This window comes from Hyla sarda, unplaced genomic scaffold (assembly GCF_029499605.1).
Source record: "Hyla sarda isolate aHylSar1 unplaced genomic scaffold, aHylSar1.hap1 scaffold_1161, whole genome shotgun sequence".
In the NCBI taxonomy this organism is placed as follows: domain Eukaryota; kingdom Metazoa; phylum Chordata; class Amphibia; order Anura; family Hylidae; genus Hyla; species Hyla sarda.
Window position 1 is genome coordinate 1 of NW_026607783.1, and position 116,247 is coordinate 116,247.

At 46.1% G+C, this 116,247-nt stretch overlaps 44 non-coding genes and 3 pseudogenes across 44 annotated transcripts; all 47 read left to right on the forward strand.

Moving 5' to 3' along the window:
- The first annotated feature begins 41 nt into the window (after positions 1–41).
- On the forward strand, positions 42–232 carry LOC130302348 (U2 spliceosomal RNA). The gene has a single exon (XR_008852627.1). It is a non-coding gene; the product is annotated as a U2 spliceosomal RNA (small nuclear RNA).
- A 2,086-nt stretch (positions 233–2,318) lies between these two features.
- Positions 2,319–2,509, forward strand: LOC130302310 (U2 spliceosomal RNA). Its single transcript, XR_008852591.1, has one exon. It is a non-coding gene; the product is annotated as a U2 spliceosomal RNA (small nuclear RNA).
- Positions 2,510–4,597: 2,088 nt separating this feature from the next.
- On the forward strand, positions 4,598–4,788 carry LOC130302321 (U2 spliceosomal RNA). Its single transcript, XR_008852602.1, has one exon. It is a non-coding gene; the product is annotated as a U2 spliceosomal RNA (small nuclear RNA).
- Positions 4,789–6,878: 2,090 nt separating this feature from the next.
- LOC130302333 (U2 spliceosomal RNA) lies at positions 6,879–7,069 on the forward strand. Its single transcript, XR_008852613.1, has one exon. It is a non-coding gene; the product is annotated as a U2 spliceosomal RNA (small nuclear RNA).
- Positions 7,070–9,160: 2,091 nt separating this feature from the next.
- On the forward strand, positions 9,161–9,351 carry LOC130302345 (U2 spliceosomal RNA). The gene has a single exon (XR_008852624.1). It is a non-coding gene; the product is annotated as a U2 spliceosomal RNA (small nuclear RNA).
- A 2,086-nt stretch (positions 9,352–11,437) lies between these two features.
- LOC130302357 (U2 spliceosomal RNA) lies at positions 11,438–11,628 on the forward strand. The gene has a single exon (XR_008852634.1). It is a non-coding gene; the product is annotated as a U2 spliceosomal RNA (small nuclear RNA).
- Positions 11,629–13,718: 2,090 nt separating this feature from the next.
- LOC130302311 (U2 spliceosomal RNA) lies at positions 13,719–13,909 on the forward strand. Its single transcript, XR_008852592.1, has one exon. It is a non-coding gene; the product is annotated as a U2 spliceosomal RNA (small nuclear RNA).
- Positions 13,910–16,004: 2,095 nt separating this feature from the next.
- On the forward strand, positions 16,005–16,195 carry LOC130302312 (U2 spliceosomal RNA). Its single transcript, XR_008852593.1, has one exon. It is a non-coding gene; the product is annotated as a U2 spliceosomal RNA (small nuclear RNA).
- A 2,092-nt stretch (positions 16,196–18,287) lies between these two features.
- Positions 18,288–18,478, forward strand: LOC130302313 (U2 spliceosomal RNA). Its single transcript, XR_008852594.1, has one exon. It is a non-coding gene; the product is annotated as a U2 spliceosomal RNA (small nuclear RNA).
- Positions 18,479–20,573: 2,095 nt separating this feature from the next.
- LOC130302314 (U2 spliceosomal RNA) lies at positions 20,574–20,764 on the forward strand. The gene has a single exon (XR_008852595.1). It is a non-coding gene; the product is annotated as a U2 spliceosomal RNA (small nuclear RNA).
- Positions 20,765–27,631: 6,867 nt separating this feature from the next.
- On the forward strand, positions 27,632–27,818 carry LOC130302354 (U2 spliceosomal RNA). Its single transcript, XR_008852633.1, has one exon. It is a non-coding gene; the product is annotated as a U2 spliceosomal RNA (small nuclear RNA).
- Positions 27,819–29,902: 2,084 nt separating this feature from the next.
- On the forward strand, positions 29,903–30,062 carry LOC130302358 (U2 spliceosomal RNA; annotated as a pseudogene).
- A 686-nt stretch (positions 30,063–30,748) lies between these two features.
- On the forward strand, positions 30,749–30,933 carry LOC130302353 (U2 spliceosomal RNA). Its single transcript, XR_008852632.1, has one exon. It is a non-coding gene; the product is annotated as a U2 spliceosomal RNA (small nuclear RNA).
- A 2,082-nt stretch (positions 30,934–33,015) lies between these two features.
- On the forward strand, positions 33,016–33,206 carry LOC130302315 (U2 spliceosomal RNA). The gene has a single exon (XR_008852596.1). It is a non-coding gene; the product is annotated as a U2 spliceosomal RNA (small nuclear RNA).
- Positions 33,207–35,269: 2,063 nt separating this feature from the next.
- LOC130302350 (U2 spliceosomal RNA) lies at positions 35,270–35,460 on the forward strand. The gene has a single exon (XR_008852629.1). It is a non-coding gene; the product is annotated as a U2 spliceosomal RNA (small nuclear RNA).
- A 2,066-nt stretch (positions 35,461–37,526) lies between these two features.
- LOC130302316 (U2 spliceosomal RNA) lies at positions 37,527–37,717 on the forward strand. The gene has a single exon (XR_008852597.1). It is a non-coding gene; the product is annotated as a U2 spliceosomal RNA (small nuclear RNA).
- Positions 37,718–39,799: 2,082 nt separating this feature from the next.
- On the forward strand, positions 39,800–39,990 carry LOC130302317 (U2 spliceosomal RNA). The gene has a single exon (XR_008852598.1). It is a non-coding gene; the product is annotated as a U2 spliceosomal RNA (small nuclear RNA).
- Positions 39,991–42,092: 2,102 nt separating this feature from the next.
- LOC130302318 (U2 spliceosomal RNA) lies at positions 42,093–42,283 on the forward strand. Its single transcript, XR_008852599.1, has one exon. It is a non-coding gene; the product is annotated as a U2 spliceosomal RNA (small nuclear RNA).
- Positions 42,284–44,377: 2,094 nt separating this feature from the next.
- Positions 44,378–44,568, forward strand: LOC130302319 (U2 spliceosomal RNA). The gene has a single exon (XR_008852600.1). It is a non-coding gene; the product is annotated as a U2 spliceosomal RNA (small nuclear RNA).
- Positions 44,569–46,660: 2,092 nt separating this feature from the next.
- Positions 46,661–46,851, forward strand: LOC130302320 (U2 spliceosomal RNA). Its single transcript, XR_008852601.1, has one exon. It is a non-coding gene; the product is annotated as a U2 spliceosomal RNA (small nuclear RNA).
- Positions 46,852–48,944: 2,093 nt separating this feature from the next.
- On the forward strand, positions 48,945–49,135 carry LOC130302322 (U2 spliceosomal RNA). Its single transcript, XR_008852603.1, has one exon. It is a non-coding gene; the product is annotated as a U2 spliceosomal RNA (small nuclear RNA).
- Positions 49,136–51,224: 2,089 nt separating this feature from the next.
- On the forward strand, positions 51,225–51,415 carry LOC130302349 (U2 spliceosomal RNA). Its single transcript, XR_008852628.1, has one exon. It is a non-coding gene; the product is annotated as a U2 spliceosomal RNA (small nuclear RNA).
- A 2,086-nt stretch (positions 51,416–53,501) lies between these two features.
- Positions 53,502–53,692, forward strand: LOC130302324 (U2 spliceosomal RNA). The gene has a single exon (XR_008852604.1). It is a non-coding gene; the product is annotated as a U2 spliceosomal RNA (small nuclear RNA).
- A 2,084-nt stretch (positions 53,693–55,776) lies between these two features.
- Positions 55,777–55,967, forward strand: LOC130302325 (U2 spliceosomal RNA). Its single transcript, XR_008852605.1, has one exon. It is a non-coding gene; the product is annotated as a U2 spliceosomal RNA (small nuclear RNA).
- Positions 55,968–58,057: 2,090 nt separating this feature from the next.
- On the forward strand, positions 58,058–58,248 carry LOC130302326 (U2 spliceosomal RNA). The gene has a single exon (XR_008852606.1). It is a non-coding gene; the product is annotated as a U2 spliceosomal RNA (small nuclear RNA).
- Positions 58,249–60,336: 2,088 nt separating this feature from the next.
- Positions 60,337–60,527, forward strand: LOC130302327 (U2 spliceosomal RNA). The gene has a single exon (XR_008852607.1). It is a non-coding gene; the product is annotated as a U2 spliceosomal RNA (small nuclear RNA).
- Positions 60,528–62,606: 2,079 nt separating this feature from the next.
- LOC130302328 (U2 spliceosomal RNA) lies at positions 62,607–62,797 on the forward strand. Its single transcript, XR_008852608.1, has one exon. It is a non-coding gene; the product is annotated as a U2 spliceosomal RNA (small nuclear RNA).
- A 2,089-nt stretch (positions 62,798–64,886) lies between these two features.
- On the forward strand, positions 64,887–65,077 carry LOC130302329 (U2 spliceosomal RNA). The gene has a single exon (XR_008852609.1). It is a non-coding gene; the product is annotated as a U2 spliceosomal RNA (small nuclear RNA).
- A 2,088-nt stretch (positions 65,078–67,165) lies between these two features.
- LOC130302330 (U2 spliceosomal RNA) lies at positions 67,166–67,356 on the forward strand. Its single transcript, XR_008852610.1, has one exon. It is a non-coding gene; the product is annotated as a U2 spliceosomal RNA (small nuclear RNA).
- Positions 67,357–69,436: 2,080 nt separating this feature from the next.
- LOC130302331 (U2 spliceosomal RNA) lies at positions 69,437–69,627 on the forward strand. The gene has a single exon (XR_008852611.1). It is a non-coding gene; the product is annotated as a U2 spliceosomal RNA (small nuclear RNA).
- A 2,107-nt stretch (positions 69,628–71,734) lies between these two features.
- On the forward strand, positions 71,735–71,925 carry LOC130302332 (U2 spliceosomal RNA). The gene has a single exon (XR_008852612.1). It is a non-coding gene; the product is annotated as a U2 spliceosomal RNA (small nuclear RNA).
- A 2,087-nt stretch (positions 71,926–74,012) lies between these two features.
- LOC130302334 (U2 spliceosomal RNA) lies at positions 74,013–74,203 on the forward strand. The gene has a single exon (XR_008852614.1). It is a non-coding gene; the product is annotated as a U2 spliceosomal RNA (small nuclear RNA).
- Positions 74,204–76,293: 2,090 nt separating this feature from the next.
- LOC130302335 (U2 spliceosomal RNA) lies at positions 76,294–76,484 on the forward strand. Its single transcript, XR_008852615.1, has one exon. It is a non-coding gene; the product is annotated as a U2 spliceosomal RNA (small nuclear RNA).
- Positions 76,485–78,577: 2,093 nt separating this feature from the next.
- Positions 78,578–78,768, forward strand: LOC130302336 (U2 spliceosomal RNA). The gene has a single exon (XR_008852616.1). It is a non-coding gene; the product is annotated as a U2 spliceosomal RNA (small nuclear RNA).
- A 2,078-nt stretch (positions 78,769–80,846) lies between these two features.
- Positions 80,847–81,037, forward strand: LOC130302337 (U2 spliceosomal RNA). The gene has a single exon (XR_008852617.1). It is a non-coding gene; the product is annotated as a U2 spliceosomal RNA (small nuclear RNA).
- Positions 81,038–83,127: 2,090 nt separating this feature from the next.
- On the forward strand, positions 83,128–83,318 carry LOC130302338 (U2 spliceosomal RNA). Its single transcript, XR_008852618.1, has one exon. It is a non-coding gene; the product is annotated as a U2 spliceosomal RNA (small nuclear RNA).
- A 2,086-nt stretch (positions 83,319–85,404) lies between these two features.
- LOC130302340 (U2 spliceosomal RNA) lies at positions 85,405–85,595 on the forward strand. The gene has a single exon (XR_008852619.1). It is a non-coding gene; the product is annotated as a U2 spliceosomal RNA (small nuclear RNA).
- A 2,091-nt stretch (positions 85,596–87,686) lies between these two features.
- On the forward strand, positions 87,687–87,877 carry LOC130302341 (U2 spliceosomal RNA). The gene has a single exon (XR_008852620.1). It is a non-coding gene; the product is annotated as a U2 spliceosomal RNA (small nuclear RNA).
- A 2,086-nt stretch (positions 87,878–89,963) lies between these two features.
- On the forward strand, positions 89,964–90,154 carry LOC130302342 (U2 spliceosomal RNA). The gene has a single exon (XR_008852621.1). It is a non-coding gene; the product is annotated as a U2 spliceosomal RNA (small nuclear RNA).
- Positions 90,155–92,236: 2,082 nt separating this feature from the next.
- On the forward strand, positions 92,237–92,427 carry LOC130302351 (U2 spliceosomal RNA). The gene has a single exon (XR_008852630.1). It is a non-coding gene; the product is annotated as a U2 spliceosomal RNA (small nuclear RNA).
- Positions 92,428–94,513: 2,086 nt separating this feature from the next.
- LOC130302352 (U2 spliceosomal RNA) lies at positions 94,514–94,704 on the forward strand. The gene has a single exon (XR_008852631.1). It is a non-coding gene; the product is annotated as a U2 spliceosomal RNA (small nuclear RNA).
- Positions 94,705–96,801: 2,097 nt separating this feature from the next.
- On the forward strand, positions 96,802–96,992 carry LOC130302343 (U2 spliceosomal RNA). Its single transcript, XR_008852622.1, has one exon. It is a non-coding gene; the product is annotated as a U2 spliceosomal RNA (small nuclear RNA).
- Positions 96,993–101,831: 4,839 nt separating this feature from the next.
- LOC130302344 (U2 spliceosomal RNA) lies at positions 101,832–102,022 on the forward strand. The gene has a single exon (XR_008852623.1). It is a non-coding gene; the product is annotated as a U2 spliceosomal RNA (small nuclear RNA).
- Positions 102,023–104,110: 2,088 nt separating this feature from the next.
- Positions 104,111–104,301, forward strand: LOC130302346 (U2 spliceosomal RNA). Its single transcript, XR_008852625.1, has one exon. It is a non-coding gene; the product is annotated as a U2 spliceosomal RNA (small nuclear RNA).
- Positions 104,302–112,021: 7,720 nt separating this feature from the next.
- On the forward strand, positions 112,022–112,212 carry LOC130302347 (U2 spliceosomal RNA). Its single transcript, XR_008852626.1, has one exon. It is a non-coding gene; the product is annotated as a U2 spliceosomal RNA (small nuclear RNA).
- Positions 112,213–114,298: 2,086 nt separating this feature from the next.
- On the forward strand, positions 114,299–114,435 carry LOC130302359 (U2 spliceosomal RNA; annotated as a pseudogene).
- A 1,454-nt stretch (positions 114,436–115,889) lies between these two features.
- On the forward strand, positions 115,890–116,070 carry LOC130302356 (U2 spliceosomal RNA; annotated as a pseudogene).
- The last annotated feature ends 177 nt before the right edge of the window (positions 116,071–116,247 follow it).

The window sequence follows — 116,247 nt, forward strand, 5'->3', positions numbered from 1 at the left end:
CCCATGAAGGGGACCTTGTTGGGCCCGCCCCTTTCACGGTTATCGCTTCTCGGCCTTTTGGCTAAGATCAAGTGTAGTATCTGTTCTTATCAGTTTAATATCTGATACGTCCCCTATCTGGGGACCATATATTAAATGGATTTTTGAGAACGGGGGCCGATTTCAAAGCTTGCTTCCGTCGCCCTATGCATTGACCCGATATGGCAGTATCTTCGGGTACAGTGCACCACCCCCTTACAGGGTTAAAAAGAAAGATTCCTACTTTCATTGCTACCTGCTTGCTGGCTAGCCAGCTAGCCAGCCCTGTGGGCCTTGCTGCTGCTGCTGCAGCCAAAAAACAAAAGGTGGTGCTGCTGCTGCTTCTGCTGCTTCTGCTTCTGCTTGTGTCTGGCCGCTGTTGGAGCGTCCAGGCACAGGACTTCTGCTGCTGCTGACTAAATGGCCTCCTTAATTGGATCATTTGAGTAGCCAGCACACCTGTGCAGGTAGGGCATGACATGATAGGCAGCTGCCTTGATAGCGGGTGGGTGCTGAATGTTCCTAATTGACAAAATAAGATTAATGCTTATGAAGAAATATAAAATCTCATCCCTTCCCCAATATCGCGCCACACCCCTACCCCTTAATTCCCTGGTTGAACTTGATGGACATATGTCTTTTTTCGACCGTACTAACTATGTAACTATGTAACATAACATGGGGGGGGTCTCCTGGCTGTTCACACAGGTGTGTCATTGCTGTACATTGACCATGCATTGCTTCTGTGGTATTGCAAAGGCAAAGACAAATGCTTCCAGCCATCCATTGCACTAATGGATTGGTCATCAGCTGGCTGTCTATGTCCCGCATCAATATAGACCAAAGTACAGAGGGTTAGGCTATGCTATTGTGCACCTACCTGATGCATCAGAAGGTGCGAGGCCCTTGCTAAATTCTGTGCACAGACTTTGAGATCTATACTTTAGACTGTATCTAAACCTGCTCCAACATGGACTGACATTCTGGCCTACTTTCAGCCGATGCGACTTGTCTGTCGCTGAACAGTCGCTTTTTATGTATTCAGCACCTATGTATAATGTTGTAAAAATGCTCTAGAAGCTAAAGTCGCAGAAATGTCACACATATTTGGCCTGCAACTTTCTGTGCGACAAATTCAGACAGGAAAAATCAGTATAAATCCTTAGAAAATTATCCCCCAGTGTCTCCATCTGCTGGCGGTATTGAATAAGCATTGCTGCACTGATGGGGTATGCATTAGACGAAAAAAAAGAAGAAAAAGAAGAATAATACGCCCAGAAAAGAGGCGAAAAGGAGAAAAACGTAAAAAAACGTGAAAAAAAAGTAAGAGGAAGAGAAGGGAAAAAAAGGTGGAAATGGGTTTAAAAGTGATTTCGGCGGAGAAATATATATATATATATATATATATATATATATATATATATATACGCGCACACACACACATATATATAAACGTATTCTCCGTTGAGATATTGCAGCCGCTGCTGTGTCCAGGCCCAGGAGCCTTAGCACTGTGCTGTGATGTCACTCAATACCACTGACATCACTAGGTGTAAACAACATCTCTCCTTTGCTGTGTATGTGACTATGGAGCTGTTTGGTGATGTCGTCTATTATGGCCTTCATAGAAGCAACAGGAGATTGTTGCATCCATCTAGAACCCTCAGAACTACAGTGCTATGATGTCACTCACTTCCACAGGCCTTGCAGAGTGTAAACAACAACAACCCAGCTTTGTTGTGTATGTAACCATAGGGATTTGTGATGTCACCTAGAACCTTCACAGCAGCGACAGCTTTATGAGGAGCATCAGCACTGCTCTGCCTGAGCAGAACCATCACCGCCATAGGTTGTCAAATAACCCGGATTTAACCCACACAGGTAAGTCCAATGGGGTGCAGGCATGTCCTCTATGCTTACAGCTTCCCGTGGGTGTTGGTTTGATACCGTTTGGGGACAGCCAAGGAGGCATCTGCAGGCAACAAAGGTAGGTGTGTGCTTGTGTGTGTGTTTCCTATGCAGATCCTAAGCCCAGTGTCACATGCAAGTAGGAGGAGTAAGAAGGGTTCCTGGCAAATCCGGGTTATGGATTGCATTTAAAAAGGCCCCGTGGGAGTGCAATGGGCCCCTGTCTTGCTGCTTAGCAATAATGGTATGGGTTTAGGTTCTGCTGTGTGTACTGGTGGTTGACTGCCCCCCAGCCCAGAGTGTGCATGGAAAATTGTCTGGCAGCCTCCCTGACAGCAAGCAGTGATAGTGCCCATGAAGGGGACCTTGTTGGGCCCGCCCCTTTCACGGTTATCGCTTCTCGGCCTTTTGGCTAAGATCAAGTGTAGTATCTGTTCTTATCAGTTTAATATCTGATACGTCCCCTATCTGGGGACCATATATTAAATGGATTTTTGAGAACGGGGGCCGATTTCGAAGCTTGCTTCCGTCGCCCTATGCATTGACCCGATATGGCAGTATCTTCGGGTACAGTGCACCACCCCCTTACAGGGTTAAAAAGAAAGATTCCTACTTTCATTGCTACCTGCTTGCTGGCTAGCCAGCTAGCCAGCCCTGTGGGCCTTGCTGCTGCTGCTGCAGCCAAAAAACAAAAGGTGGTGCTGCTGCTGCTTCTGCTGCTTCTGCTTCTGCTTGTGTCTGGCCGCTGTTGGAGCATCCAGGCACAGGACTTCTGCTGCTGCTGACTAAATGGCCTCCTTAATTGGATCATTTGAGTAGCCAGCACACCTGTGCAGGTAGGGCATGACATGATAGGCAGCTGCCTTGATAGCGGGTGGGTGCTGAATGTTCCTAATTGACAAAATAAGATTAATGCTTATGAAGAAATATAAAATCTCATCCCTTCCCCAATATCGCGCCACACCCCTACCCCTTAATTCCCTGGTTGAACTTGATGGACATATGTCTTTTTTCGACCGTACTAACTATGTAACTATGTAACATAACATGGGGGGGGTCTCCTGGCTGTTCACACAGGTGTGTCATTGCTGTACATTGACCATGCATTGCTTCTGTGGTATTGCAAAGGCAAAGACAAATGCTTCCAGCCATCCATTGCACTAATGGATTGGTCATCAGCTGGCTGTCTATGTCCCGCATCAATATAGACCAAAGTACAGAGGGTTAGGCTATGCTATTGTGCACCTACCTGATGCATCAGAAGGTGCGAGGCCCTTGCTAAATTCTGTGCACAGACTTTGAGATCTATACTTTAGACTGTATCTAAACCTGCTCCAACATGGACTGACATTCTGGCCTACTTTCAGCCGATGCGACTTGTCTGTCGCTGAACAGTCGCTTTTTATGTATTCAGCACCTATGTATAATGTTGTAAAAATGCTCTAGAAGCTAAAGTCGCAGAAATGTCACACATATTTGGCCTGCAACTTTCTGTGCGACAAATTCAGACAGGAAAAATCAGTATAAATCCTTAGAAAATTATCCCCCAGTGTCTCCATCTGCTGGCGGTATTGAATAAGCATTGCTGCACTGATGGGGTATGCATTAGACGAAAAAAAAGAAGAAAAAGAAGAATAATACGCCCAGAAAAGAGGCGAAAAGGAGAAAAACGTAAAAAAACGTGAAAAAAAAGTAAGAGGAAGAGAAGGGAAAAAAAGGTGGAAATGGGTTTAAAAGTGATTTCGGCGGAGAAATATATATATATATATATATATATATATATATATATATATATATACGCGCACACACACACATATATATAAACGTATTCTCCGTTGAGATATTGCAGCCGCTGCTGTGTCCAGGCCCAGGAGCCTTAGCACTGTGCTGTGATGTCACTCAATACCACTGACATCACTAGGTGTAAACAACATCTCTCCTTTGCTGTGTATGTGACTATGGAGCTGTTTGGTGATGTCGTCTATTATGGCCTTCATAGAAGCAACAGGAGATTGTTGCATCCATCTAGAACCCTCAGAACTACAGTGCTATGATGTCACTCACTTCCACAGGCCTTGCAGAGTGTAAACAACAACAACCCAGCTTTGTTGTGTATGTAACCATAGGGATTTGTGATGTCACCTAGAACCTTCACAGCAGCGACAGCTTTATGAGGAGCATCAGCACTGCTCTGCCTGAGCAGAACCATCACCGCCATAGGTTGTCAAATAACCCGGATTTAACCCACACAGGTAAGTCCAATGGGGTGCAGGCATGTCCTCTATGCTTACAGCTTCCCGTGGGTGTTGGTTTGATACCGTTTGGGGACAGCCAAGGAGGCATCTGCAGGCAACAAAGGTAGGTGTGTGCTTGTGTGTGTGTTTCCTATGCAGATCCTAAGCCCAGTGTCACATGCAAGTAGGAGGAGTAAGAAGGGTTCCTGGCAAATCCGGGTTATGGATTGCATTTAAAAAGGCCCCGTGGGAGTGCAATGGGCCCCTGTCTTGCTGCTTAGCAATAATGGTATGGGTTTAGGTTCTGCTGTGTGTACTGGTGGTTGACTGCCCCCCAGCCCAGAGTGTGCATGGAAAATTGTCTGGCAGCCTCCCTGACAGCAAGCAGTGATAGTGCCCATGAAGGGGACCTTGTTGGGCCCGCCCCTTTCACGGTTATCGCTTCTCGGCCTTTTGGCTAAGATCAAGTGTAGTATCTGTTCTTATCAGTTTAATATCTGATACGTCCCCTATCTGGGGACCATATATTAAATGGATTTTTGAGAACGGGGGCCGATTTCGAAGCTTGCTTCCGTCGCCCTATGCATTGACCCGATATGGCAGTATCTTCGGGTACAGTGCACCACCCCCTTACAGGGTTAAAAAGAAAGATTCCTACTTTCATTGCTACCTGCTTGCTGGCTAGCCAGCTAGCCAGCCCTGTGGGCCTTGCTGCTGCTGCTGCAGCCAAAAAACAAAAGGTGGTGCTGCTGCTGCTTCTGCTGCTTCTGCTTCTGCTTGTGTCTGGCCGCTGTTGGAGCGTCCAGGCACAGGACTTCTGCTGCTGCTGACTAAATGGCCTCCTTAATTGGATCATTTGAGTAGCCAGCACACCTGTGCAGGTAGGGCATGACATGATAGGCAGCTGCCTTGATAGCGGGTGGGTGCTGAATGTTCCTAATTGACAAAATAAGATTAATGCTTATGAAGAAATATAAAATCTCATCCCTTCCCCAATATCGCGCCACACCCCTACCCCTTAATTCCCTGGTTGAACTTGATGGACATATGTCTTTTTTCGACCGTACTAACTATGTAACTATGTAACATAACATGGGGGGGGTCTCCTGGCTGTTCACACAGGTGTGTCATTGCTGTACATTGACCATGCATTGCTTCTGTGGTATTGCAAAGGCAAAGACAAATGCTTCCAGCCATCCATTGCACTAATGGATTGGTCATCAGCTGGCTGTCTATGTCCCGCATCAATATAGACCAAAGTACAGAGGGTTAGGCTATGCTATTGTGCACCTACCTGATGCATCAGAAGGTGCGAGGCCCTTGCTAAATTCTGTGCACAGACTTTGAGATCTATACTTTAGACTGTATCTAAACCTGCTCCAACATGGACTGACATTCTGGCCTACTTTCAGCCGATGCGACTTGTCTGTCGCTGAACAGTCGCTTTTTATGTATTCAGCACCTATGTATAATGTTGTAAAAATGCTCTAGAAGCTAAAGTCGCAGAAATGTCACACATATTTGGCCTGCAACTTTCTGTGCGACAAATTCAGACAGGAAAAATCAGTATAAATCCTTAGAAAATTATCCCCCAGTGTCTCCATCTGCTGGCGGTATTGAATAAGCATTGCTGCACTGATGGGGTATGCATTAGACGAAAAAAAAGAAGAAAAAGAAGAATAATACGCCCAGAAAAGAGGCGAAAAGGAGAAAAACGTAAAAAAACGTGAAAAAAAAGTAAGAGGAAGAGAAGGGAAAAAAAGGTGGAAATGGGTTTAAAAGTGATTTCGGCGGAGAAATATATATATATATATATATATATATATATATATATATATATATATACGCGCACACACACACATATATATAAACGTATTCTCCGTTGAGATATTGCAGCCGCTGCTGTGTCCAGGCCCAGGAGCCTTAGCACTGTGCTGTGATGTCACTCAATACCACTGACATCACTAGGTGTAAACAACATCTCTCCTTTGCTGTGTATGTGACTATGGAGCTGTTTGGTGATGTCGTCTATTATGGCCTTCATAGAAGCAACAGGAGATTGTTGCATCCATCTAGAACCCTCAGAACTACAGTGCTATGATGTCACTCACTTCCACAGGCCTTGCAGAGTGTAAACAACAACAACCCAGCTTTGTTGTGTATGTAACCATAGGGATTTGTGATGTCACCTAGAACCTTCACAGCAGCGACAGCTTTATGAGGAGCATCAGCACTGCTCTGCCTGAGCAGAACCATCACCGCCATAGGTTGTCAAATAACCCGGATTTAACCCACACAGGTAAGTCCAATGGGGTGCAGGCATGTCCTCTATGCTTACAGCTTCCCGTGGGTGTTGGTTTGATACCGTTTGGGGACAGCCAAGGAGGCATCTGCAGGCAACAAAGGTAGGTGTGTGCTTGTGTGTGTGTTTCCTATGCAGATCCTAAGCCCAGTGTCACATGCAAGTAGGAGGAGTAAGAAGGGTTCCTGGCAAATCCGGGTTATGGATTGCATTTAAAAAGGCCCCGTGGGAGTGCAATGGGCCCCTGTCTTGCTGCTTAGCAATAATGGTATGGGTTTAGGTTCTGCTGTGTGTACTGGTGGTTGACTGCCCCCCAGCCCAGAGTGTGCATGGAAAATTGTCTGGCAGCCTCCCTGACAGCAAGCAGTGATAGTGCCCATGAAGGGGACCTTGTTGGGCCCGCCCCTTTCACGGTTATCGCTTCTCGGCCTTTTGGCTAAGATCAAGTGTAGTATCTGTTCTTATCAGTTTAATATCTGATACGTCCCCTATCTGGGGACCATATATTAAATGGATTTTTGAGAACGGGGGCCGATTTCGAAGCTTGCTTCCGTCGCCCTATGCATTGACCCGATATGGCAGTATCTTCGGGTACAGTGCACCACCCCCTTACAGGGTTAAAAAGAAAGATTCCTACTTTCATTGCTACCTGCTTGCTGGCTAGCCAGCTAGCCAGCCCTGTGGGCCTTGCTGCTGCTGCTGCAGCCAAAAAACAAAAGGTGGTGCTGCTGCTGCTTCTGCTGCTTCTGCTTCTGCTTGTGTCTGGCCGCTGTTGGAGCGTCCAGGCACAGGACTTCTGCTGCTGCTGACTAAATGGCCTCCTTAATTGGATCATTTGAGTAGCCAGCACACCTGTGCAGGTAGGGCATGACATGATAGGCAGCTGCCTTGATAGCGGGTGGGTGCTGAATGTTCCTAATTGACAAAATAAGATTAATGCTTATGAAGAAATATAAAATCTCATCCCTTCCCCAATATCGCGCCACACCCCTACCCCTTAATTCCCTGGTTGAACTTGATGGACATATGTCTTTTTTCGACCGTACTAACTATGTAACTATGTAACATAACATGGGGGGGGGTCTCCTGGCTGTTCACACAGGTGTGTCATTGCTGTACATTGACCATGCATTGCTTCTGTGGTATTGCAAAGGCAAAGACAAATGCTTCCAGCCATCCATTGCACTAATGGATTGGTCATCAGCTGGCTGTCTATGTCCCGCATCAATATAGACCAAAGTACAGAGGGTTAGGCTATGCTATTGTGCACCTACCTGATGCATCAGAAGGTGCGAGGCCCTTGCTAAATTCTGTGCACAGACTTTGAGATCTATACTTTAGACTGTATCTAAACCTGCTCCAACATGGACTGACATTCTGGCCTACTTTCAGCCGATGCGACTTGTCTGTCGCTGAACAGTCGCTTTTTATGTATTCAGCACCTATGTATAATGTTGTAAAAATGCTCTAGAAGCTAAAGTCGCAGAAATGTCACACATATTTGGCCTGCAACTTTCTGTGCGACAAATTCAGACAGGAAAAATCAGTATAAATCCTTAGAAAATTATCCCCCAGTGTCTCCATCTGCTGGCGGTATTGAATAAGCATTGCTGCACTGATGGGGTATGCATTAGACGAAAAAAAAGAAGAAAAAGAAGAATAATACGCCCAGAAAAGAGGCGAAAAGGAGAAAAACGTAAAAAAACGTGAAAAAAAAGTAAGAGGAAGAGAAGGGAAAAAAAGGTGGAAATGGGTTTAAAAGTGATTTCGGCGGAGAAATATATATATATATATATATATATATATATATATATATATATATATACGCGCACACACACACATATATATAAACGTATTCTCCGTTGAGATATTGCAGCCGCTGCTGTGTCCAGGCCCAGGAGCCTTAGCACTGTGCTGTGATGTCACTCAATACCACTGACATCACTAGGTGTAAACAACATCTCTCCTTTGCTGTGTATGTGACTATGGAGCTGTTTGGTGATGTCGTCTATTATGGCCTTCATAGAAGCAACAGGAGATTGTTGCATCCATCTAGAACCCTCAGAACTACAGTGCTATGATGTCACTCACTTCCACAGGCCTTGCAGAGTGTAAACAACAACAACCCAGCTTTGTTGTGTATGTAACCATAGGGATTTGTGATGTCACCTAGAACCTTCACAGCAGCGACAGCTTTATGAGGAGCATCAGCACTGCTCTGCCTGAGCAGAACCATCACCGCCATAGGTTGTCAAATAACCCGGATTTAACCCACACAGGTAAGTCCAATGGGGTGCAGGCATGTCCTCTATGCTTACAGCTTCCCGTGGGTGTTGGTTTGATACCGTTTGGGGACAGCCAAGGAGGCATCTGCAGGCAACAAAGGTAGGTGTGTGCTTGTGTGTGTGTTTCCTATGCAGATCCTAAGCCCAGTGTCACATGCAAGTAGGAGGAGTAAGAAGGGTTCCTGGCAAATCCGGGTTATGGATTGCATTTAAAAAGGCCCCGTGGGAGTGCAATGGGCCCCTGTCTTGCTGCTTAGCAATAATGGTATGGGTTTAGGTTCTGCTGTGTGTACTGGTGGTTGACTGCCCCCCAGCCCAGAGTGTGCATGGAAAATTGTCTGGCAGCCTCCCTGACAGCAAGCAGTGATAGTGCCCATGAAGGGGACCTTGTTGGGCCCGCCCCTTTCACGGTTATCGCTTCTCGGCCTTTTGGCTAAGATCAAGTGTAGTATCTGTTCTTATCAGTTTAATATCTGATACGTCCCCTATCTGGGGACCATATATTAAATGGATTTTTGAGAACGGGGGCCGATTTCGAAGCTTGCTTCCGTCGCCCTATGCATTGACCCGATATGGCAGTATCTTCGGGTACAGTGCACCACCCCCTTACAGGGTTAAAAAGAAAGATTCCTACTTTCATTGCTACCTGCTTGCTGGCTAGCCAGCTAGCCAGCCCTGTGGGCCTTGCTGCTGCTGCTGCAGCAGCCAAAAAACAAAAGGTGGTGCTGCTGCTGCTTCTGCTGCTTCTGCTTCTGCTTGTGTCTGGCCGCTGTTGGAGCGTCCAGGCACAGGACTTCTGCTGCTGCTGACTAAATGGCCTCCTTAATTGGATCATTTGAGTAGCCAGCACACCTGTGCAGGTAGGGCATGACATGATAGGCAGCTGCCTTGATAGCGGGTGGGTGCTGAATGTTCCTAATTGACAAAATAAGATTAATGCTTATGAAGAAATATAAAATCTCATCCCTTCCCCAATATCGCGCCACACCCCTACCCCTTAATTCCCTGGTTGAACTTGATGGACATATGTCTTTTTTCGACCGTACTAACTATGTAACTATGTAACATAACATGGGGGGGGGGGGGTCTCCTGGCTGTTCACACAGGTGTGTCATTGCTGTACATTGACCATGCATTGCTTCTGTGGTATTGCAAAGGCAAAGACAAATGCTTCCAGCCATCCATTGCACTAATGGATTGGTCATCAGCTGGCTGTCTATGTCCCGCATCAATATAGACCAAAGTACAGAGGGTTAGGCTATGCTATTGTGCACCTACCTGATGCATCAGAAGGTGCGAGGCCCTTGCTAAATTCTGTGCACAGACTTTGAGATCTATACTTTAGACTGTATCTAAACCTGCTCCAACATGGACTGACATTCTGGCCTACTTTCAGCCGATGCGACTTGTCTGTCGCTGAACAGTCGCTTTTTATGTATTCAGCACCTATGTATAATGTTGTAAAAATGCTCTAGAAGCTAAAGTCGCAGAAATGTCACACATATTTGGCCTGCAACTTTCTGTGCGACAAATTCAGACAGGAAAAATCAGTATAAATCCTTAGAAAATTATCCCCCAGTGTCTCCATCTGCTGGCGGTATTGAATAAGCATTGCTGCACTGATGGGGTATGCATTAGACGAAAAAAAAGAAGAAAAAGAAGAATAATACGCCCAGAAAAGAGGCGAAAAGGAGAAAAACGTAAAAAAACGTGAAAAAAAAGTAAGAGGAAGAGAAGGGAAAAAAAGGTGGAAATGGGTTTAAAAGTGATTTCGGCGGAGAAATATATATATATATATATATATATATATATATATACGCGCACACACACACATATATATAAACGTATTCTCCGTTGAGATATTGCAGCCGCTGCTGTGTCCAGGCCCAGGAGCCTTAGCACTGTGCTGTGATGTCACTCAATACCACTGACATCACTAGGTGTAAACAACATCTCTCCTTTGCTGTGTATGTGACTATGGAGCTGTTTGGTGATGTCGTCTATTATGGCCTTCATAGAAGCAACAGGAGATTGTTGCATCCATCTAGAACCCTCAGAACTACAGTGCTATGATGTCACTCACTTCCACAGGCCTTGCAGAGTGTAAACAACAACAACCCAGCTTTGTTGTGTATGTAACCATAGGGATTTGTGATGTCACCTAGAACCTTCACAGCAGCGACAGCTTTATGAGGAGCATCAGCACTGCTCTGCCTGAGCAGAACCATCACCGCCATAGGTTGTCAAATAACCCGGATTTAACCCACACAGGTAAGTCCAATGGGGTGCAGGCATGTCCTCTATGCTTACAGCTTCCCGTGGGTGTTGGTTTGATACCGTTTGGGGACAGCCAAGGAGGCATCTGCAGGCAACAAAGGTAGGTGTGTGCTTGTGTGTGTGTTTCCTATGCAGATCCTAAGCCCAGTGTCACATGCAAGTAGGAGGAGTAAGAAGGGTTCCTGGCAAATCCGGGTTATGGATTGCATTTAAAAAGGCCCCGTGGGAGTGCAATGGGCCCCTGTCTTGCTGCTTAGCAATAATGGTATGGGTTTAGGTTCTGCTGTGTGTACTGGTGGTTGACTGCCCCCCAGCCCAGAGTGTGCATGGAAAATTGTCTGGCAGCCTCCCTGACAGCAAGCAGTGATAGTGCCCATGAAGGGGACCTTGTTGGGCCCGCCCCTTTCACGGTTATCGCTTCTCGGCCTTTTGGCTAAGATCAAGTGTAGTATCTGTTCTTATCAGTTTAATATCTGATACGTCCCCTATCTGGGGACCATATATTAAATGGATTTTTGAGAACGGGGGCCGATTTCGAAGCTTGCTTCCGTCGCCCTATGCATTGACCCGATATGGCAGTATCTTCGGGTACAGTGCACCACCCCCTTACAGGGTTAAAAAGAAAGATTCCTACTTTCATTGCTACCTGCTTGCTGGCTAGCCAGCTAGCCAGCCCTGTGGGCCTTGCTGCTGCTGCTGCAGCCAAAAAACAAAAGGTGGTGCTGCTGCTGCTTCTGCTGCTTCTGCTTCTGCTTGTGTCTGGCCGCTGTTGGAGCGTCCAGGCACAGGACTTCTGCTGCTGCTGACTAAATGGCCTCCTTAATTGGATCATTTGAGTAGCCAGCACACCTGTGCAGGTAGGGCATGACATGATAGGCAGCTGCCTTGATAGCGGGTGGGTGCTGAATGTTCCTAATTGACAAAATAAGATTAATGCTTATGAAGAAATATAAAATCTCATCCCTTCCCCAATATCGCGCCACACCCCTACCCCTTAATTCCCTGGTTGAACTTGATGGACATATGTCTTTTTTCGACCGTACTAACTATGTAACTATGTAACATAACATGGGGGGGGTCTCCTGGCTGTTCACACAGGTGTGTCATTGCTGTACATTGACCATGCATTGCTTCTGTGGTATTGCAAAGGCAAAGACAAATGCTTCCAGCCATCCATTGCACTAATGGATTGGTCATCAGCTGGCTGTCTATGTCCCGCATCAATATAGACCAAAGTACAGAGGGTTAGGCTATGCTATTGTGCACCTACCTGATGCATCAGAAGGTGCGAGGCCCTTGCTAAATTCTGTGCACAGACTTTGAGATCTATACTTTAGACTGTATCTAAACCTGCTCCAACATGGACTGACATTCTGGCCTACTCTCAGCCGATGCGACTTGTCTGTCGCTGAACAGTCGCTTTTTATGTATTCAGCACCTATGTATAATGTTGTAAAAATGCTCTAGAAGCTAAAGTCGCAGAAATGTCACACATATTTGGCCTGCAACTTTCTGTGCGACAAATTCAGACAGGAAAAATCAGTATAAATCCTTAGAAAATTATCCCCCAGTGTCTCCATCTGCTGGCGGTATTGAATAAGCATTGCTGCACTGATGGGGTATGCATTAGACGAAAAAAAAGAAGAAAAAGAAGAATAATACGCCCAGAAAAGAGGCGAAAAGGAGAAAAACGTAAAAAAACGTGAAAAAAAAGTAAGAGGAAGAGAAGGGAAAAAAAGGTGGAAATGGGTTTAAAAGTGATTTCGGCGGAGAAATATATATATATATATATATATATATATATATATATATATATATATACGCGCACACACACACATATATATAAACGTATTCTCCGTTGAGATATTGCAGCCGCTGCTGTGTCCAGGCCCAGGAGCCTTAGCACTGTGCTGTGATGTCACTCAATACCACTGACATCACTAGGTGTAAACAACATCTCTCCTTTGCTGTGTATGTGACTATGGAGCTGTTTGGTGATGTCGTCTATTATGGCCTTCATAGAAGCAACAGGAGATTGTTGCATCCATCTAGAACCCTCAGAACTACAGTGCTATGATGTCACTCACTTCCACAGGCCTTGCAGAGTGTAAACAACAACAACCCAGCTTTGTTGTGTATGTAACCATAGGGATTTGTGATGTCACCTAGAACCTTCACAGCAGCGACAGCTTTATGAGGAGCATCAGCACTGCTCTGCCTGAGCAGAACCATCACCGCCATAGGTTGTCAAATAACCCGGATTTAACCCACACAGGTAAGTCCAATGGGGTGCAGGCATGTCCTCTATGCTTACAGCTTCCCGTGGGTGTTGGTTTGATACCGTTTGGGGACAGCCAAGGAGGCATCTGCAGGCAACAAAGGTAGGTGTGTGCTTGTGTGTGTGTTTCCTATGCAGATCCTAAGCCCAGTGTCACATGCAAGTAGGAGGAGTAAGAAGGGTTCCTGGCAAATCCGGGTTATGGATTGCATTTAAAAAGGCCCCGTGGGAGTGCAATGGGCCCCTGTCTTGCTGCTTAGCAATAATGGTATGGGTTTAGGTTCTGCTGTGTGTACTGGTGGTTGACTGCCCCCCAGCCCAGAGTGTGCATGGAAAATTGTCTGGCAGCCTCCCTGACAGCAAGCAGTGATAGTGCCCATGAAGGGGACCTTGTTGGGCCCGCCCCTTTCACGGTTATCGCTTCTCGGCCTTTTGGCTAAGATCAAGTGTAGTATCTGTTCTTATCAGTTTAATATCTGATACGTCCCCTATCTGGGGACCATATATTAAATGGATTTTTGAGAACGGGGGCCGATTTCGAAGCTTGCTTCCGTCGCCCTATGCATTGACCCGATATGGCAGTATCTTCGGGTACAGTGCACCACCCCCTTACAGGGTTAAAAAGAAAGATTCCTACTTTCATTGCTACCTGCTTGCTGGCTAGCCAGCTAGCCAGCCCTGTGGGCCTTGCTGCTGCTGCTGCAGCCAAAAAACAAAAGGTGGTGCTGCTGCTGCTTCTGCTGCTTCTGCTTCTGCTTGTGTCTGGCCGCTGTTGGAGCGTCCAGGCACAGGACTTCTGCTGCTGCTGACTAAATGGCCTCCTTAATTGGATCATTTGAGTAGCCAGCACACCTGTGCAGGTAGGGCATGACATGATAGGCAGCTGCCTTGATAGCGGGTGGGTGCTGAATGTTCCTAATTGACAAAATAAGATTAATGCTTATGAAGAAATATAAAATCTCATCCCTTCCCCAATATCGCGCCACACCCCTACCCCTTAATTCCCTGGTTGAACTTGATGGACATATGTCTTTTTTCGACCGTACTAACTATGTAACTATGTAACATAACATGGGGGGGGGGGGGTCTCCTGGCTGTTCACACAGGTGTGTCATTGCTGTACATTGACCATGCATTGCTTCTGTGGTATTGCAAAGGCAAAGACAAATGCTTCCAGCCATCCATTGCACTAATGGATTGGTCATCAGCTGGCTGTCTATGTCCCGCATCAATATAGACCAAAGTACAGAGGGTTAGGCTATGCTATTGTGCACCTACCTGATGCATCAGAAGGTGCGAGGCCCTTGCTAAATTCTGTGCACAGACTTTGAGATCTATACTTTAGACTGTATCTAAACCTGCTCCAACATGGACTGACATTCTGGCCTACTTTCAGCCGATGCGACTTGTCTGTCGCTGAACAGTCGCTTTTTATGTATTCAGCACCTATGTATAATGTTGTAAAAATGCTCTAGAAGCTAAAGTCGCAGAAATGTCACACATATTTGGCCTGCAACTTTCTGTGCGACAAATTCAGACAGGAAAAATCAGTATAAATCCTTAGAAAATTATCCCCCAGTGTCTCCATCTGCTGGCGGTATTGAATAAGCATTGCTGCACTGATGGGGTATGCATTAGACGAAAAAAAAGAAGAAAAAGAAGAATAATACGCCCAGAAAAGAGGCGAAAAGGAGAAAAACGTAAAAAAACGTGAAAAAAAAGTAAGAGGAAGAGAAGGGAAAAAAAGGTGGAAATGGGTTTAAAAGTGATTTCGGCGGCGAAATATATATATATATATATATATATATATATATATATATATATATATACGCGCACACACACACATATATATAAACGTATTCTCCGTTGAGATATTGCAGCCGCTGCTGTGTCCAGGCCCAGGAGCCTTAGCACTGTGCTGTGATGTCACTCAATACCACTGACATCACTAGGTGTAAACAACATCTCTCCTTTGCTGTGTATGTGACTATGGAGCTGTTTGGTGATGTCGTCTATTATGGCCTTCATAGAAGCAACAGGAGATTGTTGCATCCATCTAGAACCCTCAGAACTACAGTGCTATGATGTCACTCACTTCCACAGGCCTTGCAGAGTGTAAACAACAACAACCCAGCTTTGTTGTGTATGTAACCATAGGGATTTGTGATGTCACCTAGAACCTTCACAGCAGCGACAGCTTTATGAGGAGCATCAGCACTGCTCTGCCTGAGCAGAACCATCACCGCCATAGGTTGTCAAATAACCCGGATTTAACCCACACAGGTAAGTCCTCCTCTATGCTTACAGCTTCCCGTGGGTGTTGGTTTGATACCGTTTGGGGACAGCCAAGGAGGCATCTGCAGGCAACAAAGGTAGGTGTGTGCTTGTGTGTGTGTTTCTATGCAGATCCTAAGCCCAGTGTCACATGCAAGTAGGAGGAGTAAGAAGGGTTCCTGGCAAATCCGGGTTATGGATTGCATTTAAAAAGGCCCCGTGGGAGTGCAATGGGCCCCTGTCTTGCTGCTTAGCAATAATGGTATGGGTTTAGGTTCTGCTGTGTGTACTGGTGGTTGACTGCCCCCCAGCCCAGAGTGTGCATGGAAAATTGTCTGGCAGCCTCAAATTGTCTGGCAGCCTCCCTGACAGCAAGCAGTGATAGTGCCCATGAAGGGGACCTTGTTGGGCCCGCCCCTTTCACGGTTATCGCTTCTCGGCCTTTTGGCTAAGATCAAGTGTAGTATCTGTTCTTATCAGTTTAATATCTGATACGTCCCCTATCTGGGGACCATATATTAAATGGATTTTTGAGAACGGGGGCCGATTTCGAAGCTTGCTTCCGTCGCCCTATGCATTGACCCGATATGGCAGTATCTTCGGGTACAGTGCACCACCCCCTTACAGGGTTAAAAAGAAAGATTCCTACTTTCATTGCTACCTGCTTGCTGGCTAGCCAGCTAGCCAGCCCTGTGGGCCTTGCTGCTGCTGCTGCAGCAGCCAAAAAACAAAAGGTGGTGCTGCTGCTGCTTCTGCTGCTTCTGCTTCTGCTTGTGTCTGGCCGCTGTTGGAGCGTCCAGGCACAGGACTTCTGCTGCTGCTGACTAAATGGCCTCCTTAATTGGATCATTTGAGTAGCCAGCACACCTGTGCAGGTAGGGCATGACATGATAGGCAGCTGCCTTGATAGCGGGTGGGTGCTGAATGTTCCTAATTGACAAAATAAGATTAATGCTTATGAAGAAATATAAAATCTCATCCCTTCCCCAATATCGCGCCACACCCCTACCCCTTAATTCCCTGGTTGAACTTGATGGACATATGTCTTTTTTCGACCGTACTAACTATGTAACTATGTAACATAACATGGGGGGGGGTCTCCTGGCTGTTCACACAGGTGTGTCATTGCTGTACATTGACCATGCATTGCTTCTGTGGTATTGCAAAGGCAAAGACAAATGCTTCCAGCCATCCATTGCACTAATGGATTGGTCATCAGCTGGCTGTCTATGTCCCGCATCAATATAGACCAAAGTACAGAGGGTTAGGCTATGCTATTGTGCACCTACCTGATGCATCAGAAGGTGCGAGGCCCTTGCTAAATTCTGTGCACAGACTTTGAGATCTATACTTTAGACTGTATCTAAACCTGCTCCAACATGGACTGACATTCTGGCCTACTTTCAGCCGATGCGACTTGTCTGTCGCTGAACAGTCGCTTTTTATGTATTCAGCACCTATGTATAATGTTGTAAAAATGCTCTAGAAGCTAAAGTCGCAGAAATGTCACACATATTTGGCCTGCAACTTTCTGTGCGACAAATTCAGACAGGAAAAATCAGTATAAATCCTTAGAAAATTATCCCCCAGTGTCTCCATCTGCTGGCGGTATTGAATAAGCATTGCTGCACTGATGGGGTATGCATTAGACGAAAAAAAAGAAGAAAAAGAAGAATAATACGCCCAGAAAAGAGGCGAAAAGGAGAAAAACGTAAAAAAACGTGAAAAAAAAGTAAGAGGAAGAGAAGGGAAAAAAAGGTGGAAATGGGTTTAAAAGTGATTTCGGCGGAGAAATATATATATATATATATATATATATATATATATATATATATATACGCGCACACACACACATATATATAAACGTATTCTCCGTTGAGATATTGCAGCCGCTGCTGTGTCCAGGCCCAGGAGCCTTAGCACTGTGCTGTGATGTCACTCAATACCACTGACATCACTAGGTGTAAACAACATCTCTCCTTTGCTGTGTATGTGACTATGGAGCTGTTTGGTGATGTCGTCTATTATGGCCTTCATAGAAGCAACAGGAGATTGTTGCATCCATCTAGAACCCTCAGAACTACAGTGCTATGATGTCACTCACTTCCACAGGCCTTGCAGAGTGTAAACAACAACAACCCAGCTTTGTTGTGTATGTAACCATAGGGATTTGTGATGTCACCTAGAACCTTCACAGCAGCGACAGCTTTATGAGGAGCATCAGCACTGCTCTGCCTGAGCAGAACCATCACCGCCATAGGTTGTCAAATAACCCGGATTTAACCCACACAGGTAAGTCCAATGGGGTGCAGGCATGTCCTCTATGCTTACAGCTTCCCGTGGGTGTTGGTTTGATACCGTTTGGGGACAGCCAAGGAGGCATCTGCAGGCAACAAAGGTAGGTGTGTGCTTGTGTGTGTGTTTCCTATGCAGATCCTAAGCCCAGTGTCACATGCAAGTAGGAGGAGTAAGAAGGGTTCCTGGCAAATCCGGGTTATGGATTGCATTTAAAAAGGCCCCGTGGGAGTGCAATGGGCCCCTGTCTTGCTGCTTAGCAATAATGGTATGGGTTTAGGTTCTGCTGTGTGTACTGGTGGTTGACTGCCCCCCAGCCCAGAGTGTGCATGGAAAATTGTCTGGCAGCCTCCCTGACAGCAAGCAGTGATAGTGCCCATGAAGGGGACCTTGTTGGGCCCGCCCCTTTCACGGTTATCGCTTCTCGGCCTTTTGGCTAAGATCAAGTGTAGTATCTGTTCTTATCAGTTTAATATCTGATACGTCCCCTATCTGGGGACCATATATTAAATGGATTTTTGAGAACGGGGGCCGATTTCGAAGCTTGCTTCCGTCGCCCTATGCATTGACCCGATATGGCAGTATCTTCGGGTACAGTGCACCACCCCCTTACAGGGTTAAAAAGAAAGATTCCTACTTTCATTGCTACCTGCTTGCTGGCTAGCCAGCTAGCCAGCCCTGTGGGCCTTGCTGCTGCTGCTGCAGCCAAAAAACAAAAGGTGGTGCTTCTGCTGCTTCTGCTTCTGCTTGTGTCTGGCCGCTGTTGGAGCGTCCAGGCACAGGACTTCTGCTGCTGCTGACTAAATGGCCTCCTTAATTGGATCATTTGAGTAGCCAGCACACCTGTGCAGGTAGGGCATGACATGATAGGCAGCTGCCTTGATAGCGGGTGGGTGCTGAATGTTCCTAATTGACAAAATAAGATTAATGCTTATGAAGAAATATAAAATCTCATCCCTTCCCCAATATCGCGCCACACCCCTACCCCTTAATTCCCTGGTTGAACTTGATGGACATATGTCTTTTTTCGACCGTACTAACTATGTAACTATGTAACATAACATGGGGGGGGGGGGTCTCCTGGCTGTTCACACAGGTGTGTCATTGCTGTACATTGACCATGCATTGCTTCTGTGGTATTGCAAAGGCAAAGACAAATGCTTCCAGCCATCCATTGCACTAATGGATTGGTCATCAGCTGGCTGTCTATGTCCCGCATCAATATAGACCAAAGTACAGAGGGTTAGGCTATGCTATTGTGCACCTACCTGATGCATCAGAAGGTGCGAGGCCCTTGCTAAATTCTGTGCACAGACTTTGAGATCTATACTTTAGACTGTATCTAAACCTGCTCCAACATGGACTGACATTCTGGCCTACTTTCAGCCGATGCGACTTGTCTGTCGCTGAACAGTCGCTTTTTATGTATTCAGCACCTATGTATAATGTTGTAAAAATGCTCTAGAAGCTAAAGTCGCAGAAATGTCACACATATTTGGCCTGCAACTTTCTGTGCGACAAATTCAGACAGGAAAAATCAGTATAAATCCTTAGAAAATTATCCCCCAGTGTCTCCATCTGCTGGCGGTATTGAATAAGCATTGCTGCACTGATGGGGTATGCATTAGACGAAAAAAAAGAAGAAAAAGAAGAATAATACGCCCAGAAAAGAGGCGAAAAGGAGAAAAACGTAAAAAAACGTGAAAAAAAAGTAAGAGGAAGAGAAGGGAAAAAAAGGTGGAAATGGGTTTAAAAGTGATTTCGGCGGAGAAATATATATATATATATATATATATATATATATATATATATATATATATATATATATACGCGCACACACACACATATATATAAACGTATTCTCCGTTGAGATATTGCAGCCGCTGCTGTGTCCAGGCCCAGGAGCCTTAGCACTGTGCTGTGATGTCACTCAATACCACTGACATCACTAGGTGTAAACAACATCTCTCCTTTGCTGTGTATGTGACTATGGAGCTGTTTGGTGATGTCGTCTATTATGGCCTTCATAGAAGCAACAGGAGATTGTTGCATCCATCTAGAACCCTCAGAACTACAGTGCTATGATGTCACTCACTTCCACAGGCCTTGCAGAGTGTAAACAACAACAACCCAGCTTTGTTGTGTATGTAACCATAGGGATTTGTGATGTCACCTAGAACCTTCACAGCAGCGACAGCTTTATGAGGAGCATCAGCACTGCTCTGCCTGAGCAGAACCATCACCGCCATAGGTTGTCAAATAACCCGGATTTAACCCACACAGGTAAGTCCAATGGGGTGCAGGCATGTCCTCTATGCTTACAGCTTCCCGTGGGTGTTGGTTTGATACCGTTTGGAGACAGCCAAGGAGGCATCTGCAGGCAACAAAGGTAGGTGTGTGCTTGTGTGTGTGTTTCCTATGCAGATCCTAAGCCCAGTGTAACATGCAAGTAGGAGGAGTAAGAAGGGTTCCTGGCAAATCCGGGTTATGGATTGCATTTAAAAAGGCCCCGTGGGAGTGCAATGGGCCCCTGTCTTGCTGCTTAGCAATAATGGTATGGGTTTAGGTTCTGCTGTGTGTACTGGTGGTTGACTGCCCCCCAGCCCAGAGTGTGCATGGAAAATTGTCTGGCAGCCTCCCTGACAGCAAGCAGTGATAGTGCCCATGAAGGGGACCTTGTTGGGCCCGCCCCTTTCACGGTTATCGCTTCTCGGCCTTTTGGCTAAGATCAAGTGTAGTATCTGTTCTTATCAGTTTAATATCTGATACGTCCCCTATCTGGGGACCATATATTAAATGGATTTTTGAGAACGGGGGCCGATTTCGAAGCTTGCTTCCGTCGCCCTATGCATTGACCCGATATGGCAGTATCTTCGGGTACAGTGCACCACCCCCTTACAGGGTTAAAAAGAAAGATTCCTACTTTCATTGCTACCTGCTTGCTGGCTAGCCAGCTAGCCAGCCCTGTGGGCCTTGCTGCTGCTGCTGCAGCCAAAAAACAAAAGGTGGTGCTGCTGCTGCTTCTGCTGCTTCTGCTTCTGCTTGTGTCTGGCCGCTGTTGGAGCGTCCAGGCACAGGACTTCTGCTGCTGCTGACTAAATGGCCTCCTTAATTGGATCATTTGAGTAGCCAGCACACCTGTGCAGGTAGGGCATGACATGATAGGCAGCTGCCTTGATAGCGGGTGGGTGCTGAATGTTCCTAATTGACAAAATAAGATTAATGCTTATGAAGAAATATAAAATCTCATCCCTTCCCCAATATCGCGCCACACCCCTACCCCTTAATTCCCTGGTTGAACTTGATGGACATATGTCTTTTTTCGACCGTACTAACTATGTAACTATGTAACATAACATGGGGGGGGGGGGTCTCCTGGCTGTTCACACAGGTGTGTCATTGCTGTACATTGACCATGCATTGCTTCTGTGGTATTGCAAAGGCAAAGACAAATGCTTCCAGCCATCCATTGCACTAATGGATTGGTCATCAGCTGGCTGTCTATGTCCCGCATCAATATAGACCAAAGTACAGAGGGTTAGGCTATGCTATTGTGCACCTACCTGATGCATCAGAAGGTGCGAGGCCCTTGCTAAATTCTGTGCACAGACTTTGAGATCTATACTTTAGACTGTATCTAAACCTGCTCCAACATGGACTGACATTCTGGCCTACTTTCAGCCGATGCGACTTGTCTGTCGCTGAACAGTCGCTTTTTATGTATTCAGCACCTATGTATAATGTTGTAAAAATGCTCTAGAAGCTAAAGTCGCAGAAATGTCACACATATTTGGCCTGCAACTTTCTGTGCGACAAATTCAGACAGGAAAAATCAGTATAAATCCTTAGAAAATTATCCCCCAGTGTCTCCATCTGCTGGCGGTATTGAATAAGCATTGCTGCACTGATGGGGTATGCATTAGACGAAAAAAAAGAAGAAAAAGAAGAATAATACGCCCAGAAAAGAGGCGAAAAGGAGAAAAACGTAAAAAAACGTGAAAAAAAAGTAAGAGGAAGAGAAGGGAAAAAAAGGTGGAAATGGGTTTAAAAGTGATTTCGGCGGAGAAATATATATATATATATATATATATATATATATATATACGCGCACACACACACATATATATAAACGTATTCTCCGTTGAGATATTGCAGCCGCTGCTGTGTCCAGGCCCAGGAGCCTTAGCACTGTGCTGTGATGTCACTCAATACCACTGACATCACTAGGTGTAAACAACATCTCTCCTTTGCTGTGTATGTGACTATGGAGCTGTTTGGTGATGTCGTCTATTATGGCCTTCATAGAAGCAACAGGAGATTGTTGCATCCATCTAGAACCCTCAGAACTACAGTGCTATGATGTCACTCACTTCCACAGGCCTTGCAGAGTGTAAACAACAACAACCCAGCTTTGTTGTGTATGTAACCATAGGGATTTGTGATGTCACCTAGAACCTTCACAGCAGCGACAGCTTTATGAGGAGCATCAGCACTGCTCTGCCTGAGCAGAACCATCACCGCCATAGGTTGTCAAATAACCCGGATTTAACCCACACAGGTAAGTCCAATGGGGTGCAGGCATGTCCTCTATGCTTACAGCTTCCCGTGGGTGTTGGTTTGATACCGTTTGGGGACAGCCAAGGAGGCATCTGCAGGCAACAAAGGTAGGTGTGTGCTTGTGTGTGTGTTTCCTATGCAGATCCTAAGCCCAGTGTCACATGCAAGTAGGAGGAGTAAGAAGGGTTCCTGGCAAATCCGGGTTATGGATTGCATTTAAAAAGGCCCCGTGGGAGTGCAATGGGCCCCTGTCTTGCTGCTTAGCAATAATGGTATGGGTTTAGGTTCTGCTGTGTGTACTGGTGGTTGACTGCCCCCCAGCCCAGAGTGTGCATGGAAAATTGTCTGGCAGCCTCCCTGACAGCAAGCAGTGATAGTGCCCATGAAGGGGACCTTGTTGGGCCCGCCCCTTTCACGGTTATCGCTTCTCGGCCTTTTGGCTAAGATCTTGTATCTTGTCAAGGGGCTCTGAGTTCGTCGAACCTTCGGCCTTGAGGCATCGGCGGTTTTTTAGCCGTCTTAAGCCTCATGCTGCTATAGGAGGAGGACTTACAAAGAACGGGAAGGCGATCCCCCATGGCGACCCTTAGGTTTGCTGCGCATACTGAAACTCGGATTAAGAACACCTTCCGTATTGAAGTGGATGAGGAGAAAAAGGAGAAGATGACTTTGGAATTTTTTGTCAAGAGAATTATGCTGGATTTATTGCACATTCAGAGAGAAGATGTGTTTTGCCTAAAAGACCCAGGTAAAGGACTTTTCATTCTTACCTTGACTTCCGCATCTGCATGTGACCATATGTTTGAGAAAGTTCGGGAGCTTGCCAATGAGGAGGATATGAAAGGACTTGTTTTCATTGCTCTATATTCTAATGGCGATGTTCCACTGGTGGTTACTATGCACGATCCATACGTGGATATAAGAGACATTGTCTTATTTTTAAACCAATATTGTGCGGAAGTCAAATACTCTCATAAAATAATGAATGCAATGGACTTTTGGACTGGAAAGCATAAGTTTGCTGTTAAGTTCAGAGAAGATGTGAGAGGAATTGGAGGTCTGTGTCGCCCACCTGCAAATTTTTTAATTGGGCGTAAACGTGGCTATTTATTCTACCCTGGGATGCCGTATTATTGCAGGAAATGCCATGAATATGGTCATACACAAGAATCTTGCAAAGAGGAAGTGGTTATTTGCAAAAGATGTGGCCAAAAAGGCCACACCACTTTGGACTGTCAAAATGAGATTCTGTGTAATGTGTGTAAGCAGAAAGGACACGCTTTTAAGGATTGTCCTCAACGCTCCTGGGCCAATATTGTGGCTACGTCGGCTGGTCCCTCGATGAGGAAGAGCTCCATGGATGCTGTGCCTGTGCCTAAGACCCACACCCTGAAAGTGATGCCTGAGTCTTCTGCTACCGGAATTCCTGTGATACCTGCTGTGGCTCATGTCTCCAAAAGCATTGTGTCCCCGGGGAAGGTCGTGGGACCTGAGACAGAAGTGAGGGGTTCTCCTCTCATGGAAGTTGAGGGTCCTGGACCGCCCAGAAGGGATACAGAGGAGATGGATGTAGAAGAACGGCGAAAGAGGAAAAGCAGAGACCGGAAAGAGGAAAAGGGCCTTAACATCAAAAGGAGTGGTCGAGTTAGTGCGGACGAGGGGAACGTGGAGATTGTCTGCCAAAAGGTTATAACAGCATCCGACCCTGTTAATATTGAGGAATTTGTGTCACCACCTACAGATTGGGGTTCTTTGTCTGAGGATAATGAATGACCCAGGAGCTACCAAGTGTTAATATCTCCTCCTTCAATGTGAGGAGTTTGAAGAGCCCAGAGAGGAGGGCTGCTTTATTTTCTTTCTTGTCTTCTTTGCCTACAGACATTTTATTTCTACAGGAATGTGCCATTGATTATGATATCAATTATTCATCTTTGAGATCTGAATGGACTCTTGGCCCGTCTGTGTGGTCAGGGGATAATGAGAGGAAAGTGACTGGTGTTGGCATACTGTTCAAGAGCAGTGAGTATAAAGTTACCTCCTTCACAGACATTGTACCCGGTAGAGCCCTGCTCATTCATATTATTTATAATGACATGAGAATGAGACTTTTAAATGTATATGCCTCTCCAGATAAGGATGAAAGATCTGATTTATTAGAGAAAATTCAGTTTTATTTACCGGGTTCATCCCCGCTTATCATCGCTGGTGATTTTAATTGTATAATGGCAGGAGAGGAGCGGGCTGGAGGATCTGAACAAAGGAAAGATAAGACTGAAAAACAACTAAAGGATTTTATAGTTGATTTTAATTTAAAAGATTTGTGGAGAACCTCTTTCCCTAATGACCCTGGGTATACCTGGGGGAATAGCCTTTATATGTCAAGGATTGATTATATTTTTGCTTCTGGATTTGCATTTTATGGGAATATGCAATTGACTTCTACCTTTTTTTCAGATCATAAGATTTTATCTGCTACATGTAAGTTTGATGGGGTTTGCAGAGCCAAAGGAGTCTGGCGTCTGAATATCTCTTTGCTTGAAGATGAAGAAATTAAATGTAATTTTATCTATCTTTTTAAAAAATTGCAGAACTCAAGGACTAATTTTAATTCTCTTTTAGCATGGTGGGAATTCTGCAAGGTAAAATTTAAAGAGTATTTTATTAAGATGGGTGTTAAAAAAACAAAAGAGAAATTGAAATGGTATAGAGATCTTAACACAAAACTACAAACCTATTATCAACTCAAAGAGCTGGGTGTATATGTAGACGATCTGATTTTAAGTGTTAAAAGTGATATTCAGAAGGCTATAACTAACAAAGGGAAAGAAATAATTTTTAACTCCAAAGTTGAATGTAAAGAGAAGGATGAAAAGTGTACAAGATTCTTTTTTAAAAAGGTAATGGAAACAAAAAAGTTAATGATTAACATTGAGGATGAAACTACTAATGTAGGAATGTTATCCAAAGCTAAATCCTTTTATCAAGATCTGTTTAATGAGAAACCCATTGATATATCTGCTGCTAATTTTCTCCTAAGCACTTTAGATTGTGGTTTAAGTAAGGAGGACCAAGATGCACTTTGCACAGAAGTAAGATGCCAAGAATTAGAAATTGCTGCTAAAAGTTTATCCACAGGTAAAACACCAGGTTCTGATGGACTTCCTGTAGAGTTTTATAAAACCTTTTGGGAGATTTTTAAAGATGATTTGCTTAATATTTTTAAGGAGGCTTTTAATTCTGATGTTCTACCTTTATCTTGGAGGAGTGGTATAGTGTCTCTGATCCCCAAAAAGGGGGATAGGAACAGCTTAGAAAATTGGAGACCAATTACGCTTCTTAATGTTGATTATAAGATTATGTCAAAAATTTTTGTTAACAGAATGAAGCCGTTTTTGTACAAGGTCATCCATGTGGATCAGGTATGTGGTGTCCCAGGAAGGAGTGTAGCTGAACCTTTAAATGCTATTAGGGACGTCATATGGTATCAGCAAGAGCGGAATCAAAATCTAGCCATTCTATCTCTAGATTTTCATAAAGCGTTCGATAGAGTATCACATTGTTTTTTATGGATGGTTTTACAACGCATGGGTTTTCCTAACATATTTATTAAGCAAATTGCTCTCTTATATAAAGGTTCTTTTAGCAGGATTTTAATAAATGGTTTCCTTACAGATTTTATTAATTTATCATCAGGGGTAAAGCAAGGCTGCCCTCTGTCTCCTATACTGTTTATATGTGCAATGGAACCTCTGTTAAACTTAATAAGGAATGATAAAATAATAAAAGGAGTGCCAGTTCCTGGAGGTAATAATGCCACCCTTAAAGTGTGTGGCTATATGGATGATATTAATGTTTTTTGTGAAAGTGCCTTCTCTTTACAAAGAGTTGTTGATGTTACTGATTTCTTTTGTAAAGCTTCTGCTTTTAAACTTAATTTATCTAAATGTGACTGTTTTTATATAGGTAAATGGGAAAACGTGCAAATACCAAACCTAAAATTACAGTCAGAAAAAATAAAAATCCTTGGAGTCATCTTTGATAAAAATAACAATGGTGAGGAAAGTTGGCTAATGGTAAAAGAAAAGGTAAAGAAAAAGGTAGACTTTTGGTCCCTTAGGAAATTATCCTTAGAAGGTAAAATTTTGGTGATTAAGGCTATGCTAATACCCATTATGCTCTATTTAAATATGATTTATCCTCCTAATGAACTTATGTCTAGGCAACTTCAGAGGATTCTCTTTGAGTTTCTATGGAGTTCTAAAGCAGAAAAATTAAAAAGAGATACTATGTATAAGTCACAAAAAAATGGAGGAAAACAGGTTCCCTGTATTAGAAAATTTTTATACTTAAGGTTTTTTAGTTGGTGTTTTAGGGGACTTTTTATGAAAAGTGTATGGTCCTGTTTTTTAAAGTACTCTGCGGGACATATTTTTAGAAAAAGAGAATGGGTGTTTTTATCATTATCTTCTCCTGTACTTTTAACTCCGCCTAAACATTATGCCATCTTAGAAAAAATTATACGTATGTATAACCTTAAAGACTTTGACTTGTTAACCTTGAGGGACGCTCGCAAGATAGAAGTACAGTTAAATTTGCAAGAAGAAATATGTATGGTCTCTAATTTTTCTTATAATAGGTGTGTACAAATATGGAAAAAGGTAAACGAGCCATATCTTTTTAATGAGCACAAGGATTTAGCATGGATGATTATCCATGAGTGTCTTCCGGTAAGATTTTTCCAATATAGAAGAGGTCTAAATGCTGTATGTGTCTGTCCCCGGGAAAATTGCAATATAGATGAAACTGTTTTGCACCTTTTCTGGAATTGTTATTTTGCACAAAAGGTTTTTAGACTAATTGGTTCTTTATTGAAATTCCTAACAGGTCTAAAAGTTTTAAATCATGAAGTTGTTTTATATGGCAAAAGTGATGGAGTTACGAAAGAAAAAGAGAGAATTTTGTGGATTTTTATCAACTGTACAAAAAATGTATTATGGAAAGTTCGTAATATCCTTGTCTTCAAAAGAGATTTTATTTGTGAAAAAGAATGTTTGAAGATGATATACAGTGAAGTTTACTTGTACTATTTAATTGATAAAAAGAGATATGGGCAGAAAAAAGCATTAGCTATGTGGAATTTACATTTATGGAAAACAGTATTTGATGTATTGTAAACATTTTTTGTGATGTATTTAAGTTTTTGAGTTTTTTTCAATAAAAATGTAAAAAAAAAAAAATCTGTTCTTATCAGTTTAATATCTGATATGTCCCCTATCTGGGGACCATATATTAAATGGATTTTTGAGAACGGGGGCCGATTTCGAAGCTTGCTTCCGTCGCCCTATGCATTGACCCGATATGGCAGTATCTTCGGGTACAGTGCACCACCCCCTTACAGGGTTAAAAAGAAAGATTCCTACTTTCATTGCTACCTGCTTGCTGGCTAGCCAGCTAGCCAGCCCTGTGGGCCTTGCTGCTGCTGCTGCAGCCAAAAAACAAAAGGTGGTGCTGCTGCTGCTTCTGCTGCTTCTGCTTCTGCTTGTGTCTGGCCGCTGTTGGAGCGTCCAGGCACAGGACTTCTGCTGCTGCTGACTAAATGGCCTCCTTAATTGGATCATTTGAGTAGCCAGCACACCTGTGCAGGTAGGGCATGACATGATAGGCAGCTGCCTTGATAGCGGGTGGGTGCTGAATGTTCCTAATTGACAAAATAAGATTAATGCTTATGAAGAAATATAAAATCTCATCCCTTCCCCAATATCGCGCCACACCCCTACCCCTTAATTCCCTGGTTGAACTTGATGGACATATGTCTTTTTTCGACCGTACTAACTATGTAACTATGTAACATAACATGGGGGGGGTCTCCTGGCTGTTCACACAGGTGTGTCATTGCTGTACATTGACCATGCATTGCTTCTGTGGTATTGCAAAGGCAAAGACAAATGCTTCCAGCCATCCATTGCACTAATGGATTGGTCATCAGCTGGCTGTCTATGTCCCGCATCAATATAGACCAAAGTACAGAGGGTTAGGCTATGCTATTGTGCACCTACCTGATGCATCAGAAGGTGCGAGGCCCTTGCTAAATTCTGTGCACAGACTTTGAGATCTATACTTTAGACTGTATCTAAACCTGCTCCAACATGGACTGACATTCTGGCCTACTTTCAGCCGATGCGACTTGTCTGTCGCTGAACAGTCGCTTTTTATGTATTCAGCACCTATGTATAATGTTGTAAAAATGCTCTAGAAGCTAAAGTCGCAGAAATGTCACACATATTTGGCCTGCAACTTTCTGTGCGACAAATTCAGACAGGAAAAATCAGTATAAATCCTTAGAAAATTATCCCCCAGTGTCTCCATCTGCTGGCGGTATTGAATAAGCATTGCTGCACTGATGGGGTATGCATTAGACGAAAAAAAAGAAGAAAAAGAAGAATAATACGCCCAGAAAAGAGGCGAAAAGGAGAAAAACGTAAAAAAACGTGAAAAAAAAGTAAGAGGAAGAGAAGGGAAAAAAAGGTGGAAATGGGTTTAAAAGTGATTTCGGCGGAGAAATATATATATATATATATATATATATATATATATATATATACGCGCACACACACACATATATATAAACGTATTCTCCGTTGAGATATTGCAGCCGCTGCTGTGTCCAGGCCCAGGAGCCTTAGCACTGTGCTGTGATGTCACTCAATACCACTGACATCACTAGGTGTAAACAACATCTCTCCTTTGCTGTGTATGTGACTATGGAGCTGTTTGGTGATGTCGTCTATTATGGCCTTCATAGAAGCAACAGGAGATTGTTGCATCCATCTAGAACCCTCAGAACTACAGTGCTATGATGTCACTCACTTCCACAGGCCTTGCAGAGTGTAAACAACAACAACCCAGCTTTGTTGTGTATGTAACCATAGGGATTTGTGATGTCACCTAGAACCTTCACAGCAGCGACAGCTTTATGAGGAGCATCAGCACTGCTCTGCCTGAGCAGAACCATCACCGCCATAGGTTGTCAAATAACCCGGATTTAACCCACACAGGTAAGTCCAATGGGGTGCAGGCATGTCCTCTATGCTTACAGCTTCCCGTGGGTGTTGGTTTGATACCGTTTGGGGACAGCCAAGGAGGCATCTGCAGGCAACAAAGGTAGGTGTGTGCTTGTGTGTGTGTTTCCTATGCAGATCCTAAGCCCAGTGTCACATGCAAGTAGGAGGAGTAAGAAGGGTTCCTGGCAAATCCGGGTTATGGATTGCATTTAAAAAGGCCCCGTGGGAGTGCAATGGGCCCCTGTCTTGCTGCTTAGCAATAATGGTATGGGTTTAGGTTCTGCTGTGTGTACTGGTGGTTGACTGCCCCCCAGCCCAGAGTGTGCATGGAAAATTGTCTGGCAGCCTCCCTGACAGCAAGCAGTGATAGTGCCCATGAAGGGGACCTTGTTGGGCCCGCCCCTTTCACGGTTATCGCTTCTCGGCCTTTTGGCTAAGATCAAGTGTAGTATCTGTTCTTATCAGTTTTCATGCTGGTGGGGATGGGTGCTGCATGGAGGATGCAGGTGTACCAGGGCTTTCCGGGGCTGGTTCTGAGGAATCAGCTCGACGGCTGCCCCGATGTGACCTGTTCCCTCCGGGTCTCGCCATGAGGCTGAGAGGGTCTAGAGCCGAGGTACTTTTGTGCCTCGGGGAGTGGTGACCCCGAGGTGCCGAAACTCACTGGGAGAATAGACTCACTGAGTTGAAGCACGGGCACCATAATCTCTTCACCTTGTGGCACTCACCTCTTGATTCCCGGCCTTCTGGCTAGGATCAGAGAAATTTTTATTGATCCGGCCGGATGTCCGGGCAGTATATCTGCACACATTCACTTATTTATTTCTTTTTTGTCTCACTGTGTCACCTTTTGCGTGTTGTGTGTTCACAGGATTGGTCAGGATGCGGTAGCCCTTCTGGGTGTCCCTCCTGGCGGTCTAGGGGAGGTGTGTGTGGCCATTAGGTTCCGCACCTCCCTGCAAACACCCCGGGTACTCCTGCTTTGGCAGGGTACCTACCGTAATCGGCTCTGCGGGCAGATACCTTGGCTAACGCCAAGGGGGATGCCGGGAGCATTTGTGGTCCCCTAGTAGCTTCGGCGAAAAGGGACATCGAACCTGGAACCTCGCAGGTACCATTTGGTCCGGAGGCGAAGGGTAAGGTTTGTTGGGGGGCCTCTCTCCTATCGGAGAAGGGCTTGCGATAGACCGCATCCTTTGTGCACGTTTTTTTAGTGTAACACGTTTGCACTTTTTCTTGCACTTTGGGTGAATCGAAAGCACGTTCCTCGGCTTTAGATAAAAAAGAAAAATCTGTTCTTATCAGTTTAATATCTGATACGTCCCCTATCTGGGGACCATATATTAAATGGATTTTTGAGAACGGGGGCCGATTTCGAAGCTTGCTTCCGTCGCCCTATGCATTGACCCGATATGGCAGTATCTTCGGGTACAGTGCACCACCCCCTTACAGGGTTAAAAAGAAAGATTCCTACTTTCATTGCTACCTGCTTGCTGGCTAGCCAGCTAGCCAGCCCTGTGGGCCTTGCTGCTGCTGCTGCAGCCAAAAAACAAAAGGTGGTGCTGCTGCTGCTTCTGCTGCTTCTGCTTCTGCTTGTGTCTGGCCGCTGTTGGAGCGTCCAGGCACAGGACTTCTGCTGCTGCTGACTAAATGGCCTCCTTAATTGGATCATTTGAGTAGCCAGCACACCTGTGCAGGTAGGGCATGACATGATAGGCAGCTGCCTTGATAGCGGGTGGGTGCTGAATGTTCCTAATTGACAAAATAAGATTAATGCTTATGAAGAAATATAAAATCTCATCCCTTCCCCAATATCGCGCCACACCCCTACCCCTTAATTCCCTGGTTGAACTTGATGGACATATGTCTTTTTTCGACCGTACTAACTATGTAACTATGTAACATAACATGGGGGGGGTCTCCTGGCTGTTCACACAGGTGTGTCATTGCTGTACATTGACCATGCATTGCTTCTGTGGTATTGCAAAGGCAAAGACAAATGCTTCCAGCCATCCATTGCACTAATGGATTGGTCATCAGCTGGCTGTCTATGTCCCGCATCAATATAGACCAAAGTACAGAGGGTTAGGCTATGCTATTGTGCACCTACCTGATGCATCAGAAGGTGCGAGGCCCTTGCTAAATTCTGTGCACAGACTTTGAGATCTATACTTTAGACTGTATCTAAACCTGCTCCAACATGGACTGACATTCTGGCCTACTTTCAGCCGATGCGACTTGTCTGTCGCTGAACAGTCGCTTTTTATGTATTCAGCACCTATGTATAATGTTGTAAAAATGCTCTAGAAGCTAAAGTCGCAGAAATGTCACACATATTTGGCCTGCAACTTTCTGTGCGACAAATTCAGACAGGAAAAATCAGTATAAATCCTTAGAAAATTATCCCCCAGTGTCTCCATCTGCTGGCGGTATTGAATAAGCATTGCTGCACTGATGGGGTATGCATTAGACGAAAAAAAAGAAGAAAAAGAAGAATAATACGCCCAGAAAAGAGGCGAAAAGGAGAAAAACGTAAAAAAACGTGAAAAAAAAGTAAGAGGAAGAGAAGGGACAAAAAGGTGGAAATGGGTTTAAAAGTGATTTCGGCGGAGAAATATATATATATATATATATATATATATATATATATATACGCGCACACACACACATATATATAAACGTATTCTCCGTTGAGATATTGCAGCCGCTGCTGTGTCCAGGCCCAGGAGCCTTAGCACTGTGCTGTGATGTCACTCAATACCACTGACATCACTAGGTGTAAACAACATCTCTCCTTTGCTGTGTATGTGACTATGGAGCTGTTTGGTGATGTCGTCTATTATGGCCTTCATAGAAGCAACAGGAGATTGTTGCATCCATCTAGAACCCTCAGAACTACAGTGCTATGATGTCACTCACTTCCACAGGCCTTGCAGAGTGTAAACAACAACAACCCAGCTTTGTTGTGTATGTAACCATAGGGATTTGTGATGTCACCTAGAACCTTCACAGCAGCGACAGCTTTATGAGGAGCATCAGCACTGCTCTGCCTGAGCAGAACCATCACCGCCATAGGTTGTCAAATAACCCGGATTTAACCCACACAGGTAAGTCCAATGGGGTGCAGGCATGTCCTCTATGCTTACAGCTTCCCGTGGGTGTTGGTTTGATACCGTTTGGGGACAGCCAAGGAGGCATCTGCAGGCAACAAAGGTAGGTGTGTGCTTGTGTGTGTGTTTCCTATGCAGATCCTAAGCCCAGTGTCACATGCAAGTAGGAGGAGTAAGAAGGGTTCCTGGCAAATCCGGGTTATGGATTGCATTTAAAAAGGCCCCGTGGGAGTGCAATGGGCCCCTGTCTTGCTGCTTAGCAATAATGGTATGGGTTTAGGTTCTGCTGTGTGTACTGGTGGTTGACTGCCCCCCAGCCCAGAGTGTGCATGGAAAATTGTCTGGCAGCCTCCCTGACAGCAAGCAGTGATAGTGCCCATGAAGGGGACCTTGTTGGGCCCGCCCCTTTCACGGTTATCGCTTCTCGGCCTTTTGGCTAAGATCAAGTGTAGTATCTGTTCTTATCAGTTTAATATCTGATACGTCCCCTATCTGGGGACCATATATTAAATGGATTTTTGAGAACGGGGGCCGATTTCGAAGCTTGCTTCCGTCGCCCTATGCATTGACCCGATATGGCAGTATCTTCGGGTACAGTGCACCACCCCCTTACAGGGTTAAAAAGAAAGATTCCTACTTTCATTGCTACCTGCTTGCTGGCTAGCCAGCTAGCCAGCCCTGTGGGCCTTGCTGCTGCTGCTGCAGCCAAAAAACAAAAGGTGGTGCTGCTGCTGCTTCTGCTGCTTCTGCTTCTGCTTGTGTCTGGCCGCTGTTGGAGCGTCCAGGCACAGGACTTCTGCTGCTGCTGACTAAATGGCCTCCTTAATTGGATCATTTGAGTAGCCAGCACACCTGTGCAGGTAGGGCATGACATGATAGGCAGCTGCCTTGATAGCGGGTGGGTGCTGAATGTTCCTAATTGACAAAATAAGATCTCATCCCTTCCCCAATATCGCGCCACACCCCTACCCCTTAATTCCCTGGTTGAACTTGATGGACATATGTCTTTTTTCGACCGTACTAACTATGTAACTATGTAACATAACATGGGGGGGGTCTCCTGGCTGTTCACACAGGTGTGTCATTGCTGTACATTGACCATGCATTGCTTCTGTGGTATTGCAAAGGCAAAGACAAATGCTTCCAGCCATCCATTGCACTAATGGATTGGTCATCAGCTGGCTGTCTATGTCCCGCATCAATATAGACCAAAGTACAGAGGGTTAGGCTATGCTATTGTGCACCTACCTGATGCATCAGAAGGTGCGAGGCCCTTGCTAAATTCTGTGCACAGACTTTGAGATCTATACTTTAGACTGTATCTAAACCTGCTCCAACATGGACTGACATTCTGGCCTACTTTCAGCCGATGCGACTTGTCTGTCGCTGAACAGTCGCTTTTTATGTATTCAGCACCTATGTATAATGTTGTAAAAATGCTCTAGAAGCTAAAGTCGCAGAAATGTCACACATATTTGGCCTGCAACTTTCTGTGCGACAAATTCAGACAGGAAAAATCAGTATAAATCCTTAGAAAATTATCCCCCAGTGTCTCCATCTGCTGGCGGTATTGAATAAGCATTGCTGCACTGATGGGGTATGCATTAGACGAAAAAAAAGAAGAAAAAGAAGAATAATACGCCCAGAAAAGAGGCGAAAAGGAGAAAAACGTAAAAAAACGTGAAAAAAAAGTAAGAGGAAGAGAAGGGAAAAAAAGGTGGAAATGGGTTTAAAAGTGATTTCGGCGGAGAAATATATATATATATATATATATATATATATATATATATATATATACGCGCACACACACACATATATATAAACGTATTCTCCATTGAGATATTGCAGCCGCTGCTGTGTCCAGGCCCAGGAGCCTTAGCACTGTGCTGTGATGTCACTCAATACCACTGACATCACTAGGTGTAAACAACATCTCTCCTTTGCTGTGTATGTGACTATGGAGCTGTTTGGTGATGTCGTCTATTATGGCCTTCATAGAAGCAACAGGAGATTGTTGCATCCATCTAGAACCCTCAGAACTACAGTGCTATGATGTCACTCACTTCCACAGGCCTTGCAGAGTGTAAACAACAACAACCCAGCTTTGTTGTGTATGTAACCATAGGGATTTGTGATGTCACCTAGAACCTTCACAGCAGCGACAGCTTTATGAGGAGCATCAGCACTGCTCTGCCTGAGCAGAACCATCACCGCCATAGGTTGTCAAATAACCCGGATTTAACCCACACAGGTAAGTCCAATGGGGTGCAGGCATGTCCTCTATGCTTACAGCTTCCCGTGGGTGTTGGTTTGATACCGTTTGGGGACAGCCAAGGAGGCATCTGCAGGCAACAAAGGTAGGTGTGTGCTTGTGTGTGTGTTTCCTATGCAGATCCTAAGCCCAGTGTCACATGCAAGTAGGAGGAGTAAGAAGGGTTCCTGGCAAATCCGGGTTATGGATTGCATTTAAAAAGGCCCCGTGGGAGTGCAATGGGCCCCTGTCTTGCTGCTTAGCAATAATGGTATGGGTTTAGGTTCTGCTGTGTGTACTGGTGGTTGACTGCCCCCCAGCCCAGAGTGTGCATGGAAAATTGTCTGGCAGCCTCCCTGACAGCAAGCAGTGATAGTGCCCATGAAGGGGACCTTGTTGGGCCCGCCCCTTTCACGGTTATCGCTTCTCGGCCTTTTGGCTAAGATCAAGTGTAGTATCTGTTCTTATCAGTTTAATATCTGATACGTCCCCTATCTGGGGACCATATATTAAATGGATTTTTGAGAACGGGGGCCGATTTCGAAGCTTGCTTCCGTCGCCCTATGCATTGACCCGATATGGCAGTATCTTCGGGTACAGTACACCACCCCCTTACAGGGTTAAAAAGAAAGATTCCTACTTTCATTGCTACCTGCTTGCTGGCTAGCCAGCTAGCCAGCCCTGTGGGCCTTGCTGCTGCTGCTGCAGCCAAAAAACAAAAGGTGGTGCTGCTGCTGCTTCTGCTGCTTCTGCTTCTGCTTGTGTCTGGCCGCTGTTGGAGCGTCCAGGCACAGGACTTCTGCTGCTGCTGACTAAATGGCCTCCTTAATTGGATCATTTGAGTAGCCAGCACACCTGTGCAGGTAGGGCATGACATGATAGGCAGCTGCCTTGATAGCGGGTGGGTGCTGAATGTTCCTAATTGACAAAATAAGATCTCATCCCTTCCCCAATATCGCGCCACACCCCTACCCCTTAATTCCCTGGTTGAACTTGATGGACATATGTCTTTTTTCGACCGTACTAACTATGTAACTATGTAACATAACATGGGGGGGGTCTCCTGGCTGTTCACACAGGTGTGTCATTGCTGTACATTGACCATGCATTGCTTCTGTGGTATTGCAAAGGCAAAGACAAATGCTTCCAGCCATCCATTGCACTAATGGATTGGTCATCAGCTGGCTGTCTATGTCCCGCATCAATATAGACCAAAGTACAGAGGGTTAGGCTATGCTATTGTGCACCTACCTGATGCATCAGAAGGTGCGAGGCCCTTGCTAAATTCTGTGCACAGACTTTGAGATCTATACTTTAGACTGTATCTAAACCTGCTCCAACATGGACTGACATTCTGGCCTACTTTCAGCCGATGCGACTTGTCTGTCGCTGAACAGTCGCTTTTTATGTATTCAGCACCTATGTATAATGTTGTAAAAATGCTCTAGAAGCTAAAGTCGCAGAAATGTCACACATATTTGGCCTGCAACTTTCTGTGCGACAAATTCAGACAGGAAAAATCAGTATAAATCCTTAGAAAATTATCCCCCAGTGTCTCCATCTGCTGGCGGTATTGAATAAGCATTGCTGCACTGATGGGGTATGCATTAGACGAAAAAAAAGAAGAAAAAGAAGAATAATACGCCCAGAAAAGAGGCGAAAAGGAGAAAAACGTAAAAAAACGTGAAAAAAAAGTAAGAGGAAGAGAAGGGAAAAAAAGGTGGAAATGGGTTTAAAAGTGATTTCGGCGGAGAATATATATATATATATATATATATATATATATATATATATATATATATACGCGCACACACACACATATATATAAACGTATTCTCCATTGAGATATTGCAGCCGCTGCTGTGTCCAGGCCCAGGAGCCTTAGCACTGTGCTGTGATGTCACTCAATACCACTGACATCACTAGGTGTAAACAACATCTCTCCTTTGCTGTGTATGTGACTATGGAGCTGTTTGGTGATGTCGTCTATTATGGCCTTCATAGAAGCAACAGGAGATTGTTGCATCCATCTAGAACCCTCAGAACTACAGTGCTATGATGTCACTCACTTCCACAGGCCTTGCAGAGTGTAAACAACAACAACCCAGCTTTGTTGTGTATGTAACCATAGGGATTTGTGATGTCACCTAGAACCTTCACAGCAGCGACAGCTTTATGAGGAGCATCAGCACTGCTCTGCCTGAGCAGAACCATCACCGCCATAGGTTGTCAAATAACCCGGATTTAACCCACACAGGTAAGTCCAATGGGGTGCAGGCATGTCCTCTATGCTTACAGCTTCCCGTGGGTGTTGGTTTGATACCGTTTGGGGACAGCCAAGGAGGCATCTGCAGGCAACAAAGGTAGGTGTGTGCTTGTGTGTGTGTTTCCTATGCAGATCCTAAGCCCAGTGTCACATGCAAGTAGGAGGAGTAAGAAGGGTTCCTGGCAAATCCGGGTTATGGATTGCATTTAAAAAGGCCCCGTGGGAGTGCAATGGGCCCCTGTCTTGCTGCTTAGCAATAATGGTATGGGTTTAGGTTCTGCTGTGTGTACTGGTGGTTGACTGCCCCCCAGCCCAGAGTGTGCATGGAAAATTGTCTGGCAGCCTCCCTGACAGCAAGCAGTGATAGTGCCCATGAAGGGGACCTTGTTGGGCCCGCCCCTTTCACGGTTATCGCTTCTCGGCCTTTTGGCTAAGATCAAGTGTAGTATCTGTTCTTATCAGTTTAATATCTGATACGTCCCCTATCTGGGGACCATATATTAAATGGATTTTTGAGAACGGGGGCCGATTTCGAAGCTTGCTTCCGTCGCCCTATGCATTGACCCGATATGGCAGTATCTTCGGGTACAGTGCACCACCCCCTTACAGGGTTAAAAAGAAAGATTCCTACTTTCATTGCTACCTGCTTGCTGGCTAGCCAGCTAGCCAGCCCTGTGGGCCTTGCTGCTGCTGCTGCAGCCAAAAAACAAAAGGTGGTGCTGCTGCTGCTTCTGCTGCTTCTGCTTCTGCTTGTGTCTGGCCGCTGTTGGAGCGTCCAGGCACAGGACTTCTGCTGCTGCTGACTAAATGGCCTCCTTAATTGGATCATTTGAGTAGCCAGCACACCTGTGCAGGTAGGGCATGACATGATAGGCAGCTGCCTTGATAGCGGGTGGGTGCTGAATGTTCCTAATTGACAAAATAAGATTAATGCTTATGAAGAAATATAAAATCTCATCCCTTCCCCAATATCGCGCCACACCCCTACCCCTTAATTCCCTGGTTGAACTTGATGGACATATGTCTTTTTTCGACCGTACTAACTATGTAACTATGTAACATAACATGGGGGGGGTCTCCTGGCTGTTCACACAGGTGTGTCATTGCTGTACATTGACCATGCATTGCTTCTGTGGTATTGCAAAGGCAAAGACAAATGCTTCCAGCCATCCATTGCACTAATGGATTGGTCATCAGCTGGCTGTCTATGTCCCGCATCAATATAGACCAAAGTACAGAGGGTTAGGCTATGCTATTGTGCACCTACCTGATGCATCAGAAGGTGCGAGGCCCTTGCTAAATTCTGTGCACAGACTTTGAGATCTATACTTTAGACTGTATCTAAACCTGCTCCAACATGGACTGACATTCTGGCCTACTTTCAGCCGATGCGACTTGTCTGTCGCTGAACAGTCGCTTTTTATGTATTCAGCACCTATGTTTAATGTTGTAAAAATGCTCTAGAAGCTAAAGTCGCAGAAATGTCACACATATTTGGCCTGCAACTTTCTGTGCGACAAATTCAGACAGGAAAAATCAGTATAAATCCTTAGAAAATTATCCCCCAGTGTCTCCATCTGCTGGCGGTATTGAATAAGCATTGCTGCACTGATGGGGTATGCATTAGACGAAAAAAAAGAAGAAAAAGAAGAATAATACGCCCAGAAAAGAGGCGAAAAGGAGAAAAACGTAAAAAAACGTGAAAAAAAAGTAAGAGGAAGAGAAGGGAAAAAAAGGTGGAAATGGGTTTAAAAGTGATTTCGGCGGAGAAATATATATATATATATATATATATATATATATATATATACGCGCACACACACACATATATATAAACGTATTCTCCGTTGAGATATTGCAGCCGCTGCTGTGTCCAGGCCCAGGAGCCTTAGCACTGTGCTGTGATGTCACTCAATACCACTGACATCACTAGGTGTAAACAACATCTCTCCTTTGCTGTGTATGTGACTATGGAGCTGTTTGGTGATGTCGTCTATTATGGCCTTCATAGAAGCAACAGGAGATTGTTGCATCCATCTAGAACCCTCAGAACTACAGTGCTATGATGTCACTCACTTCCACAGGCCTTGCAGAGTGTAAACAACAACAACCCAGCTTTGTTGTGTATGTAACCATAGGGATTTGTGATGTCACCTAGAACCTTCACAGCAGCGACAGCTTTATGAGGAGCATCAGCACTGCTCTGCCTGAGCAGAACCATCACCGCCATAGGTTGTCAAATAACCCGGATTTAACCCACACAGGTATGTCCAATGGGGTGCAGGCATGTCCTCTATGCTTACAGCTTCCCGTGGGTGTTGGTTTGATACCGTTTGGGGACAGCCAAGGAGGCATCTGCAGGCAACAAAGGTAGGTGTGTGCTTGTGTGTGTGTTTCCTATGCAGATCCTAAGCCCAGTGTCACATGCAAGTAGGAGGAGTAAGAAGGGTTCCTGGCAAATCCGGGTTATGGATTGCATTTAAAAAGGCCCCGTGGGAGTGCAATGGGCCCCTGTCTTGCTGCTTAGCAATAATGGTATGGGTTTAGGTTCTGCTGTGTGTACTGGTGGTTGACTGCCCCCCAGCCCAGAGTGTGCATGGAAAATTGTCTGGCAGCCTCCCTGACAGCAAGCAGTGATAGTGCCCATGAAGGGGACCTTGTTGGGCCCGCCCCTTTCACGGTTATCGCTTCTCGGCCTTTTGGCTAAGATCAAGTGTAGTATCTGTTCTTATCAGTTTAATATCTGATACGTCCCCTATCTGGGGACCATATATTAAATGGATTTTTGAGAACGGGGGCCGATTTCGAAGCTTGCTTCCGTCGCCCTATGCATTGACCCGATATGGCAGTATCTTCGGGTACAGTGCACCACCCCCTTACAGGGTTAAAAAGAAAGATTCCTACTTTCATTGCTACCTGCTTGCTGGCTAGCCAGCTAGCCAGCCCTGTGGGCCTTGCTGCTGCTGCTGCAGCCAAAAAACAAAAGGTGGTGCTGCTGCTGCTTCTGCTGCTTCTGCTTCTGCTTGTGTCTGGCCGCTGTTGGAGCGTCCAGGCACAGGACTTCTGCTGCTGCTGACTAAATGGCCTCCTTAATTGGATCATTTGAGTAGCCAGCACACCTGTGCAGGTAGGGCATGACATGATAGGCAGCTGCCTTGATAGCGGGTGGGTGCTGAATGTTCCTAATTGACAAAATAAGATTAATGCTTATGAAGAAATATAAAATCTCATCCCTTCCCCAATATCGCGCCACACCCCTACCCCTTAATTCCCTGGTTGAACTTGATGGACATATGTCTTTTTTCGACCGTACTAACTATGTAACTATGTAACATAACATGGGGGGGGTCTCCTGGCTGTTCACACAGGTGTGTCATTGCTGTACATTGACCATGCATTGCTTCTGTGGTATTGCAAAGGCAAAGACAAATGCTTCCAGCCATCCATTGCACTAATGGATTGGTCATCAGCTGGCTGTCTATGTCCCGCATCAATATAGACCAAAGTACAGAGGGTTAGGCTATGCTATTGTGCACCTACCTGATGCATCAGAAGGTGCGAGGCCCTTGCTAAATTCTGTGCACAGACTTTGAGATCTATACTTTAGACTGTATCTAAACCTGCTCCAACATGGACTGACATTCTGGCCTACTTTCAGCCGATGCGACTTGTCTGTCGCTGAACAGTCGCTTTTTATGTATTCAGCACCTATGTATAATGTTGTAAAAATGCTCTAGAAGCTAAAGTCGCAGAAATGTCACACATATTTGGCCTGCAACTTTCTGTGCGACAAATTCAGACAGGAAAAATCAGTATAAATCCTTAGAAAATTATCCCCCAGTGTCTCCATCTGCTGGCGGTATTGAATAAGCATTGCTGCACTGATGGGGTATGCATTAGACGAAAAAAAAGAAGAAAAAGAAGAATAATACGCCCAGAAAAGAGGCGAAAAGGAGAAAAACGTAAAAAAACGTGAAAAAAAAGTAAGAGGAAGAGAAGGGAAAAAAAGGTGGAAATGGGTTTAAAAGTGATTTCGGCGGAGAAATATATATATATATATATATATATATATATATATATATATATATATATATATATATATACGCGCACACACACACATATATATAAACGTATTCTCCGTTGAGATATTGCAGACGCTGCTGTGTCCAGGCCCAGGAGCCTTAGCACTGTGCTGTGATGTCACTCAATACCACTGACATCACTAGGTGTAAACAACATCTCTCCTTTGCTGTGTATGTGACTATGGAGCTGTTTGGTGATGTCGTCTATTATGGCCTTCATAGAAGCAACAGGAGATTGTTGCATCCATCTAGAACCCTCAGAACTACAGTGCTATGATGTCACTCACTTCCACAGGCCTTGCAGAGTGTAAACAACAACAACCCAGCTTTGTTGTGTATGTAACCATAGGGATTTGTGATGTCACCTAGAACCTTCACAGCAGCGACAGCTTTATGAGGAGCATCAGCACTGCTCTGCCTGAGCAGAACCATCACCGCCATAGGTTGTCAAATAACCCGGATTTAACCCACACAGGTAAGTCCAATGGGGTGCAGGCATGTCCTCTATGCTTACAGCTTCCCGTGGGTGTTGGTTTGATACCGTTTGGGGACAGCCAAGGAGGCATCTGCAGGCAACAAAGGTAGGTGTGTGCTTGTGTGTGTGTTTCCTATGCAGATCCTAAGCCCAGTGTCACATGCAAGTAGGAGGAGTAAGAAGGGTTCCTGGCAAATCCGGGTTATGGATTGCATTTAAAAAGGCCCCGTGGGAGTGCAATGGGCCCCAGTCTTGCTGCTTAGCAATAATGGTATGGGTTTAGGTTCTGCTGTGTGTACTGGTGGTTGACTGCCCCCCAGCCCAGAGTGTGCATGGAAAATTGTCTGGCAGCCTCCCTGACAGCAAGCAGTGATAGTGCCCATGAAGGGGACCTTGTTGGGCCCGCCCCTTTCACGGTTATCGCTTCTCGGCCTTTTGGCTAAGATCAAGTGTAGTATCTGTTCTTATCAGTTTAATATCTGATACGTCCCCTATCTGGGGACCATATATTAAATGGATTTTTGAGAACGGGGGCCGATTTCGAAGCTTGCTTCCGTCGCCCTATGCATTGACCCGATATGGCAGTATCTTCGGGTACAGTGCACCACCCCCTTACAGGGTTAAAAAGAAAGATTCCTACTTTCATTGCTACCTGCTTGCTGGCTAGCCAGCTAGCCAGCCCTGTGGGCCTTGCTGCTGCTGCTGCAGCCAAAAAACAAAAGGTGGTGCTGCTGCTGCTTCTGCTGCTTCTGCTTCTGCTTGTGTCTGGCCGCTGTTGGAGCGTCCAGGCACAGGACTTCTGCTGCTGCTGACTAAATGGCCTCCTTAATTGGATCATTTGAGTAGCCAGCACACCTGTGCAGGTAGGGCATGACATGATAGGCAGCTGCCTTGATAGCGGGTGGGTGCTGAATGTTCCTAATTGACAAAATAAGATTAATGCTTATGAAGAAATATAAAATCTCATCCCTTCCCCAATATCGCGCCACACCCCTACCCCTTAATTCCCTGGTTGAACTTGATGGACATATGTCTTTTTTCGACCGTACTAACTATGTAACTATGTAACATAACATGGGGGGGGGGGGTCTCCTGGCTGTTCACACAGGTGTGTCATTGCTGTACATTGACCATGCATTGCTTCTGTGGTATTGCAAAGGCAAAGACAAATGCTTCCAGCCATCCATTGCACTAATGGATTGGTCATCAGCTGGCTGTCTATGTCCCGCATCAATATAGACCAAAGTACAGAGGGTTAGGCTATGCTATTGTGCACCTACCTGATGCATCAGAAGGTGCGAGGCCCTTGCTAAATTCTGTGCACAGACTTTGAGATCTATACTTTAGACTGTATCTAAACCTGCTCCAACATGGACTGACATTCTGGCCTACTTTCAGCCGATGCGACTTGTCTGTCGCTGAACAGTCGCTTTTTATGTATTCAGCACCTATGTATAATGTTGTAAAAATGCTCTAGAAGCTAAAGTCGCAGAAATGTCACACATATTTGGCCTGCAACTTTCTGTGCGACAAATTCAGACAGGAAAAATCAGTATAAATCCTTAGAAAATTATCCCCCAGTGTCTCCATCTGCTGGCGGTATTGAATAAGCATTGCTGCACTGATGGGGTATGCATTAGACGAAAAAAAAGAAGAAAAAGAAGAATAATACGCCCAGAAAAGAGGCGAAAAGGAGAAAAACGTAAAAAAACGTGAAAAAAAAGTAAGAGGAAGAGAAGGGAAAAAAAGGTGGAAATGGGTTTAAAAGTGATTTCGGCGGAGAAATATATATATATATATATATATATATATATATATATATATATATATACGCGCACACACACACATATATATAAACGTATTCTCCGTTGAGATATTGCAGCCGCTGCTGTGTCCAGGCCCAGGAGCCTTAGCACTGTGCTGTGATGTCACTCAATACCACTGACATCACTAGGTGTAAACAACATCTCTCCTTTGCTGTGTATGTGACTATGGAGCTGTTTGGTGATGTCGTCTATTATGGCCTTCATAGAAGCAACAGGAGATTGTTGCATCCATCTAGAACCCTCAGAACTACAGTGCTATGATGTCACTCACTTCCACAGGCCTTGCAGAGTGTAAACAACAACAACCCAGCTTTGTTGTGTATGTAACCATAGGGATTTGTGATGTCACCTAGAACCTTCACAGCAGCGACAGCTTTATGAGGAGCATCAGCACTGCTCTGCCTGAGCAGAACCATCACCGCCATAGGTTGTCAAATAACCCGGATTTAACCCACACAGGTAAGTCCAATGGGGTGCAGGCATGTCCTCTATGCTTACAGCTTCCCGTGGGTGTTGGTTTGATACCGTTTGGGGACAGCCAAGGAGGCATCTGCAGGCAACAAAGGTAAGTGTGTGCTTGTGTGTGTGTTTCCTATGCAGATCCTAAGCCCAGTGTCACATGCAAGTAGGAGGAGTAAGAAGGGTTCCTGGCAAATCCGGGTTATGGATTGCATTTAAAAAGGCCCCGTGGGAGTGCAATGGGCCCCTGTCTTGCTGCTTAGCAATAATGGTATGGGTTTAGGTTCTGCTGTGTGTACTGGTGGTTGACTGCCCCCCAGCCCAGAGTGTGCATGGAAAATTGTCTGGCAGCCTCCCTGACAGCAAGCAGTGATAGTGCCCATGAAGGGGACCTTGTTGGGCCCGCCCCTTTCACGGTTATCGCTTCTCGGCCTTTTGGCTAAGATCAAGTGTAGTATCTGTTCTTATCAGTTTAATATCTGATACGTCCCCTATCTGGGGACCATATATTAAATGGATTTTTGAGAACGGGGGCCGATTTCGAAGCTTGCTTCCGTCGCCCTATGCATTGACCCGATATGGCAGTATCTTCGGGTACAGTGCACCACCCCCTTACAGGGTTAAAAAGAAAGATTCCTACTTTCATTGCTACCTGCTTGCTGGCTAGCCAGCTAGCCAGCCCTGTGGGCCTTGCTGCTGCTGCTGCAGCCAAAAAACAAAAGGTGGTGCTGCTGCTGCTTCTGCTGCTTCTGCTTCTGCTTGTGTCTGGCCGCTGTTGGAGCGTCCAGGCACAGGACTTCTGCTGCTGCTGACTAAATGGCCTCCTTAATTGGATCATTTGAGTAGCCAGCACACCTGTGCAGGTAGGGCATGACATGATAGGCAGCTGCCTTGATAGCGGGTGGGTGCTGAATGTTCCTAATTGACAAAATAAGATTAATGCTTATGAAGAAATATAAAATCTCATCCCTTCCCCAATATCGCGCCACACCCCTACCCCTTAATTCCCTGGTTGAACTTGATGGACATATGTCTTTTTTCGACCGTACTAACTATGTAACTATGTAACATAACATGGGGGGGGTCTCCTGGCTGTTCACACAGGTGTGTCATTGCTGTACATTGACCATGCATTGCTTCTGTGGTATTGCAAAGGCAAAGACAAATGCTTCCAGCCATCCATTGCACTAATGGATTGGTCATCAGCTGGCTGTCTATGTCCCGCATCAATATAGACCAAAGTACAGAGGGTTAGGCTATGCTATTGTGCACCTACCTGATGCATCAGAAGGTGCGAGGCCCTTGCTAAATTCTGTGCACAGACTTTGAGATCTATACTTTAGACTGTATCTAAACCTGCTCCAACATGGACTGACATTCTGGCCTACTTTCAGCCGATGCGACTTGTCTGTCGCTGAACAGTCGCTTTTTATGTATTCAGCACCTATGTATAATGTTGTAAAAATGCTCTAGAAGCTAAAGTCGCAGAAATGTCACACATATTTGGCCTGCAACTTTCTGTGCGACAAATTCAGACAGGAAAAATCAGTATAAATCCTTAGAAAATTATCCCCCAGTGTCTCCATCTGCTGGCGGTATTGAATAAGCATTGCTGCACTGATGGGGTATGCATTAGACGAAAAAAAAGAAGAAAAAGAAGAATAATACGCCCAGAAAAGAGGCGAAAAGGAGAAAAACGTAAAAAAACGTGAAAAAAAAGTAAGAGGAAGAGAAGGGAAAAAAAGGTGGAAATGGGTTTAAAAGTGATTTCGGCGGCGATATATATATATATATATATATATATATATATATATATATATATATATATACGCGCACACACACACATATATATAAACGTATTCTCCGTTGAGATATTGCAGCCGCTGCTGTGTCCAGGCCCAGGAGCCTTAGCACTGTGCTGTGATGTCACTCAATACCACTGACATCACTAGGTGTAAACAACATCTCTCCTTTGCTGTGTATGTGACTATGGAGCTGTTTGGTGATGTCGTCTATTATGGCCTTCATAGAAGCAACAGGAGATTGTTGCATCCATCTAGAACCCTCAGAACTACAGTGCTATGATGTCACTCACTTCCACAGGCCTTGCAGAGTGTAAACAACAACAACCCAGCTTTGTTGTGTATGTAACCATAGGGATTTGTGATGTCACCTAGAACCTTCACAGCAGCGACAGCTTTATGAGGAGCATCAGCACTGCTCTGCCTGAGCAGAACCATCACCGCCATAGGTTGTCAAATAACCCGGATTTAACCCACACAGGTAAGTCCAATGGGGTGCAGGCATGTCCTCTATGCTTACAGCTTCCCGTGGGTGTTGGTTTGATACCGTTTGGGGACAGCCAAGGAGGCATCTGCAGGCAACAAAGGTAGGTGTGTGCTTGTGTGTGTGTTTCCTATGCAGATCCTAAGCCCAGTGTCACATGCAAGTAGGAGGAGTAAGAAGGGTTCCTGGCAAATCCGGGTTATGGATTGCATTTAAAAAGGCCCCGTGGGAGTGCAATGGGCCCCTGTCTTGCTGCTTAGCAATAATGGTATGGGTTTAGGTTCTGCTGTGTGTACTGGTGGTTGACTGCCCCCCAGCCCAGAGTGTGCATGGAAAATTGTCTGGCAGCCTCCCTGACAGCAAGCAGTGATAGTGCCCATGAAGGGGACCTTGTTGGGCCCGCCCCTTTCACGGTTATCGCTTCTCGGCCTTTTGGCTAAGATCAAGTGTAGTATCTGTTCTTATCAGTTTAATATCTGATACGTCCCCTATCTGGGGACCATATATTAAATGGATTTTTGAGAACGGGGGCCGATTTCGAAGCTTGCTTCCGTCGCCCTATGCATTGACCCGATATGGCAGTATCTTCGGGTACAGTGCACCACCCCCTTACAGGGTTAAAAAGAAAGATTCCTACTTTCATTGCTACCTGCTTGCTGGCTAGCCAGCTAGCCAGCCCTGTGGGCCTTGCTGCTGCTGCTGCAGCCAAAAAACAAAAGGTGGTGCTGCTGCTGCTTCTGCTGCTTCTGCTTCTGCTTGTGTCTGGCCGCTGTTGGAGCGTCCAGGCACAGGACTTCTGCTGCTGCTGACTAAATGGCCTCCTTAATTGGATCATTTGAGTAGCCAGCACACCTGTGCAGGTAGGGCATGACATGATAGGCAGCTGCCTTGATAGCGGGTGGGTGCTGAATGTTCCTAATTGACAAAATAAGATTAATGCTTATGAAGAAATATAAAATCTCATCCCTTCCCCAATATCGCGCCACACCCCTACCCCTTAATTCCCTGGTTGAACTTGATGGACATATGTCTTTTTTCGACCGTACTAACTATGTAACTATGTAACATAACATGGGGGGGGTCTCCTGGCTGTTCACACAGGTGTGTCATTGCTGTACATTGACCATGCATTGCTTCTGTGGTATTGCAAAGGCAAAGACAAATGCTTCCAGCCATCCATTGCACTAATGGATTGGTCATCAGCTGGCTGTCTATGTCCCGCATCAATATAGACCAAAGTACAGAGGGTTAGGCTATGCTATTGTGCACCTACCTGATGCATCAGAAGGTGCGAGGCCCTTGCTAAATTCTGTGCACAGACTTTGAGATCTATACTTTAGACTGTATCTAAACCTGCTCCAACATGGACTGACATTCTGGCCTACTTTCAGCCGATGCGACTTGTCTGTCGCTGAACAGTCGCTTTTTATGTATTCAGCACCTATGTATAATGTTGTAAAAATGCTCTAGAAGCTAAAGTCGCAGAAATGTCACACATATTTGGCCTGCAACTTTCTGTGCGACAAATTCAGACAGGAAAAATCAGTATAAATCCTTAGAAAATTATCCCCCAGTGTCTCCATCTGCTGGCGGTATTGAATAAGCATTGCTGCACTGATGGGGTATGCATTAGACGAAAAAAAAGAAGAAAAAGAAGAATAATACGCCCAGAAAAGAGGCGAAAAGGAGAAAAACGTAAAAAAACGTGAAAAAAAAGTAAGAGGAAGAGAAGGGAAAAAAAGGTGGAAATGGGTTTAAAAGTGATTTCGGCGGAGAATATATATATATATATATATATATATATATATATATATATATATATATATACGCGCACACACACACATATATATAAACGTATTCTCCGTTGAGATATTGCAGCCGCTGCTGTGTCCAGGCCCAGGAGCCTTAGCACTGTGCTGTGATGTCACTCAATACCACTGACATCACTAGGTGTAAACAACATCTCTCCTTTGCTGTGTATGTGACTATGGAGCTGTTTGGTGATGTCGTCTATTATGGCCTTCATAGAAGCAACAGGAGATTGTTGCATCCATCTAGAACCCTCAGAACTACAGTGCTATGATGTCACTCACTTCCACAGGCCTTGCAGAGTGTAAACAACAACAACCCAGCTTTGTTGTGTATGTAACCATAGGGATTTGTGATGTCACCTAGAACCTTCACAGCAGCGACAGCTTTATGAGGAGCATCAGCACTGCTCTGCCTGAGCAGAACCATCACCGCCATAGGTTGTCAAATAACCCGGATTTAACCCACACAGGTAAGTCCAATGGGGTGCAGGCATGTCCTCTATGCTTACAGCTTCCCGTGGGTGTTGGTTTGATACCGTTTGGGGACAGCCAAGGAGGCATCTGCAGGCAACAAAGGTAGGTGTGTGCTTGTGTGTGTGTTTCCTATGCAGATCCTAAGCCCAGTGTCACATGCAAGTAGGAGGAGTAAGAAGGGTTCCTGGCAAATCCGGGTTATGGATTGCATTTAAAAAGGCCCCGTGGGAGTGCAATGGGCCCCTGTCTTGCTGCTTAGCAATAATGGTATGGGTTTAGGTTCTGCTGTGTGTACTGGTGGTTGACTGCCCCCCAGCCCAGAGTGTGCATGGAAAATTGTCTGGCAGCCTCCCTGACAGCAAGCAGTGATAGTGCCCATGAAGGGGACCTTGTTGGGCCCGCCCCTTTCACGGTTATCGCTTCTCGGCCTTTTGGCTAAGATCAAGTGTAGTATCTGTTCTTATCAGTTTAATATCTGATACGTCCCCTATCTGGGGACCATATATTAAATGGATTTTTGAGAACGGGGGCCGATTTCGAAGCTTGCTTCCGTCGCCCTATGCATTGACCCGATATGGCAGTATCTTCGGGTACAGTGCACCACCCCCTTACAGGGTTAAAAAGAAAGATTCCTACTTTCATTGCTACCTGCTTGCTGGCTAGCCAGCTAGCCAGCCCTGTGGGCCTTGCTGCTGCTGCTGCAGCCAAAAAACAAAAGGTGGTGCTGCTGCTGCTTCTGCTGCTTCTGCTTCTGCTTGTGTCTGGCCGCTGTTGGAGCGTCCAGGCACAGGACTTCTGCTGCTGCTGACTAAATGGCCTCCTTAATTGGATCATTTGAGTAGCCAGCACACCTGTGCAGGTAGGGCATGACATGATAGGCAGCTGCCTTGATAGCGGGTGGGTGCTGAATGTTCCTAATTGACAAAATAAGATTAATGCTTATGAAGAAATATAAAATCTCATCCCTTCCCCAATATCGCGCCACACCCCTACCCCTTAATTCCCTGGTTGAACTTGATGGACATATGTCTTTTTTCGACCGTACTAACTATGTAACTATGTAACATAACATGGGGGGGGTCTCCTGGCTGTTCACACAGGTGTGTCATTGCTGTACATTGACCATGCATTGCTTCTGTGGTATTGCAAAGGCAAAGACAAATGCTTCCAGCCATCCATTGCACTAATGGATTGGTCATCAGCTGGCTGTCTATGTCCCGCATCAATATAGACCAAAGTACAGAGGGTTAGGCTATGCTATTGTGCACCTACCTGATGCATCAGAAGGTGCGAGGCCCTTGCTAAATTCTGTGCACAGACTTTGAGATCTATACTTTAGACTGTATCTAAACCTGCTCCAACATGGACTGACATTCTGGCCTACTTTCAGCCGATGCGACTTGTCTGTCGCTGAACAGTCGCTTTTTATGTATTCAGCACCTATGTATAATGTTGTAAAAATGCTCTAGAAGCTAAAGTCGCAGAAATGTCACACATATTTGGCCTGCAACTTTCTGTGCGACAAATTCAGACAGGAAAAATCAGTATAAATCCTTAGAAAATTATCCCCCAGTGTCTCCATCTGCTGGCGGTATTGAATAAGCATTGCTGCACTGATGGGGTATGCATTAGACGAAAAAAAAGAAGAAAAAGAAGAATAATACGCCCAGAAAAGAGGCGAAAAGGAGAAAAACGTAAAAAAACGTGAAAAAAAGTAAGAGGAAGAGAAGGGAAAAAAAGGTGGAAATGGGTTTAAAAGTGATTTCGGCGGAGAAATATATATATATATATATATATATATATATATATATATATATATATACGCGCACACACACACATATATATAAACGTATTCTCCGTTGAGATATTGCAGCCGCTGCTGTGTCCAGGCCCAGGAGCCTTAGCACTGTGCTGTGATGTCACTCAATACCACTGACATCACTAGGTGTAAACAACATCTCTCCTTTGCTGTGTATGTGACTATGGAGCTGTTTGGTGATGTCGTCTATTATGGCCTTCATAGAAGCAACAGGAGATTGTTGCATCCATCTAGAACCCTCAGAACTACAGTGCTATGATGTCACTCACTTCCACAGGCCTTGCAGAGTGTAAACAACAACAACCCAGCTTTGTTGTGTATGTAACCATAGGGATTTGTGATGTCACCTAGAACCTTCACAGCAGCGACAGCTTTATGAGGAGCATCAGCACTGCTCTGCCTGAGCAGAACCATCACCGCCATAGGTTGTCAAATAACCCGGATTTAACCCACACAGGTAAGTCCAATGGGGTGCAGGCATGTCCTCTATGCTTACAGCTTCCCGTGGGTGTTGGTTTGATACCGTTTGGGGACAGCCAAGGAGGCATCTGCAGGCAACAAAGGTAGGTGTGTGCTTGTGTGTGTGTTTCCTATGCAGATCCTAAGCCCAGTGTCACATGCAAGTAGGAGGAGTAAGAAGGGTTCCTGGCAAATCCGGGTTATGGATTGCATTTAAAAAGGCCCTGTGGGAGTGCAATGGGCCCCTGTCTTGCTGCTTAGCAATAATGGTATGGGTTTAGGTTCTGCTGTGTGTACTGGTGGTTGACTGCCCCCCAGCCCAGAGTGTGCATGGAAAATTGTCTGGCAGCCTCCCTGACAGCAAGCAGTGATAGTGCCCATGAAGGGGACCTTGTTGGGCCCGCCCCTTTCACGGTTATCGCTTCTCGGCCTTTTGGCTAAGACCAAGTGTAGTATCTGTTCTTATCAGTTTAATATCTGATACGTCCCCTATCTGGGGACCATATATTAAATGGATTTTTGAGAACGGGGGCCGATTTCGAAGCTTGCTTCCGTCGCCCTATGCATTGACCCGATATGGCAGTATCTTCGGGTACAGTGCACCACCCCCTTACAGGGTTAAAAAGAAAGATTCCTACTTTCATTGCTACCTGCTTGCTGGCTAGCCAGCTAGCCAGCCCTGTGGGCCTTGCTGCTGCTGCTGCAGCCAAAAAACAAAAGGTGGTGCTGCTGCTGCTTCTGCTGCTTCTGCTTCTGCTTGTGTCTGGCCGCTGTTGGAGCGTCCAGGCACAGGACTTCTGCTGCTGCTGACTAAATGGCCTCCTTAATTGGATCATTTGAGTAGCCAGCACACCTGTGCAGGTAGGGCATGACATGATAGGCAGCTGCCTTGATAGCGGGTGGGTGCTGAATGTTCCTAATTGACAAAATAAGATTAATGCTTATGAAGAAATATAAAATCTCATCCCTTCCCCAATATCGCGCCACACCCCTACCCCTTAATTCCCTGGTTGAACTTGATGGACATATGTCTTTTTTCGACCGTACTAACTATGTAACTATGTAACATAACATGGGGGGGGTCTCCTGGCTGTTCACACAGGTGTGTCATTGCTGTACATTGACCATGCATTGCTTCTGTGGTATTGCAAAGGCAAAGACAAATGCTTCCAGCCATCCATTGCACTAATGGATTGGTCATCAGCTGGCTGTCTATGTCCCGCATCAATATAGACCAAAGTACAGAGGGTTAGGCTATGCTATTGTGCACCTACCTGATGCATCAGAAGGTGCGAGGCCCTTGCTAAATTCTGTGCACAGACTTTGAGATCTATACTTTAGACTGTATCTAAACCTGCTCCAACATGGACTGACATTCTGGCCTACTTTCAGCCGATGCGACTTGTCTGTCGCTGAACAGTCGCTTTTTATGTATTCAGCACCTATGTATAATGTTGTAAAAATGCTCTAGAAGCTAAAGTCGCAGAAATGTCACACATATTTGGCCTGCAACTTTCTGTGCGACAAATTCAGACAGGAAAAATCAGTATAAATCCTTAGAAAATTATCCCCCAGTGTCTCCATCTGCTGGCGGTATTGAATAAGCATTGCTGCACTGATGGGGTATGCATTAGACGAAAAAAAAGAAGAAAAAGAAGAATAATACGCCCAGAAAAGAGGCGAAAAGGAGAAAAACGTAAAAAAACGTGAAAAAAAAGTAAGAGGAAGAGAAGGGAAAAAAAGGTGGAAATGGGTTTAAAAGTGATTTCGGCGGAGAAATATATATATATATATATATATATATATATATATATATATATACGCGCACACACACACATATATATAAACGTATTCTCCGTTGAGATATTGCAGCCGCTGCTGTGTCCAGGCCCAGGAGCCTTAGCACTGTGCTGTGATGTCACTCAATACCACTGACATCACTAGGTGTAAACAACATCTCTCCTTTGCTGTGTATGTGACTATGGAGCTGTTTGGTGATGTCGTCTATTATGGCCTTCATAGAAGCAACAGGAGATTGTTGCATCCATCTAGAACCCTCAGAACTACAGTGCTATGATGTCACTCACTTCCACAGGCCTTGCAGAGTGTAAACAACAACAACCCAGCTTTGTTGTGTATGTAACCATAGGGATTTGTGATGTCACCTAGAACCTTCACAGCAGCGACAGCTTTATGAGGAGCATCAGCACTGCTCTGCCTGAGCAGAACCATCACCGCCATAGGTTGTCAAATAACCCGGATTTAACCCACACAGGTAAGTCCAATGGGGTGCAGGCATGTCCTCTATGCTTACAGCTTCCCGTGGGTGTTGGTTTGATACCGTTTGGGGACAGCCAAGGAGGCATCTGCAGGCAACAAAGGTAGGTGTGTGCTTGTGTGTGTGTTTCCTATGCAGATCCTAAGCCCAGTGTCACATGCAAGTAGGAGGAGTAAGAAGGGTTCCTGGCAAATCCGGGTTATGGATTGCATTTAAAAAGGCCCCGTGGGAGTGCAATGGGCCCCTGTCTTGCTGCTTAGCAATAATGGTATGGGTTTAGGTTCTGCTGTGTGTACTGGTGGTTGACTGCCCCCCAGCCCAGAGTGTGCATGGAAAATTGTCTGGCAGCCTCCCTGACAGCAAGCAGTGATAGTGCCCATGAAGGGGACCTTGTTGGGCCCGCCCCTTTCACGGTTATCGCTTCTCGGCCTTTTGGCTAAGATCAAGTGTAGTATCTGTTCTTATCAGTTTAATATCTGATACGTCCCCTATCTGGGGACCATATATTAAATGGATTTTTGAGAACGGGGGCCGATTTCGAAGCTTGCTTCCGTCGCCCTATGCATTGACCCGATATGGCAGTATCTTCGGGTACAGTGCACCACCCCCTTACAGGGTTAAAAAGAAAGATTCCTACTTTCATTGCTACCTGCTTGCTGGCTAGCCAGCTAGCCAGCCCTGTGGGCCTTGCTGCTGCTGCTGCAGCCAAAAAACAAAAGGTGGTGCTGCTGCTGCTTCTGCTGCTTCTGCTTCTGCTTGTGTCTGGCCGCTGTTGGAGCGTCCAGGCACAGGACTTCTGCTGCTGCTGACTAAATGGCCTCCTTAATTGGATCATTTGAGTAGCCAGCACACCTGTGCAGGTAGGGCATGACATGATAGGCAGCTGCCTTGATAGCGGGTGGGTGCTGAATGTTCCTAATTGACAAAATAAGATTAATGCTTATGAAGAAATATAAAATCTCATCCCTTCCCCAATATCGCGCCACACCCCTACCCCTTAATTCCCTGGTTGAACTTGATGGACATATGTCTTTTTTCGACCGTACTAACTATGTAACTATGTAACATAACATGGGGGGGGTCTCCTGGCTGTTCACACAGGTGTGTCATTGCTGTACATTGACCATGCATTGCTTCTGTGGTATTGCAAAGGCAAAGACAAATGCTTCCAGCCATCCATTGCACTAATGGATTGGTCATCAGCTGGCTGTCTATGTCCCGCATCAATATAGACCAAAGTACAGAGGGTTAGGCTATGCTATTGTGCACCTACCTGATGCATCAGAAGGTGCGAGGCCCTTGCTAAATTCTGTGCACAGACTTTGAGATCTATACTTTAGACTGTATCTAAACCTGCTCCAACATGGACTGACATTCTGGCCTACTTTCAGCCGATGCGACTTGTCTGTCGCTGAACAGTCGCTTTTTATGTATTCAGCACCTATGTATAATGTTGTAAAAATGCTCTAGAAGCTAAAGTCGCAGAAATGTCACACATATTTGGCCTGCAACTTTCTGTGCGACAAATTCAGACAGGAAAAATCAGTATAAATCCTTAGAAAATTATCCCCCAGTGTCTCCATCTGCTGGCGGTATTGAATAAGCATTGCTGCACTGATGGGGTATGCATTAGACGAAAAAAAAGAAGAAAAAGAAGAATAATACGCCCAGAAAAGAGGCGAAAAGGAGAAAAACGTAAAAAAACGTGAAAAAAAAGTAAGAGGAAGAGAAGGGAAAAAAAGGTGGAAATGGGTTTAAAAGTGATTTCGGCGGAGAAATATATATATATATATATATATATATATATATATATATATACGCGCACACACACACATATATATAAACGTATTCTCCGTTGAGATATTGCAGCCGCTGCTGTGTCCAGGCCCAGGAGCCTTAGCACTGTGCTGTGATGTCACTCAATACCACTGACATCACTAGGTGTAAACAACATCTCTCCTTTGCTGTGTATGTGACTATGGAGCTGTTTGGTGATGTCGTCTATTATGGCCTTCATAGAAGCAACAGGAGATTGTTGCATCCATCTAGAACCCTCAGAACTACAGTGCTATGATGTCACTCACTTCCACAGGCCTTGCAGAGTGTAAACAACAACAACCCAGCTTTGTTGTGTATGTAACCATAGGGATTTGTGATGTCACCTAGAACCTTCACAGCAGCGACAGCTTTATGAGGAGCATCAGCACTGCTCTGCCTGAGCAGAACCATCACCGCCATAGGTTGTCAAATAACCCGGATTTAACCCACACAGGTAAGTCCAATGGGGTGCAGGCATGTCCTCTATGCTTACAGCTTCCCGTGGGTGTTGGTTTGATACCGTTTGGGGACAGCCAAGGAGGCATCTGCAGGCAACAAAGGTAGGTGTGTGCTTGTGTGTGTGTTTCCTATGCAGATCCTAAGCCCAGTGTCACATGCAAGTAGGAGGAGTAAGAAGGGTTCCTGGCAAATCCGGGTTATGGATTGCATTTAAAAAGGCCCCGTGGGAGTGCAATGGGCCCCTGTCTTGCTGCTTAGCAATAATGGTATGGGTTTAGGTTCTGCTGTGTGTACTGGTGGTTGACTGCCCCCCAGCCCAGAGTGTGCATGGAAAATTGTCTGGCAGCCTCCCTGACAGCAAGCAGTGATAGTGCCCATGAAGGGGACCTTGTTGGGCCCGCCCCTTTCACGGTTATCGCTTCTCGGCCTTTTGGCTAAGATCAAGTGTAGTATCTGTTCTTATCAGTTTAATATCTGATACGTCCCCTATCTGGGGACCATATATTAAATGGATTTTTGAGAACGGGGGCCGATTTCGAAGCTTGCTTCCGTCGCCCTATGCATTGACCCGATATGGCAGTATCTTCGGGTACAGTGCACCACCCCCTTACAGGGTTAAAAAGAAAGATTCCTACTTTCATTGCTACCTGCTTGCTGGCTAGCCAGCTAGCCAGCCCTGTGGGCCTTGCTGCTGCTGCTGCAGCCAAAAAACAAAAGGTGGTGCTGCTGCTGCTTCTGCTGCTTCTGCTTCTGCTTGTGTCTGGCCGCTGTTGGAGCGTCCAGGCACAGGACTTCTGCTGCTGCTGACTAAATGGCCTCCTTAATTGGATCATTTGAGTAGCCAGCACACCTGTGCAGGTAGGGCATGACATGATAGGCAGCTGCCTTGATAGCGGGTGGGTGCTGAATGTTCCTAATTGACAAAATAAGATTAATGCTTATGAAGAAATATAAAATCTCATCCCTTCCCCAATATCGCGCCACACCCCTACCCCTTAATTCCCTGGTTGAACTTGATGGACATATGTCTTTTTTCGACCGTACTAACTATGTAACTATGTAACATAACATGGGGGGGGTCTCCTGGCTGTTCACACAGGTGTGTCATTGCTGTACATTGACCATGCATTGCTTCTGTGGTATTGCAAAGGCAAAGACAAATGCTTCCAGCCATCCATTGCACTAATGGATTGGTCATCAGCTGGCTGTCTATGTCCCGCATCAATATAGACCAAAGTACAGAGGGTTAGGCTATGCTATTGTGCACCTACCTGATGCATCAGAAGGTGCGAGGCCCTTGCTAAATTCTGTGCACAGACTTTGAGATCTATACTTTAGACTGTATCTAAACCTGCTCCAACATGGACTGACATTCTGGCCTACTTTCAGCCGATGCGACTTGTCTGTCGCTGAACAGTCGCTTTTTATGTATTCAGCACCTATGTATAATGTTGTAAAAATGCTCTAGAAGCTAAAGTCGCAGAAATGTCACACATATTTGGCCTGCAACTTTCTGTGCGACAAATTCAGACAGGAAAAATCAGTATAAATCCTTAGAAAATTATCCCCCAGTGTCTCCATCTGCTGGCGGTATTGAATAAGCATTGCTGCACTGATGGGGTATGCATTAGACGAAAAAAAAGAAGAAAAAGAAGAATAATACGCCCAGAAAAGAGACGAAAAGGAGAAAAACGTAAAAAAACGTGAAAAAAAAGTAAGAGGAAGAGAAGGGAAAAAAAGGTGGAAATGGGTTTAAAAGTGATTTCGGCGGAGAAATATATATATATATATATATATATATATATATATATATATATATATACGCGCACACACACACATATATATAAACGTATTCTCCGTTGAGATATTGCAGCCGCTGCTGTGTCCAGGCCCAGGAGCCTTAGCACTGTGCTGTGATGTCACTCAATACCACTGACATCACTAGGTGTAAACAACATCTCTCCTTTGCTGTGTATGTGACTATGGAGCTGTTTGGTGATGTCGTCTATTATGGCCTTCATAGAAGCAACAGGAGATTGTTGCATCCATCTAGAACCCTCAGAACTACAGTGCTATGATGTCACTCACTTCCACAGGCCTTGCAGAGTGTAAACAACAACAACCCAGCTTTGTTGTGTATGTAACCATAGGGATTTGTGATGTCACCTAGAACCTTCACAGCAGCGACAGCTTTATGAGGAGCATCAGCACTGCTCTGCCTGAGCAGAACCATCACCGCCATAGGTTGTCAAATAACCCGGATTTAACCCACACAGGTAAGTCCAATGGGGTGCAGGCATGTCCTCTATGCTTACAGCTTCCCGTGGGTGTTGGTTTGATACCGTTTGGGGACAGCCAAGGAGGCATCTGCAGGCAACAAAGGTAGGTGTGTGCTTGTGTGTGTGTTTCCTATGCAGATCCTAAGCCCAGTGTCACATGCAAGTAGGAGGAGTAAGAAGGGTTCCTGGCAAATCCGGGTTATGGATTGCATTTAAAAAGGCCCCGTGGGAGTGCAATGGGCCCCTGTCTTGCTGCTTAGCAATAATGGTATGGGTTTAGGTTCTGCTGTGTGTACTGGTGGTTGACTGCCCCCCAGCCCAGAGTGTGCATGGAAAATTGTCTGGCAGCCTCCCTGACAGCAAGCAGTGATAGTGCCCATGAAGGGGACCTTGTTGGGCCCGCCCCTTTCACGGTTATCGCTTCTCGGCCTTTTGGCTAAGATCAAGTGTAGTATCTGTTCTTATCAGTTTAATATCTGATACGTCCCCTATCTGGGGACCATATATTAAATGGATTTTTGAGAACGGGGGCCGATTTCGAAGCTTGCTTCCGTCGCCCTATGCATTGACCCGATATGGCAGTATCTTCGGGTACAGTGCACCACCCCCTTACAGGGTTAAAAAGAAAGATTCCTACTTTCATTGCTACCTGCTTGCTGGCTAGCCAGCTAGCCAGCCCTGTGGGCCTTGCTGCTGCTGCTGCAGCCAAAAAACAAAAGGTGGTGCTGCTGCTGCTTCTGCTGCTTCTGCTTCTGCTTGTGTCTGGCCGCTGTTGGAGCGTCCAGGCACAGGACTTCTGCTGCTGCTGACTAAATGGCCTCCTTAATTGGATCATTTGAGTAGCCAGCACACCTGTGCAGGTAGGGCATGACATGATAGGCAGCTGCCTTGATAGCGGGTGGGTGCTGAATGTTCCTAATTGACAAAATAAGATTAATGCTTATGAAGAAATATAAAATCTCATCCCTTCCCCAATATCGCGCCACACCCCTACCCCTTAATTCCCTGGTTGAACTTGATGGACATATGTCTTTTTTCGACCGTACTAACTATGTAACTATGTAACATAACATGGGGGGGGTCTCCTGGCTGTTCACACAGGTGTGTCATTGCTGTACATTGACCATGCATTGCTTCTGTGGTATTGCAAAGGCAAAGACAAATGCTTCCAGCCATCCATTGCACTAATGGATTGGTCATCAGCTGGCTGTCTATGTCCCGCATCAATATAGACCAAAGTACAGAGGGTTAGGCTATGCTATTGTGCACCTACCTGATGCATCAGAAGGTGCGAGGCCCTTGCTAAATTCTGTGCACAGACTTTGAGATCTATACTTTAGACTGTATCTAAACCTGCTCCAACATGGACTGACATTCTGGCCTACTTTCAGCCGATGCGACTTGTCTGTCGCTGAACAGTCGCTTTTTATGTATTCAGCACCTATGTATAATGTTGTAAAAATGCTCTAGAAGCTAAAGTCGCAGAAATGTCACACATATTTGGCCTGCAACTTTCTGTGCGACAAATTCAGACAGGAAAAATCAGTATAAATCCTTAGAAAATTATCCCCCAGTGTCTCCATCTGCTGGCGGTATTGAATAAGCATTGCTGCACTGATGGGGTATGCATTAGACGAAAAAAAAGAAGAAAAAGAAGAATAATACGCCCAGAAAAGAGGCGAAAAGGAGAAAAACGTAAAAAAACGTGAAAAAAAAGTAAGAGGAAGAGAAGGGAAAAAAAGGTGGAAATGGGTTTAAAAGTGATTTCGGCGGAAAAATATATATATATATATATATATATATATATATATATATATATATACGCGCACACACACACATATATATAAACGTATTCTCCGTTGAGATATTGCAGCCGCTGCTGTGTCCAGGCCCAGGAGCCTTAGCACTGTGCTGTGATGTCACTCAATACCACTGACATCACTAGGTGTAAACAACATCTCTCCTTTGCTGTGTATGTGACTATGGAGCTGTTTGGTGATGTCGTCTATTATGGCCTTCATAGAAGCAACAGGAGATTGTTGCATCCATCTAGAACCCTCAGAACTACAGTGCTATGATGTCACTCACTTCCACAGGCCTTGCAGAGTGTAAACAACAACAACCCAGCTTTGTTGTGTATGTAACCATAGGGATTTGTGATGTCACCTAGAACCTTCACAGCAGCGACAGCTTTATGAGGAGCATCAGCACTGCTCTGCCTGAGCAGAACCATCACCGCCATAGGTTGTCAAATAACCCGGATTTAACCCACACAGGTAAGTCCAATGGGGTGCAGGCATGTCCTCTATGCTTACAGCTTCCCGTGGGTGTTGGTTTGATACCGTTTGGGGACAGCCAAGGAGGCATCTGCAGGCAACAAAGGTAGGTGTGTGCTTGTGTGTGTGTTTCCTATGCAGATCCTAAGCCCAGTGTCACATGCAAGTAGGAGGAGTAAGAAGGGTTCCTGGCAAATCCGGGTTATGGATTGCATTTAAAAAGGCCCTGTGGGAGTGCAATGGGCCCCTGTCTTGCTGCTTAGCAATAATGGTATGGGTTTAGGTTCTGCTGTGTGTACTGGTGGTTGACTGCCCCCCAGCCCAGAGTGTGCATGGAAAATTGTCTGGCAGCCTCCCTGACAGCAAGCAGTGATAGTGCCCATGAAGGGGACCTTGTTGGGCCCGCCCCTTTCACGGTTATCGCTTCTCGGCCTTTTGGCTAAGATCAAGTGTAGTATCTGTTCTTATCAGTTTAATATCTGATACGTCCCCTATCTGGGGACCATATATTAAATGGATTTTTGAGAACGGGGGCCGATTTCGAAGCTTGCTTCCGTCGCCCTATGCATTGACCCGATATGGCAGTATCTTCGGGTACAGTGCACCACCCCCTTACAGGGTTAAAAAGAAAGATTCCTACTTTCATTCCTACCTGCTTGCTGGCTAGCCAGCTAGCCAGCCCTGTGGGCCTTGCTGCTGCTGCTGCAGCCAAAAAACAAAAGGTGGTGCTGCTGCTGCTTCTGCTGCTTCTGCTTCTGCTTGTGTCTGGCCGCTGTTGGAGCGTCCAGGCACAGGACTTCTGCTGCTGCTGACTAAATGGCCTCCTTAATTGGATCATTTGAGTAGCCAGCACACCTGTGCAGGTAGGGCATGACATGATAGGCAGCTGCCTTGATAGCGGGTGGGTGCTGAATGTTCCTAATTGACAAAATAAGATTAATGCTTATGAAGAAATATAAAATCTCATCCCTTCCCCAATATCGCGCCACACCCCTACCCCTTAATTCCCTGGTTGAACTTGATGGACATATGTCTTTTTTCGACCGTACTAACTATGTAACTATGTAACATAACATGGGGGGGGGTCTCCTGGCTGTTCACACAGGTGTGTCATTGCTGTACATTGACCATGCATTGCTTCTGTGGTATTGCAAAGGCAAAGACAAATGCTTCCAGCCATCCATTGCACTAATGGATTGGTCATCAGCTGGCTGTCTATGTCCCGCATCAATATAGACCAAAGTACAGAGGGTTAGGCTATGCTATTGTGCACCTACCTGATGCATCAGAAGGTGCGAGGCCCTTGCTAAATTCTGTGCACAGACTTTGAGATCTATACTTTAGACTGTATCTAAACCTGCTCCAACATGGACTGACATTCTGGCCTACTTTCAGCCGATGCGACTTGTCTGTCGCTGAACAGTCGCTTTTTATGTATTCAGCACCTATGTATAATGTTGTAAAAATGCTCTAGAAGCTAAAGTCGCAGAAATGTCACACATATTTGGCCTGCAACTTTCTGTGCGACAAATTCAGACAGGAAAAATCAGTATAAATCCTTAGAAAATTATCCCCCAGTGTCTCCATCTGCTGGCGGTATTGAATAAGCATTGCTGCACTGATGGGGTATGCATTAGACGAAAAAAAAGAAGAAAAAGAAGAATAATACGCCCAGAAAAGAGGCGAAAAGGAGAAAAACGTAAAAAAACGTGAAAAAAAAGTAAGAGGAAGAGAAGGGAAAAAAAGGTGGAAATGGGTTTAAAAGTGATTTCGGCGGAGAAATATATATATATATATATATATATATATATATATACGCGCACACACACACATATATATAAACGTATTCTCCGTTGAGATATTGCAGCCGCTGCTGTGTCCAGGCCCAGGAGCCTTAGCACTGTGCTGTGATGTCACTCAATACCACTGACATCACTAGGTGTAAACAACATCTCTCCTTTGCTGTGTATGTGACTATGGAGCTGTTTGGTGATGTCGTCTATTATGGCCTTCATAGAAGCAACAGGAGATTGTTGCATCCATCTAGAACCCTCAGAACTACAGTGCTATGATGTCACTCACTTCCACAGGCCTTGCAGAGTGTAAACAACAACAACCCAGCTTTGTTGTGTATGTAACCATAGGGATTTGTGATGTCACCTAGAACCTTCACAGCAGCGACAGCTTTATGAGGAGCATCAGCACTGCTCTGCCTGAGCAGAACCATCACCGCCATAGGTTGTCAAATAACCCGGATTTAACCCACACAGGTAAGTCCAATGGGGTGCAGGCATGTCCTCTATGCTTACAGCTTCCCGTGGGTGTTGGTTTGATACCGTTTGGGGACAGCCAAGGAGGCATCTGCAGGCAACAAAGGTAGGTGTGTGCTTGTGTGTGTGTTTCCTATGCAGATCCTAAGCCCAGTGTCACATGCAAGTAGGAGGAGTAAGAAGGGTTCCTGGCAAATCCGGGTTATGGATTGCATTTAAAAAGGCCCCGTGGGAGTGCAATGGGCCCCTGTCTTGCTGCTTAGCAATAATGGTATGGGTTTAGGTTCTGCTGTGTGTACTGGTGGTTGACTGCCCCCCAGCCCAGAGTGTGCATGGAAAATTGTCTGGCAGCCTCCCTGACAGCAAGCAGTGATAGTGCCCATGAAGGGGACCTTGTTGGGCCCGCCCCTTTCACGGTTATCGCTTCTCGGCCTTTTGGCTAAGATCAAGTGTAGTATCTGTTCTTATCAGTTTAATATCTGATACGTCCCCTATCTGGGGACCATATATTAAATGGATTTTTGAGAACGGGGGCCGATTTCGAAGCTTGCTTCCGTCGCCCTATGCATTGACCCGATATGGCAGTATCTTCGGGTACAGTGCACCACCCCCTTACAGGGTTAAAAAGAAAGATTCCTACTTTCATTGCTACCTGCTTGCTGGCTAGCCAGCTAGCCAGCCCTGTGGGCCTTGCTGCTGCTGCTGCAGCCAAAAAACAAAAGGTGGTGCTGCTGCTGCTTCTGCTGCTTCTGCTTCTGCTTGTGTCTGGCCGCTGTTGGAGCGTCCAGGCACAGGACTTCTGCTGCTGCTGACTAAATGGCCTCCTTAATTGGATCATTTGAGTAGCCAGCACACCTGTGCAGGTAGGGCATGACATGATAGGCAGCTGCCTTGATAGCGGGTGGGTGCTGAATGTTCCTAATTGACAAAATAAGATTAATGCTTATGAAGAAATATAAAATCTCATCCCTTCCCCAATATCGCGCCACACCCCTACCCCTTAATTCCCTGGTTGAACTTGATGGACATATGTCTTTTTTCGACCGTACTAACTATGTAACTATGTAACATAACATGGGGGGGGGTCTCCTGGCTGTTCACACAGGTGTGTCATTGCTGTACATTGACCATGCATTGCTTCTGTGGTATTGCAAAGGCAAAGACAAATGCTTCCAGCCATCCATTGCACTAATGGATTGGTCATCAGCTGGCTGTCTATGTCCCGCATCAATATAGACCAAAGTACAGAGGGTTAGGCTATGCTATTGTGCACCTACCTGATGCATCAGAAGGTGCGAGGCCCTTGCTAAATTCTGTGCACAGACTTTGAGATCTATACTTTAGACTGTATCTAAACCTGCTCCAACATGGACTGACATTCTGGCCTACTTTCAGCCAATGCGACTTGTCTGTCGCTGAACAGTCGCTTTTTATGTATTCAGCACCTATGTATAATGTTGTAAAAATGCTCTAGAAGCTAAAGTCGCAGAAATGTCACACATATTTGGCCTGCAACTTTCTGTGCGACAAATTCAGACAGGAAAAATCAGTATAAATCCTTAGAAAATTATCCCCCAGTGTCTCCATCTGCTGGCGGTATTGAATAAGCATTGCTGCACTGATGGGGTATGCATTAGACGAAAAAAAAGAAGAAAAAGAAGAATAATACGCCCAGAAAAGAGGCGAAAAGGAGAAAAACGTAAAAAAACGTGAAAAAAAAGTAAGAGGAAGAGAAGGGAAAAAAAGGTGGAAATGGGTTTAAAAGTGATTTCGGCGGAGAAATATATATATATATATATATATATATATATATATATATATATATACGCGCACACACACACATATATATAAACGTATTCTCCGTTGAGATATTGCAGCCGCTGCTGTGTCCAGGCCCAGGAGCCTTAGCACTGTGCTGTGATGTCACTCAATACCACTGACATCACTAGGTGTAAACAACATCTCTCCTTTGCTGTGTATGTGACTATGGAGCTGTTTGGTGATGTCGTCTATTATGGCCTTCATAGAAGCAACAGGAGATTGTTGCATCCATCTAGAACCCTCAGAACTACAGTGCTATGATGTCACTCACTTCCACAGGCCTTGCAGAGTGTAAACAACAACAACCCAGCTTTGTTGTGTATGTAACCATAGGGATTTGTGATGTCACCTAGAACCTTCACAGCAGCGACAGCTTTATGAGGAGCATCAGCACTGCTCTGCCTGAGCAGAACCATCACCGCCATAGGTTGTCAAATAACCCGGATTTAACCCACACAGGTAAGTCCAATGGGGTGCAGGCATGTCCTCTATGCTTACAGCTTCCCGTGGGTGTTGGTTTGATACCGTTTGGGGACAGCCAAGGAGGCATCTGCAGGCAACAAAGGTAGGTGTGTGCTTGTGTGTGTGTTTCCTATGCAGATCCTAAGCCCAGTGTCACATGCAAGTAGGAGGAGTAAGAAGGGTTCCTGGCAAATCCGGGTTATGGATTGCATTTAAAAAGGCCCCGTGGGAGTGCAATGGGCCCCTGTCTTGCTGCTTAGCAATAATGGTATGGGTTTAGGTTCTGCTGTGTGTACTGGTGGTTGACTGCCCCCCAGCCCAGAGTGTGCATGGAAAATTGTCTGGCAGCCTCCCTGACAGCAAGCAGTGATAGTGCCCATGAAGGGGACCTTGTTGGGCCCGCCCCTTTCACGGTTATCGCTTCTCGGCCTTTTGGCTAAGATCAAGTGTAGTATCTGTTCTTATCAGTTTAATATCTGATACGTCCCCTATCTGGGGACCATATATTAAATGGATTTTTGAGAACGGGGGCCGATTTCGAAGCTTGCTTCCGTCGCCCTATGCATTGACCCGATATGGCAGTATCTTCGGGTACAGTGCACCACCCCCTTACAGGGTTAAAAAGAAAGATTCCTACTTTCATTGCTACCTGCTTGCTGGCTAGCCAGCTAGCCAGCCCTGTGGGCCTTGCTGCTGCTGCTGCAGCCAAAAAACAAAAGGTGGTGCTGCTGCTGCTTCTGCTGCTTCTGCTTCTGCTTGTGTCTGGCCGCTGTTGGAGCGTCCAGGCACAGGACTTCTGCTGCTGCTGACTAAATGGCCTCCTTAATTGGATCATTTGAGTAGCCAGCACACCTGTGCAGGTAGGGCATGACATGATAGGCAGCTGCCTTGATAGCGGGTGGGTGCTGAATGTTCCTAATTGACAAAATAAGATTAATGCTTATGAAGAAATATAAAATCTCATCCCTTCCCCAATATCGCGCCACACCCCTACCCCTTAATTCCCTGGTTGAACTTGATGGACATATGTCTTTTTTCGACCGTACTAACTATGTAACTATGTAACATAACATGGGGGGGGTCTCCTGGCTGTTCACACAGGTGTGTCATTGCTGTACATTGACCATGCATTGCTTCTGTGGTATTGCAAAGGCAAAGACAAATGCTTCCAGCCATCCATTGCACTAATGGATTGGTCATCAGCTGGCTGTCTATGTCCCGCATCAATATAGACCAAAGTACAGAGGGTTAGGCTATGCTATTGTGCACCTACCTGATGCATCAGAAGGTGCGAGGCCCTTGCTAAATTCTGTGCACAGACTTTGAGATCTATGCTTTAGACTGTATCTAAACCTGCTCCAACATGGACTGACATTCTGGCCTACTTTCAGCCGATGCGACTTGTCTGTCGCTGAACAGTCGCTTTTTATGTATTCAGCACCTATGTATAATGTTGTAAAAATGCTCTAGAAGCTAAAGTCGCAGAAATGTCACACATATTTGGCCTGCAACTTTCTGTGCGACAAATTCAGACAGGAAAAATCAGTATAAATCCTTAGAAAATTATCCCCCAGTGTCTCCATCTGCTGGCGGTATTGAATAAGCATTGCTGCACTGATGGGGTATGCATTAGACGAAAAAAAAGAAGAAAAAGAAGAATAATACGCCCAGAAAAGAGGCGAAAAGGAGAAAAACGTAAAAAAACGTGAAAAAAAAGTAAGAGGAAGAGAAGGGAAAAAAAGGTGGAAATGGGTTTAAAAGTGATTTCGGCGGAGAAATATATATATATATATATATATATATATATATATATATATATATACGCGCACACACACACATATATATAAACGTATTCTCCGTTGAGATATTGCAGCCGCTGCTGTGTCCAGGCCCAGGAGCCTTAGCACTGTGCTGTGATGTCACTCAATACCACTGACATCACTAGGTGTAAACAACATCTCTCCTTTGCTGTGTATGTGACTACGGAGCTGTTTGGTGATGTCGTCTATTATGGCCTTCATAGAAGCAACAGGAGATTGTTGCATCCATCTAGAACCCTCAGAACTACAGTGCTATGATGTCACTCACTTCCACAGGCCTTGCAGAGTGTAAACAACAACAACCCAGCTTTGTTGTGTATGTAACCATAGGGATTTGTGATGTCACCTAGAACCTTCACAGCAGCGACAGCTTTATGAGGAGCAACAGCACTGCTCTGCCTGAGCAGAACCATCACCGCCATAGGTTGTCAAATAACCCGGATTTAACCCACACAGGTAAGTCCAATGGGGTGCAGGCATGTCCTCTATGCTTACAGCTTCCCGTGGGTGTTGGTTTGATACCGTTTGGGGACAGCCAAGGAGGCATCTGCAGGCAACAAAGGTAGGTGTGTGCTTGTGTGTGTGTTTCCTATGCAGATCCTAAGCCCAGTGTCACATGCAAGTAGGAGGAGTAAGAAGGGTTCCTGGCAAATCCGGGTTATGGATTGCATTTAAAAAGGCCCTGTGGGAGTGCAATGGGCCCCTGTCTTGCTGCTTAGCAATAATGGTATGGGTTTAGGTTCTGCTGTGTGTACTGGTGGTTGACTGCCCCCCAGCCCAGAGTGTGCATGGAAAATTGTCTGGCAGCCTCCCTGACAGCAAGCAGTGATAGTGCCCATGAAGGGGACCTTGTTGGGCCCGCCCCTTTCACGGTTATCGCTTCTCGGCCTTTTGGCTAAGATCAAGTGTAGTATCTGTTCTTATCAGTTTAATATCTGATACGTCCCCTATCTGGGGACCATATATTAAATGGATTTTTGAGAACGGGGGCCGATTTCGAAGCTTGCTTCCGTCGCCCTATGCATTGACCCGATATGGCAGTATCTTCGGGTACAGTGCACCACCCCCTTACAGGGTTAAAAAGAAAGATTCCTACTTTCATTGCTACCTGCTTGCTGGCTAGCCAGCTAGCCAGCCCTGTGGGCCTTGCTGCTGCTGCTGCAGCCAAAAAACAAAAGGTGGTGCTGCTGCTGCTTCTGCTGCTTCTGCTTCTGCTTGTGTCTGGCCGCTGTTGGAGCGTCCAGGCACAGGACTTCTGCTGCTGCTGACTAAATGGCCTCCTTAATTGGATCATTTGAGTAGCCAGCACACCTGTGCAGGTAGGGCATGACATGATAGGCAGCTGCCTTGATAGCGGGTGGGTGCTGAATGTTCCTAATTGACAAAATAAGATTAATGCTTATGAAGAAATATAAAATCTCATCCCTTCCCCAATATCGCGCCACACCCCTACCCCTTAATTCCCTGGTTGAACTTGATGGACATATGTCTTTTTTCGACCGTACTAACTATGTAACTATGTAACATAACATGGGGGGGGTCTCCTGGCTGTTCACACAGGTGTGTCATTGCTGTACATTGACCATGCATTGCTTCTGTGGTATTGCAAAGGCAAAGACAAATGCTTCCAGCCATCCATTGCACTAATGGATTGGTCATCAGCTGGCTGTCTATGTCCCGCATCAATATAGACCAAAGTACAGAGGGTTAGGCTATGCTATTGTGCACCTACCTGATGCATCAGAAGGTGCGAGGCCCTTGCTAAATTCTGTGCACAGACTTTGAGATCTATACTTTAGACTGTATCTAAACCTGCTCCAACATGGACTGACATTCTGGCCTACTTTCAGCCGATGCGACTTGTCTGTCGCTGAACAGTCGCTTTTTATGTATTCAGCACCTATGTATAATGTTGTAAAAATGCTCTAGAAGCTAAAGTCGCAGAAATGTCACACATATTTGGCCTGCAACTTTCTGTGCGACAAATTCAGAGAGGAAAAATCAGTATAAATCCTTAGAAAATTATCCCCCAGTGTCTCCATCTGCTGGCGGTATTGAATAAGCATTGCTGCACTGATGGGGTATGCATTAGACGAAAAAAAAGAAGAAAAAGAAGAATAATACGCCCAGAAAAGAGGCGAAAAGGAGAAAAATGTAAAAAAACGTGAAAAAAAAGTAAGAGGAAGAGAAGGGAAAAAAAGGTGGAAATGGGTTTAAAAGTGATTTCGGCGGAGAAATATATATATATATATATATATATATATATATATATACGCGCACACACACACATATATATAAACGTATTCTCCGTTGAGATATTGCAGCCGCTGCTGTGTCCAGGCCCAGGAGCCTTAGCACTGTGCTGTGATGTCACTCAATACCACTGACATCACTAGGTGTAAACAACATCTCTCCTTTGCTGTGTATGTGACTATGGAGCTGTTTGGTGATGTCGTCTATTATGGCCTTCATAGAAGCAACAGGAGATTGTTGCATCCATCTAGAACCCTCAGAACTACAGTGCTATGATGTCACTCACTTCCACAGGCCTTGCAGAGTGTAAACAACAACAACCCAGCTTTGTTGTGTATGTAACCATAGGGATTTGTGATGTCACCTAGAACCTTCACAGCAGCGACAGCTTTATGAGGAGCATCAGCACTGCTCTGCCTGAGCAGAACCATCACCGCCATAGGTTGTCAAATAACCCGGATTTAACCCACACAGGTAAGTCCAATGGGGTGCAGGCATGTCCTCTATGCTTACAGCTTCCCGTGGGTGTTGGTTTGATACCGTTTGGGGACAGCCAAGGAGGCATCTGCAGGCAACAAAGGTAGGTGTGTGCTTGTGTGTGTGTTTCCTATGCAGATCCTAAGCCCAGTGTCACATGCAAGTAGGAGGAGTAAGAAGGGTTCCTGGCAAATCCGGGTTATGGATTGCATTTAAAAAGGCCCCGTGGGAGTGCAATGGGCCCCTGTCTTGCTGCTTAGCAATAATGGTATGGGTTTAGGTTCTGCTGTGTGTACTGGTGGTTGACTGCCCCCCAGCCCAGAGTGTGCATGGAAAATTGTCTGGCAGCCTCCCTGACAGCAAGCAGTGATAGTGCCCATGAAGGGGACCTTGTTGGGCCCGCCCCTTTCACGGTTATCGCTTCTCGGCCTTTTGGCTAAGATCAAGTGTAGTATCTGTTCTTATCAGTTTAATATCTGATACGTCCCCTATCTGGGGACCATATATTAAATGGATTTTTGAGAACGGGGGCCGATTTCGAAGCTTGCTTCCGTCGCCCTATGCATTGACCCGATATGGCAGTATCTTCGGGTACAGTGCACCACCCCCTTACAGGGTTAAAAAGAAAGATTCCTACTTTCATTGCTACCTGCTTGCTGGCTAGCCAGCTAGCCAGCCCTGTGGGCCTTGCTGCTGCTGCTGCTGCAGCCAAAAAACAAAAGGTGGTGCTGCTGCTGCTTCTGCTGCTTCTGCTTCTGCTTGTGTCTGGCCGCTGTTGGAGCGTCCAGGCACAGGACTTCTGCTGCTGCTGACTAAATGGCCTCCTTAATTGGATCATTTGAGTAGCCAGCACACCTGTGCAGGTAGGGCATGACATGATAGGCAGCTGCCTTGATAGCGGGTGGGTGCTGAATGTTCCTAATTGACAAAATAAGATTAATGCTTATGAAGAAATATAAAATCTCATCCCTTCCCCAATATCGCGCCACACCCCTACCCCTTAATTCCCTGGTTGAACTTGATGGACATATGTCTTTTTTCGACCGTACTAACTATGTAACTATGTAACATAACATGGGGGGGGTCTCCTGGCTGTTCACACAGGTGTGTCATTGCTGTACATTGACCATGCATTGCTTCTGTGGTATTGCAAAGGCAAAGACAAATGCTTCCAGCCATCCATTGCACTAATGGATTGGTCATCAGCTGGCTGTCTATGTCCCGCATCAATATAGACCAAAGTACAGAGGGTTAGGCTATGCTATTGTGCACCTACCTGATGCATCAGAAGGTGCGAGGCCCTTGCTAAATTCTGTGCACAGACTTTGAGATCTATACTTTAGACTGTATCTAAACCTGCTCCAACATGGACTGACATTCTGGCCTACTTTCAGCCAATGCGACTTGTCTGTCGCTGAACAGTCGCTTTTTATGTATTCAGCACCTATGTATAATGTTGTAAAAATGCTCTAGAAGCTAAAGTCGCAGAAATGTCACACATATTTGGCCTGCAACTTTCTGTGCGACAAATTCAGACAGGAAAAATCAGTATAAATCCTTAGAAAATTATCCCCCAGTGTCTCCATCTGCTGGCGGTATTGAATAAGCATTGCTGCACTGATGGGGTATGCATTAGACGAAAAAAAAGAAGAAAAAGAAGAATAATACGCCCAGAAAAGAGGCGAAAAGGAGAAAAACGTAAAAAAACGTGAAAAAAAAGTAAGAGGAAGAGAAGGGAAAAAAAGGTGGAAATGGGTTTAAAAGTGATTTCGGCGGAGAAATATATATATATATATATATATATATATATATATATATATATATATATATATATATATATACGCGCACACACACACATATATATAAACGTATTCTCCGTTGAGATATTGCAGCCGCTGCTGTGTCCAGGCCCAGGAGCCTTAGCACTGTGCTGTGATGTCACTCAATACCACTGACATCACTAGGTGTAAACAACATCTCTCCTTTGCTGTGTATGTGACTATGGAGCTGTTTGGTGATGTCGTCTATTATGGCCTTCATAGAAGCAACAGGAGATTGTTGCATCCATCTAGAACCCTCAGAACTACAGTGCTATGATGTCACTCACTTCCACAGGCCTTGCAGAGTGTAAACAACAACAACCCAGCTTTGTTGTGTATGTAACCATAGGGATTTGTGATGTCACCTAGAACCTTCACAGCAGCGACAGCTTTATGAGGAGCATCAGCACTGCTCTGCCTGAGCAGAACCATCACCGCCATAGGTTGTCAAATAACCCGGATTTAACCCACACAGGTAAGTCCAATGGGGTGCAGGCATGTCCTCTATGCTTACAGCTTCCCGTGGGTGTTGGTTTGATACCGTTTGGGGACAGCCAAGGAGGCATCTGCAGGCAACAAAGGTAGGTGTGTGCTTGTGTGTGTGTTTCCTATGCAGATCCTAAGCCCAGTGTCACATGCAAGTAGGAGGAGTAAGAAGGGTTCCTGGCAAATCCGGGTTATGGATTGCATTTAAAAAGGCCCCGTGGGAGTGCAATGGGCCCCTGTCTTGCTGCTTAGCAATAATGGTATGGGTTTAGGTTCTGCTGTGTGTACTGGTGGTTGACTGCCCCCCAGCCCAGAGTGTGCATGGAAAATTGTCTGGCAGCCTCCCTGACAGCAAGCAGTGATAGTGCCCATGAAGGGGACCTTGTTGGGCCCGCCCCTTTCACGGTTATCGCTTCTCGGCCTTTTGGCTAAGATCAAGTGTAGTATCTGTTCTTATCAGTTTAATATCTGATACGTCCCCTATCTGGGGACCATATATTAAATGGATTTTTGAGAACGGGGGCCGATTTCGAAGCTTGCTTCCGTCGCCCTATGCATTGACCCGATATGGCAGTATCTTCGGGTACAGTGCACCACCCCCTTACAGGGTTAAAAAGAAAGATTCCTACTTTCATTGCTACCTGCTTGCTGGCTAGCCAGCTAGCCAGCCCTGTGGGCCTTGCTGCTGCTGCTGCAGCCAAAAAACAAAAGGTGGTGCTGCTGCTGCTTCTGCTGCTTCTGCTTCTGCTTGTGTCTGGCCGCTGTTGGAGCGTCCAGGCACAGGACTTCTGCTGCTGCTGACTAAATGGCCTCCTTAATTGGATCATTTGAGTAGCCAGCACACCTGTGCAGGTAGGGCATGACATGATAGGCAGCTGCCTTGATAGCGGGTGGGTGCTGAATGTTCCTAATTGACAAAATAAGATTAATGCTTATGAAGAAATATAAAATCTCATCCCTTCCCCAATATCGCGCCACACCCCTACCCCTTAATTCCCTGGTTGAACTTGATGGACATATGTCTTTTTTCGACCGTACTAACTATGTAACTATGTAACATAACATGGGGGGGTCTCCTGGCTGTTCACACAGGTGTGTCATTGCTGTACATTGACCATGCATTGCTTCTGTGGTATTGCAAAGGCAAAGACAAATGCTTCCAGCCATCCATTGCACTAATGGATTGGTCATCAGCTGGCTGTCTATGTCCCGCATCAATATAGACCAAAGTACAGAGGGTTAGGCTATGCTATTGTGCACCTACCTGATGCATCAGAAGGTGCGAGGCCCTTGCTAAATTCTGTGCACAGACTTTGAGATCTCTACTTTAGACTGTATCTAAACCTGCTCCAACATGGACTGACATTCTGGCCTACTTTCAGCCGATGCGACTTGTCTGTCGCTGAACAGTCGCTTTTTATGTATTCAGCACCTATGTATAATGTTGTAAAAATGCTCTAGAAGCTAAAGTCGCAGAAATGTCACACATATTTGGCCTGCAACTTTCTGTGCGACAAATTCAGACAGGAAAAATCAGTATAAATCCTTAGAAAATTTTCCCCCAGTGTCTCCATCTGCTGGCGGTATTGAATAAGCATTGCTGCACTGATGGGGTATGCATTAGACGAAAAAAAAGAAGAAAAAGAAGAATAATACGCCCAGAAAAGAGGCGAAAAGGAGAAAAACGTAAAAAAACGTGAAAAAAAAGTAAGAGGAAGAGAAGGGAAAAAAAGGTGGAAATGGGTTTAAAAGTGATTTCGGCGGAGAAATATATATATATATATATATATATATATATATATATATATATATACGCGCACACACACACATATATATAAACGTATTCTCCGTTGAGATATTGCAGCCGCTGCTGTGTCCAGGCCCAGGAGCCTTAGCACTGTGCTGTGATGTCACTCAATACCACTGACATCACTAGGTGTAAACAACATCTCTCCTTTGCTGTGTATGTGACTATGGAGCTGTTTGGTGATGTCGTCTATTATGGCCTTCATAGAAGCAACAGGAGATTGTTGCATCCATCTAGAACCCTCAGAACTACAGTGCTATGATGTCACTCACTTCCACAGGCCTTGCAGAGTGTAAACAACAACAACCCAGCTTTGTTGTGTATGTAACCATAGGGATTTGTGATGTCACCTAGAACCTTCACAGCAGCGACAGCTTTATGAGGAGCATCAGCACTGCTCTGCCTGAGCAGAACCATCACCGCCATAGGTTGTCAAATAACCCGGATTTAACCCACACAGGTAAGTCCAATGGGGTGCAGGCATGTCCTCTATGCTTACAGCTTCCCGTGGGTGTTGGTTTGATACCGTTTGGGGACAGCCAAGGAGGCATCTGCAGGCAACAAAGGTAGGTGTGTGCTTGTGTGTGTGTTTCCTATGCAGATCCTAAGCCCAGTGTCACATGCAAGTAGGAGGAGTAAGAAGGGTTCCTGGCAAATCCGGGTTATGGATTGCATTTAAAAAGGCCCCGTGGGAGTGCAATGGGCCCCTGTCTTGCTGCTTAGCAATAATGGTATGGGTTTAGGTTCTGCTGTGTGTACTGGTGGTTGACTGCCCCCCAGCCCAGAGTGTGCATGGAAAATTGTCTGGCAGCCTCCCTGACAGCAAGCAGTGATAGTGCCCATGAAGGGGACCTTGTTGGGCCCGCCCCTTTCACGGTTATCGCTTCTCGGCCTTTTGGCTAAGATCAAGTGTAGTATCTGTTCTTATCAGTTTAATATCTGATACGTCCCCTATCTGGGGACCATATATTAAATGGATTTTTGAGAACGGGGGCCGATTTCGAAGCTTGCTTCCGTCGCCCTATGCATTGACCCGATATGGCAGTATCTTCGGGTACAGTGCACCACCCCCTTACAGGGTTAAAAAGAAAGATTCCTACTTTCATTGCTACCTGCTTGCTGGCTAGCCAGCTAGCCAGCCCTGTGGGCCTTGCTGCTGCTGCTGCAGCCAAAAAACAAAAGGTGGTGCTGCTGCTGCTTCTGCTGCTTCTGCTTCTGCTTGTGTCTGGCCGCTGTTGGAGCGTCCAGGCACAGGACTTCTGCTGCTGCTGACTAAATGGCCTCCTTAATTGGATCATTTGAGTAGCCAGCACACCTGTGCAGGTAGGGCATGACATGATAGGCAGCTGCCTTGATAGCGGGTGGGTGCTGAATGTTCCTAATTGACAAAATAAGATTAATGCTTATGAAGAAATATAAAATCTCATCCCTTCCCCAATATCGCGCCACACCCCTACCCCTTAATTCCCTGGTTGAACTTGATGGACATATGTCTTTTTTCGACCGTACTAACTATGTAACTATGTAACATAACATGGGGGGGGTCTCCTGGCTGTTCACACAGGTGTGTCATTGCTGTACATTGACCATGCATTGCTTCTGTGGTATTGCAAAGGCAAAGACAAATGCTTCCAGCCATCCATTGCACTAATGGATTGGTCATCAGCTGGCTGTCTATGTCCCGCATCAATATAGACCAAAGTACAGAGGGTTAGGCTATGCTATTGTGCACCTACCTGATGCATCAGAAGGTGCGAGGCCCTTGCTAAATTCTGTGCACAGACTTTGAGATCTATACTTTAGACTGTATCTAAACCTGCTCCAACATGGACTGACATTCTGGCCTACTTTCAGCCGATGCGACTTGTCTGTCGCTGAACAGTCGCTTTTTATGTATTCAGCACCTATGTATAATGTTGTAAAAATGCTCTAGAAGCTAAAGTCGCAGAAATGTCACACATATTTGGCCTGCAACTTTCTGTGCGACAAATTCAGACAGGAAAAATCAGTATAAATCCTTAGAAAATTATCCCCCAGTGTCTCCATCTGCTGGCGGTATTGAATAAGCATTGCTGCACTGATGGGGTATGCATTAGACGAAAAAAAAGAAGAAAAAGAAGAATAATACGCCCAGAAAAGAGGCGAAAAGGAGAAAAACGTAAAAAAACGTGAAAAAAAAGTAAGAGGAAGAGAAGGGAAAAAAAGGTGGAAATGGGTTTAAAAGTGATTTCGGCGGAGAAATATATATATATATATATATATATATATATATATATATATATATATACGCGCACACACACACATATATATAAACGTATTCTCCGTTGAGATATTGCAGCCGCTGCTGTGTCCAGGCCCAGGAGCCTTAGCACTGTGCTGTGATGTCACTCAATACCACTGACATCACTAGGTGTAAACAACATCTCTCCTTTGCTGTGTATGTGACTATGGAGCTGTTTGGTGATGTCGTCTATTATGGCCTTCATAGAAGCAACAGGAGATTGTTGCATCCATCTAGAACCCTCAGAACTACAGTGCTATGATGTCACTCACTTCCACAGGCCTTGCAGAGTGTAAACAACAACAACCCAGCTTTGTTGTGTATGTAACCATAGGGATTTGTGATGTCACCTAGAACCTTCACAGCAGCGACAGCTTTATGAGGAGCATCAGCACTGCTCTGCCTGAGCAGAACCATCACCGCCATAGGTTGTCAAATAACCCGGATTTAACCCACACAGGTAAGTCCAATGGGGTGCAGGCATGTCCTCTATGCTTACAGCTTCCCGTGGGTGTTGGTTTGATACCGTTTGGGGACAGCCAAGGAGGCATCTGCAGGCAACAAAGGTAGGTGTGTGCTTGTGTGTGTGTTTCCTATGCAGATCCTAAGCCCAGTGTCACATGCAAGTAGGAGGAGTAAGAAGGGTTCCTGGCAAATCCGGGTTATGGATTGCATTTAAAAAGGCCCCGTGGGAGTGCAATGGGCCCCTGTCTTGCTGCTTAGCAATAATGGTATGGGTTTAGGTTCTGCTGTGTGTACTGGTGGTTGACTGCCCCCCAGCCCAGAGTGTGCATGGAAAATTGTCTGGCAGCCTCCCTGACAGCAAGCAGTGATAGTGCCCATGAAGGGGACCTTGTTGGGCCCGCCCCTTTCACGGTTATCGCTTCTCGGCCTTTTGGCTAAGATCAAGTGTAGTATCTGTTCTTATCAGTTTAATATCTGATACGTCCCCTATCTGGGGACCATATATTAAATGGATTTTTGAGAACGGGGGCCGATTTCGAAGCTTGCTTCCGTCGCCCTATGCATTGACCCGATATGGCAGTATCTTCGGGTACAGTGCACCACCCCCTTACAGGGTTAAAAAGAAAGATTCCTACTTTCATTGCTACCTGCTTGCTGGCTAGCCAGCTAGCCAGCCCTGTGGGCCTTGCTGCTGCTGCTGCTGCAGCCAAAAAACAAAAGGTGGTGCTGCTGCTGCTTCTGCTGCTTCTGCTTCTGCTTGTGTCTGGCCGCTGTTGGAGCGTCCAGGCACAGGACTTCTGCTGCTGCTGACTAAATGGCCTCCTTAATTGGATCATTTGAGTAGCCAGCACACCTGTGCAGGTAGGGCATGACATGATAGGCAGCTGCCTTGATAGCGGGTGGGTGCTGAATGTTCCTAATTGACAAAATAAGATTAATGCTTATGAAGAAATATAAAATCTCATCCCTTCCCCAATATCGCGCCACACCCCTACCCCTTAATTCCCTGGTTGAACTTGATGGACATATGTCTTTTTTCGACCGTACTAACTATGTAACTATGTAACATAACATGGGGGGGGTCTCCTGGCTGTTCACACAGGTGTGTCATTGCTGTACATTGACCATGCATTGCTTCTGTGGTATTGCAAAGGCAAAGACAAATGCTTCCAGCCATCCATTGCACTAATGGATTGGTCATCAGCTGGCTGTCTATGTCCCGCATCAATATAGACCAAAGTACAGAGGGTTAGGCTATGCTATTGTGCACCTACCTGATGCATCAGAAGGTGCGAGGCCCTTGCTAAATTCTGTGCACAGACTTTGAGATCTATACTTTAGACTGTATCTAAACCTGCTCCAACATGGACTGACATTCTGGCCTACTTTCAGCCGATGCGACTTGTCTGTCGCTGAACAGTCGCTTTTTATGTATTCAGCACCTATGTATAATGTTGTAAAAATGCTCTAGAAGCTAAAGTCGCAGAAATGTCACACATATTTGGCCTGCAACTTTCTGTGCGACAAATTCAGACAGGAAAAATCAGTATAAATCCTTAGAAAATTATCCCCCAGTGTCTCCATCTGCTGGCGGTATTGAATAAGCATTGCTGCACTGATGGGGTATGCATTAGACGAAAAAAAAGAAGAAAAAGAAGAATAATACGCCCAGAAAAGAGGCGAAAAGGAGAAAAACGTAAAAAAACGTGAAAAAAAAGTAAGAGGAAGAGAAGGGAAAAAAAGGTGGAAATGGGTTTAAAAGTGATTTCGGCGGAGAAATATATATATATATATATATATATATATATATATATATATATATACGCGCACACACACACATATATATAAACGTATTCTCCGTTGAGATATTGCAGCCGCTGCTGTGTCCAGGCCCAGGAGCCTTAGCACTGTGCTGTGATGTCACTCAATACCACTGACATCACTAGGTGTAAACAACATCTCTCCTTTGCTGTGTATGTGACTATGGAGCTGTTTGGTGATGTCGTCTATTATGGCCTTCATAGAAGCAACAGGAGATTGTTGCATCCATCTAGAACCCTCAGAACTACAGTGCTATGATGTCACTCACTTCCACAGGCCTTGCAGAGTGTAAACAACAACAACCCAGCTTTGTTGTGTATGTAACCATAGGGATTTGTGATGTCACCTAGAACCTTCACAGCAGCGACAGCTTTATGAGGAGCATCAGCACTGCTCTGCCTCTGAGCAGAACCATCACCGCCATAGGTTGTCAAATAACCCGGATTTAACCCACACAGGTAAGTCCAATGGGGTGCAGGCATGTCCTCTATGCTTACAGCTTCCCGTGGGTGTTGGTTTGATACCGTTTGGGGACAGCCAAGGAGGCATCTGCAGGCAACAAAGGTAGGTGTGTGCTTGTGTGTGTGTTTCCTATGCAGATCCTAAGCCCAGTGTCACATGCAAGTAGGAGGAGTAAGAAGGGTTCCTGGCAAATCCGGGTTATGGATTGCATTTAAAAAGGCCCCGTGGGAGTGCAATGGGCCCCTGTCTTGCTGCTTAGCAATAATGGTATGGGTTTAGGTTCTGCTGTGTGTACTGGTGGTTGACTGCCCCCCAGCCCAGAGTGTGCATGGAAAATTGTCTGGCAGCCTCCCTGACAGCAAGCAGTGATAGTGCCCATGAAGGGGACCTTGTTGGGCCCGCCCCTTTCACGGTTATCGCTTCTCGGCCTTTTGGCTAAGATCAAGTGTAGTATCTGTTCTTATCAGTTTAATATCTGATACGTCCCCTATCTGGGGACCATATATTAAATGGATTTTTGAGAACGGGGGCCGATTTCGAAGCTTGCTTCCGTCGCCCTATGCATTGACCCGATATGGCAGTATCTTCGGGTACAGTGCACCACCCCCTTACAGGGTTAAAAAGAAAGATTCCTACTTTCATTGCTACCTGCTTGCTGGCTAGCCAGCTAGCCAGCCCTGTGGGCCTTGCTGCTGCTGCTGCAGCCAAAAAACAAAAGGTGGTGCTGCTGCTGCTTCTGCTGCTTCTGCTTCTGCTTGTGTCTGGCCGCTGTTGGAGCGTCCAGGCACAGGACTTCTGCTGCTGCTGACTAAATGGCCTCCTTAATTGGATCATTTGAGTAGCCAGCACACCTGTGCAGGTAGGGCATGACATGATAGGCAGCTGCCTTGATAGCGGGTGGGTGCTGAATGTTCCTAATTGACAAAATAAGATTAATGCTTATGAAGAAATATAAAATCTCATCCCTTCCCCAATATCGCGCCACACCCCTACCCCTTAATTCCCTGGTTGAACTTGATGGACATATGTCTTTTTTCGACCGTACTAACTATGTAACTATGTAACATAACATGGGGGGGGTCTCCTGGCTGTTCACACAGGTGTGTCATTGCTGTACATTGACCATGCATTGCTTCTGTGGTATTGCAAAGGCAAAGACAAATGCTTCCAGCCATCCATTGCACTAATGGATTGGTCATCAGCTGGCTGTCTATGTCCCGCATCAATATAGACCAAAGTACAGAGGGTTAGGCTATGCTATTGTGCACCTACCTGATGCATCAGAAGGTGCGAGGCCCTTGCTAAATTCTGTGCACAGACTTTGAGATCTATACTTTAGACTGTATCTAAACCTGCTCCAACATGGACTGACATTCTGGCCTACTTTCAGCCGATGCGACTTGTCTGTCGCTGAACAGTCGCTTTTTATGTATTCAGCACCTATGTATAATGTTGTAAAAATGCTCTAGAAGCTAAAGTCGCAGAAATGTCACACATATTTGGCCTGCAACTTTCTGTGCGACAAATTCAGACAGGAAAAATCAGTATAAATCCTTAGAAAATTATCCCCCAGTGTCTCCATCTGCTGGCGGTATTGAATAAGCATTGCTGCACTGATGGGGTATGCATTAGACGAAAAAAAAGAAGAAAAAGAAGAATAATACGCCCAGAAAAGAGGCGAAAAGGAGAAAAACGTAAAAAAACGTGAAAAAAAAGTAAGAGGAAGAGAAGGGAAAAAAAGGTGGAAATGGGTTTAAAAGTGATTTCGGCGGAGAAATATATATATATATATATATATATATATATATATACGCGCACACACACACATATATATAAACGTATTCTCCGTTGAGATATTGCAGCCGCTGCTGTGTCCAGGCCCAGGAGCCTTAGCACTGTGCTGTGATGTCACTCAATACCACTGACATCACTAGGTGTAAACAACATCTCTCCTTTGCTGTGTATGTGACTATGGAGCTGTTTGGTGATGTCGTCTATTATGGCCTTCATAGAAGCAACAGGAGATTGTTGCATCCATCTAGAACCCTCAGAACTACAGTGCTATGATGTCACTCACTTCCACAGGCCTTGCAGAGTGTAAACAACAACAACCCAGCTTTGTTGTGTATGTAACCATAGGGATTTGTGATGTCACCTAGAACCTTCACAGCAGCGACAGCTTTATGAGGAGCATCAGCACTGCTCTGCCTGAGCAGAACCATCACCGCCATAGGTTGTCAAATAACCCGGATTTAACCCACACAGGTAAGTCCAATGGGGTGCAGGCATGTCCTCTATGCTTACAGCTTCCCGTGGGTGTTGGTTTGATACCGTTTGGGGACAGCCAAGGAGGCATCTGCAGGCAACAAAGGTAGGTGTGTGCTTGTGTGTGTGTTTCCTATGCAGATCCTAAGCCCAGTGTCACATGCAAGTAGGAGGAGTAAGAAGGGTTCCTGGCAAATCCGGGTTATGGATTGCATTTAAAAAGGCCCCGTGGGAGTGCAATGGGCCCCTGTCTTGCTGCTTAGCAATAATGGTATGGGTTTAGGTTCTGCTGTGTGTACTGGTGGTTGACTGCCCCCCAGCCCAGAGTGTGCATGGAAAATTGTCTGGCAGCCTCCCTGACAGCAAGCAGTGATAGTGCCCATGAAGGGGACCTTGTTGGGCCCGCCCCTTTCACGGTTATCGCTTCTCGGCCTTTTGGCTAAGATCAAGTGTAGTATCTGTTCTTATCAGTTTAATATCTGATACGTCCCCTATCTGGGGACCATATATTAAATGGATTTTTGAGAACGGGGGCCGATTTCGAAGCTTGCTTCCGTCGCCCTATGCATTGACCCGATATGGCAGTATCTTCGGGTACAGTGCACCACCCCCTTACAGGGTTAAAAAGAAAGATTCCTACTTTCATTGCTACCTGCTTGCTGGCTAGCCAGCTAGCCAGCCCTGTGGGCCTTGCTGCTGCTGCTGCAGCCAAAAAACAAAAGGTGGTGCTGCTGCTGCTTCTGCTGCTTCTGCTTCTGCTTGTGTCTGGCCGCTGTTGGAGCGTCCAGGCACAGGACTTCTGCTGCTGCTGACTAAATGGCCTCCTTAATTGGATCATTTGAGTAGCCAGCACACCTGTGCAGGTAGGGCATGACATGATAGGCAGCTGCCTTGATAGCGGGTGGGTGCTGAATGTTCCTAATTGACAAAATAAGATTAATGCTTATGAAGAAATATAAAATCTCATCCCTTCCCCAATATCGCGCCACACCCCTACCCCTTAATTCCCTGGTTGAACTTGATGGACATATGTCTTTTTTCGACCGTACTAACTATGTAACTATGTAACATAACATGGGGGGGGTCTCCTGGCTGTTCACACAGGTGTGTCATTGCTGTACATTGACCATGCATTGCTTCTGTGGTATTGCAAAGGCAAAGACAAATGCTTCCAGCCATCCATTGCACTAATGGATTGGTCATCAGCTGGCTGTCTATGTCCCGCATCAATATAGACCAAAGTACAGAGGGTTAGGCTATGCTATTGTGCACCTACCTGATGCATCAGAAGGTGCGAGGCCCTTGCTAAATTCTGTGCACAGACTTTGAGATCTATACTTTAGACTGTATCTAAACCTGCTCCAACATGGACTGACATTCTGGCCTACTTTCAGCCGATGCGACTTGTCTGTCGCTGAACAGTCGCTTTTTATGTATTCAGCACCTATGTATAATGTTGTAAAAATGCTCTAGAAGCTAAAGTCGCAGAAATGTCACACATATTTGGCCTGCAACTTTCTGTGCGACAAATTCAGACAGGAAAAATCAGTATAAATCCTTAGAAAATTATCCCCCAGTGTCTCCATCTGCTGGCGGTATTGAATAAGCATTGCTGCACTGATGGGGTATGCATTAGACGAAAAAAAAGAAGAAAAAGAAGAATAATACGCCCAGAAAAGAGGCGAAAAGGAGAAAAACGTAAAAAAACGTGAAAAAAAAGTAAGAGGAAGAGAAGGGAAAAAAAAGGTGGAAATGGGTTTAAAAGTGATTTCGGCGGAGAATATATATATATATATATATATATATATATATATATATATATATATACGCGCACACACACACATATATATAAACGTATTCTCCGTTGAGATATTGCAGCCGCTGCTGTGTCCAGGCCCAGGAGCCTTAGCACTGTGCTGTGATGTCACTCAATACCACTGACATCACTAGGTGTAAACAACATCTCTCCTTTGCTGTGTATGTGACTATGGAGCTGTTTGGTGATGTCGTCTATTATGGCCTTCATAGAAGCAACAGGAGATTGTTGCATCCATCTAGAACCCTCAGAACTACAGTGCTATGATGTCACTCACTTCCACAGGCCTTGCAGAGTGTAAACAACAACAACCCAGCTTTGTTGTGTATGTAACCATAGGGATTTGTGATGTCACCTAGAACCTTCACAGCAGCGACAGCTTTATGAGGAGCATCAGCACTGCTCTGCCTGAGCAGAACCATCACCGCCATAGGTTGTCAAATAACCCGGATTTAACCCACACAGGTAAGTCCAATGGGGTGCAGGCATGTCCTCTATGCTTACAGCTTCCCGTGGGTGTTGGTTTGATACCGTTTGGGGACAGCCAAGGAGGCATCTGCAGGCAACAAAGGTAGGTGTGTGCTTGTGTGTGTGTTTCCTATGCAGATCCTAAGCCCAGTGTCACATGCAAGTAGGAGGAGTAAGAAGGGTTCCTGGCAAATCCGGGTTATGGATTGCATTTAAAAAGGCCCCGTGGGAGTGCAATGGGCCCCTGTCTTGCTGCTTAGCAATAATGGTATGGGTTTAGGTTCTGCTGTGTGTACTGGTGGTTGACTGCCCCCCAGCCCAGAGTGTGCATGGAAAATTGTCTGGCAGCCTCCCTGACAGCAAGCAGTGATAGTGCCCATGAAGGGGACCTTGTTGGGCCCGCCCCTTTCACGGTTATCGCTTCTCGGCCTTTTGGCTAAGATCAAGTGTAGTATCTGTTCTTATCAGTTTAATATCTGATACGTCCCCTATCTGGGGACCATATATTAAATGGATTTTTGAGAACGGGGGCCGATTTCGAAGCTTGCTTCCGTCGCCCTATGCATTGACCCGATATGGCAGTATCTTCGGGTACAGTGCACCACCCCCTTACAGGGTTAAAAAGAAAGATTCCTACTTTCATTGCTACCTGCTTGCTGGCTAGCCAGCTAGCCAGCCCTGTGGGCCTTGCTGCTGCTGCTGCAGCCAAAAAACAAAAGGTGGTGCTGCTGCTGCTTCTGCTGCTTCTGCTTCTGCTTGTGTCTGGCCGCTGTTGGAGCGTCCAGGCACAGGACTTCTGCTGCTGCTGACTAAATGGCCTCCTTAATTGGATCATTTGAGTAGCCAGCACACCTGTGCAGGTAGGGCATGACATAATAGGCAGCTGCCTTGATAGCGGGTGGGTGCTGAATGTTCCTAATTGACAAAATAAGATTAATGCTTATGAAGAAATATAAAATCTCATCCCTTCCCCAATATCGCGCCACACCCCTACCCCTTAATTCCCTGGTTGAACTTGATGGACATATGTCTTTTTTCGACCGTACTAACTATGTAACTATGTAACATAACATGGGGGGGGTCTCCTGGCTGTTCACACAGGTGTGTCATTGCTGTACATTGACCATGCATTGCTTCTGTGGTATTGCAAAGGCAAAGACAAATGCTTCCAGCCATCCATTGCACTAATGGATTGGTCATCAGCTGGCTGTCTATGTCCCGCATCAATATAGACCAAAGTACAGAGGGTTAGGCTATGCTATTGTGCACCTACCTGATGCATCAGAAGGTGCGAGGCCCTTGCTAAATTCTGTGCACAGACTTTGAGATCTATACTTTAGACTGTATCTAAACCTGCTCCAACATGGACTGACATTCTGGCCTACTTTCAGCCGATGCGACTTGTCTGTCGCTGAACAGTCGCTTTTTATGTATTCAGCACCTATGTATAATGTTGTAAAAATGCTCTAGAAGCTAAAGTCGCAGAAATGTCACACATATTTGGCCTGCAACTTTCTGTGCGACAAATTCAGACAGGAAAAATCAGTATAAATCCTTAGAAAATTATCCCCCAGTGTCTCCATCTGCTGGCGGTATTGAATAAGCATTGCTGCACTGATGGGGTATGCATTAGACGAAAAAAAAGAAGAAAAAGAAGAATAATACGCCCAGAAAAGAGGCGAAAAGGAGAAAAACGTAAAAAAACGTGAAAAAAAAGTAAGAGGAAGAGAAGGGAAAAAAAGGTGGAAATGGGTTTAAAAGTGATTTCGGCGGAGAAATATATATATATATATATATATATATATATATATATATATATACGCGCACACACACACATATATATAAACGTATTCTCCGTTGAGATATTGCAGCCGCTGCTGTGTCCAGGCCCAGGAGCCTTAGCACTGTGCTGTGATGTCACTCAATACCACTGACATCACTAGGTGTAAACAACATCTCTCCTTTGCTGTGTATGTGACTATGGAGCTGTTTGGTGATGTCGTCTATTATGGCCTTTATAGAAGCAACAGGAGATTGTTGCATCCATCTTGAACCCTCAGAACTACAGTGCTATGATGTCACTCACTTCCACAGGCCTTGCAGAGTGTAAACAACAACAACCCAGCTTTGTTGTGTATGTAACCATAGGGATTTGTGATGTCACCTAGAACCTTCACAGCAGCGACAGCTTTATGAGGAGCATCAGCACTGCTCTGCCTGAGCAGAACCATCACCGCCATAGGTTGTCAAATAACCCGGATTTAACCCACACAGGTAAGTCCAATGGGGTGCAGGCATGTCCTCTATGCTTACAGCTTCCCGTGGGTGTTGGTTTGATACCGTTTGGGGACAGCCAAGGAGGCATCTGCAGGCAACAAAGGTAGGTGTGTGCTTGTGTGTGTGTTTCCTATGCAGATCCTAAGCCCAGTGTCACATGCAAGTAGGAGGAGTAAGAAGGGTTCCTGGCAAATCCGGGTTATGGATTGCATTTAAAAAGGCCCCGTGGGAGTGCAATGGGCCCCTGTCTTGCTGCTTAGCAATAATGGTATGGGTTTAGGTTCTGCTGTGTGTACTGGTGGTTGACTGCCCCCCAGCCCAGAGTGTGCATGGAAAATTGTCTGGCAGCCTCCCTGACAGCAAGCAGTGATAGTGCCCATGAAGGGGACCTTGTTGGGCCCGCCCCTTTCACGGTTATCGCTTCTCGGCCTTTTGGCTAAGATCAAGTGTAGTATCTGTTCTTATCAGTTTAATATCTGATACGTCCCCTATCTGGGGACCATATATTAAATGGATTTTTGAGAACGGGGGCCGATTTCGAAGCTTGCTTCCGTCGCCCTATGCATTGACCCGATATGGCAGTATCTTCGGGTACAGTGCACCACCCCCTTACAGGGTTAAAAAGAAAGATTCCTACTTTCATTGCTACCTGCTTGCTGGCTAGCCAGCTAGCCAGCCCTGTGGGCCTTGCTGCTGCTGCTGCTGCAGCCAAAAAACAAAAGGTGGTGCTGCTGCTGCTTCTGCTGCTTCTGCTTCTGCTTGTGTCTGGCCGCTGTTGGAGCGTCCAGGCACAGGACTTCTGCTGCTGCTGACTAAATGGCCTCCTTAATTGGATCATTTGAGTAGCCAGCACACCTGTGCAGGTAGGGCATGACATGATAGGCAGCTGCCTTGATAGCGGGTGGGTGCTGAATGTTCCTAATTGACAAAATAAGATTAATGCTTATGAAGAAATATAAAATCTCATCCCTTCCCCAATATCGCGCCACACCCCTACCCCTTAATTCCCTGGTTGAACTTGATGGACATATGTCTTTTTTCGACCGTACTAACTATGTAACTATGTAACATAACATGGGGGGGGTCTCCTGGCTGTTCACACAGGTGTGTCATTGCTGTACATTGACCATGCATTGCTTCTGTGGTATTGCAAAGGCAAAGACAAATGCTTCCAGCCATCCATTGCACTAATGGATTGGTCATCAGCTGGCTGTCTATGTCCCGCATCAATATAGACCAAAGTACAGAGGGTTAGGCTATGCTATTGTGCACCTACCTGATGCATCAGAAGGTGCGAGGCCCTTGCTAAATTCTGTGCACAGACTTTGAGATCTATACTTTAGACTGTATCTAAACCTGCTCCAACATGGACTGACATTCTGGCCTACTTTCAGCCGATGCGACTTGTCTGTCGCTGAACAGTCGCTTTTTATGTATTCAGCACCTATGTATAATGTTGTAAAAATGCTCTAGAAGCTAAAGTCGCAGAAATGTCACACATATTTGGCCTGCAACTTTCTGTGCGACAAATTCAGACAGGAAAAATCAGTATAAATCCTTAGAAAATTATCCCCCAGTGTCTCCATCTGCTGGCGGTATTGAATAAGCATTGCTGCACTGATGGGGTATGCATTAGACGAAAAAAAAGAAGAAAAAGAAGAATAATACGCCCAGAAAAGAGGCGAAAAGGAGAAAAACGTAAAAAAACGTGAAAAAAAAGTAAGAGGAAGAGAAGGGAAAAAAAGGTGGAAATGGGTTTAAAAGTGATTTCGGCGGAGAAATATATATATATATATATATATATATATATATATATATATATATACGCGCACACACACACATATATATAAACGTATTCTCCGTTGAGATATTGCAGCCGCTGCTGTGTCCAGGCCCAGGAGCCTTAGCACTGTGCTGTGATGTCACTCAATACCACTGACATCACTAGGTGTAAACAACATCTCTCCTTTGCTGTGTATGTGACTATGGAGCTGTTTGGTGATGTCGTCTATTATGGCCTTCATAGAAGCAACAGGAGATTGTTGCATCCATCTAGAACCCTCAGAACTACAGTGCTATGATGTCACTCACTTCCACAGGCCTTGCAGAGTGTAAACAACAACAACCCAGCTTTGTTGTGTATGTAACCATAGGGATTTGTGATGTCACCTAGAACCTTCACAGCAGCGACAGCTTTATGAGGAGCATCAGCACTGCTCTGCCTGAGCAGAACCATCACCGCCATAGGTTGTCAAATAACCCGGATTTAACCCACACAGGTAAGTCCAATGGGGTGCAGGCATGTCCTCTATGCTTACAGCTTCCCGTGGGTGTTGGTTTGATACCGTTTGGGGACAGCCAAGGAGGCATCTGCAGGCAACAAAGGTAGGTGTGTGCTTGTGTGTGTGTTTCCTATGCAGATCCTAAGCCCAGTGTCACATGCAAGTAGGAGGAGTAAGAAGGGTTCCTGGCAAATCCGGGTTATGGATTGCATTTAAAAAGGCCCCGTGGGAGTGCAATGGGCCCCTGTCTTGCTGCTTAGCAATAATGGTATGGGTTTAGGTTCTGCTGTGTGTACTGGTGGTTGACTGCCCCCCAGCCCAGAGTGTGCATGGAAAATTGTCTGGCAGCCTCCCTGACAGCAAGCAGTGATAGTGCCCATGAAGGGGACCTTGTTGGGCCCGCCCCTTTCACGGTTATCGCTTCTCGGCCTTTTGGCTAAGATCAAGTGTAGTATCTGTTCTTATCAGTTTAATATCTGATACGTCCCCTATCTGGGGACCATATATTAAATGGATTTTTGAGAACGGGGGCCGATTTCGAAGCTTGCTTCCGTCGCCCTATGCATTGACCCGATATGGCAGTATCTTCGGGTACAGTGCACCACCCCCTTACAGGGTTAAAAAGAAAGATTCCTACTTTCATTGCTACCTGCTTGCTGGCTAGCCAGCTAGCCAGCCCTGTGGGCCTTGCTGCTGCTGCTGCAGCCAAAAAACAAAAGGTGGTGCTGCTGCTGCTTCTGCTGCTTCTGCTTCTGCTTGTGTCTGGCCGCTGTTGGAGCGTCCAGGCACAGGACTTCTGCTGCTGCTGACTAAATGGCCTCCTTAATTGGATCATTTGAGTAGCCAGCACACCTGTGCAGGTAGGGCATGACATGATAGGCAGCTGCCTTGATAGCGGGTGGGTGCTGAATGTTCCTAATTGACAAAATAAGATTAATGCTTATGAAGAAATATAAAATCTCATCCCTTCCCCAATATCGCGCCACACCCCTACCCCTTAATTCCCTGGTTGAACTTGATGGACATATGTCTTTTTTCGACCGTACTAACTATGTAACTATGTAACATAACATGGGGGGGGTCTCCTGGCTGTTCACACAGGTGTGTCATTGCTGTACATTGACCATGCATTGCTTCTGTGGTATTGCAAAGGCAAAGACAAATGCTTCCAGCCATCCATTGCACTAATGGATTGGTCATCAGCTGGCTGTCTATGTCCCGCATCAATATAGACCAAAGTACAGAGGGTTAGGCTATGCTATTGTGCACCTACCTGATGCATCAGAAGGTGCGAGGCCCTTGCTAAATTCTGTGCACAGACTTTGAGATCTATACTTTAGACTGTATCTAAACCTGCTCCAACATGGACTGACATTCTGGCCTACTTTCAGCCGATGCGACTTGTCTGTCGCTGAACAGTCGCTTTTTATGTATTCAGCACCTATGTATAATGTTGTAAAAATGCTCTAGAAGCTAAAGTCGCAGAAATGTCACACATATTTGGCCTGCAACTTTCTGTGCGACAAATTCAGACAGGAAAAATCAGTATAAATCCTTAGAAAATTATCCCCCAGTGTCTCCATCTGCTGGCGGTATTGAATAAGCATTGCTGCACTGATGGGGTATGCATTAGACGAAAAAAAAGAAGAAAAAGAAGAATAATACGCCCAGAAAAGAGGCGAAAAGGAGAAAAACGTAAAAAAACGTGAAAAAAAAGTAAGAGGAAGAGAAGGGAAAAAAAGGTGGAAATGGGTTTAAAAGTGATTTCGGCGGAGAAATATATATATATATATATATATATATATATATATATATATATACGCGCACACACACACATATATATAAACGTATTCTCCGTTGAGATATTGCAGCCGCTGCTGTGTCCAGGCCCAGGAGCCTTAGCACTGTGCTGTGATGTCACTCAATACCACTGACATCACTAGGTGTAAACAACATCTCTCCTTTGCTGTGTATGTGACTATGGAGCTGTTTGGTGATGTCGTCTATTATGGCCTTCATAGAAGCAACAGGAGATTGTTGCATCCATCTAGAACCCTCAGAACTACAGTGCTATGATGTCACTCACTTCCACAGGCCTTGCAGAGTGTAAACAACAACAACCCAGCTTTGTTGTGTATGTAACCATAGGGATTTGTGATGTCACCTAGAACCTTCACAGCAGCGACAGCTTTATGAGGAGCATCAGCACTGCTCTGCCTGAGCAGAACCATCACCGCCATAGGTTGTCAAATAACCCGGATTTAACCCACACAGGTAAGTCCAATGGGGTGCAGGCATGTCCTCTATGCTTACAGCTTCCCGTGGGTGTTGGTTTGATACCGTTTGGGGACAGCCAAGGAGGCATCTGCAGGCAACAAAGGTAGGTGTGTGCTTGTGTGTGTGTTTCCTATGCAGATCCTAAGCCCAGTGTCACATGCAAGTAGGAGGAGTAAGAAGGGTTCCTGGCAAATCCGGGTTATGGATTGCATTTAAAAAGGCCCCGTGGGAGTGCAATGGGCCCCTGTCTTGCTGCTTAGCAATAATGGTATGGGTTTAGGTTCTGCTGTGTGTACTGGTGGTTGACTGCCCCCCAGCCCAGAGTGTGCATGGAAAATTGTCTGGCAGCCTCCCTGACAGCAAGCAGTGATAGTGCCCATGAAGGGGACCTTGTTGGGCCCGCCCCTTTCACGGTTATCGCTTCTCGGCCTTTTGGCTAAGATCAAGTGTAGTATCTGTTCTTATCAGTTTAATATCTGATACGTCCCCTATCTGGGGACCATATATTAAATGGATTTTTGAGAACGGGGGCCGATTTCGAAGCTTGCTTCCGTCGCCCTATGCATTGACCCGATATGGCAGTATCTTCGGGTACAGTGCACCACCCCCTTACAGGGTTAAAAAGAAAGATTCCTACTTTCATTGCTACCTGCTTGCTGGCTAGCCAGCTAGCCAGCCCTGTGGGCCTTGCTGCTGCTGCTGCAGCCAAAAAACAAAAGGTGGTGCTGCTGCTGCTTCTGCTGCTTCTGCTTCTGCTTGTGTCTGGCCGCTGTTGGAGCGTCCAGGCACAGGACTTCTGCTGCTGCTGACTAAATGGCCTCCTTAATTGGATCATTTGAGTAGCCAGCACACCTGTGCAGGTAGGGCATGACATGATAGGCAGCTGCCTTGATAGCGGGTGGGTGCTGAATGTTCCTAATTGACAAAATAAGATTAATGCTTATGAAGAAATATAAAATCTCATCCCTTCCCCAATATCGCGCCACACCCCTACCCCTTAATTCCCTGGTTGAACTTGATGGACATATGTCTTTTTTCGACCGTACTAACTATGTAACTATGTAACATAACATGGGGGGGGTCTCCTGGCTGTTCACACAGGTGTGTCATTGCTGTACATTGACCATGCATTGCTTCTGTGGTATTGCAAAGGCAAAGACAAATGCTTCCAGCCATCCATTGCACTAATGGATTGGTCATCAGCTGGCTGTCTATGTCCCGCATCAATATAGACCAAAGTACAGAGGGTTAGGCTATGCTATTGTGCACCTACCTGATGCATCAGAAGGTGCGAGGCCCTTGCTAAATTCTGTGCACAGACTTTGAGATCTATACTTTAGACTGTATCTAAACCTGCTCCAACATGGACTGACATTCTGGCCTACTTTCAGCCGATGCGACTTGTCTGTCGCTGAACAGTCGCTTTTTATGTATTCAGCACCTATGTATAATGTTGTAAAAATGCTCTAGAAGCTAAAGTCGCAGAAATGTCACACATATTTGGCCTGCAACTTTCTGTGCGACAAATTCAGACAGGAAAAATCAGTATAAATCCTTAGAAAATTATCCCCCAGTGTCTCCATCTGCTGGCGGTATTGAATAAGCATTGCTGCACTGATGGGGTATGCATTAGACGAAAAAAAAGAAGAAAAAGAAGAATAATACGCCCAGAAAAGAGGCGAAAAGGAGAAAAACGTAAAAAAACGTGAAAAAAAAGTAAGAGGAAGAGAAGGGAAAAAAAGGTGGAAATGGGTTTAAAAGTGATTTCGGCGGAGAAATATATATATATATATATATATATATATATATATATATACGCGCACACACACACATATATATAAACGTATTCTCCGTTGAGATATTGCAGCCGCTGCTGTGTCCAGGCCCAGGAGCCTTAGCACTGTGCTGTGATGTCACTCAATACCACTGACATCACTAGGTGTAAACAACATCTCTCCTTTGCTGTGTATGTGACTATGGAGCTGTTTGGTGATGTCGTCTATTATGGCCTTCATAGAAGCAACAGGAGATTGTTGCATCCATCTAGAACCCTCAGAACTACAGTGCTATGATGTCACTCACTTCCACAGGCCTTGCAGAGTGTAAACAACAACAACCCAGCTTTGTTGTGTATGTAACCATAGGGATTTGTGATGTCACCTAGAACCTTCACAGCAGCGACAGCTTTATGAGGAGCATCAGCACTGCTCTGCCTGAGCAGAACCATCACCGCCATAGGTTGTCAAATAACCCGGATTTAACCCACACAGGTAAGTCCAATGGGGTGCAGGCATGTCCTCTATGCTTACAGCTTCCCGTGGGTGTTGGTTTGATACCGTTTGGGGACAGCCAAGGAGGCATCTGCAGGCAACAAAGGTAGGGGTGTGCTTGTGTGTGTGTTTCCTATGCAGATCCTAAGCCCAGTGTCACATGCAAGTAGGAGGAGTAAGAAGGGTTCCTGGCAAATCCGGGTTATGGATTGCATTTAAAAAGGCCCCGTGGGAGTGCAATGGGCCCCTGTCTTGCTGCTTAGCAATAATGGTATGGGTTTAGGTTCTGCTGTGTGTACTGGTGGTTGACTGCCCCCCAGCCCAGAGTGTGCATGGAAAATTGTCTGGCAGCCTCCCTGACAGCAAGCAGTGATAGTGCCCATGAAGGGGACCTTGTTGGGCCCGCCCCTTTCACGGTTATCGCTTCTCGGCCTTTTGGCTAAGATCAAATGTAGTATCTGTTCTTATCAGTTTAATATCTGATACGTCCCCTATCTGGGGACCATATATTAAATGGATTTTTGAGAACGGGGGCCGATTTCGAAGCTTGCTTCCGTCAGCCTATGCATTGACCCGATATGGCAGTATCTTCGGGTACAGTGCACCACCCCCTTACAGGGTTAAAAAGAAAGATTCCTACTTTCATTGCTACCTGCTTGCTGGCTAGCCAGCTAGCCAGCCCTGTGGGCCTTGCTGCTGCTGCTGCAGCCAAAAAACAAAAGGTGGTGCTGCTGCTGCTTCTGCTGCTTCTGCTTCTGCTTGTGTCTGGCCGCTGTTGGAGCGTCCAGGCACAGGACTTCTGCTGCTGCTGACTAAATGGCCTCCTTAATTGGATCATTTGAGTAGCCAGCACACCTGTGCAGGTAGGGCATGACATGATAGGCAGCTGCCTTGATAGCGGGTGGGTGCTGAATGTTCCTAATTGACAAAATAAGATTAATGCTTATGAAGAAATATAAAATCTCATCCCTTCCCCAATATCGCGCCACACCCCTACCCCTTAATTCCCTGGTTGAACTTGATGGACATATGTCTTTTTTCGACCGTACTAACTATGTAACTATGTAACATAACATGGGGGGGGTCTCCTGGCTGTTCACACAGGTGTGTCATTGCTGTACATTGACCATGCATTGCTTCTGTGGTATTGCAAAGGCAAAGACAAATGCTTCCAGCCATCCATTGCACTAATGGATTGGTCATCAGCTGGCTGTCTATGTCCCGCATCAATATAGACCAAAGTACAGAGGGTTAGGCTATGCTATTGTGCACCTACCTGATGCATCAGAAGGTGCGAGGCCCTTGCTAAATTCTGTGCACAGACTTTGAGATCTATACTTTAGACTGTATCTAAACCTGCTCCAACATGGACTGACATTCTGGCCTACTTTCAGCCGATGCGACTTGTCTGTCGCTGAACAGTCGCTTTTTATGTATTCAGCACCTATGTATAATGTTGTAAAAATGCTCTAGAAGCTAAAGTCGCAGAAATGTCACACATATTTGGCCTGCAACTTTCTGTGCGACAAATTCAGACAGGAAAAATCAGTATAAATGCTTAGAAAATTATCCCCCAGTGTCTCCATCTGCTGGCGGTATTGAATAAGCATTGCTGCACTGATGGGGTATGCATTAGACGAAAAAAAAGAAGAAAAAGAAGAATAATACGCCCAGAAAAGAGGCGAAAAGGAGAAAAACGTAAAAAAACGTGAAAAAAAAGTAAGAGGAAGAGAAGGGAAAAAAAGGTGGAAATGGGTTTAAAAGTGATTTCGGCGGAGAAATATATATATATATATATATATATATATATATATATATATATACGCGCACACACACACATATATATAAACGTATTCTCCGTTGAGATATTGCAGCCGCTGCTGTGTCCAGGCCCAGGAGCCTTAGCACTGTGCTGTGATGTCACTCAATACCACTGACATCACTAGGTGTAAACAACATCTCTCCTTTGCTGTGTATGTGACTATGGAGCTGTTTGGTGATGTCGTCTATTATGGCCTTCATAGAAGCAACAGGAGATTGTTGCATCCATCTAGAACCCTCAGAACTACAGTGCTATGATGTCACTCACTTCCACAGGCCTTGCAGAGTGTAAACAACAACAACCCAGCTTTGTTGTGTATGTAACCATAGGGATTTGTGATGTCACCTAGAACCTTCACAGCAGCGACAGCTTTATGAGGAGCATCAGCACTGCTCTGCCTGAGCAGAACCATCACCGCCATAGGTTGTCAAATAACCCGGATTTAACCCACACAGGTAAGTCCAATGGGGTGCAGGCATGTCCTCTATGCTTACAGCTTCCCGTGGGTGTTGGTTTGATACCGTTTGGGGACAGCCAAGGAGGCATCTGCAGGCAACAAAGGTAGGTGTGTGCTTGTGTGTGTGTTTCCTATGCAGATCCTAAGCCCAGTGTCACATGCAAGTAGGAGGAGTAAGAAGGGTTCCTGGCAAATCCGGGTTATGGATTGCATTTAAAAAGGCCCCGTGGGAGTGCAATGGGCCCCTGTCTTGCTGCTTAGCAATAATGGTATGGGTTTAGGTTCTGCTGTGTGTACTGGTGGTTGACTGCCCCCCAGCCCAGAGTGTGCATGGAAAATTGTCTGGCAGCCTCCCTGACAGCAAGCAGTGATAGTGCCCATGAAGGGGACCTTGTTGGGCCCGCCCCTTTCACGGTTATCGCTTCTCGGCCTTTTGGCTAAGATCAAATGTAGTATCTGTTCTTATCAGTTTAATATCTGATACGTCCCCTATCTGGGGACCATATATTAAATGGATTTTTGAGAACGGGGGCCGATTTCGAAGCTTGCTTCCGTCAGCCTATGCATTGACCCGATATGGCAGTATCTTCGGGTACAGTGCACCACCCCCTTACAGGGTTAAAAAGAAAGATTCCTACTTTCATTGCTACCTGCTTGCTGGCTAGCCAGCTAGCCAGCCCTGTGGGCCTTGCTGCTGCTGCTGCAGCCAAAAAACAAAAGGTGGTGCTGCTGCTGCTTCTGCTGCTTCTGCTGCTTCTGCTTCTGCTTGTGTCTGGCCGCTGTTGGAGCGTCCAGGCACAGGACTTCTGCTGCTGCTGACTAAATGGCCTCCTTAATTGGATCATTTGAGTAGCCAGCACACCTGTGCAGGTAGGGCATGACATGATAGGCAGCTGCCTTGATAGCGGGTGGGTGCTGAATGTTCCTAATTGACAAAATAAGATTAATGCTTATGAAGAAATATAAAATCTCATCCCTTCCCCAATATCGCGCCACACCCCTACCCCTTAATTCCCTGGTTGAACTTGATGGACATATGTCTTTTTTCGACCGTACTAACTATGTAACTATGTAACATAACATGGGGGGGGTCTCCTGGCTGTTCACACAGGTGTGTCATTGCTGTACATTGACCATGCATTGCTTCTGTGGTATTGCAAAGGCAAAGACAAATGCTTCCAGCCATCCATTGCACTAATGGATTGGTCATCAGCTGGCTGTCTATGTCCCGCATCAATATAGACCAAAGTACAGAGGGTTAGGCTATGCTATTGTGCACCTACCTGATGCATCAGAAGGTGCGAGGCCCTTGCTAAATTCTGTGCACAGACTTTGAGATCTATACTTTAGACTGTATCTAAACCTGCTCCAACATGGACTGACATTCTGGCCTACTTTCAGCCGATGCGACTTGTCTGTCGCTGAACAGTCGCTTTTTATGTATTCAGCACCTATGTATAATGTTGTAAAAATGCTCTAGAAGCTAAAGTCGCAGAAATGTCACACATATTTGGCCTGCAACTTTCTGTGCGACAAATTCAGACAGGAAAAATCAGTATAAATCCTTAGAAAATTATCCCCCAGTGTCTCCATCTGCTGGCGGTATTGAATAAGCATTGCTGCACTGATGGGGTATGCATTAGACGAAAAAAAAGAAGAAAAAGAAGAATAATACGCCCAGAAAAGAGGCGAAAAGGAGAAAAACGTAAAAAAACGTGAAAAAAAAGTAAGAGGAAGAGAAGGGAAAAAAAGGTGGAAATGGGTTTAAAAGTGATTTCGGCGGAGAAATATATATATATATATATATATATATATATATATATATATATATACGCGCACACACACACATATATATAAACGTATTCTCCGTTGAGATATTGCAGCCGCTGCTGTGTCCAGGCCCAGGAGCCTTAGCACTGTGCTGTGATGTCACTCAATACCACTGACATCACTAGGTGTAAACAACATCTCTCCTTTGCTGTGTATGTGACTATGGAGCTGTTTGGTGATGTCGTCTATTATGGCCTTCATAGAAGCAACAGGAGATTGTTGCATCCATCTAGAACCCTCAGAACTACAGTGCTATGATGTCACTCACTTCCACAGGCCTTGCAGAGTGTAAACAACAACAACCCAGCTTTGTTGTGTATGTAACCATAGGGATTTGTGATGTCACCTAGAACCTTCACAGCAGCGACAGCTTTATGAGGAGCATCAGCACTGCTCTGCCTGAGCAGAACCATCACCGCCATAGGTTGTCAAATAACCCGGATTTAACCCACACAGGTAAGTCCAATGGGGTGCAGGCATGTCCTCTATGCTTACAGCTTCCCGTGGGTGTTGGTTTGATACCGTTTGGGGACAGCCAAGGAGGCATCTGCAGGCAACAAAGGTAGGTGTGTGCTTGTGTGTGTGTTTCCTATGCAGATCCTAAGCCCAGTGTCACATGCAAGTAGGAGGAGTAAGAAGGGTTCCTGGCAAATCCGGGTTATGGATTGCATTTAAAAAGGCCCCGTGGGAGTGCAATGGGCCCCTGTCTTGCTGCTTAGCAATAATGGTATGGGTTTAGGTTCTGCTGTGTGTACTGGTGGTTGACTGCCCCCCAGCCCAGAGTGTGCATGGAAAATTGTCTGGCAGCCTCCCTGACAGCAAGCAGTGATAGTGCCCATGAAGGGGACCTTGTTGGGCCCGCCCCTTTCACGGTTATCGCTTCTCGGCCTTTTGGCTAAGATCAAGTGTAGTATCTGTTCTTATCAGTTTAATATCTGATACGTCCCCTATCTGGGGACCATATATTAAATGGATTTTTGAGAACGGGGGCCGATTTCGAAGCTTGCTTCCGTCGCCCTATGCATTGACCCGATATGGCAGTATCTTCGGGTACAGTGCACCACCCCCTTACAGGGTTAAAAAGAAAGATTCCTACTTTCATTGCTACCTGCTTGCTGGCTAGCCAGCTAGCTGTCACGATGCCGGCTGGCAGGAGGTGGATCCTCTGTGCCAGAGAGGGATAGCGAAGACCGTGCTAGTGGACCGGTTCTAAGACACTACAGGTTTTCACCAGAGCCCGCCGCAAAGCGGGATGGTCTTGCTGCGGCGGTAGTGACCAGGTCGTATCCACTAGCAACGGCTCACCTCTCTGGCTGCTGAAGATGCTGAAGATAGGCGCGGTACAATGGAGTAGGCAGAAGCAAGGTCGGACGTAGCAGAAGGTCGGGGGCAGGCGGCAAGGATCGTAGTCAGGGGCAACGGCAGGAGGTCAGGAACACGGACTAGGAACAGACTAGGGAACGCTTTCACTAGGCACTAAGGCAACAAGATCCGGCAAGGGAGTGCAAGGGAAGTGACTAGATATAGGGAAGTGCACAGGTGAACACAATAAGCTAATTGGGCCAGGCACCAATCATTGGTGCACTGGCCCTTTAAATCTCAGGGAGCTGGCGCGCGCGCGCCCTAGAGAGCGGAGCCGCGCGCGCCAGCACATGACAGCAGGAGACGGGAACGGGTAAGTGACCTGGGATGCGATTCGCGAGCGGGCGCGTCCCGCTGTGCGAATCGCATCCCCAACGGCCATGACAGGGCAGCGCTCCCGGTCAGCGGGACCGACCGGGGCGCTGCGGAGAGAGAGACGCCGTACGCGCTCCGGGGAGGAGCGGGGACCCGGAGCGCTAGGCGTAACAGTACCCCCCCCCTTAGGTCTCCCCCTCTTCTTGGGGCCAAAGAACCTGAGGAAAAAAAATTCAATTTTTCCGTGATGAGGTCCGATGCAAATTAGGAGGGGTTCTGTGTGGAAACGAACGAGACAGTCCAATCTTTTATTGTAAAAACAATAGATGTAGAGGGGTCTGGCGAGACTGGTCACAGGAACGTAGAACCTGTTGATGAGAGAGGCCAAAAAAAATTTTCCTGCAGATCCGGAATCCAAGAAGGCCACTGTAGAGAAGGAGAAGGCAGAGGCAGACATCCGCACAGGCACAGTAAGACGTGGAGAAGCAGAGTAGACATCAAGGACTGTCTCACCTTTGTGCGGAGTCAGCGTACGTCTTTCCTGGCGGGGAGGACGGATAGGACAATCTCTTAGGAAGTGTTCGGTACTAGCACAGTACAGGCAGAGGTTCTCCATACGGCATCGTGTCCTCTCTTGAGGTGTCAAGCGAGACCGGTCAACTTGCATAGCCTCCGCGGCGGGAAGCACAGGAACAGATTGCAGAGGACCAGAGGAGAGAGGAGCCGGGGAGAAAAAACGCTTCGTGCGAACAAAGTCCATATCCAGGCGAAGCTCCAGACGCCATCCGGAAGAACGCATGTCAATGCGAGTGGCAAGATGAATGAGTTCATGTAGGTCAGCAGGAGTCTCTCGTGCGGCCAGAACATCTTTAATGTTGCTGGATAGGCCTTTTTTAAAGGTCGCGCAGAGAACCTCACTATTCCAGGACAACTCGTAAGCAAGAGCACGGAACTGAATGGCGTACTCGCCAACGGAAGAAACACCCTGGGCCAGGTTCAGCAGGGCAATCTCGGCTGAAGAAGCTCGGGCAGGTTCCTCAAAGACACTTCGAATTTCCGAGAAGAAGGAGTGTACAGAGGCAGTGACGGGGTCATTGCGGTCCCAGAGCGGTGCGGCCCATGACAGGGCTTTTCCAGACAGAAGGCTGACTACGAAAGCCACCATAGACCTCTCAGTAGGAAACTGGTCCGACATCATCTCCAAGTGCTGGGAACATTGCGAAAGAAAGCCACGGCAATACTTAGAGTCCCCATCAAATTTGTCCGGCAAGGACAGGCAGAGGCTAGGAGTGGCCACTCGCTGCGGAGGAGGTGCAGGAGCTGGCGGAGGAGAAGATTGCTGGAGAAGTTGCGACTGAAGTTGGTGCGAAATGGTGGACATTTCCGACAGCTGACGGGTTAGAAGGGCGATCAGTCGGGCTTGCTGGGCGGCCACCGTGGTGAGGTCAGCGACCACTGACAGAGGAACTTCAGCGGGATCCATGGCCGGATCTACTGTCACGATGCCGGCTGGCAGGAGGTGGATCCTCTGTGCCAGAGAGGGATAGCGAAGACCGTGCTAGTGGACCGGTTCTAAGACACTACAGGTTTTCACCAGAGCCCGCCGCAAAGCGGGATGGTCTTGCTGCGGCGGTAGTGACCAGGTCGTATCCACTAGCAACGGCTCACCTCTCTGGCTGCTGAAGATGCTGAAGATAGGCGCGGTACAATGGAGTAGGCAGAAGCAAGGTCGGACGTAGCAGAAGGTCGGGGGCAGGCGGCAAGGATCGTAGTCAGGGGCAACGGCAGGAGGTCAGGAACACGGACTAGGAACAGACTAGGGAACGCTTTCACTAGGCACTAAGGCAACAAGATCCGGCAAGGGAGTGCAAGGGAAGTGACTAGATATAGGGAAGTGCACAGGTGAACACAATAAGCTAATTGGGCCAGGCACCAATCATTGGTGCACTGGCCCTTTAAATCTCAGGGAGCTGGCGCGCGCGCGCCCTAGAGAGCGGAGCCGCGCGCGCCAGCACATGACAGCAGGAGACGGGAACGGGTAAGTGACCTGGGATGCGATTCGCGAGCGGGCGCGTCCCGCTGTGCGAATCGCATCCCCAACGGCCATGACAGGGCAGCGCTCCCGGTCAGCGGGACCGACCGGGGCGCTGCGGAGAGAGAGACGCCGTACGCGCTCCGGGGAGGAGCGGGGACCCGGAGCGCTAGGCGTAACACTAGCCAGCCCTGTGGGCCTTGCTGCTGCTGCTGCAGCCAAAAAACAAAAGGTGGTGCTGCTGCTGCTTCTGCTGCTTCTGCTTCTGCTTGTGTCTGGCCGCTGTTGGAGCGTCCAGGCACAGGACTTCTGCTGCTGCTGACTAAATGGCCTCCTTAATTGGATCATTTGAGTAGCCAGCACACCTGTGCAGGTAGGGCATGACATGATAGGCAGCTGCCTTGATAGCGGGTGGGTGCTGAATGTTCCTAATTGACAAAATAAGATTAATGCTTATGAAGAAATATAAAATCTCATCCCTTCCCCAATATCGCGCCACACCCCTACCCCTTAATTCCCTGGTTGAACTTGATGGACATATGTCTTTTTTCGACCGTACTAACTATGTAACTATGTAACATAACATGGGGGGGGTCTCCTGGCTGTTCACACAGGTGTGTCATTGCTGTACATTGACCATGCATTGCTTTTGTGGTATTGCAAAGGCAAAGACAAATGCTTCCAGCCATCCATTGCACTAATGGATTGGTCATCAGCTGGCTGTCTATGTCCCGCATCAATATAGACCAAAGTACAGAGGGTTAGGCTATGCTATTGTGCACCTACCTGATGCATCAGAAGGTGCGAGGCCCTTGCTAAATTCTGTGCACAGACTTTGAGATCTATACTTTAGACTGTATCTAAACCTGCTCCAACATGGACTGACATTCTGGCCTACTTTCAGCCGATGCGACTTGTCTGTCGCTGAACAGTCGCTTTTTATGTATTCAGCACCTATGTATAATGTTGTAAAAATGCTCTAGAAGCTAAAGTCGCAGAAATGTCACACATATTTGGCCTGCAACTTTCTGTGCGACAAATTCAGACAGGAAAAATCAGTATAAATCCTTAGAAAATTATCCCCCAGTGTCTCCATCTGCTGGCGGTATTGAATAAGCATTGCTGCACTGATGGGGTATGCATTAGACGAAAAAAAAGAAGAAAAAGAAGAATAATACGCCCAGAAAAGAGGCGAAAAGGAGAAAAACGTAAAAAAACGTGAAAAAAAAGTAAGAGGAAGAGAAGGGAAAAAAAGGTGGAAATGGGTTTAAAAGTGATTTCGGCGGAGAAATATATATATATATATATATATATATATATATACGCGCACACACACACATATATATAAACGTATTCTCCGTTGAGATATTGCAGCCGCTGCTGTGTCCAGGCCCAGGAGCCTTAGCACTGTGCTGTGATGTCACTCAATACCACTGACATCACTAGGTGTAAACAACATCTCTCCTTTGCTGTGTATGTGACTATGGAGCTGTTTGGTGATGTCGTCTATTATGGCCTTCATAGAAGCAACAGGAGATTGTTGCATCCATCTAGAACCCTCAGAACTACAGTGCTATGATGTCACTCACTTCCACAGGCCTTGCAGAGTGTAAACAACAACAACCCAGCTTTGTTGTGTATGTAACCATAGGGATTTGTGATGTCACCTAGAACCTTCACAGCAGCGACAGCTTTATGAGGAGCATCAGCACTGCTCTGCCTGAGCAGAACCATCACCGCCATAGGTTGTCAAATAACCCGGATTTAACCCACACAGGTAAGTCCAATGGGGTGCAGGCATGTCCTCTATGCTTACAGCTTCCCGTGGGTGTTGGTTTGATACCGTTTGGGGACAGCCAAGGAGGCATCTGCAGGCAACAAAGGTAGGTGTGTGCTTGTGTGTGTGTTTCCTATGCAGATCCTAAGCCCAGTGTCACATGCAAGTAGGAGGAGTAAGAAGGGTTCCTGGCAAATCCGGGTTATGGATTGCATTTAAAAAGGCCCCGTGGGAGTGCAATGGGCCCCTGTCTTGCTGCTTAGCAATAATGGTATGGGTTTAGGTTCTGCTGTGTGTACTGGTGGTTGACTGCCCCCCAGCCCAGAGTGTGCATGGAAAATTGTCTGGCAGCCTCCCTGACAGCAAGCAGTGATAGTGCCCATGAAGGGGACCTTGTTGGGCCCGCCCCTTTCACGGTTATCGCTTCTCGGCCTTTTGGCTAAGATCAAGTGTAGTATCTGTTCTTATCAGTTTAATATCTGATACGTCCCCTATCTGGGGACCATATATTAAATGGATTTTTGAGAACGGGGGCCGATTTCGAAGCTTGCTTCCGTCGCCCTATGCATTGACCCGATATGGCAGTATCTTCGGGTACAGTGCACCACCCCCTTACAGGGTTAAAAAGAAAGATTCCTACTTTCATTGCTACCTGCTTGCTGGCTAGCCAGCTAGCCAGCCCTGTGGGCCTTGCTGCTGCTGCTGCAGCCAAAAAACAAAAGGTGGTGCTGCTGCTGCTTCTGCTGCTTCTGCTTCTGCTTGTGTCTGGCCGCTGTTGGAGCGTCCAGGCACAGGACTTCTGCTGCTGCTGACTAAATGGCCTCCTTAATTGGATCATTTGAGTAGCCAGCACACCTGTGCAGGTAGGGCATGACATGATAGGCAGCTGCCTTGATAGCGGGTGGGTGCTGAATGTTCCTAATTGACAAAATAAGATTAATGCTTATGAAGAAATATAAAATCTCATCCCTTCCCCAATATCGCGCCACACCCCTACCCCTTAATTCCCTGGTTGAACTTGATGGACATATGTCTTTTTTCGACCGTACTAACTATGTAACTATGTAACATAACATGGGGGGGGGGTCTCCTGGCTGTTCACACAGGTGTGTCATTGCTGTACATTGACCATGCATTGCTTCTGTGGTATTGCAAAGGCAAAGACAAATGCTTCCAGCCATCCATTGCACTAATGGATTGGTCATCAGCTGGCTGTCTATGTCCCGCATCAATATAGACCAAAGTACAGAGGGTTAGGCTATGCTATTGTGCACCTACCTGATGCATCAGAAGGTGCGAGGCCCTTGCTAAATTCTGTGCACAGACTTTGAGATCTATACTTTAGACTGTATCTAAACCTGCTCCAACATGGACTGACATTCTGGCCTACTTTCAGCCGATGCGACTTGTCTGTCGCTGAACAGTCGCTTTTTATGTATTCAGCACCTATGTATAATGTTGTAAAAATGCTCTAGAAGCTAAAGTCGCAGAAATGTCACACATATTTGGCCTGCAACTTTCTGTGCGACAAATTCAGACAGGAAAAATCAGTATAAATCCTTAGAAAATTATCCCCCAGTGTCTCCATCTGCTGGCGGTATTGAATAAGCATTGCTGCACTGATGGGGTATGCATTAGACGAAAAAAAAGAAGAAAAAGAAGAATAATACGCCCAGAAAAGAGGCGAAAAGGAGAAAAACGTAAAAAAACGTGAAAAAAAAGTAAGAGGAAGAGAAGGGAAAAAAAGGTGGAAATGGGTTTAAAAGTGATTTCGGCGGAGAAATATATATATATATATATATATATATATATATATATATATATACGCGCACACACACACATATATATAAACGTATTCTCCGTTGAGATATTGCAGCCGCTGCTGTGTCCAGGCCCAGGAGCCTTAGCACTGTGCTGTGATGTCACTCAATACCACTGACATCACTAGGTGTAAACAACATCTCTCCTTTGCTGTGTATGTGACTATGGAGCTGTTTGGTGATGTCGTCTATTATGGCCTTCATAGAAGCAACAGGAGATTGTTGCATCCATCTAGAACCCTCAGAACTACAGTGCTATGATGTCACTCACTTCCACAGGCCTTGCAGAGTGTAAACAACAACAACCCAGCTTTGTTGTGTATGTAACCATAGGGATTTGTGATGTCACCTAGAACCTTCACAGCAGCGACAGCTTTATGAGGAGCATCAGCACTGCTCTGCCTGAGCAGAACCATCACCGCCATAGGTTGTCAAATAACCCGGATTTAACCCACACAGGTAAGTCCAATGGGGTGCAGGCATGTCCTCTATGCTTACAGCTTCCCGTGGGTGTTGGTTTGATACCGTTTGGGGACAGCCAAGGAGGCATCTGCAGGCAACAAAGGTAGGTGTGTGCTTGTGTGTGTGTTTCCTATGCAGATCCTAAGCCCAGTGTCACATGCAAGTAGGAGGAGTAAGAAGGGTTCCTGGCAAATCCGGGTTATGGATTGCATTTAAAAAGACCCCGTGGGAGTGCAATGGGCCCCTGTCTTGCTGCTTAGCAATAATGGTATGGGTTTAGGTTCTGCTGTGTGTACTGGTGGTTGACTGCCCCCCAGCCCAGAGTGTGCATGGAAAATTGTCTGGCAGCCTCCCTGACAGCAAGCAGTGATAGTGCCCATGAAGGGGACCTTGTTGGGCCCGCCCCTTTCACGGTTATCGCTTCTCGGCCTTTTGGCTAAGATCAAGTGTAGTATCTGTTCTTATCAGTTTAATATCTGATACGTCCCCTATCTGGGGACCATATATTAAATGGATTTTTGAGAACGGGGGCCGATTTCGAAGCTTGCTTCCGTCGCCCTATGCATTGACCCGATATGGCAGTATCTTCGGGTACAGTGCACCACCCCCTTACAGGGTTAAAAAGAAAGATTCCTACTTTCATTGCTACCTGCTTGCTGGCTAGCCAGCTAGCCAGCCCTGTGGGCCTTGCTGCTGCTGCTGCAGCCAAAAAACAAAAGGTGGTGCTGCTGCTGCTTCTGCTTCTGCTTGTGTCTGGCCGCTGTTGGAGCGTCCAGGCACAGGACTTCTGCTGCTGCTGACTAAATGGCCTCCTTAATTGGATCATTTGAGTAGCCAGCACACCTGTGCAGGTAGGGCATGACATGATAGGCAGCTGCCTTGATAGCGGGTGGGTGCTGAATGTTCCTAATTGACAAAATAAGATTAATGCTTATGAAGAAATATAAAATCTCATCCCTTCCCCAATATCGCGCCACACCCCTACCCCTTAATTCCCTGGTTGAACTTGATGGACATATGTCTTTTTTCGACCGTACTAACTATGTAACTATGTAACATAACATGGGGGGGGTCTCCTGGCTGTTCACACAGGTGTGTCATTGCTGTACATTGACCATGCATTGCTTCTGTGGTATTGCAAAGGCAAAGACAAATGCTTCCAGCCATCCATTGCACTAATGGATTGGTCATCAGCTGGCTGTCTATGTCCCGCATCAATATAGACCAAAGTACAGAGGGTTAGGCTATGCTATTGTGCACCTACCTGATGCATCAGAAGGTGCGAGGCCCTTGCTAAATTCTGTGCACAGACTTTGAGATCTATACTTTAGACTGTATCTGTTACGCCGAGCGCTCCGGGTCCCCGCTCCTCCCCGGAGCGCTCGCTACACTCCTCTCACTGCAGCGCTCCGGTCGGTTCCACGGACCCGGGGCGCTGCGATACCGCCTCTGGCCGGGATGCGATTCGCGATGCGGGTAGCGCCCGCTCGCGATGCGCACCCCGGCTCCCGTACCTGACTCGCTCTCCGTCAGTTCTGTCCCGGCGCGCGCGGCCCCGCTCCCTAGGGCGCGCGCGCGCCGGGTCTTTGCGATTTAAAGGGCCACTGCGCCGCTGATTGGCGCAGTGGTTCCAATTAGTGTTTACACCTGTGCACTTCCCTATATCACCTCACTTCCCCTTCACTCCCTCGCCGGATCTTGTTGCCATCGTGCCAGTGAAAGCGTTTCCTTGTGTGTTCCTAGCCTGTGTTCCAGACCTCCTGCCGTTGCCCCTGACTACGATCCTTGCTGCCTGCCCCGACCTTCTGCTACGTCCGACCTTGCTTCTGTCTACTCCCTTGTACCGCGCCTATCTTCAGCAGCCAGAGAGGTTGAGCCGTTGCTAGGGGATACGACCTGGTCACTACCGCCGCAGCAAGACCATCCCGCTTTGCGGCGGGCTCTGGTGAAAACCAGTAGTGACTTAGAACCGATCCTCTAGCACGGTCCACGCCAATCCCTCTCTGGCACAGAGGATCCACTACCTGCCAGCCGGCATCGTGACAGTAGATCCGGCCATGGATCCCGCTGAAGTTCCTCTGCCAGTTGTCGCTGACCTCACCACGGTGGTCGCCCAGCAGTCACAACAGATAGCGCAACAAGGCCAACAGCTGTCTCAACTGACTGTTATGCTACAACAGTTACTACCACAGCTCCAGCAATCATCTCCTCCGCCAGCTCCTGCACCTCCTCCGCAGCGAGTGGCCGCTTCTGGACTACGACTATCCTTGCCGGATAAATTTGATGGGGACTCAAAGTTTTGCCGTGGCTTTCTTTCCCAATGTTCATTACACTTGGAGATGATGTCGGACCAGTTCCCCACTGAAAGGTCTAAGGTGGCTTTCGTAGTCAGCCTGCTGTCTGGAAAAGCCCTGTCTTGGGCCACACCGCTCTGGGACCGCAATGACCCCGTCACTGCCTCCGTACACTCCTTCTTCTCGGAAATCCGAAGTGTCTTTGAGGAACCTGCCCGAGCCTCCTCTGCTGAGACTGCCCTGTTGAACCTGGTCCAGGGTAATTCTTCCGTTGGCGAGTATGCCGTACAATTCCGTACTCTTGCTTCTGAATTATCCTGGAACAATGAGGCCCTCTGCGCGACCTTTAAAAAAGGCCTATCCAGCAACATTAAAGATGTTCTGGCCGCACGAGAAATGCCTGCTAATCTTCATGAACTTATTCACCTTGCCACTCGCATTGACATGCGTTTTTCCGAAAGGCGTCAGGAGCTCCGCCAAGATATGGACTCTGTTCGCACGAGGCGTTTCTTCTCCTCGGCTCCTCTCTCCTCTGGTTCCCTGCAATCTGTTCCTGTGCCTCCCGCCGTGGAGGCTATGCAGGTCGACCGGTCTCGCCTGACACCTCAAGAGAGGACACGACGCCGCATGGAGAACCTCTGCCTGTACTGTGCTAGTACCGAACACTTCCTGAGGGATTGTCCTATCCGCCCTCCCCGCCTGGAAAGACGTACGCTGACTCCGCACAAAGTTGAGACAATCCTTGATGTCTACTCTGCTTCTCCACGTCTTACTGTGCCTGTGCGGATGTCTGCCCCTGCCTTCTCCTTCTCTTCTGTGGCCTTCTTGGACTCTGGATCTGCAGGAAATTTTATTTTGGCCTCTCTCGTCAACAGGTTCAACATCCCAGTGACCAGTCTCGCCAGACCCCTTTACATCAATTGTATAAACAATGAAAGATTGGACTGTTCCATACGTTTCCGCACGGAGCCCCTTCTAATGAGCATCGGATCTCATCACGAGAGGATTGAACTTTTGGTCCTCCCCAATTGCACCTCGGAAATTCTCCTTGGACTTCCCTGGCTTCAACTTCACTCCCCAACCCTGGATTGGTCCACTGGGGAGATCAAGAGTTGGGGGCCCTCTTGTTCCAAGGACTGTCTAAAACCGGTTCCCAGTAACCCTTGCCGTGACTCTGTGGTTCCTCCAGTAACCGGTCTCCCTAAGGCCTATATGGACTTCGCGGATGTTTTCTGCAAAAAACAAGCGGAGACTCTACCTCCTCACAGGCCTTATGATTGTCCTATCGACCTCCTCCCGGGCACTACTCCACCCCGGGGCAGAATTTATCCTCTCTCTGCCCCAGAGACTCTTGCCATGTCTGAATACGTCCAGGAGAATCTAAAAAAGGGCTTTATCCGTAAATCCTCCTCTCCTGCCGGAGCCGGATTTTTCTTTGTGTCCAAAAAAGATGGCTCCCTACGTCCTTGCATTGACTACCGCGGTCTTAATAAAATCACGGTTAAGAACCGCTACCCCTTACCCCTCATCTCTGAACTCTTTGATCGCCTCCAAGGTGCCCACATCTTTACTAAATTGGACTTAAGAGGCGCCTATAACCTCATCCGCATCAGAGAGGGGGATGAGTGGAAAACAGCATTTAACACCAGAGATGGACACTTTGAGTATCTGGTCATGCCCTTTGGCCTGTGCAACGCCCCTGCTGTCTTCCAAGACTTTGTTAATGAAATTTTTCGTGATCTGTTATACTCCTGTGTTGTTGTATATCTAGATGATATCCTAATTTTTTCGGCCAATCTAGAAGAACACCGCCAGCATGTCCGTATGGTTCTTCAGAGACTTCGTGACAATCAACTCTATGCTAAAATTGAGAAATGTCTGTTTGAATGCCAATCTCTTCCTTTTTTAGGATACTTGGTCTCTGGCCAGGGACTACAAATGGACCCAGATAAACTCTCAGCCGTCTTAGATTGGCCACGCCCCTCCGGACTCCGTGCCATCCAACGTTTTTTGGGGTTCGCCAATTATTACAGGCAATTTATTCCACATTTTTCTACCATTGTGGCTCCTATTGTGGCTTTAACCAAAAAAAATGCCGATCCCAAGTCTTGGCCTCCTCTAGCGGAAGACGCCTTTAAACGACTCAAGTCTGCCTTTTCTTCGGCTCCCGTGCTCTCCAGACCTGACCCATCTAAACCCTTCCTATTGGAGGTTGATGCCTCCTCAGTGGGAGCTGGAGCTGTCCTTCTACAAAAAAACTCTTCCGGGCATGCTGTTACTTGTGGTTTTTTTTCTAGGACCTTCTCTCCGGCGGAGAGGAACTACTCCATCGGGGATCGAGAGCTTCTAGCCATTAAATTAGCACTTGAAGAATGGAGGCATCTGCTGGAGGGATCAAGATTTCCAGTTATTATTTACACCGATCACAAGAACCTCTCCTACCTCCAGTCTGCCCAACGGCTGAATCCTCGTCAGGCCAGGTGGTCTCTGTTCTTTGCCCGATTTAATTTTGAAATTCACTTTCGGCCTGCTGATAAGAACATTAGGGCCGATGCTCTCTCTCGTTCCTCAGATGTTTCTGAAATTGAACTCTCTCCTCAACACATCATTCCTCCTGACTGCCTGATTTCCACTTCTCCAGCCTCCATCAGGCAAACTCCTCCAGGAAAGACCTTTGTTTCTCCACGCCAACGCCTCGGAATCCTCAAATGGGGTCACTCCTCCCATCTCGCAGGTCATGCGGGCATCAAGAAATCTGTGCAACTCATCTCTCGCTTCTATTGGTGGCCGACTCTAGAGACTGATGTGGTGGACTTTGTGCGAGCCTGTACTATCTGTGCCCGGGATAAGACTCCTCGCCAGAAGCCCGCTGGTTTTCTTCTTCCTCTGCCTGTCCCCGAACAACCTTGGTCTCTGATTGGTATGGATTTTATTACTGACTTACCCCCATCCCATGGCAACACTGTTATTTGGGTGGTCGTTGATCGATTCTCCAAAATGGCACATTTCATCCCTCTTCCTGGTCTTCCTTCAGCGCCTCAGTTGGCTAAACAATTTTTTGTACACATTTTTCGTCTTCACGGGTTGCCTACGCAGATCGTCTCGGATAGAGGCGTCCAATTTGTGTCTAAATTCTGGAGGGCTCTCTGTAAACAACTCAAGATTAAATTAAATTTTTCTTCTGCATACCATCCTCAATCCAATGGACAAGTAGAAAGAATTAACCAGATCTTGGGTGACTATTTACGACATTTTGTTTCCTCCCGCCAGGATGACTGGGCAGATCTTCTACCTTGGGCCGAATTCTCGTATAATTTCAGAATCTCTGAATCTTCCTCCAAATCCCCGTTTTTCGTGGTGTACGGCCGTCACCCTCTTCCCCCCCTCCCTACCCCCTTGCCCTCTGGTCTGCCCGCTGTGGATGAAATTTCTCGTGATCTTTCCTTCATATGGAGAGAGACCCAAAATTCTCTCTTACAGGCTTCTTCACGCATGAAGAGATTCGCGGATAAGAAAAGAAGAGCTCCTCCCATTTTTTCCCCTGGAGACAAGGTATGGCTCTCCGCTAAATATGTCCGCTTCCGTGTCCCTAGCTACAAGTTGGGACCACGCTATCTTGGTCCTTTCAAGATTTTGCGCCAGATTAATCCTGTCTCTTACAAACTTCTTCTTCCTCCTTCTCTTCGTATTCCTAATGCCTTTCATGTTTCTCTTCTTAAACCACTTATCATTAACCGTTTCTCTCCCAAATCTGTTCCCCCCACTCCTGTCTCCGGCTCCTCGGACATCTTCTCCGTCAAAGAAATCTTAGCATCTAAAAAGGTCAGAGGGAAAACCTTCTTTTTAGTGGATTGGGAGGGTTGTGGTCCAGAAGAGAGGTCCTGGGAACCTGAGGACAATATCCTGGACAAAAGTCTGGTCCTCAGGTTCTCAGGCTCCAAGAAGAGGGGGAGACCCAAGGGGGGGGGTACTGTTACGCCGAGCGCTCCGGGTCCCCGCTCCTCCCCGGAGCGCTCGCTACACTCCTCTCACTGCAGCGCTCCGGTCGGTTCCACGGACCCGGGGCGCTGCGATACCGCCTCTGGCCGGGATGCGATTCGCGATGCGGGTAGCGCCCGCTCGCGATGCGCACCCCGGCTCCCGTACCTGACTCGCTCTCCGTCAGTTCTGTCCCGGCGCGCGCGGCCCCGCTCCCTAGGGCGCGCGCGCGCCGGGTCTTTGCGATTTAAAGGGCCACTGCGCCGCTGATTGGCGCAGTGGTTCCAATTAGTGTTTACACCTGTGCACTTCCCTATATCACCTCACTTCCCCTTCACTCCCTCGCCGGATCTTGTTGCCATCGTGCCAGTGAAAGCGTTTCCTTGTGTGTTCCTAGCCTGTGTTCCAGACCTCCTGCCGTTGCCCCTGACTACGATCCTTGCTGCCTGCCCCGACCTTCTGCTACGTCCGACCTTGCTTCTGTCTACTCCCTTGTACCGCGCCTATCTTCAGCAGCCAGAGAGGTTGAGCCGTTGCTAGGGGATACGACCTGGTCACTACCGCCGCAGCAAGACCATCCCGCTTTGCGGCGGGCTCTGGTGAAAACCAGTAGTGACTTAGAACCGATCCTCTAGCACGGTCCACGCCAATCCCTCTCTGGCACAGAGGATCCACTACCTGCCAGCCGGCATCGTGACAGTATCTAAACCTGCTCCAACATGGACTGACATTCTGGCCTACTTTCAGCCGATGCGACTTGTCTGTCGCTGAACAGTCGCTTTTTATGTATTCAGCACCTATGTATAATGTTGTAAAAATGCTCTAGAAGCTAAAGTCGCAGAAATGTCACACATATTTGGCCTGCAACTTTCTGTGCGACAAATTCAGACAGGAAAAATCAGTATAAATCCTTAGAAAATTATCCCCCAGTGTCTCCATCTGCTGGCGGTATTGAATAAGCATTGCTGCACTGATGGGGTATGCATTAGACGAAAAAAAAAAAGAAAAAGAAGAATAATACGCCCAGAAAAGAGGCGAAAAGGAGAAAAACGTAAAAAAACGTGAAAAAAAAGTAAGAGGAAGAGAAGGGAAAAAAAGGTGGAAATGGGTTTAAAAGTGATTTCGGCGGAGAAATATATATATATATATATATATATATATATATATATATATATATATATACGCGCACACACACACATATATATAAACGTATTCTCCGTTGAGATATTGCAGCCGCTGCTGTGTCCAGGCCCAGGAGCCTTAGCACTGTGCTGTGATGTCACTCAATACCACTGACATCACTAGGTGTAAACAACATCTCTCCTTTGCTGTGTATGTGACTATGGAGCTGTTTGGTGATGTCGTCTATTATGGCCTTCATAGAAGCAACAGGAGATTGTTGCATCCATCTAGAACCCTCAGAACTACAGTGCTATGATGTCACTCACTTCCACAGGCCTTGCAGAGTGTAAACAACAACAACCCAGCTTTGTTGTGTATGTAACCATAGGGATTTGTGATGTCACCTAGAACCTTCACAGCAGCGACAGCTTTATGAGGAGCATCAGCACTGCTCTGCCTGAGCAGAACCATCACCGCCATAGGTTGTCAAATAACCCGGATTTAACCCACACAGGTAAGTCCAATGGGGTGCAGGCATGTCCTCTATGCTTACAGCTTCCCGTGGGTGTTGGTTTGATACCGTTTGGGGACAGCCAAGGAGGCATCTGCAGGCAACAAAGGTAGGTGTGTGCTTGTGTGTGTGTTTCCTATGCAGATCCTAAGCCCAGTGTCACATGCAAGTAGGAGGAGTAAGAAGGGTTCCTGGCAAATCCGGGTTATGGATTGCATTTAAAAAGGCCCCGTGGGAGTGCAATGGGCCCCTGTCTTGCTGCTTAGCAATAATGGTATGGGTTTAGGTTCTGCTGTGTGTACTGGTGGTTGACTGCCCCCCAGCCCAGAGTGTGCATGGAAAATTGTCTGGCAGCCTCCCTGACAGCAAGCAGTGATAGTGCCCATGAAGGGGACCTTGTTGGGCCCGCCCCTTTCACGGTTATCGCTTCTCGGCCTTTTGGCTAAGATCAAGTGTAGTATCTGTTCTTATCAGTTTAATATCTGATACGTCCCCTATCTGGGGACCATATATTAAATGGATTTTTGAGAACGGGGGCCGATTTCGAAGCTTGCTTCCGTCGCCCTATGCATTGACCCGATATGGCAGTATCTTCGGGTACAGTGCACCACCCCCTTACAGGGTTAAAAAGAAAGATTCCTACTTTCATTGCTACCTGCTTGCTGGCTAGCCAGCTAGCCAGCCCTGTGGGCCTTGCTGCTGCTGCTGCAGCCAAAAAACAAAAGGTGGCGCTGCTGCTGCTTCTGCTGCTTCTGCTTCTGCTTGTGTCTGGCCGCTGTTGGAGCGTCCAGGCACAGGACTTCTGCTGCTGCTGACTAAATGGCCTCCTTAATTGGATCATTTGAGTAGCCAGCACACCTGTGCAGGTAGGGCATGACATGATAGGCAGCTGCCTTGATAGCGGGTGGGTGCTGAATGTTCCTAATTGACAAAATAAGATTAATGCTTATGAAGAAATATAAAATCTCATCCCTTCCCCAATATCGCGCCACACCCCTACCCCTTAATTCCCTGGTTGAACTTGATGGACATATGTCTTTTTTCGACCGTACTAACTATGTAACTATGTAACATAACATGGGGGGGGGGTCTCCTGGCTGTTCACACAGGTGTGTCATTGCTGTACATTGACCATGCATTGCTTCTGTGGTATTGCAAAGGCAAAGACAAATGCTTCCAGCCATCCATTGCACTAATGGATTGGTCATCAGCTGGCTGTCTATGTCCCGCATCAATATAGACCAAAGTACAGAGGGTTAGGCTATGCTATTGTGCACCTACCTGATGCATCAGAAGGTGCGAGGCCCTTGCTAAATTCTGTGCACAGACTTTGAGATCTATACTTTAGACTGTATCTAAACCTGCTCCAACATGGACTGACATTCTGGCCTACTTTCAGCCGATGCGACTTGTCTGTCGCTGAACAGTCGCTTTTTATGTATTCAGCACCTATGTATAATGTTGTAAAAATGCTCTAGAAGCTAAAGTCGCAGAAATGTCACACATATTTGGCCTGCAACTTTCTGTGCGACAAATTCAGACAGGAAAAATCAGTATAAATCCTTAGAAAATTATCCCCCAGTGTCTCCATCTGCTGGCGGTATTGAATAAGCATTGCTGCACTGATGGGGTATGCATTAGACGAAAAAAAAGAAGAAAAAGAAGAATAATACGCCCAGAAAAGAGGCGAAAAGGAGAAAAACGTAAAAAAACGTGAAAAAAAAGTAAGAGGAAGAGAAGGGAAAAAAAGGTGGAAATGGGTTTAAAAGTGATTTCGGCGGAGAAATATATATATATATATATATATATATATATATATATATATACGCGCACACACACACATATATATAAACGTATTCTCCGTTGAGATATTGCAGCCGCTGCTGTGTCCAGGCCCAGGAGCCTTAGCACTGTGCTGTGATGTCACTCAATACCACTGACATCACTAGGTGTAAACAACATCTCTCCTTTGCTGTGTATGTGACTATGGAGCTGTTTGGTGATGTCGTCTATTATGGCCTTCATAGAAGCAACAGGAGATTGTTGCATCCATCTAGAACCCTCAGAACTACAGTGCTATGATGTCACTCACTTCCACAGGCCTTGCAGAGTGTAAACAACAACAACCCAGCTTTGTTGTGTATGTAACCATAGGGATTTGTGATGTCACCTAGAACCTTCACAGCAGCGACAGCTTTATGAGGAGCATCAGCACTGCTCTGCCTGAGCAGAACCATCACCGCCATAGGTTGTCAAATAACCCGGATTTAACCCACACAGGTAAGTCCAATGGGGTGCAGGCATGTCCTCTATGCTTACAGCTTCCCGTGGGTGTTGGTTTGATACCGTTTGGGGACAGCCAAGGAGGCATCTGCAGGCAACAAAGGTAGGTGTGTGCTTGTGTGTGTGTTTCCTATGCAGATCCTAAGCCCAGTGTCACATGCAAGTAGGAGGAGTAAGAAGGGTTCCTGGCAAATCCGGGTTATGGATTGCATTTAAAAAGGCCCCGTGGGAGTGCAATGGGCCCCTGTCTTGCTGCTTAGCAATAATGGTATGGGTTTAGGTTCTGCTGTGTGTACTGGTGGTTGACTGCCCCCCAGCCCAGAGTGTGCATGGAAAATTGTCTGGCAGCCTCCCTGACAGCAAGCAGTGATAGTGCCCATGAAGGGGACCTTGTTGGGCCCGCCCCTTTCACGGTTATCGCTTCTCGGCCTTTTGGCTAAGATCAAGTGTAGTATCTGCTCACTTGGTCTGGTCAGAGGGTGTCTGGGGTACCCGGCTCCTTGGCCTGGGGGGATCGTCCTTCTTAACGGAGGGACTTCACCCCCCTGCTGCTATTAGGGAGCCGGCTTAGTCCCCAGACAACGGGAGGCGATCACCCTTCACTGCCCACTCTTTGGTGGGGGAGTGTTTTTCTGTCCCTGCCTGGACACGCCTATTGAAGATGGAAGAGATCATGGACACCTCTCAATCTGCTGGAGAGGAGGTTCCTTTTTTTGGGAAGATCAAGAATGGGGTCCGGATCCTGCTGAAAGACCTTGAGAAGAAAAGAAGAGGACTTTCCTTTGTAATGGAGGAAATTCTTTTTGGAGTTTTGGAAATTGCAAAGACACAAATCCTTTCCATGTTGGAATTTCCAAAGAAAGGGTGCTTTGATGTTATTTTGGTTTCCGAAGAGGATTATGATTTATTTTGGAAGAAATTTGAGACAATCAAGTCTGATCCAGTGTGGGAGGGCGTGGAAGTCATTCCCCACTTTCCCAGGAGAGAAAGAATTTTAACGGTGAGGATGTATAGTCCTTACGTCCCTGAGGAGGATATTATAATTCTTTTGACCCAATTTTGTGAGGAAATTGCGCCACTTGGCAAAATTTATAATCAGTATGGAGTCTGGACAACAAAGTGGAGATTTAAAGTAAAGTTCAAGGAAGACGCAGATGGAAGAGTTCTTTATCCCCCTGCCCGTTTTAAAATAGGGGTTATCAATGGAGATATGTTTTTTGCAGGTATGCAGAATTTCTGTAGAAAATGCAAGAAATATGGCCATTTAAAGGAAGAGTGCACCTCAATGTGGTGCCAAAAATGCCAAAAAGAAGGTCATGAAATTGAATCCTGTAGCCAAAAAAGTAAATGTAATTTATGTAACAAAATTGGTCACATGTATGTGAACTGTCCAAAGAGGAAGAAGAAAAGAGAAGAAGAAGTTTCTGAACAAGAGCCAGAAATTAAAAGATCTGTGGTAACCCAAGAGCCAAAAATTGTTGGAAAAGAGATGATAGTAGAAGAAAAGAACATTGGAGAGCATAAGAGTAAAAAGAAAAATGAAGAGCCGGTGAGAAATTTAAGAGGATATTCAGGGTCTTTCCAAACTATTTTGGAGAGAGCTCCAGATGAGGAAAGAGAATTGTTCTTACAGGACCTGGATAATCTATTATCCACCTTTAAAGCCCAGTTGCCTGCAGTAAGAAACAAAGTTTATGATTCTTTTCGCCTTGACGTGGATCGATTTATGGTAACTTATAAAATACCGGCCTGGTTGGCCATCCCAGTAAAAAGGGAAATGGAAAAAGGAAGCTTAAGCTATGGTTTAATTGATTACTTGGCAGTTTACGCCCGGAGAAAGGGAATGAATTTGTTATAATTTTGGAATGTTTATTATTTTTATTGTTGTTATAATATTTTATTTCAATTTGTCTTTTTTATTTTAGGAATAAATAAAACTGTTACCTGATGATGAACAAAACAATCGAGTCCATATAAGATCTTGGAGCTCTGATTGAGTTCTGAGGGCTAACTTAAAGAAAAAAAAAAAAAAAAATCTGTTCTTATCAGTTTAATATCTGATACGTCCCCTATCTGGGGACCATATATTAAATGGATTTTTGAGAACGGGGGCCGATTTCGAAGCTTGCTTCCGTCGCCCTATGCATTGACCCGATATGGCAGTATCTTCGGGTACAGTGCACCACCCCCTTACAGGGTTAAAAAGAAAGATTCCTACTTTCATTGCTACCTGCTTGCTGGCTAGCCAGCTAGCCAGCCCTGTGGGCCTTGCTGCTGCTGCTGCAGCCAAAAAACAAAAGGTGGTGCTGCTGCTGCTTCTGCTGCTTCTGCTTCTGCTTGTGTCTGGCCGCTGTTGGAGCGTCCA